Source organism: Strix aluco, chromosome 13 (assembly GCF_031877795.1).
Source record: "Strix aluco isolate bStrAlu1 chromosome 13, bStrAlu1.hap1, whole genome shotgun sequence".
Classification (NCBI taxonomy): domain Eukaryota; kingdom Metazoa; phylum Chordata; class Aves; order Strigiformes; family Strigidae; genus Strix; species Strix aluco.
In genome coordinates, this window is record NC_133943.1 from 7,079,621 (window position 1) to 7,182,889 (window position 103,269).

At 48.5% G+C, this 103,269-nt stretch overlaps 3 protein-coding genes across 4 annotated transcripts; 1 reads left to right on the forward strand and 2 right to left on the reverse strand.

Annotated features, from left to right (window-relative positions):
- Nucleotides 1-30,838: 30,838 nt before the first annotated feature.
- On the reverse strand, nucleotides 30,839-41,047 carry SPARC (secreted protein acidic and cysteine rich). Its single transcript, XM_074838699.1, has 10 exons — nucleotides 40,899-41,047; nucleotides 34,727-34,795; nucleotides 34,461-34,511; nucleotides 34,195-34,279; nucleotides 33,646-33,767; nucleotides 33,279-33,399; nucleotides 32,963-33,096; nucleotides 32,645-32,793; nucleotides 31,806-31,954; nucleotides 30,839-31,606 (listed from the first exon to the last, which is right to left on the reverse strand). Exons 2-10 carry the CDS (start codon nucleotides 34,781-34,783, stop codon nucleotides 31,578-31,580), a joined length of 897 nt encoding a protein of 298 aa, XP_074694800.1. The 5' UTR covers nucleotides 34,784-34,795; nucleotides 40,899-41,047; the 3' UTR covers nucleotides 30,839-31,577.
- Nucleotides 41,048-57,284: 16,237 nt separating this feature from the next.
- ATOX1 (antioxidant 1 copper chaperone) lies at nucleotides 57,285-62,688 on the reverse strand. Its single transcript, XM_074838812.1, has 4 exons — nucleotides 62,553-62,688; nucleotides 61,247-61,322; nucleotides 59,278-59,435; nucleotides 57,285-57,512 (listed from the first exon to the last, which is right to left on the reverse strand). The coding sequence occupies exons 1-3, from the start codon at nucleotides 62,556-62,558 to the stop codon at nucleotides 59,302-59,304; spliced, it is 216 nt and encodes a 71-aa protein (XP_074694913.1). The 5' UTR covers nucleotides 62,559-62,688; the 3' UTR covers nucleotides 57,285-57,512; nucleotides 59,278-59,301.
- Nucleotides 62,689-65,710: 3,022 nt separating this feature from the next.
- On the forward strand, nucleotides 65,711-88,583 carry G3BP1 (G3BP stress granule assembly factor 1). Of its 2 annotated transcripts, none has more exons than XM_074838152.1 (12): nucleotides 65,711-65,842; nucleotides 78,729-78,842; nucleotides 80,114-80,195; nucleotides 80,415-80,588; nucleotides 81,446-81,536; nucleotides 82,033-82,126; nucleotides 82,511-82,715; nucleotides 83,506-83,607; nucleotides 84,229-84,340; nucleotides 84,768-84,893; nucleotides 84,981-85,111; nucleotides 87,494-88,583. In XM_074838152.1, the coding sequence occupies exons 2-12, from the start codon at nucleotides 78,748-78,750 to the stop codon at nucleotides 87,698-87,700; spliced, it is 1,419 nt and encodes a 472-aa protein (XP_074694253.1). In that variant the 5' UTR covers nucleotides 65,711-65,842; nucleotides 78,729-78,747; the 3' UTR covers nucleotides 87,701-88,583. The 2 variants fall into 2 exon arrangements, with proteins under 2 accessions (XP_074694253.1, XP_074694254.1); XM_074838153.1 differs by having other exon boundaries at nucleotides 85,002-85,111.
- Nucleotides 88,584-103,269: the final 14,686 nt, after the last annotated feature.

A 103,269-nucleotide genomic window follows, 5' to 3' on the forward strand; every position in this document is an offset into this window, starting at 1 on the left:
AACCCCAGCTGCCGCCAATAAGCCCCAGGGTGCTCGGTGCTGTACAGGCAGAGGATGAAAAGGTGGTCCCTGTCCTGAAAAAGCAGAGAAAAGAGAGGGAGGCAGCAAGGAGAGATGGTGGTGCAGGGAGACCAAACATTGGGCTGGAGCTTGGGGGGGGGGGGGGGTGGTGTTTCTTGGCAAAGAAAGAGCATCTCAACTTTGGGGGTGTTGTTCAGGGGTGGATCAAGGGGAAGGGACACGAACCCTTCTGTGGGTGTTCCTTGTCACATTGGCTAGAGCACGGGCAGTCTGTGGGTAGCTTCGGTGCTCTTTGTACCATTCCCCTTCCCCCTCCCCTCCTCCTTTTCCCCCCAACCCTCAGTAAATACTAATGTATCCCCTTTAAATTGCAATGGGGTTTGAACAGATACAGGGGCAGTTCTCAATGTGGGAAATCAATGTTCTGGTTAAGGTGAAGTTTTCCCCCCCATGGTGTGTTTTTGCAGCGGAAATGACCAGAAAGATTTCTGTACAGTTTTAGGAAACACAAGTAAAGAATATGAAAACTGGACAATTTAACTTTAAACTGTCTGAATAGGTGCCTAACTGCTTCTTTTGAGGCTCCATGCATGGGAAAATGATGGAAGTGAACACAGGAGCATGTAGAGGAGAGAGAGAGACCCCATTAGCATTGCGTTTGAGGAGGAGTGGTTGGTGCAAACTTGCACTTTACTAGTCACCAGCAAATCCCCCAGGACAGCAGGTTATGAATCCTCCAGCCACACAGCTTAGACTGGAACTTGTCTCAACTAGACACTGTTGAATTAAATCACAGGACAACAATCCATGGGAAAATCCATGTGATTTCATGGTGCAAATACAAAAAGATGTGAAGAGGTTGACCCATGATATATTGGACTATTTGGGGTTGTTGATGGAGGTGAGTGAGAGCAATCTGGTAAATTCACCAGAAAATGCAGTTTTGATGGAATCAAAATTGCTCAGCATTTTAGATTAAATCTAGTGAACCGTTTGTACCCAGAATGAGAGAGGAAATTTGCACAGCATGGTGAGAATGAATGATCTCCCTGGGGTCGGTCTGGGACAGTGGGAACTGATCTGCTAGCTTTTGTGCTACAAATGTTCATGTTGGGTGCTCTCCTCACAGCAGTTATCTCCACTTGGAAAATGACTTTGATTTCAAGCTCATCATGGCCTTTCAGAAATAGTTTGAACTGAATGAGAAGAGGGCATAAATCCAGTTGGATTTGCATGTGCAGCTTGTCCATTTTTCCAGCTGGTTTAGTCAGATGACTTGCAGGGGAATTTGCAGAGAAGTTTTGAGGAATATAAAAGTGATAGTAAAAGTAATAGTACCTTGAAATTGCAAATCAGCTCCATTTCTTTAAGATGTCTCATGAGAGGAGGCCAGGTGATCAGTCAGTAATGGCAATGGGAGGCACATTTGGGAGGAATGAAAGGAAAAGTTCCTTCACACAGCTGCATCTTTCGCAGCCGTGGAAGGCGAGAAAATCAGGTATTGGTGGCTGGATTTCAATGGGGATGAGACAGGGCTCAGAACAATACTTGTATTATATTTAGACATACCAAGGTACAAGTGAGCAAACCTCTGGCTTCAGGGCATCAGCTGATTGCTACAAGAACCAGCATTTCCCTGTGTTTGGAGCCTTTCACAACTGGCCAGGTGCCTTGCTCCTTTCGCTTGCATCTGGAGCAGCAGGTAACCCTGGAGACGTTGGACTTGGGGACTTGGTCTCATCTAGTGTAGCAAGGCGTGAACTCTCAGCTAGCAAGGCCAGCAGTGCTGATCGTCAGCAAGGCAGCTCTCCTTTTGCACTGTCCCATTGCTCTTCCGGGTGGTCACAGAGGCCCTCTTTCAGTCCCTTTTTTTTTTGCCATGCTTTGCTGATGAAATGCTGTTCGAGGAAGCTGGTGCTCATGGAAGAGCCATGTATCAGGCAGACCCTGCAGAAAGGTTGGGCATAAGCTAGGGGTGGTTTTTACCTGATCCCCTTACAAAACACATACAAGTGCCCAGTGAGTGCAAAATCCTCTGACAACTTCACATCTTTGCCAGCAGATTGTCAACGCCAGATCTTCCTTTCCCCAGCAGTGGCAGGGCATGGTACCAGTCTTGTTGGCTGCAGGGGACTTAGTTTCAGTTCTCAGAGAAGACTTTGCTCGCTGACTATGGAGCAGAGAAACATTATATTATCTGAACAGGTGTAGCTGGGAAAAGACTTTTTGGGGACAGCAGTGAAGGACTTGATTGTCCAAAATCCTGTCTATTTTTCCAAATGTACCAGATGGTTTAATAAGAAATATTGCCTTTCCTAACTAAATCATGACATCGGGGTGAGCAGTACTCTGACTATGGAGAAGAGACCCCAAAATCTTTAGATTATAGTTGGCTAGGACACTAGGATGGACTCTTGCCTTCCATACAAAGGCAAACATGGCCTATTAGAGCCCATTTGAATCATTTACTATCCCAGGGATCCAGGAAGGGAAAGAAGCCCAGGATAACTTCTTCTGAGGTCCAGCTGTTACTTCTGAGTGGTGGGTGAGAGACTGGGACTGGTGAAAACTGTCAGGCTCTACCTTCTCAGGTCTTCTACTCAGCTTGAAGTCAGGTTGGGCTGGGAAGAAAAGTGTCGTGTTTGTCCCAGGGAACAACTCCTGCTGCTGCAGAAGGGGGTGAGTTGCAGAATTACCTGAGGTTGAAAGCAGAGAGGATTAGCCTGGCTGGGATAGCTGCACCAGGAGGAAAGAAAGAAGGAAGATGGAGCCGTGCATGATGCCTGGCTTTGCCCTGAGTGCTGCTTCACATCTCTCAGTCAATCAAGCAAGCCAACAAAAGCTCCATAAGCTGGTGTCAACGTTACATGCTGCCATGTCTCACTGCCGAGATCTCGCACCATTGGATACAACGGGCCTTTTTCCAGGGCGCAGGGAATGTCAGATCTCCATCACTTGGCTGGCAAAGACACTCCTTTCTCCCTAATCACCGGGAGAGATTTCATTTCCTGGTTCCACCCAAGATCTCCATTTGATAAAGTCAAGACGTTCTGCTGTGGGCTAGCTGCACACAAACAGTTTTGCAGAGAAACAGCATGTTCAGGCTAGGGCAGGGAAGTCACCACAGGCCTCTCTGGACCGACAAGAAACACTTATAGGGGCCTCACTGCCAATGGCTATACCTACTCACTGCCCTGGGGACCAGATCTGCCTGCCTCCTGAACACATGCCTGCAGGCCCATCTTCCAACTGATCCTCCTCAACACGTGCCCTTCCTGGCCAACACTTGCAACTGGCCTGCCGGAGCATTGTGTCCATGGATCTGGAGGTCGGGGCAGTGCTGCTGAGATGTGGCACTGGGGTGTTTCTTCAAACCCTCCTGCCCTTGGAAACAGACATGATGGTGCCACCCCTTTTTTCATCCCTGTTGAGGGTTTGGCACTCTTTGAGTGAGCTGGCCCAGCTAGGGAGCGAAATGGTCCTGTTGTTGTGGTGAGGGTGGGCAGCCAACCTCGTGGTGGGCACTTTCTAAGCAGTCCCAGCTCCCATTGCTCTCCCATGGTGCCTGACCTGATTTATCAGGCTAACTCCAAATCTACAGCAAATGTCCGCTCACTGGTGTGCTGGGATCTGACGGGCCCTGAGGCAGATGGAGAGTTACCTCCCTCAGGGACAAACAACTTTTATTTCCCCTTTGCAAAAAGGAGAGCCGGTCTGTGGGTCTGGCCTTTGAGCCTCAGCATCTGCTGTGCTGAAATGCTCTGTGGGTATGTTTGCACGGAAGCGTGCAGGGACTTGCAAGGGAAGGGGTGATTATCTGCCTGGAACAACAGCAGCATTTTCCCCAACAAGCGGGAGCGTGTGCACTGGGGGAGGGGAGGATCCAGCCCTTCACAGGAATCGGCTCCCTGTGCTTGTGTGTGCACTGCAACCTCGTTGACCAGCGCTGATAATAACCCTCCATGAAGCTGCTCCAATGAGTCAGGATTGTTCCTGTGGAGCTGCAAACCACCGTGCAGCTCCCAGCTGGGCAGAGCACTCTGGGGAGCGAGGCGGGTGCTGTCTGCAGAGGGACAGGAGGGTTGCGTGTGTATCTCATCTTCTTGGAGCCTCCCAAGGAGCACAGGGTGCATCTGTCTCTTTGCTGCAGACCCTCCGAGTTGTAACCAGAGGCCCTGAACCACATCTCTGTGTGCAAACCTGATTCTCACACTGACTCACCCTTTTTACCCAATACAAATTTGAACCGGGATTTCCTTGGAGCAGCTCCAGGTTATCCTAAGAGGAGTCCACTGATGGGTGGGTTTGACTCAGGCCACCCATCATATTTTCGTTTTGGGGATAGAGGCTGGTGCGATGCAAACCACTCCTTCTGGTCTCCCCAGCATCCTGCACAGGGTCCACTAAAACATCTTTGGCTTTTGAGGCTGAATGCTGGGCAGTCCCTGCCCTTATATGCACAGGAGGGCATCACCACAGAGCTCATGCTGGAGTCAGGCCCCCCACTCTCTATGGTGTTGCACAAGGCTATTGTGTGGGACAGATCAAACACAATGGATTGCTAAGGGTGAAGGACATGAGTTTCTTGGCACTGTTGGACTGGAATTCAAGTCTCTTCGGGCTCTTTGTGGGGTCATAATCACTGCTGTGCCATGCTCCTCTTGTTAGCTTCCCCACTGAGGATGATACACACTGATTCCTACAGGGCACTGCTGACAGATCCCTTGCCCCTTTAAAAGAGATGAAGTCATCTGCCTCTGAAGCCATCTGGCACCAGGACAGAGTCAGAAGCTCAGCACAACAGAAGGCTGGGATGCCAGCCCGCAGAGGGGATGTCATCGCTCTACAGACAGATGGGACCCTGATGGGGTGGGGCGAGATGCTGTGCAAGAGCCCAGGAGAAGGTTTGGTGCTGCAGGGAAGGCAATGAAGACCTGCCGGCAGAGAGTACCAGGGTGCATCACGGCCCCGTTTCCATTGCCCGTGACAAGTGGAGACCCACTGGGAGGTGAAGCTGTGCACTGTTCTTCTGGGAGGGCACGGGCTGGACCACGGCTCTCATCATGGGATGAGCTAGCGAGTCAGCGTGTCTCCTCCTCCCCCTCCATCCGTCTGCGCAGAGCAGGCATTAGCTCATCTCAAGCCAATCGGTCTCCACCGCGTGCCGGATGGCTGATCTCATCGTTGGCTGGGGTGGCGGTGACTGAATCCGGAGCGGCGTGTGACTGCGGTCTCCACGGGGCGGCCGTCGGGGCAGCGCAGGGAGAGGAGCCACCATGTCCCTGCGAGGCATGGGGAAGTGACCTCAAGTTAAACTGCCCACCAGACCTGAGCGGGTGATTTCATCAGAGCGTGCTGGGGGATGAGGCAATGTCCTTGCCGGCATGCCCAGGGAACAGCCTCTCACTTCCAAGTCTGGCAGGAGGTTTCTCTCTCAGTTTCTGAGGTAGTATCACTGGCCTTACATTCCCAGAGTGCCTACACAGCCAGTGCCTCTTGCATCACAGACTCCTTAACCCTCCTAGATTAATTAGTCAAGTAGCTGGTGCTCTTTGCAGGACTTCACTGGGTCATGCTATCGTCCACCAGGAATGTCCCAGGCCACCATAAGTCTTTCTGAAGTTACTGCACTGGACCCTTTCTCCCCACCATGCACTTCAAGGCACGGTGGCTTCCAGCCAAGGCAGGGCCCCAGCAAGTCCCTCCTCGTGGCCCTGTTGCTCAGGAAGGAGTTGGGGCTGTGGTGGATGAACACAGACATGTCTTTCCATCATCCTGGCTGAGAAACCAAGCTCCAGCTTGGTGTTTGTGCAGGAGAAAGAGGTTGGTAGGGGGTGGCAGTGGAAAAGGGTGGAGGGGAGAACATGGGAAATGGTTGGGTCTTTACTAGGTGAGGAAAGAGGACAGTGAGTTATCTGAAGGGTAGAGCAGGAATGAGAGGTTAAATTACAACCCCATAAGTTCAGGTGTCCGTCCAGGGGGAATGAGCTGTTCCCAGAAGATGCCTCTATCCCCTCACTGGCCCCACACAACTAGCTTAGCCTGGATGTTTAACTTTTAGTCCAGTGCACTGGATTGCATGCTGGGGATTGCACAGGCACTGGGAGATCAGGCACAGGGAGAGTGGGGGACTACCTACTCTCTTGCTTCACTCAGAGGTCTCTGGTTTGCCCGGCTCAAGCAGAAACCCTTTCACAGTGGAGGTTAATTTTCAAAGAGGGGAAATAACATGTGTCTGGACTGAAAAGTGCCGGACCATTAACTCTTTTCCCTAGGAAAGACCACTCCTCTCCTGCTTTGTCTTGCTTTGGGAAAAAAATTTTGTTCTACTCCAGCCCAGATCCTTTGTACCCTCTTCTCCTTTGCATAGCAGTCAGTAAATGTTTCTTTATTAATCAGTTGCCTCAACCCTGGATTTTCCAACTTCCCTTTCAGATCCTCACTGTCTACCACATCTTCAGCCTGGTGCTGAGACCTGACGCCCAGTCATGTCTGGTGGAGGAGCCAGCCTGGAACTTCCTTGCTCCAAGGGCATGATAAAGAGGTGCCATTGTGCAACGGAGCCTTGTACCAGGAGCACAATCCCCATGATGATTATCTTGATACCATCCTCACTGAACCAGGGGAGCCTGAGCCAAAAGAAAAATTTAGAGCTAAACAGCTCTTGTTTACAGGAAGCCAGAGCACAGTGTCTGGGCTTGTACCAGTGTAGCAGGAGATGTTGCTATTGTCTCAGACTGCAAAATATTGATGGATGGCGTGTCTCTGAGATTTCCCAGGGATGTTGTGGGAGCAATTTCCCTAATTTCTGAAGCATCTTGCACAGCAGCCCAAGGGGAAAAGCGTTTGCTTTGGCTGAACTGGACAATCAAGCAAGGGTCATCAGCTTTATTGACTGTTACGTTTGACCATGATCACTGCAGGCTTTGCAAGCTATGCAGCACTCTTTGTGTATTGGGCCAGAGAAAAGTAGGGTCTCAGACATGTTGTAAAGGGCAGTGGCCACCAACAGACACAGCACCAGCAGCTGAAATCTCCGTGAATTTGTGCTACTGAACAAATCCACTGTCCAAACTCCCACCAATTTCTCACAGTGTATCAAAGGAGAGGAGACAAACTTCTCTCCCAACAGTGAAGTTACTTTTTGGGGGGTATTATTACCTTTCTTCTGGGTTTACAAAACCGTGGTCCTACAGGCAAAAAGCTGGCGGACTGCTCTGCAGCAATGGGTAAAGAGCCTCATCTCCAAGTCTTGTCCTGCTCTGGGACAAGGCAACAAACAACTGAGAGAGAAAATCAAAATGGCTGACTGCAATCCAGATGTGAGAGAGGGCTTGTCCACATCTGGCAGGGAGTGTTTCACAATGGGAACAGCTTTCCTCAGCCCTTGGCACACATCTGGGGGTGGCTATTGCACCCACAAACAGGATGGTCCAGTTCCCGTGGAGACAGATCTGTTTGGCCAGTTCGATGAGTCAGAGAACATTTACCAAGACCTTTTTGTGTCAGGAAATGCGTTTTGATGAAACCAGGAAGAAGTTTTAAAAAAAAAAAAAAGTGAAAAATGAGCTAAATATGGGTTGCAGAGACATTTCCCCAACCCAAACATCAACCCTTAGTGCTGAGGGACACCATCCAGCTCAGTCGGGACATTGCCTTTGGGATTCACCGGTGACCCACTGCCTGTTTTCAGGCGAGTCACATTTGCTAACTGCCCATGGAGTGACAGGTAAGACTTTGCCCATCTTTGAAACACTTTGTCCAAGCACTCAGAGAAACGTCTGAGAAGTTTCCCCTTGGATGTTGTGTTGCTGGTTTTTATCAGTCCCAGGCTCCTTCCCATTGTTGCTGGGGCGAGGGGATAAGGACATCTGTAAGGCTGACAGTCTTATTGGTAAAACACTTGTGATGAGAGCAGGAGGGGCAGGACATCTCTAGGTGTTGACCTGGGCCCATGATATCTCCCAGACATCTGCCATCTCCCAGTGACTGTATCCTCCAAGAGAGGCAGGGGGATCTGCTAACCTCCTTTTCATTGGTGGGTAAACTGAGACACGGAGATGTTCAGCTATACCTGCAAATATTTTAAGCCAAGCAGAGATTAGGAGGGTGAGGGGGAACAGAGGAATGGAGAAGGGGCCTGAGGACTAGGAGATTTGGTGGGGCCAGAAGATACAGGCTACCAAAGGGCTGCCTTGGGAGGGTGAGCCTGCCTAGCCTCCTTTGGAGAGCCAAGCCCTCTGTTTTGTCAGGGGTGGTGAAGGTGCTTACCTTGTCACCCTGTCCAGCAGATCCTTCCCCAGTGAGCTGGGCATGGGGAATCAACTCAGCTGCTTGAGACGAAGGGTGGATACATTACCAGATGGCAAACACAGTGTCTCTTCAGCATCCCCTCTAAACACAGCTTTCCTGGTTTGCCCTGAATCTGTGAAAGATGTGTGCAGTGAGGCCATGCCTGGGAAGTGGATGAAGGCAGCAGGCACCTCTTCTTTGCCTGTAACACCAGGCAACATGGCCCTGAGAGAGCTGCAGAGCAGCCCTGTGGTGCCAGGGCTTTGATCACGATGCTGACTCTGCCCTGAGTTCATGGTGCCCCCTGAATTCCCCCCAAAAGGAGGTTTCTCCATTTTCTGCTATGACAGGGCTCTTCACCACTGATGCTGGGTTGGGGCTTTTGCTCTGAAGCAGCTTTGAGTCTCCACCCTTCCCTCCTCCCCCTGTCTCGTGCAGTTCAGGCATAGCGTGAGCAAGAGGAAGGGTCGACCTTCAGTAGAATAAATATGAGAGGCAGTCTGCCAGAAAGATAAACAGAAAAAGGGCTGGGTGAGAGGTGTGGAGAATCCCTAAAGCTGAGGGGCTTTGCATTAATTATCATATTAAGTGTTTGAACAGCAAAAATACCCATCTCCATTTTTATGTGTGTTCACTTTAAAAGAAAAAAAATCCTGCTTAATTGCTCCACTTAATTCATTAAAGGATTATAACAAAGACTAAAGGAAAAAAAGTGAAGTATGATGGGTGGTTCTGGCATCCTGCTCCAAACCATCCGTGAGTGTTTTGGAGGTAGCACAGGGAGCGAACGTGACTCCTCTGCCCGGTGCTCCTGCTCCGTTCCCAGCAGAGCGGGGTGAACCCGGGTGCTTGAGCAACCTCGACCACTGGGACCGATGGGTATCAGAAGTGCAGCTCCAGGCACTCTTCCTTGCTCAGCAGATGCAAATCCTCCTTTGCTGAGACCTCAAGACACTCTCCAACCTCTTTACTTGGCTGCACATTTGACAGGTTCTTCTGACCCATTGGCAGTACCCAGTACCAAGCCATCCCTTAAACCAGGGTTTTCTTCTTTTTTTTAATAACAGAGCTGAAATACTGCAGCAGGAGAAAATGTTGATTTTTGCAAAATGTGCTCGGTATTCATTTGCATTGAGCTTTAAAAGTAAACCTGGGAGGCTGGTTTATCTCTCAGGCTCATTTTTATTTGAGTTCCCAAAGTTTAGAGGTCAGGTTGATATATGTCATGCTGATGTGGGTCTGTCTGCATCGCCTCTGGGCAGGGACCCTGCTGGCAGAGAAAGGGTTAGTGGAAATGGGGCTGGTGCAGGTGGGGAGTTTTCTGCCTGATAAAGAGGAGGCGAGGGGCTGGTAGGAGGTTAAGGTTAAGGGCAGGAGAGGGGATTGCCCATCACTTCTTTGAGAGTTCTTTAGTGTGACTAAATCCAGGCTGGAGTGGTGGTTTTGGAGCAGAAGGATAGGGGTCAGTCCACCTCCGTGGGACTAGCTGTCCTGAGGAGTGGAGGAAAGTGCTGCTGTGAGCAAGGGATGTGGGGGATCTCACAGAGCAAAGAGAAACAGGAATGGAGCGCTGCAGCTGGAGCGTCTGTGTGAAACCAGTTTTAAGCTGTTACCTTGTCCTGGGGAAGGCTGGTGGCTAAACAGCCCTGAGGGACTGTGTTTGGGGGTGAGGCATCTGGGATGCTGCTGTAGGGCCCTTGAAATCACATCACACCCCACTGAGCAGTTTGTTTGCGGAAAAGACGTGGAAGCTGCCTTCTGTCCTGCTCCTCGTGGCTCGGCAAAGGGCTTGGTGTGGGAAGTGAGTCTGTGCATGAGAAGGCCAGGACAGTGGGGCAGTTCTCGGTGTGGGCTTCCCGTGCTGACCAGAGTACATCGCCTTCCCAAATCAAGCTCCCGCAGGGCCTGAGGTCACCATTTCAACACTGCCTCTTCCCAGCTGCCAGCATGCCCCGAGCCAAGATGGGCTGGGGAGGGGGAGTGAGGTATTGCAACCTGTTCCCTCCAGCAATGACTGCGGACACATGGCTCCTGAGCAGTAGCAGGGGATATTCGGAAGCCAAAGTTTGGACTGAAAGGGAAGCAGAGCATCTACTGCTCTGGGGTGCCCTCAAATCAATGTGTAACACCTGGAGCAGCTGGCTGGGCTCAGGCAAGGCTGAGCACCCGGGCAGGGCTCAGCCCCTCTGCAGAGCATCCCGGGTTCAGCCAACAGGCCCGGCTTTTTCTCCCTTCTTCCCTTGATTGTCCCTCTCCGATCTTATCATTGACTGCAGGTGGTAGCAGGCGCCTCACAAAAAAGCCAGATTGGAACTGCAGACTTGTGTGTGTGAGGGGGAAACAGCAAATCATCCTTGAAACAATGTCCCTTTTCAGAGCCTTGGCTCCTGGCAGGAATAATCAGTCCTCCCTAGGCAGCTCAGCCTGCAAGCAGTTCTGCCTAATCCTGCCCAAATCGGGTCAAATCTGTGGATTGCTCAGCTGTGGAGTGACAGAAGATGCTTCTGCAGCCTGTTGGGGAGCTCCTGTAGCTTGTTGCAGCTCTGGAGGAGGCTGGGAGGAAAGGGTAGGTGATGCATCTGTACAGGCAGGCACATCTGTACAGGCAGGCACATCTGTATGGGCAGGCAGGAGCCCTTGGGAGGGGTTGGTTGTGCTCTGCTCCCATGGGGAATGCTGAGGGTTGATCCAGGGTGGAGATCTGGGTGCACTAAGGAATCAACCTCAATGGTCATCCGTGGCTGGGTAGGAAGAAGACTGACTACTTGTTTGGGGATCAGTCTTGGTATCCTGGAGCTGGAATCAAGGCAGAGACCCTGACCCTGGTGTGCTGCAGAGGCTGGTTGCAAGCAGCCTCGTGCTCTGGACTTAGCTATTGTCTGCAGAATGGTTGCCCTCCCCCATGGGTGAAAAATAAGGGCTGTTCAAAGATTCTCAAGGTCTGAATAATCCCATTTCCTCTGAGTGGAGGAAGAGGCAGCACGATTGTGCTCTCTGGAGCTGTTTGCAATAGTGCTGCTCAGATTACGGGGGGGTGTGTGTGTGTGTGCAGAGATTTAATTTCACGAGCTGTCAGCAATGCATGTTCACTGGGGACTTCTTTCTGCAAGTGAATCTTGTGCTGTTTTGTATGTAATATTCATTGTTTGAAATGCCCTCCTGGAGTTTTTTCCCCTACCAACTTTTATCTGTCTCCGCCATCATAAATATCATCTCATTTTCTCTTTCAAATGGGTCCTGGAATGAACGCTGTGGGCTGTCTTGTACCCCAGACTGGGGAATTCAGATTTTATTTGCAACATGCCAGGGAATTTTATTTTCCAGTAACGACTTGTGCTATAATTGTGAACTTCCTCTTACAACACAGACCTACCTCCCCACTTCCCTGGTGAACACTCTCTTTGGAAATGGAGGCTGGAGCAGTGCTGGTGTCTTTCATTGGGTTTTCTGTAGTCCCCTTGAAATTCTCGGAGTTTTAGCAAAGCTGCTGCAGGAGGACAGGGACTTGAACACCTTTTGCTGCACAACATCTGGAAGAGGAAATGCAGGAAGGGCCATCACAGCCAGACCTGCCCGCAGGGAGGATGGAGGGAAGGAGAGTCCCTTCTTACTTCTTCTGCCTTCTGCCTTCCCTCCCCAGATCCTGTTTTCCACTTCCCTTACCTCCTCTTGGCAAGCTCTGACCCACAGCCTGGCCCTGAGTCACCCCCTTCTAATTGGGGATCAAAGCCAAGCTCACACCTATGGCACCGGCAGGGAGGGCTGTGCTGCCCTGTCGCCTGCTCGACTTGTGCCTGGCCAGTGTCGTCTGACGGCCGCAATTAGGATGAGAGAGGAGAGTTTACTTAGCCTACTCCTGCCAGACCCCAGGGTGATGAAAGTTGGTTTTTAAAGGCAGCGAGATAGGGCTGGGGAGGGGATCAAAGGCATCCTGCCTGCCTACAGAAGCAGTTGGCGATGCAAAGCGCAGGGCTGCGCTCTCCGAGGCGGTGCTCAGCCCTGCACCCCGGGCACACCTCGGCCTCCCAGCCCTGCTCGTGGTTCCCCCCGACCACAGCGCTGGCTCCAGACCTGCTGCTCCCAGCGCCGCTGCCCACGGCGGGAGAGCTCTGGGCTATGCTGAGGGCAGACATCCCTTTGCCACCAACCCCTTCTCCTGCATCAGGGCCTGTGGAGAGGTGGCTGTGGCCCCTGGCATCAGTGGGCTCTTTGGTCTCTCCTGGGGGGACACACAACACCCCAGTGTGCTGTTTCCAGGGACAGAGCTGCAGAAATTGCATTACCATTAAAATGCAGCTTGCGCTGCCTGGCAAGAGCGGAGCAGCCTCTGTTCCCACGGACTCATTTACCTGCTTGGAAGTGGAAAGTGTTCAGTACCTGGCGGGCTCTGCTGAGCTAATTAATTTATTTAATAACGATGCTTAGCTGCTCTCCAGGCCTAGCTGCTTTGCATCCTAAAGGGTGATGATTTTTTTTTTCTTTTAGAAACTCCCAGTGGAGATGCGCCTGGTTTATTTATATAGATAGATACTTCTTTTTTGTTCTCCATTTTGTACAGCATCTTGCACAATAGGGCTCTGGCTCTGTACCTCAGCTCTGACATGCTGCTGTCATACACATGAGCCATCCCACCGGTCTGGGGACACTCCTGCTCAACTGCTCTGTGACTGCTGTGAGCTCTGCCCTCTGGGAGAATAAGTCCTAGGGCCCCATGAACCAGAGGAGCTGCAGCTTGAGCTAATGATCCAGCCTAATTAACCTGAAATCTTCCAAGGACTGCAGTCACTAGAGGGAGACAGGGGAGCCCCAGCTGCTAGCCTGGGTGTGAATCATTCGTGGGCACCCTGTTTCCCTTCCTCTGCAGTCCCTGGGAAGAAATCCAGCTGGCCCAGAGGGGTGTGGGAGGACACCCTGCCAGCTTCCCATCATGACTGTTGTCATCTCAGCATTGATGCTCCCAGCCAACATCTTCCCTCGGCTGCAGCTGGCTGGAAGCAGGGACCAGGCTGTGTCCCAGACTAGGGACATGCATTTCCTAGCAGGGATTAGGAAAGCCTTGTTACCTTACTAGGAACCTCTGCCCATTTTTCCTGCTGCCACTGGCAAAGCTGTTGGGACAGTAGAGTTCAGGGAGCTTGTATCTTGTTGCAACACAAAATGGAAATGCTGATCTAGGCTGCTTTGCCTTTGGGGACAAGCAAAAAACACATGGGTGTGGGAAAAAGTCTGTTAACCTGTAGGGCATGTGCAGGGCATGCAACTGGAATTACCCAAAGCAGTGCCCATGGAGGCATCCGGGTGCTGGGGACATTGGCTCACTGCTGGGGCATGGGTGTGGGTCTTGCCCTTGCTGCCCCAGGGACTGGGAAGGGGAGGAGAGGAAGAACGTGCCATGGGTGGTTCGCCCAGAGCCCAGCCAGTGCCGCTGTCTGGCATGGGGGCATCTCTGCCAGAACCTGCCTCTGTGACAGAGTTTGGCAAGACCCGTCCTGGCATCATCCAGCCCAAACCTTAGGTGACCATCCTGTTCATGTGGGGACTTCTGTGGGTAGATCCTGTCCTGGAAGAGAAGAAAAAAGCTCCCAGCACTGTGGCTGGATGAGGATCTTTTCCACTTGAGCTCAGCTGGGGCTGGGATGCACCAGCCTCGTCAGCATAAGGAGGTGCCTGTCACTCCCAGGGCAGGCTCACTCACCCCATGCCATTCCTCACACTTTCTCCCTGCTCTGGCACAAGTTTGCTCTCCTCTTCGCTCTGAGACAGACCTGGGTGTTTCTGTGATTAGCACCCCCGGTTTGTGCCCCAGCAGGTTGCTCTCCTTCTTGCATTCCCAATTCCTACCCCAAATTGCATTTTTCTCTGCCGGTGAGTCACATGTTGTACTGTTGCAATACTCACCTTGCCCCGACCTCTGTGGGAGCTGTGTCCCTGCATGCTGGAGCTCATTCGGGGCGCAGTGATTCAGCTCGGATCAGAGGACTTGCGCCTTTTCCCTGTGCCCAGCTGTGTGTATCCAAGAAAGCATTTCTGCCTGGTGGGGAGTGAATCACCCAGGAGTGGTTTACCCAGCCCTGCCCGCTGCGAGCAGGAAGGGGAACAGGAGGAGAGGAGAAGGGGAACGCAGCTGGGAATTCACTGTCAGGGAAACCTTCCTCCTGTGCTTGGGACTGGGACCGCTTTGCAATGCAACACACAGGTTTTGGGTTGCAGAGGAAGAAGAGTCGAGTGGAGATGTAGCATTTGGTTGCTCTTGTATAGGCTTGCAGGTCACCCCAGCGTCTGTCCTCCCGGAGCAGAGTGCGGCCGGTGCCTGCCCTGCTCTGACTGCATGGGCTGCAGCTTGCCTCCAGCCCCGTGGCTTGTTCTCTGCTGGTGCTTCAGGCAAGCTGGGACATGGCCACCGTGGAGAGGACATCCGCTTTGTCATGCGTTGGGCTGATGCTGGGCTGATCTTGCTGCTGATTCCCACAGCCATTCTCTGGAGCCAGAGACTGGGGACTTTCCAAGTGGGGGAGCTGGTATGGGGCCATCCTGCCTGCTCAGCTGTCATCTCCAACAGGCAGTGGGTGGCATTTTGAGTGGAGGGAGTGAGCTTTCATTGTGTTCTTTCTGCTGTATTATTTCATTTGCTGTGGTCTGCATTTGCTGTACTCTGGCCCAGGGCAGTTAAGGGCATCTAATTTAAGGACTACTAGAATAAATACTAGTTGTGGCAATGACATCAGTTTTAAAAGAAAGCCACTTGACGAGTCTTACTCTTTGACCTGTCTGTTTTGGTTCACTATGTAGCATGGTGAGCATTACTCACTTGGGGCAAAAAAATTTTTGCGCTACCAGGTCATGGCAGAAGGGAGCTGGGAGCTGAGGGTAAAGCTGCTTTGGACTCCCCAAAAAGCTGATGTGAGGGATGAGTCTGGTTAGCATCTGTTTAGATGGGATTTGCAAAAAATATGTCCCTACCAGGTCCGAGCAGCCTTATGGCCAGTCACTGAACAGCCACCTGCCCCAGGAAGCTGTGGGTGCAGCCTGGGAGCACTGGGAGAAAGGTCAGGACTGGTGCATGGATCCAGGTGTCGGGGGCTGCAGTCAGCCTGCCCGCACATTGCCCCACATGGAGCTGTGCTCCGAGGTGCCTCCCAGGCTCTGTGCTTGGCTGTGGGTCTGACTTGAGTTTTCCATTGGAAATATCGGTGAGGATTGCTGGGCCTCTCTGCTGGCTCCAGTCTGCCCAAGGAGTGATCTGGATGACAGTAAAGATGTGTCTGCTCTGGAAACAGGTCCCTAAAGGACAGCCTTGATATGCTCGCCTCTGTCCCCGCCCTGTGTCACGTCAGACTCCACTCATTGCTTTCATTTTCAAAATGCATCATGGTTTATCCCACCTGGCCAAGCATCCCTTATTTGATACCAAGCAACAGCCTGTTGCTTCCTGGGCTTAGGAGTAAGGCTCCCAATCTCCCCCCAGGTGTTGTCACCATCCTTCAGGCGCCTTCTTCGTGCTGGCATCCGTGTGCATGAATGCAGCTGGTGCTGAGATGTCCCAGGATGAGGGCTGTGAGGTGCTGTGGTAATACCCATGATCGATAACTGCAGGGGATGAATCTCAGATAAACATCTCTGAGGTAAGCTCACGTATTGCTGGCACAGGAATCAAATGTCCTAATAAAATCACAGCCCCTGAATGTTAAATGATAAATCTGACACTGATAGGTGTGGGTAGGGAATTTCCTGCAAACTGCCGACTGTAAACATGGCCGTTAATATTATTCTGAGAGGATCTTGTTCATGATTTATTAGACCTGCGTGGGACAGGCCCGTAGAAGACACATGGAATAAATCAGGTGAAGCCCTGCAATGCCCTCGAGCTGGTTCAACTCCTGCTACTGCAGCAAGGATGAGGGGAGCATGGCAGCCTGTGGGTAGGCTTTCCACAGGCACACCGCAGTGCTGGCCAGGATGGGGTCTGTGGTCTTCTGATGGGATTAAGAGAGGATGTAAGGAAGCAAGTTGCAAGGAGCTTGGTCCTTCCTGGGACCTGAAGCAGCTGGGCTGCGGCAGTGTGCAGCTTTGTGCCCCGCGCTGCTGACTGAGGATGCGGGGCGGGAGGGAGGCATGTTGCTACAGTTCTGCTGTTACCACATCCAAAATTATTGTTCATATAAACAAGGCGAGCGAGCAAACCTCAGGACAAACCAGGACTCGTCTGGGGGAAGCGGGAAAAGGCAGGAGCCACCAGGCGAGGGGGAGTGGGGTTGTACCGGGGACTGCTCTTTCAGGCTCTTGTTGCTGGCACTGCAATTTAATCCATCTCACCTGACCGTGCTCTGAGGCTGCTGGACACTCTTGCAATGATCGCATGATGTGTCGGAATTTCCCCTGGTGCAGTTTGGAAGGGGAAGATGTGGATGTAAAGGAGCCCGGGGCAGGGTAGGGGCAGGGAGGGGGGGTACCTGGGGAGCATCTCTGCTGTGCTGATGTAGGAACTTCTCCTTAGCCCCCAGGCAATTATCCAGCAGCAATTATCTCCTGTGGGTGCCACCCAGAGCGAAGCTTTTGCTGGGTTTTGTTTCCTGGACATCTAACGACTTGCCTGAAGAAAGCTCTGCTGTAAAGCCTGCATCACCCAGCTCTGCGCATTAGTATGAGGGTTTGTGCCTGGTTGACTTGCACTTGGATGGGTGCCAGCAAACAGGCTCTGCAGAGGGCACTGGAGCAGCAAAGGGACCGTCTGCCTGGGCTCCAGAGCACCCACTGAGGTTTAAAGCCTAGACTGTAAATTGGCCTAAATTATCCTCTCATTCAGCATCCCCACCTCCTCCAGACTCTGGTGTGGGCCTTTTCTGTCCATGGTTGTACAGAGAGGGTCTAGCTCCATGGGGCCCAGCACTGCACTAAAAGAAATGAACGTTGTGTACCATCACTGCCTCAGTTCTGCTGAGGGTGGAGATTTGCCACTGAGATTTAGGAGAGGTCATCAAGTATTATGTGGCTTTTAACAGGGAATTAGCCTAAGGGCTTACACACCAGGGCTCTGGAGGGGGCATCTGTGCTTCAGGTGGCTGAGGGGTCATTCTGCCTTCTGGAGGTACCTGGAGAGCATCTTCTCTCAGTTGCATTTTCTTGCTGTTAGTTTTCTTTAATGGAAAATAAGTAATTCTGGGGACATGCTGACATGGAAAGGGGTTTGCTCTTATGAGAAATCAGGTACCCTGCTAGGATCACATGCATCCTCAGAGCACGAGGTTATTCCTCAAGAGCAGTGTCTGAAATTGTCGTTTACCTCATTACCAAAGACATCTTCAGTGGACATGTATCTATCTATCTGTGCTGCAGGAAAACATCTTGAATGTCCTGGGTATCAATTCAGAGGAATAAAGTCATTGAAATGAGGAATTCCAAGCACCAGGAGAGCAGAAATTGAGAAATAACCAGTTCCTTGACTGACCATGGGAAACTCAGCCTTCTGGTTAGCTTCAGCACAAGCTTTGCAGCCATGTAGGGAGGCAGATGGATGGTTGAGATCTTCTAATACATATTGGCCAATACTGACATGGTTTGGCATATGTGTACATAGGATGATTGTGAATAGCCTAAATATGACTGTTGGGCAATAGTTTGCTCTTATACAAATCACACAGATGTTGCACAACCGGGGAGGGGTAGTTCTTCAGGTGTCCCAGTGCCTTGGCTGTGGCTCTGCTCAACTGAGAGTCCCGCTTGAGCAATGCTGTGGGAGCACGATGCAGGGCACACAGTGCTCCTTAATGTCATGTCTGTTCTGGGTGTAGGGGACAGATCCTGCACCCTATCTCTTTTGTACTGTTGTTGCTAAGTGACACACTGCTGGTGGAGGTGCCTGTCCCTCTGTCCATCAGCCATCCCTTGTCCCTTCATTTAACATCGGTCGAAGCTGGGCAAGGGCACAGGAGCTGTGGCTGCTGCACAGAGACACCATCAGCAGACATAGGACTGATCTCAGATAAGCTTGGGGCCAAGTTTTTCATCCAGTTTTAAGTCTGGAGAACTTCACACTTACAGCCCCAGGGCACAAGGAGCCCAGACTAGCTGCAGCTGGGAACACACCCCATCGTGTCGATGCACTTTGGCTCTGCTGCTTGCTGCTGCTGCTGGGTAGTCTGGCAACATGAGGTGTTCAGATGTGGATCAGCACTGGCTGATCCTTAAACAGGCCAGATTGCTATTATTGTCCTCTTAATACTCCCTAAGCTGGTTAGAGAGGAAATTCTACTTTAGACACTACCATGTGCTCCCTGCCAGTCCTTAGCACAGCTCATCATAGTACCAGTTACAGCAACATGCAGGATTCCCAAATTAATAGAAAATTATGGGGCATACTTTTGTTAGGCACTTGGAAAGGATTTCCCTTTGCAAAAGCAGAATGTTGTGTTAGTGGGAGAAATTAGAAAGGGATTAGGAGAGAAGGCACCTCTGTGGCAGAAAGGGCAGCAGGGCAGTACATGGAAGTGCAGTGGAGTTGGTCCCTGTGTCTGTGTGGGCACCTGTGCAAGCTCCCTGAGCTGGGGTACAGGCAAGCCCAGGGCTGGAAGAGGGAGAGCCGAGCACTCTGTCTCTGTAAAGTTTTCTCTGTGCCCTCGGGAGCCCGTCCCAGGGCAGATCAGCCTTTGCAGCTCTTGGACTGAGGAAAGCTGGGGCCAGTGAGGCATCGCTGACTGTGCCTAAACCCTCAGGTGAGGGGAAGAGCCATCAGCCCACCACTTGTTTTGACTGAACCCCTGAGGGGCCTGACTCAGGGTTGCTTTAAACCACTAAATCCAAGGGGCTTAAGGGGGACAGAAACTACCTGCTGGGCTACGCTCCCCTCTGGGTATGTAGATGTGGTTTCAGGGGTAAATCAGGTGCTTGGTGACTGTACTGGGCATGCACTGTGGATCTGGTTGTGAATTCTGGGAAGCAGGACATCCATCAGCCTTGGGCCGAGGCTGGTGGAAAGTGAGGGACAGGGCCTAGTTCCCAAAAACTCGTGCATTGAGCCAAAGCTTACAGTGCTACTGGAGAGCAGGGTGGGCCAGGAGGTTTTCTGTGGCAGCCGGCATGCCTGCCGACCTGGCTCAGCTCTAAAGCCATGGCCAAATGTGGTCCAGCATATCCAGCATAGCATGTGTGCATGGACATGAGCCCCACAGATCACAGGAGGACATTTGCTTCTCAGTTGCAGGATTTTAAATTCTTCTGCTCTTTGTTTTCTGGCAGAACAGGAGAATATGTGGATGCTCATGAGCTCTGATATCTCCTTCCTCTAAATGCCTGAGATCATTAGGGACAGGGAAAAGAAAGCCTCTTATCTGACTGCCAGCAGCACTGAAAGGGCCCTCTATATTACCTTGTGGTTTATAATTTCCAAAATGTTTCTGTCCAAAATTACCAGAATGGCTGCAGGGAACATGGAAATAAGAACGGCATGGACACAGTTTGCTCTTGCTTATACAGGAATGGACCAGCATTTGCAAGGCAATTAGAGCATGGGTTTTCAGCAGGCTCATGAGCACCAGACGGACAAATAAACTCCTGTAAACTCTTGACATGGATGTACCTGGCCAAAGTCATCTTCTGCTGTGGATTTATGCATGTATGAACTGCCTAAACAGAGTGTAAAAGCAAAATGGCAGCAGGTGGTGGTGTTACACAGAAGAGTTGACCCTTCTGAGTGTGCTTTTATTCTTAGGGAGACATGTGGACCTGTGTGAGGCTCAGGAGACAGTAAACTGAAGGTGGGGGAAAGTCTGTTCCCTGCCAGGGTCTTTGAGAGCAAATTCTGAAGGCAGAGTTAATTCCAAAGGAAAGAACATAGATGTTTGGGTGGTTTCTGGATCAAGGGATTGCCTTCAAAGCTGGTTGGGCATTTTGTGCTATCCTAGGGTAGGTGGTGTAAATAAAACAAGTAACCTGGAAAATACACCAGGTCTTCACATCTCTGCTCTCTCCTCTGATAGGCAGCCCGGCATGCAGGGGCTCAGGCATCTGCTCTCGGTGGGCAGGGGAATACTACTGATGCGAGCGTGCGACACCAACGATAGAGAAAACAATGCCAAAATTGTGCATCTACAGAAACGAGTGGTTTTAGGTACATAGAATAATTACATGAGCACACACATATGTCAAAACATCTTTGTAAGTTGCTAAAGCAGAAGTTTATGCAGAATGTATTTATGTGGAAATACATCTTGAGTGAGTAAACACCAGTTTACTCTCCTCTCCATGTATGTGTACAGATGCCTTTCATGGCATAGTATGAACATGACTAAAGGGGAGTACTCCTGTTAATCGAGATGAGAAAAGATATGGAAGCACATAAAAGAGGGAGATTACACATTCTTGTAAAGCCTTCAAAGATGAATTAATGCACTGGTATACAAATATGCGGGGTGGGGGGAAAGATGCACCCAAACACATCAACAGGGAATTATACCCACGGAGAGATAAGCAGTCTCCCTTTCTTTTTGGATGTACATTTAATACCTTTGTGATGATAATTAAAGCTCCGTTTGGATGTTATGTCTTGCGATTTGCTGTGGTCTTATAAATCTTTCAGCAATTTGAAATCTGCAGTGAACAAAGGTATTGCAAAGGTTTGGAATAGAAACAAAGAGAAGGAGCTGCACCGTGTTCAGCAGAGGGTACCCTGGGCTCTCTGGAAGGAGCGGCTGATAGGCAGGGAGAGTAGGAGGTCCCACAGGGCTTTCCAGCCCAGGAGACAAAAAGCTGTTGCCTGTGGACCCCAATTCCTCCCACCAAAGGGAGGTACCCATCTCAAGTACCTTGCCCCTCCGGCTGGCTCTTACAGTCATGAAAGGGGATCTTGGGCATGCTCATCTCTCTCTGAAGGGGCAGACCTTTTCTGGTGGCTCCACACCTTCCTGGAGAGCTTGAAGATGGGAGGGATGAACATGGGCTGGGAAAGCCACCTGTGAGGTAGGCAGGGTTGTCGGAAGCTGTGGGTGGAGGTGGGCAGAGAGTGCAGCTGAGAGCAGACAAAATGGGGGTGGAGGTGGTTTTTGGGGTGGAACTGGAAAGGGAAATGGAGCTGGTGATGGATATATGCCTGTGAGTGGCAGAAATGGAGCAAAAATAATTAGGTGAGATGTGTGAAATGAGTGGCTGTGGCAAGAGGCACTGGAATGGAAAATTAAAACTGTGGATGTGGGACAGAGCCTGGAAGGAAGAGACAGAGATCTGAAGGACTGGATGGAGACAGAGAGGGGAGGGAAAAAAAGAGATCACAAGGATTCAGAGAACAAAGATGAGATCTCTCTAGGAGGATGAAGAAGCGTGAGAGGCAGGTGGGCCAGGGGCAGGAAGGCTCCACTCCACTACAGAGCATCCCTGCTGCTGCAGGGTGCACCCAGGTGGCTGATCCAGGAGGGACCTCGAGGAGCGATCTCTTCCCAACCAGTCTGAGCCTCTGACCTGCTGGCAGGGAGAGCATTGCAATGGCTGTCTGTGGACATGCACAGACCACACCTCTTCCCTACCCTCTCCGTGACCCCGGCAGGGTGCTCTCACTCATTGCTTCCAGGAGGTCAACAGGCTGTGTCAGCAAGCAAAAGGTTGAGGGCTTGGTCTAAAGGAGAGCTGTGGCTGCAGGGTGATCGAGGCTGAGTGGCCATCGTAAAACCTGGGTGGCTTCTAAGTTTCATCAGCAGGAGTTAAAAGGTCCTCTTTGGAAAACACAGCTGAGAGGCAGAGAGGCATGGTCTTGGGGGCAGGATGGGACTCAAGCGAGAATTTAAAACAGTGCATGGTGTGCAGGGAAGATCAGTCATTGCATTGCTGCCCTCTTTCCAAAGGACTGAGAAGGGATATCTTGGCGACAGCTGGCTTCACAAGAGACATGGTACCTCAGCATGCTCCCATTGATGTGCTACCACCTGAGCGGGCAACAGGGAAGTCTTACTGATAGTCCCATAGCTAAGGAAAGAAGGGGTGGCTGGGACAATACCTGGGGTGCAGAACCGCATCTGGCTCTGTGGGTGATGGCCAGACTGCCCTGCTGCCATGAGGGTAGGGGAATGGACAGGGCAGGGATGGGACTGTTGTGGAGATACATGATCTGTCTCTAGCCCAGCAGTATCAACCACATCACACATGCCAGTTCAGCCCTTGTTGGTCAGACCACTTGCTTGTACCCCCTTCTTTGGGGTTTGTTTTGCTACTCCAACAGTAAACTGGTTTTCTTCTACTCTTTGGCCAGATTGCCTGATGTCCACTTAGTGTTTGGTGGTACAGTGGCTCTGATAGTAGTTACAGTGGTGACAGCAGTCCTGACTACTCCTGCCAAGACATCAAAGCTGAAGAATGTGGAGGTGGAGATGGTGGGACTGAGGGTTGGAGGGGCACCACAGACCATCTGCAGAGAGCATGGGGTTGTCTGTGCAGTCGACAGAGAAGACCATGATTTGCCCAGTGGAGATGGTGATTTCTGGCTTCCTTTCTACGATGAGATCATTCATTGGATTCCCACCAAGAAACCAGCACTCCCTTCCGCAAACAGTTCAACCCTGCTGAGGGCATCTGTGCCGATTATCACTGTAGATGAGTCTCCAAGAATGCCAAGGGGCCGATTCTTCAGAGAATTGAAGCCTGGCCACTTGTGGGTGGATGAGAAAGTAAATAAAAGGATGAAGAACATGGTCAATCAATGCCTCCCTGTGCTGGAATCACTCTTGTCTTCACCAGAGTCAGGACAAATGGGAGGCACTGGAAATGATCAACATGAGCAAAACTGGAAATGAGTAAAAGCCAGTGGGAGGTTTTGAATTTTTTTTTTTTTGCAAATGATCACCTATGTGATCATAATTTCACCACTTCCAAAGCAGCACATGGCTTAATTCTGAGTTCTGCAAGGAAGAAAAATTTTTGTTCCCAGGCTACTTCTGATCCCCTAAATAATCTACAAGAAATCCACCCATCTCTTCTGAGGCAACTCAGGATCAAACTGAAAGTACTTAGGTAAGATCCCTGAATCCCGCAGCTAATCCCATTCCTGGGGTGCCTGCATATAAATCGACTCAGGTTGGCAGCTGAGACTCTTCGATTTGTGCTCATGTCTTTCACCCTTGCTCCTCTGCTGGTCTCAAGGAAGAGGCAGGGAGAGGTCACAGGCAGGCTCCTGGTAGGGGAAAGCCCCAAGAGATCAGGGCCTGCTCCTTCCCAGCACGTGTGGCTGAGACGGGAAGGAGAGATTGATGGGCCAGGAGAATGAAGGCTGATATTAGCCTGTGGGTGAGCAATGGGCTTGCCAAAGAGGTGGGGAGCAGATCCTCCTGTTTAGCTCTGGGGGAAGGTTGACTTCACTCCAGAGAGCTGGGGGTAGAGCTGGGGTGGCTACTGGCTGTGGCACGTCTCGGTGATTTAGATCTGGAGATATGGGGGAGGTTGCTCTGGCTCCCAGAAACCCCAGCAGAGAGAGGCAGAAAATCCCTTCCAGCATTTCCTGGGAAGTCTTGTGGGCTCTGGAGAAGTCAGTCTGGGAAATGGGCAGCAGAGATGGGTGTCCAACCCCACAGAGCCTGGGGCAGTCAGAGAAGCTCTCCAGCCCTGTGCAGAGAGCAGTCTGGGGGCAGCTGCCTCCCCCAGCCCCGTGCAGCCGGCTCAGCGGGTTGGAAGGGAGGCGGGGAGGGGGTGTGCAGAAACAGGCATGGGTTTTGGCTGGCAGCAGTGTTTGAACAGGTGACTCTCATACAGAGGCACCTATGGGGTTGTGGCTTGGGTTGACAAGCCCAGCTCCTCTTCTCTGTGGGGCTGGTGGGGAGGTGGCCATGGGTTGCTGTGGGGCTGGTGTGGAGCCAGGAAGAGTCACAACCACCTGGACTCAGCTTTATTCTGGTGCAACAGTAACTGGGATGGAAGGGGCTGTGCAAGGATGAGCTGAGCCCAGGGAGAAGCAAGAGAGGGAGCAGAAACTAGTCAGATAACCCAGGAAGCCCTATTTGTGTGTGTATGTGCACATGTGCATGTTAAGCACAGCTTTGCCATGCAGTCTCCATTCTGTCTGCATGGAAGGGGAAGATCTTTGCTCTCCCACCTGGAAAGAAAGAGGAGACATTTACAAAGAAGCAACTGCATGGATGCCAAGGCGGGTTTGTTCACTCTTTTTGCAGATTCTTTGGTACCCTTGTAGAAGGGACCTTCTGCAGCAGGGGTCTTGCCTCATCCCCACCTTGTTCCTTCAGCCCCTGTGCCTGCCAGGCAGAGCTGATCCTTCGCTGGCTCCTCCCTGGGTCCACTCACAAGCCTCCCCAGTGCGGGCTGGATCAGAAAGCCAGGCCTCTCCCAGTTTTGGCAGCTCAAGGCTGGCCTTTCCCCAGCAATTCAACCATTCCTCCTCTCCCAGATGGAACGTGCCCTGACATCTTTGCCTTGAACCGAATTGCATTCAAGAGCCTGGGTTTGCCCACACATGTTAAAGGTACGGCTGGAGGCGAAAAGCAGGGATTGTCAGCCACAGCTCCAGCATGGAGGAAAAGGGAAACCATGAGCAGAGCTCAGTGCTTGCACCCAGAGATGACTCTGGAAGGGGGGCTGGCTGCTGGAGCAGCAATGCATACCCCGGCTTCCCATCACAGCTCCTTTACAAAAGTGTTTCTCCTCATCTAACATTTGGCTTTTCAAGCCAGGACTAAGCAACCTTGGGGAGATGAGCCATCCAGAGGAGGAGGGCTTGATCTGCCAGGGGTTCATTGCCATGGCACTGCAGCTGCATGGTGGTGATGGGCGTCTAGAGGCAGGGATGGAGGCAGTGGGAGAAGGGACGGGCACAGCAGTGTGGGAGTGCCGGGCTGAGCCCAGCAGCGCTGGGGGCTGCAGAGGCTGCTTGGCACTCGCTGGCGTACTCCTCCCCAGAGGGCTTGCCCACGTGGGCAGCAGCATGGGCAGGGGTTTGCAGGTGTGAGCTGTATACAGAGCACTTTCACCCTTGCCAGTCTTTAGGTAGAGGCAGCCAAGGAGAGGAGTATGGTCTTCTCCTCCCCTTCTCTTTTGCTCTTTAAGTATGGAGGGGGAATATTATCTTCATGCTCCTTGCAGTCTGTCCAGCGTGCCAGAATCTCTGGGGGAGTGAGCTTCCATGGCTGGGGATTGAAGTTTGCCAGCACTGGCTTGAGAACATCTGTATGCGCAGGCCCTGTGTTATGGTTAACGTGCAAGGGATATGGGCATCTGCCCTTGAGGAGGAGCAGAACCCTCCAGATTTCCCCTCTGATTATTACAGCAAGTTTCTTCCTGCCACAGGTAGTTCATCCAATGCCAGCTGCCAGGCTAAGGAGAAGGATGCAAACAAGACATAATAAGTAAAATAGTCCAGCGTCCAACCTGGATGAGCAAGCTATAAAGGAAAAGGAAATTATTCCTGTGGAGCAGGATAAAGGCTCACCAAACAGACTGTATGTGGGCAGTGCTCAGAATAGGGAACGGCTCTTTGAAGGGAATGAAAATCTGCACCAGAGCGAAAACCTGGAGCTGACTCCCAAGTGATGGGGGAGTCATCTGATGGTAGATAAGGTAAGGATTTCATTAGGGACACCGTGACCAAGACAAAACAACAGGAATCCTTCAGGATGCATCCTGCTGCTCAAGCCCAAGCAGAAAGGGCATGACTGCAGAAGTCACTAGTGCAGAAGAGCAGCAGGACTGGGTCGGACCAAAGATCTGCCTTGACTCATCTCTGCACTCAACAGCAGATGCTTCAGGGAGAGGGAGTGTAGCAAACATGTGGTGATATTTGCCCCAGATATTAACCCAGCTTCCAGCCAGTGTCCAGCTCAGGCACTCCTGAGCCAAAGCAGCTCTTCTGGGGACATTAGTTTTGGGGAGAAAGCACTTTTGGTTTCCAGGAGATCCTTCATTTCATGGGAGGAAATGCACCTCGTGGCTGGTCAGTGCTGGATGCTCATTCCAGGAGTCCTGTGTTGTTTTTACACTCCTCCGGAATGTGAAATGTCCTATGAGTGGCCGGTACAGCCCCAGGCACTGGGGATTGTGCTGCCGGGCATGGCTGTGGTGCCGTGGCTGCCCTGGGCAGGCCGCAGACAGCCACCATCATGCTGCGGTCAGGCTTGGCTTTGCGCACAGGGAATTTCAGCCCTGTAGCTGACGGCAGCAAAGTCTCCAAAACCCAGGCAGTAAAGGTGATCAGTGAGGTGTTTGGACAAGAAATAACAAGAGACTTATATAGTCTCTTGGGCCCAACTGAAGCAGTGATCAAAAGGAATATGAAATTAAGAAAAATGTAGGGAATGCACATAAAAATGTGTCCTGGGGCAACTTATTTTTCAAGAATTGCAAAATCAGAGTTTCTGTGATTCTTAGGAGCGCATTACCGAGGCTGACAAAAAGTGGGCTCAAGTGGGAAATGGCCATGGTTTATGAGGTAGGCCATGAAATAGAAAGTAATGTAACTTCTCCATGGCCAGTGCCGAAACTGGATAGTCCCTGACAAATAATTACCTACAGCACAATTACCTTGGCACCAGAGCATCTGGGAGGCAGATCTAGCCCAGCTCCTGTTAGACTTCAGCATCACTGCAGCAAAGTACTTGTCTGTATGTGCGTGTCCTCGCTCTGTGTCTTAATGCTGCCTGGAGGAATGTGATGTCTGTGTGGTTTTATGCCCCATCAAATCAAGTTAAAACTAGCCAGTAGGATAAAAAATTAGAGGGAATGGTACTGAGACAAGCAGACCGATCAGCAAAACACAGAGCCTGGGATCACATAAGCCATGTCCTTTAGATTAAAAAGTGGTCTCTGCTCTAGAAAGGCTGGGAGGGCTTGGGTGGGATGGGATGGGATGGGATGGCATGGCATGGCATGGGATGGCATGGCATGGCATGGCATGGGATGACATGGGATGGCATGGGATGGCCGAGCGTGGTGGGGACGTAGCGCCAAAAGGGACCAGGGCTGCATTTTGCAAGGCCACATCTCGCTGCTGCTGAGATGCTCCACTGCGAAGGGCAAAGCCCTGGGCTGGCTGATGCTCCCGCGGGAGGGGGTCCCTCCTCCTGCCCCGTGCCCGGGCAGCCCCTGCCCCAGCTGGGGAGCTACAAAACGGCCCTCCTCGGCCGGGGGCAGCCAGCCCGCCCCGCTCCGCTCCGGAGCAGCTTCCCCGCGGCGCCGGGCTCCGTCCCTTGCCCTGCCGCTCCCCCCGCCGGCCGCGCCGCGCCGCTGCCGCCGCGATGGGGATGGGGATGGACCGGGGGGTGGAGATGATGGGCCGGGGGGTGGAGATAGTGGACCGGGGGGATGGATGATGGATGGGCTGGGGGTGGAGATAGTGGACCGGGGAGATGGATGATGGATGGGCTGGGGGTGGAGGAGGAGTCTCCTCTCACAGCTTGGCGGGGGGCGGAGGGGTGTCTGCCTTCCTCCTTCTCACCCCCCAGGCCGGCCGCAGGGAGATGCATCCCCTGACATGTTTTCCCCTGGCGTTGTCTCTTCACTGGGGGTAGGGCTTGTTTTTACTGAGTTTGTCCGTCTTTGAAATATCTTTTTGGCTGGTTTAAGCCAAAAGAAGGTCCGCAGTGGATATGGGCTGTTCAGGAGCTGCTTAACAAGCCAGAGCCAGGCAGAGGGGTGGAGGGTCCTGGCACTGTCCCTGCCAAGCACCATGGGACCCATCCTGTGCCAGACCCAGCAGGTCATGATGAGATCCCCCATCAGCAGCAAGTCTGGGTGTGCTTGAACTGCTGTGAGAGATACGTAACCGCTGGGAAGAGTAATTCCAAAAAACTGCTGGGTAAGCAGTAACATCATCAACCCCCCCACCATGGGGCAGCTGAATGTGGGTCAAAGCCCTTGGTTATATGGCTCGGTCTTCCTTTGCAGAACTGATTTTAGCTAATGAGGCATGAGCATGAAATTCCAGCCTTCACACATGCTTCTGGGTGGCTTTAACCCTGGGGGTTTCCAGTGGCACCGTTAGTTAGAGCAGAAGCATCTCAGGGTGCAGGTACACCTTGCAAACGGTGAGCCGTGGTGTCCAGGCTGTCTCCAGGCGTGTGACTGGAGTAGTCACAGTGATCCTGGTTTGTCACCTTTTCGCATCACCTGCATTTTGAATATTTAAGCCACAAACCTAAATGCAGAATTTCTGCCACAGTTTCTTTTGTAAAAAGTCAGAAAAGCAGACAGGAAAGCACTAATCTCTACACAAGTCTTTGTCTTTCCCATCTTTTCTCTGTTGAATGCAGGACAATGCTCAGTCAGCTGCTCTGTGGTGCTGCCCTGAGTAACTACAGCAAAATGAACCACCTCTGCCTGCAGATGCACTGTAGCACTCAGGTCAGATTGTGCTTGTATCAGGCTGGTTTTGGATCCAGATCGCTCCGTTATTTTTCTATTTTCGTTTTTTCAAGTTTGCAAACTGTGTCCTCAGTCAGCGCTAACCACAGGGAGAATTTCCACATGGAAAGTACAGGAGAGTTTCTTTACTGCTGTGAGGCACTCGAAGGCTCAATTTCAGCTGTAACAGGGAAAGTGCTGTTCTGTTCCACCCTTGCTGACCGTCTAGGTCTGAAAGCTTAAAAAGGCCAGCTTATTCCTCAAGTCCTGACCTAACCCCATGTATGGCATTTGCCCCAAGGCAGTGAAATTCCAGCAACTTGATACTTCAGGCTGTGACCTTTGAAGGGTTAAGGGAGGCCCAGCTGCAACCTCCGGAGCTCACTTTGATGCTCAGTTAAAGCCAGGACAGCTGCACTTGTAATAACGCTGAGTTGGGCCCTTTGGGCTCTGCCAGGCTGCAGGGACGTGAGTGTCATCCCCTGGGATGTGACATGGCCTTAGAGATGGATCCCGTCGCCTTCCTGAGCTGTGATAACCAGCTCTGCTGGTGGAGTGTGCTGAATTTCCTCAGCTTGCTGTGATTGAGAGCTGATTCCTGCACAAGAGGGGAAGACAGAGGAGAGGAGGGCTGGAAAGCCTTCCCATGCATGGGAGCAAAGCCGCCCGTGTCTGTCCGGCAGTGCTGGCAGGAAGGGCTGGAGCTGGAAGGAGTGCGGCTGCGCCTTGGCGGAGGAGCGCAAGTGGGAGTTTCTGGCTGAGAGGGAGCGACTGGAAAGCAGGTTTGCACAGGGCAGCTGATCTCCTCTGGTTCCCGCCTGTCTTTGTGTCCTTCCCCCTGCCCAAATCCTCTCTTGCCAGCTCTCCCGGCCCGCAGGTGGTTCAGCAGATCTTGCAGGTGGAGGCAGTGGGCAGCGGTGCCCCTCACTGTGCCAGGTCTGCCAAATCGCAGTGGCAACCTCCGAGGGGGAGAGGCATTCGCTGTGTCTCCATCGAGAAGCCCTCCCGCTCTGGCTAACAGCTCCAGGAAGCAGCATGACCTGATGGAACAAGTCCTGGGGTTGAAGGCAGGGGTGAAAAACCTTTGCCCAGTCCCTCTGGGCACCACCTTTCCCATTGGCTTCAAACAGCTTGACAAAGCACTTACAAAGTGACTGTCCTTGATGGGACCTGCCCTGGGCTCTGCACCCGGGAGTGACGCTGTGCAGGATGTGACCCTACAGCTCTGCTGGGAGCGTACCGCATCCCGCAAGGGGCTGTTCACAGGGGGACCTCACAGCTTACCCAGAGCTCTTGCAACGTGGATATTTTTAGCCCATGCAAATGGTGGTGTTTATTTTTCTACTGTTGCGCCTTTTCACCTTTCCCAGGGATTTTATTACTCATGAAAGCAAGGGCCTTAAGAGCCGTGCGAGTGTCTGTGCTGGCTGCTGCAGTGACCCTGTCTGCCTCCATCACACCAGCTTCACCTTACCCAGCCGATATCCCCCAACCAGCCCGTTTACAAGGAGGTGACGGGCTGTGACCGTGCACCTCAGCTTACCTCAGACCAGACCCTTCCCTGCGGCTGGGATGTGTGTGTTACAACTTAAAATCATGCGTGAGGTTGGCGATGTGTGTGTGATCCCCCTCATTGGGATGGGATGAAACAGAGGAACGTTGCAAGCTCATTTATTGTCAGTGTTTCAAATCAGTATTTTTTATTACAGAGACTCATCGGGTTGCTCACACTGTGGCAGGAATTTAATAATATAAGGCACAGGGAACATTCAGAGGTAAAAAAAAAGAGTTCTCAGCCTGTGAGACTTAACCATCCCTTCGCTCCTGTCAGGACCCTCTCTATAAAGCAAAATCCAAATATCTTCTCCCTTCCCTCCCGCCCATCCCTTAAACCCTAAAATCCACAACAGGAAAAAATTATTACAGCCTTTCCCTCGAGCGTGTTGCAAGCATGCCTCTTTCTGAGCAGAAATGTCCCTTCCAAGCCTGAAACAGCTTCCCTGGGAGAGCAGGGCTGGAATTTAAGCACCACCAAGGCAGAGGTGCGAAGTGCTCAAGGGCACCATGATTTGGGGAGAGCCAAGAGCTTTGTCTCAGCTACACTAGAATTGCAACAGCAAGGTCAGCCACGCACCCCCCAGGGGAACAGGCGGCCGCACCCGGTCTCCCTTTGCAGCACAGAAAACACAACAGCAGTAGGGTCATTGAGTAATGGTAAAGCATGTAGCACTTTCAAACCTTTATTTTTTAAGGGGATTTTACAGGATGTGATGCGTTTTATTTGTTTTCATTTTTGTGCGTTTTCCTATTTGTTCATTTGATTAGCCCTTTTTTTTTTTTTTTTTTTTTTTTTTTTTTGTGCCCAATGATTGTTAAATTCAAGCCCTGGGAATGAAAGAAAAAAAAAAAGGAAAACGAAATCTTGCCACTTTATGTCTTTCTCACCACTACCACGAGATGGGCGACTGCAATGTCACCCACAGCTGCTCTGCTCGAAAAGCCCAATCCTCCTACATCCTCTGGCTCTGCCTTCCTTTGCTGGTGGTCTGTGACTGGGGGCGGTGAATCAGCTGAGAGATCTTTGCGTCTATGCTGACATGTCCAAGAACGTGTTGTTAGTAAGAAGTTAAGAGAAGTCGATCCGAGAGCGGATACCAAGACCGAGCGGATATTTAGGACAGGAACAGGGTTGGTCAATGGTAAAGACATGTCAGAGAGAGAAAGAGCTGGTAAGAGCATGTGGAAACAGCTGAGTAATCTAGTGGTAATAGATTAGGCTATGAATGAGGACTGTTATTTCTCTTAGCACCGTTACTACATATGTTTAGATCTATATTAGCACCTTGTTCCCAGGGAAAAACAAAACAAAACAAAAGCGGTTTAAAAACCAAAGGAAGTGGGAAGGTTAAAACAAGACAAAGTTGGCAGCAAAGAAGGAAGCTGGGGGTTTAGATCACAAGATCCTTGTCTATGTCCTCTGTGGAAGGAAAAGAGATACAAGGTTAGGAGGTGGATGCTGCCAGGGTCCCACTGCTCCTGCGATCCCCCCTCCCTGCTCTCCTCTGCTTTTCCCTCCCCAGGACTGGCTGTAACGCATTGCTTCACCCTGAGTGGGGGCTTTCGGGGTGCTTTTCAGTGTTCCCTCCACTCCCATTCCTTCCCTACTCAGTACTTACGCTCCTTAATGCCAAAGCAGCTAGCCCACTCCTCCAGGGCGATGTACTTGTCATTGTCCAGGTCACAAGCCTCAAAGAAGCGGGTGGTGCAGTGCTCCATGGGGATGAGGGGGGCACGGAGAGGGGCCAGCTCAGTGTGGGACAGGTACCTGCCGAGGTGACCACATGGTCAACGCGCCGCTCGCCAGCACCAGCCGCCCTCCCACAGGAGGGGAGATGCTCTGCCGGGTGAGGGGGCCAGCACAGGGCAAGATGCTGGCCCCAGCTCTCCATCTGGTTTGACTGCTGTCCCAGTGCCCTCCCAGTATCTGCCACTGAGTGTCATGAAGGTCAAGTGACTGCTTTTGCAACTGGCTGTGCTAGTCATAAAATAGGCAGCAGCTGGGGGTCCTTGCCAGCTGCCCCCACCCCATGGGTCTGTGTGTGTGATTGCTTTTGCCACCATCTCCAGCTCACAGCTAAGCCAGCAGCTGCTATTTCAGCTGCTGAAGTTATTCCGGGCCTTTGGACTGAGATATTTTAGGGAACTATCAGACAACAGTTAATCTGAGAAGACAGAAACTCCACACGCAAGGGAGATGGGGGCAGCTGGGACTGGGGGAGGCCCCTCTTTCTGAAAAAGGCAAAACTGCCTCTACCACAGCCCGGTTTGCCGCAGCACCTGCCAGATGTGCACAGGAGTTGTCCCTCTGCAGGGTTCTGCCTGTGCCTCTGCCACCAACCGCCCACTTGTGTCACATCTCTAGCCTGCCTTGACACCTTCTGCTACCAAATCACTCTAGTCCTCAGGCAGAAGGGGGTCCTGGTGGGGGCCTCCATCCTGCTCTGCCGACACTCACCCATCAATGGGGTGCTGGTCCAGCTGCCCAAACTGCCAGTGCACGGGGAAGATGTACATGTTGTAGTTCTTCTCAAAGTCGCGGGCCAGCAGCTCCACGGTGTGGTCACCAGCCTCCAGGCGCTTCTCGTTCTCATGGATCTTCTTCACCTGTTTTAGGAAAGGCCGGGGAGACCTTGTCAGCAGGGGAACGGGGTGCAAGGCAGGACCTCAGGAGGGGCTCTACATGGGGTGTCCACAGGTCATTCTGGATGAGCTCCCCATGTGTGCTGGGCTCCGTTGGTGATGTGAACTCCCAGGCTCCCTCCCAAACCCTCACCTTGAGCTTCTGCTTCTCTGTCAGCAGGTTGTTGTCCTCATCACGCTCGTACAGGGTGATCAGCACATTCTTCAGCCAGTCCCGCATGCGCAGGGGGAACTCAGTCAGCTCTGTGTCCAGGCAGGCAGGGATGACTGGAAGCCAGACATGGTGATCAGCACAGCACCTGGACATTCAGCCCCAGACTCCAGACACACAGTCCCAGCGCCCTCCCTGGCCCTGCATCTGCCTGGACATTTGCTCTCCCTCAGCCCATGGGCAAAGGGGTTGTGCTCAGGTTAGGGGTCCCCTTGTCTAAGGGAATGGCTCTGCTTACATTTGCAAGGCCCAATGTAGTCCAGGTGCAGCTTGTGTCCCTTCTTGGTTCCCTCCAAGGTGCACTTGGTGGCAAAGAAATGGCAGGAAGAGTCATAGGTCTTGTTGTCGGTGCCGCAGACCTGCACAGGATGGGGAGATGCTGTGTGAGGGACAGTGAAGCCCAGCCTTGCTGGGGGGTCAGCAGGTAAAGCCTCCAAATGAGAAGTTTAACTTGTTTCCTGGAGTGAACAACAGGTCCTTGGTCACCACTGACCAAGGCCAGATGAGGACCTGCCACCCTGACTCTGACTGTCTCCCCACCCTCTGGCAGTGTCCCATGTGAGGTCCCTCCCTGCTCCGGTCCATGAAGCAGCTTCTGCCCTCACCTTCTCGAAGACACCGGCGGTGGCTGGGCAGCTGGAGGGGTCCTGACACACACACATGGGCGAGTTGTTGTCATCCACCTCGCACACCTTGCCATGCTTGCAGTGGTGGTTCTGGCAGGGATCTGGGAGAGGGCAGGGAGCAAAGTCAGAGCCTGCCCCATCCTCACCTCCCACAAGCTGCCCGGGGCATCTCAGCACAGAGGGAAGACAGAGACTTCACCAGGGACAGCCCCGAGCATCTCTTCTTGCACTGGGAAGATATGAGGGTTTCCAGAAGACCACATTAGCCCTCGGGTTAATCCTGGGCTCCTTTCTGTAGCCACACAATGCAATGTTGTTTTCTGTTGCAAAAAAGGGCTTACAGAGAATCCAGTGCTGGAAAGAGGCCATGTACCTCTTTTGCTTTTAAGTGTGCATCTAGGTTGGCATCATCCTTGTGCTACAGCCCTTCCCAGAGAAGTCCCTCACTGTTTGGGGTGGCTAAAGCTCCCCCACCCAGGGAAGGGACAATGTCTCTGCCTGCTGGAGGGCAGGGGAAGAGCGACTTACTCTCTGCGACAATCTCCTCTACATCCTCCGTGGGTTCCTCGAACTCTCCTACCTCCACCTGGACAGGGTTAGCCCCCACGGGCTCCTGAAAAAGAGGCCAGTGTTTCTGGTGGGGGTGCACAAAGAGCCCAGCCCCAGCTCCCGAGGGGGCAGAACAGCCCCCCTCCTCCCCCCATTGCCCCTGATCCCCCATGCTTTGGAGATGCTCTTCCCAGAGCAGTGGGTGCTGCCAGGGATGGGTGACGAGGAGGAGCAGAGTCACCTACCTCTGTGGTGGGATCTTCGATGACCTCCGTCTCATCGGGCAGAGCCTCCTGCTGCGGGGGAAAAGGAGCATGAGCTGAGGTGTGTGGGGAGGACAGTCCCATGGGGGTTGGCCCACTGGGACAGGCAGTAGGGTCACCCTTGGGTTTTCTCTCCCCTTGCTGTCCCCCACCCCTCAGGGTTTTATTCGTTATAAAAGAAAATCCCCATCAGATAACATCAGATGGACAACCCTCACAGCAGAGAGGCTCCATTGTCCTGTACTTACCGGAGCTGCCAGGGCTTTGCCTGCCAGGCAGAGAACGAAAACCATCCAGGCCCTCATCTTTCAGCAACCCTGAATAAAGGAGAGGAAAAGGAGGGATGAGGCAGGAGGCCGCTGTGTGCCTCCCAGCTCCGGGCTGAGCGCACGGCTAGCAGTCAGACATTCACAAAAGGGTGTTCCCTTGGTTTCCTGCCTCGTCTGTTCAATATTACAGACCCACATGCTGACTTTTCTAGCCAAAACCTTAAGCCAAATCATGTTTCCAAGACAAATTCTTTTGATTTTGCAAAATGGGGTAGTGGGGGTTTAGATTTCTGTTGCTTTCCTAAATGCCTTTAGAAAAATTGCAGTCAAAATGGCAGTTCCCCTTTCCTTCACAGGACAGTTTTTGGACCAAAAGCCCCATATTTTAATGTTAAAAGCCCCTGATATGAGCCCCAGGTACAGGCAGCTCTCTACCATTTTATTTGTCAGTCAGAGGGAAAATGTAAGTGGAGGAAGGAAAGAGATGACAGAGAGATGGTGAGACGGGGCACTTAAGACTTAAATCCTTTAGAAAGCCCCTTCCCACATGGACACAGGCACCCATTGGGGTTTCAGGGACTGGTCCCCCATGCCCAGCACCCCCAAATGTTGGAGTCTCTACTATAGTTTTTCCTTTTTCTGCTCAGACCTGAGAGTCCCCAGACTGGTTTTGAGGGATCCAGGATGCTTTGGGGCTGTATCCTGCTGAGAGATGAGCTCCAGGAGGACGAGCCCTTTGCACCCTCCTGATTTGGGCGGTTGCAGGGACTCTGTAGGACGAGTGAGCCAGGCAGCCCAGCTAACAGCAGCCGCGATGCGAGCCAGGAGGAGAGTGCAGCTGGTGAAATCGCGCTGTCCTTGTCCCTCCGCCCCCGGTTCCTGTTTGGCAGGATTGAGCCCCTCTGTGTGAGGGCAGAGACGAGCTCAGCTGGCCACTTAATATGCCGGTGGCATCCCACTCCTGACAGTGAGGGCTGCCTGCTCCCTTCCGCCTGCCGGGAGAGTGAAACACCCCCCGGTTTGTCTCCTGCCAGTGAGGGGACTTGTCCCCCTGCCAAGGCTTCCGCTGCCTTCCTTCCGCTCGCCCTTCTCTGCTCCACCTGCGTGGCCGGGGCATCGCAGCCCACCAGCTCCCTGGGGCTGGGCAGACCAATGGCTTTGCTGGGACAGAAAATGTTGGACAAGGTGTCTTCTTCTCTTCCAGCAAGCATGGATGGATACCTAATTTGCCAGTGCATCCTTTCCCTTCCTCCCCGTGCATGACAGCTCTCTGGGTATAAAACCACGCCAACGCTGTGCTGCCAGCCCACCAGCCAGACTGGGCTGCACTTCCTAATTTAGCAAGGTTTGGCCACGCAGAGGCTGAAATCCTCCTTCCAATCTCAGCACCTCGCTCAGCCCCAGCGGGGTGCCCATGCAAAATAGGTGTCAGGGCATGGAGGGCAGCTTTCCAGGGATGTCAGAGGGCTGGGAGCACGGGGTGGTGGGGATGGCTGCCGTGATGGATGGAGGACCTGTGGGGAGAGGGGCTGCAGGTGGGGAGGGGGGGGGATGAGCCCGTTTGCTCTGGCAAGGCTGCAGCTGAGCAGCTCCCTCTCCCACTCAGTACACGCCGTCCCTTGCCCTCGCCTTTATTTGCTCTGGAGGCTGCTGAGAGCTCTCCCGGCATTTGCCAGGAGACATCGCTGGTTCTTCCCTTCTGAAGGGGTGGGTTGGGGGGGGAGGTGGAAAAGTACTGGTGAATCTGGGCATCTCCTCCCTTGCTGCTATCCCCTGGCTTGTAAAGGCACCTCCTGGGCTTCTCCCAAGGGGCTTGTTTGCTTTGGAAGATGCTCTGAGGTTCAGTGATGCTTGTTGGGCAGAAACACAGCAGTGCTCAGCCTGGAGGAGAGGGCAGCGCATGTACCTGTGGAAGATGGCATTGAGAAGAACCCAACCACAGACCAAGGCCATCTTAGATCATTTCCCCAAGCATCAAAAAACCCCTGAATTTCAAAGTCTGGACATGCAGTAAGCTGGGGTCAGGGAATTACATGCTTGCTAGCAGCCAGCAGACAGTCAGAGCTGCCAGTGTTGTGTTTGGAGGAAGAAGGAGCACGAGTCTGAGCAAACAAGCTTTGCAGAGCTGTCTCGCGCCGGAGATGGGAAAACAAGTTTATTTGAAAAACAACATCCTCCTGGAGGCAGAGCCTGTGCACAGAGGACATTGCAGCGTCTGTGAGCCCCTGTCTGTTTGGCAAAAGCATGGTCTTTCCTGAATGCTTGGTGGCCAAAAGTTCTGAAATAACAGCTCAGGAGCTCTGCGCATAGAGCTGCTCTGGCAGAGGAGTCCGGCCCATGGTGCAAGTGTCTCTCCTTGTGGACCTACCATGGTCCTGCTATCCAGGAGGATGCTCTTTGGAGTTGGCAGTTGGGCCATACCATGAGCTCAGTATCCATCCCCCAGCCAGAGGGGCTTGGGGGGATCCCTGCGAGGGACCCTGCACTGGGAATGGCTGTCACTGCTCTGCAAGAGCCCCACGGAGGGCAGAGGGCAGTGTGAGGGGCAGAGCAATAGGGTGCAGCAGGAGGTCATTCTGGGCAGAGGAAAACAGGACTGGGACAGAGATTTTAGCAAGCAGGGACTTACACCCTTCTGTATCCTAAAGGAAGCAACGGAAGCCAGCACTTCGCAAGACGCTGGAAACCAGCACATCGTGGGCACAGAGAGGGATGCAGACTATAAAATAAGAGAAGCCTCCACAGTCACCACCCCCTCCTCAGGCTGGCCCTCCTGACTGTTGATGATGGAGAAGCCACCCTGGCACCCATGGGCTGGAGGACCCACGGCCTGCACTGCTTTTCTAATGCTTGACCCCACTTGCATCCTAAGTGGGGACTTCAGCTCCCCGTCGCTGTGTAAACAGAGTCTTGTGGCCCCCATAAACCTTTCTAGCATGGCCCAGGCTATCCCTCAGAGCAGGCTGCTTGTTGCATTTTGCAGACATATCCCTAATGAGAGCCATGGGGTGTAGAGAGGTCTGAGACTGACCCTCAGCACCTCCATAAATTCAAAGCAGGATACTCTGGCGAACTCTTTAACACCCAATACCGTAACATAAGTTTCTTCTGCTGGGGAAAACACCCCACAGTGATGTACAGAGCAGTCTGTGCCACTGGGTTCTGTTGGTCCCTCTTGTCCCCCCCTGCCCAGCCTGGGGGCCTTTGTGGGCTGGGGAAGGGCAAGGACCAGGCGGGTGCAGCCTCGGGAGGAGGCTCCATGTACGGTGGAGCGTGGCCCATGTGGCGCTGGCCCTGGCCAGGGTTGCATAAGCCCTCCGGGATGCCACGTTAGCGTGGGGAGGAGTCTCTGCCTGGCCACTTTGACAGCTCCTCCCTGAGGCCATGGGGATAAGCCCAGCTGCCTCCACTGCTAACCCGGGCCAGGGGCCCTGCTGCCACCTCCCATCCACAGCAGCGGGGAGCAGGAGTGGGTAATCATCGGGCAAAAACCCTCCCATGTCTCAGCTCCCCACTAGCACCCCGGCCCAGCCCCGTGGGGGCAGCCAGCGCGAGCAGCAGGGTCTGCTGCACCCACCCTCCATTTGCTCATTGCTCTTCCAAGGCTCCGCAGGCTCTGACATGCCCCAGCACCTCAGACTGAATGTAAAGGCAGGTCCGGCCCAGAAAAAGCTTCAGCCTACAAACCCCACCATGGGCCGTAGTTTTCAAAGTGCCGATGGGTGGCCAAGTGTGGCCACCACAGAGACACAATGCGAGGGCTGTGACCTGGCCCTGACCTCCCTGTGCGAGCAAGACCCTCTGAGCTTTACTCAGCCAGCCACTCCCAGGCTAAAATTCGATATGAAGTCAGAGTTGTTTGCGTGAGTCCCCATAAAGCTCCCTGCTGAACAGGTCCCTGCGTGTCCGGGCTGTGCTGCTGGGGGGTGCCGGCTTGCCCAGATGTGCTGCAGCTACTGGGGCGCAGGGGAGCAGGGCAGGAGCAGAGGACTGGGCAGAAGCCAGCCTGGCTCGTTGCACCTGCACAGTCCCCTTGCAGGCAGCAAGCAGGGCTCAGAAAGCCAAGCTAGGTTTAGATGGAAGTGAAATTCCCTTTAGCTCATGCACACACTTACACACGCCAAGTAAAACACAGGAAAAAGAATCTATCTACACATCTGTCCATGCAGAGTCACTAAAGACACATCTACACCACAACGTAGTGGTTAACCCATTTCCTTGCAGGGAGTTGAGCAGCTCTGATTGCACTTATAAACGATCTTACAGGGTTTATTGATATAAGAACCCATATGCCACTATAGGTGTGTGCTGGCTTGATGCTGTCATAATTTGTCTAGGTTGCAAATTGCATCCATAATGAGAAACAATTAAATTAGTACCAAGAAAAGTGCATAGATGAGACCTGGGCTGCAAGCAGCAGTTCACAAAGAGCCCTTGGCACACCTCAGTCAGAAGGACAGGCGATACAGTATTTTATTGTCCTGCCTGAGCTTTTTCTTTTGTTTGGACTGGGCGCGGGAGAGTGCCAAAAGCAGCCTGGATACTTCTGTGCCAGGTGCAAGTGGTCCCTCTGGCTCCTGGGGGATACCGCAAGCTCATCTCGCACAGCTCCACAAAGCAGGGAGAGAAGAAACTGTCCGCTAAATATTCTGCAAAAATGCAAACCATCTTCAAAGCATTCCCTGGACTCGCCCTGCCACAGCCGCTCCAGCGATAACAGCCCCAACATCCCTCCGACCAGAGGACCCAGAAAGGGTTTCCATGGGAGCCGACATTCCTCTGGGGCTGAGTCATGGAAGAGCAGAGGGTTGTGGAAGGAGGGGCTTGAAAAAAAGTTTGAAAAGTTTATTTCTCCTCTTCCCCCTCCCAACACCGCCCGCATCCCTGCTCCTGCCTATGTGGCAGACAATAGCTTGGCTTTAACTGCTGCGCAAAACGCAACAGCCTTTTGTTTCCACTTAAACCTCGCCTGATCGACCCTAACAAACGGCTGCGATTTACTTTTGTCCTTTTGGAGGGTTGCTGAGTTTTTGGGCTGTTTCAAGTTAGTGGTAACTGAGGGCTTGGAGTACTGGTGACTTTCCCAGTGCCCCCGATTTCACTCCAACTTGAAAGCGTTGCCTTTCGGTTTGGGTGGGAATTCAGCCCCCATCCTGTTAAGTTTCCTTTTCTTGGCTGGATGCACCAGAGTGGAGCTTTCTTAGAGGAGGAACACAAAGAGCAGAGTTAGACTGCCACGCACGTCACCGGGACGGGAAGGACAGCGGCTGCCTTTAAAGGAAACAAGCCCTCGGCTCTTCTGCGTGGACCTAAAACTGTGCCCGAGTGAGCCCAAGTTCTTAAAACTTAAAAAAAACCCCAAAAAACAAACAAAAAAAACCCCACAAAAGAGCTTTGTTCCTCCTCTCCTGCAACCTCCATCTCTCTTAACAGTTGATCAGCTGGAGTGAAGCAAACCAGGGCAGCGGGACTTGAAATTGTTTCAAAGTCTGCTTGGAACAAAAAGCCGAGTGTTTTGGTTTTTTCTTTTTTTTTGTGTTTTTTTGTTTGGTTTTTTTTTTTTAGGAGAAATAAGAGCGGCTGTACTGAAAAAATAAAAATGCTGAGATGAAGTCGACAGCTCTTTTGTTCTTCCACTAGATATCCTGGTGAGTAAAACCTCACCTGCCAATGCACCTCAGGCTGGGAGTAACTGGGACTAGTTTGTAACTAGATCTGATTTGCTCTGCAGGTTGGTTTGATGTGCCCAGACCTTGGTCTCATGCATCTCGCTAAGGAGATACCCCACAACTGAAAACGCAGAGGGGAAAAAGGGGGGAGAGAGAGAAAAAAATTAGGGCAGGTTAAACCTTTACAGTCAGATGCCACCAAAGTGTTAAAGTTAGTAACCTGGCAGTGAAATAGAGTAACAGTTTAGGAGCGGAGGTGCTGCAAAGAGGAGAAAGAGAAGTCAGGAGGGGTCTGTAAATGCATCGCTCGGGTGGGGAGCACCCACCTCTTCCCCCCAAGTGATGCACCACTGAGCACCGTAGGTGCCCCACGGGCTGGGAGAGCAGCTCCCGGGCCAGGGACCCCCGCGAGTGGGGTATGGGGACCCCCATGCCGGGAGAAACAGCACAGGAAAGGCAAACACGAAGGTCTCGGGCCATACCTCGCAGTCCCGGCAGCAGGGCTGAGGAAACTTCAGGCGCTTGGACGGGCTGGAGGAATCTGCAGGTTTTAGAAGGAGGCAGGAGGAAACCAAAGGGTGGGCTGGGTTTCCCGCTGCCTCTCCTCCTCCTCCTCCTCCTCGCTATCTTTCCAAATCGGTCTCTTCCTCTCCCTCTCTCCTCAGTGGGCAGTCCCACCCACTCCGAAAGACGGGCTGAGGCACAGCCTGGGTCCAAAGGATAGACCAGAGAAATCAAGCAGGACTGGAGATCAAGGGGGTCTCTCGCAGGGACAGATGAGCCCCCAGTGCAACCTTCCCAGCAGAGTCATTGTCACAGCAGCTGCCTGCACTGCTGCAATGAGATGGTCGGTTCTTTGGCTCCCTCGGACTAACAGCATGGGGGGAGCAGGGAGGAATACCGTCTCTGCTTGGTTTGTGCACCTCCTACCACCTTGACCTACTGCAATTAAAATGTTAAATGCTGTCATTTCAGCATTAGTTCAGTCCCTGAAATTCAGTCCCAGAGCTGGTGTTTCTCATCCTCAGAGGGATGCAGAGGAAGGCAGGAGAGTCATCATTCCTCCATCCTCTCTCCTAACACTGCTGCTGTCTGGGACTGCCTTGTGGGAAGGGAGAGGAAAGAATGATCCAGCAAATGTGGAGAGTTATGACATGTCTGAAATATGCTCCAAGTAGGCAGAAAAATTCTGTGCTGGTAGATGTGACCCTCAGCAGATTGGTCTTTCTGCTGTGGTTATCATCCAGCAGATCTGGACTGATTGAGCAAAACCCACAGTCGAAATTGCTGGTCAGTTGAATCTGATGGTCTCTTCAGACCTCACAAAGTATTTTGACCTTACAGATCATAACTCAGCTGGAGCAGCTGCCCAGCCAGACAGCAAAGCTGTTTGGAGTTGACTTTTCCCATCTGTTCCTTTCTATGCTCAGGGTGAAAACCCATCTCCTCTCTCCTTGCATCTTACTGTGACTGAGAGGATTCAAGGTTCATCCACTCCCCTGACAGAACCAGACAGAATGCCTTTATGTGCCAGCATGGCCATGGCGCTGCATTGCAAAATAAAACCAGCAGCCAAAAAGAGAGACTGTCAAATTGCTGGATTTTGGGTGTCCCTGAAGAATGTCTCCATGACATACAGGGCTGTCCTGAGCCCTGCAGATAGTGAAGGTCTTTGCAGCTTGTGATCCACCCACAGCACCAACCCTCGCCCCATCTGGGGTGATGCAGGATCTGCTGGAAATATGGTGGCTGGTGTAGCCAGTAGGACTGAGGACGAGTCATCTGGGCACCAGCAGTCTGATTGTGGATGCTGGGTGAAGGACATCCCAAGCCCATAACAAAATGCAACATCGTGTTTTGTCTTGTCTGCCTGGGGTTTGGGTTCATTCCTCATGATTACATGTTGTCTTTGAGAGGGGCTGAGACACTAGTCTGGATGTTTAACTCTTCTCACTGATGTTGCTGGGGATTTAGATATCAACATAGAAACAGGCCTGTCATGACCTGCCGAGCTGTGCTGGCTCCTTGCTCTGTAGGATGCCTGTTACTTCGTGATTTGTGATTCTTTATCAGCTCACTCCTCGTCTGGCCTCGCGGCGCTTCTGCTGCATGTGAAAGAAACAGATGTAAGGCTAAACATCCACATGGCCAACAAGAAACAAAAAATAAACAAAATGGAAAGGGAAAGGGGAAGGGAGAGATAGGGGAGGGGGCTGTGAGAAACCATCATCACTTCCCAGTGAGATGGTTGATGTCTGTGATCAGGCAGCTTGGGAGGTTAGTGGGAAAGAACAAGATAAGAAAGTCTTCTTCACCCAGTTCTTTACTTGTCTACACACTACTCAAAAGCCGTCCCTAGATGCTGATATATGGATATTGATATCACTCACAGAGACATCCATAAGTACCCCACACGACCCTCTCAGGTCCATGTGGAGGCCAGCTTTGTGGTGGTGTCTAAGCCCCCATGGGTCCTTCTAACACAGCCAACCGCCTGTGACATCTGGAGCATCTTCTCCTCCCACCACAAGTGTCCACAGCTCCCACATGCAGCTCAGTGCCACTCATAGGTCCAGTTTGGCTCCAGAGGTCACACATCCCCTAAGCCCAAGTTTCATTTGCTTGATTTGCACTCCGAGGAGTTGAATAGCCTTGTTGAATGCTCTCTGCACTGGATTAGTCACGGCTCGCATTGAAATTGTACAGCTGCTGGTGCTTCTCCTAAGGAAAAAAAAAAAAAAAAGACATCTGGAAAAAATTTTAGGGAGGAAAAAAAAAATGAAGAGAAAAGAAACCACATCTTTTCTAACTGACAACGTGGCAATTGCTTAGTGCACTTCACTGTAGCCTGAAGCTAAGCCCTCTTCTAAGGGCTTAGACAAATGACAGTGCCAGGAAGATAATTATAACAGGGATTTCTTTATATACGTGGCGGCTTAAAGCCTGGTTTTGAGCAAAAGCAAAAAGCAGCCTGCCGCAGTGATGCAGTCACATCTGGCAACGGCCCCTGAGCTCATGGTGGTGAGCCCCGGGTGGGTGGGAGTGAGGGGTCCCCACTGTCCTCCACGCACATGGTGGGGACAGCCAGGTCCTGCATCTCATGAGGGCCATGCTGCCAGGCCCGGGTGTGCGTTGTCAGCTGTGGGATGGACCGGGATCGCACAGAGAGGGAAACGAGCCTGGAGCAACTGGCTGACTGACTCTTTAATCTCAGCAGCTTTAAGAAGCCCCGGAAATGACTGTGAGCTTGCAAAGAGAGTCCTGAAAAGTTCTCTCCACAGTTATAAGGCTTAGTGGGACCGTCAAAGAGGTGTCAGGCTGCCAGGAAGAAAAATGGACCTCACACATGCTAGAAGGTCATCTTATGCCCTCTGGGGATGCCCTGGGAGCCCTCGCAGTGCTGCTGGCCTCACAGGTCCAGCTCGGGCTCTCTGACCACGTGCCAGCAGGGTGGTCTGGTCACAGCTGATGCACCCCAGGGCTCCCAGCACTCACTCCCAGCTCAACTGACTGCACAAACTCCAACGGAAACAGCAAACAGGACAAGACCCCTCGAGACTTGAGCTCAGTTTATAGCAAAGCCAAGAGGTTTGCAGGGCTGAGGTCTGAACTCCAGCTAACCCCAGTTCAAAATCCAAATTTCTTTCTTCATCCCATTTTAAGCCAGGACAGGCAGATCTGGGCTGGTACAGTTAAAAAAACCCTGGTGCTCTCCAAGAGGGGAACAATTCTGTTGCAAGAGGAGGAGAGAAATGCAAGTGAGTAGCTTGGTGGAAACGATAAAGGTGTGGATTAATAATCCTGCTGTCTCCTACTCACAAATCTGTCAGTCTAAGGAGCCTTTCCATTTCTCTGCTCTGGGATGGATTCTTTAATGAGTGTTTCTGGAGAGGATGTTTCTGCATTAATTGCTGGTGGATGCTGCTGCAAAACAATGAACCCAAAGTGCATGGAAATAAACAGGATGCTCTGGAACCACTGCGGAAATGTCATTTACTAAGTCTTCATCGCTGGGTGTGTGGCTGGTGGCTGAGCTCCTCGCAGACACAGGGCAGTGTGGGGAAAGGCAACGGCTTCTGGGGTGGGAATGCAGCACCCAGCTCAGGAAAAGGCAAATGAGACGAGTAAGTGCAGAGCAGACAGGAATCTGCTTATCCCAGGAATGTCCCAGCTCTCCTGTGATCTGGGAGTGTGTCAGCAGGTCCTGCAGGAGTGTTTCTGTTTTTTTCCATTTCAGAAGCAGATCAGAGGCAGAAAGGCTGTGCTCTCTAGACTCACACTAAGCAGATGCATGGCCACTGGAAGCACCATCTGCACAGGACAGAATGAACCCAAACTGCCCTGGGAACTTGCCCGAGAGTGGCTGTCTTTGTCCTGCACAGGGCAAGGATTTCTTCCCAGGGGGGTGGGACTCTCCCCCCAAGCTCAGCAGTAGGACTGATGCCTGGTTCAAATTGAGCAGACTGACACCCAGCCGAGGTCTCTTTCAATGCCTGGACCAGGAGAGCCTGAGCCTCAGTGATCTGCAGATGGACTGGGAGTGAGCTGGCTCAATGGGGTGATGCAAGCAAATGGGGTGCTGGCTCTGTCAGAAGCAGACGGAGAAGGAGCAGGGGATGTCATTGTGGATTTTCAGCTGTAAACCAGAGGCCTGTGGGGCAGGGGGTGGAAATCCAGCTGTGCATGGCTCTGTGGTGAGTCATGATCTGGGAGCAGGCTGTGGAGCCAGGAGGCAGGACATGCTTGCTGGGGAATGGTTTGCTCTTTCCATGGTGTGCGTGGGCTCACAGCTGTCCCCTCTGATCTCTGGTGGAAGGCACTTCCCATGCCCCGTGGGAGGGATCTCTCCACCACCTCTTTCAAACTACTCCTGCAATGATCATCTCACTCACCTGGAAATGTGTGGGGCTGCAGGCTTGGGAGAAGCTTATCTGTCCTCCCTGAAACCAAACTGAACCCAAAGAAACAGGGGAAAAATGATCCATCACCTTCCTCAACCGTGGTGCAAGCAGGGAGCTCTGGGTGCTGCAGCTACCCCTACCCTGCCCTGGATGCCTCTTGTGGGCATCAGTTCTGCACATGGCAGCTGTGCCTGCCCCCAGCTACACCCCGAGCGGGTGGTAGATAGAACCCCTCTGGCTGTAGCCCTGCACCATGTCCCAGTGGCAGAGTCCCCACAGGGCTGCCTGGAGCCGTCACACCAGGCACCAGCAGATGGGACAGGTCTTCAGCTGCTTTGAAGCGCCCATGTGCGGTCTGGGCAGATCCAGCCTGGCTGATCTTGGTCCCAGTCCAATGCCTCCAATATCCAAAGGACCTCATTGCCTTCCCTGAAAGCACTTCTCTCTTGCTGCAGGGGGCTGTTCTCTATTAATCCTGAACACGAGGATGTTGTGTGCCTGAATTACAGTCTGGTGTCTCAGGCCAACTTCACTTTTGCTCGAGACCTTGCATTGGAGATTTGGCTATGACTTGCAGAAGATTCAATAAAGCTTCCAAAGGAGAAGCACAGCAAACACCGCTAACTCTGGGCAGTCCCACCTTGCTCCTGGTGTTTACCTAAAATGCATTTTTGAGTCTTCTTGGGCCTGACAGATGCGGCTTGGCAGCTTTTGAAGGCTATGAATAGAGCTGCTTAAGGAAATAAACAGGAATCCACCTTCAAGCCCCTGGGACATGCGGGGAGAGGGAAGCTCCTGGGCTGCAGTGGCAGCTCTTTTGCATGGATAAACACAGCCTAAAAGTCTCTCCTAAAAGGCCCAGCCATGATAGGAGTACCCAGGTGAAGCTGTGCCAGCTCCAGGACATCCAAACGCCATCTGGAAAGCAGTGGTAATAACCATGGGCAACGAAAGGCAAATGCCAGGTTTCACAAGGCTCTGTGGGGCCAGCTGCCCCTTTGGTTTTTTAGGTCATGAGTGTGAAGTCCTCTAAGGAAATCTTGATTCTCAGATGAGTTGGCTACCTAATCCACAATCACTGATAACCAGATCCCTTTTAATTTAGCTCAATCAGCTCCACAACCTTAGAATTTGGGAGTGAAAGCAGTGGTTTTCCTGGGCCATGTCTTTGTTGGGAGCTCCTTGGTGGTTTGCTGGAAGCCCATTTAGTCGGCTCCCCTGCCAGGGATGCGATGCGGTGGGCAGACTGGTGAGGGTCCAGTGGGGCTGAGTGGGGAAGGAGCAGAGCTGCCATGGGTCAGGATCACGGCTGAGGCAAAGCAGGCAGCAGGGCTTGATGTTGTCCTCAGAATAATTTGATGGCTGCAGGAGCATGGTAGCTGAGATGGGCTTTAAATGATTGCTCCAGGCTTGTGCACTGCTGGAGGTGAAGAGGAGCACAGAGAGAGAGTCTTGGGGAGGGCAAGGCACGCTGGTGATGAGGAGGCTGGGCTGCTTGTTAAATTAAAGTCTGGAAAGTTTAGTAGTTCCCTGTGGAGGCTGAAGAACAGGACTTTATTGTCCTCCTATTAACCATGATTGGTGGCAAAACCCTATCAAAATATCCCCCCTCCCAGCCAGCCCTGCCCCACAGTAATTCAGTCTGTGTATGGCTCAGTGCTCCCAGCACCATCCCCATCCCCTGCCAGTTGTACAGCCCCGGCCGTCCTGCTGTTGCATAAGCCAGGAAACGCAGCCCCGTGCCATGCAGAGGGATCCCAAGAGGCCACGTCCCCTCTAGCACTGCTCACGGATGAGCTATTACACCATCCCTGGGTGGGAATCAGACCGTGCTGGAGCTGTGGCTGCATCGCAGCACAGCAGGCAGGGCGCAGCATGGGGGTGCCTGGAGTGCTCAGGCCACCCCTGGCTGAGTCTGCATGTATCCACCCTGAGAAATGCATTTTTCGGTCTACTGCTCTGACACTTTCTACTGGAACTGAACTCGCTTCAGAACAAGCCCTGGCTTGAGATGTACCAGATGAACGAGACAGGCTGCTGGATGCAGGAAGGTCCATAAACAGGGTGTCTCTTAAAGGAGAAAAAATGGGATTGATTTTGGCAACATGCATTTGGGAGAATCCAATACAGAGGAAAAAGCCAGTCACAGGTAGGCTTAGAAGCTGGCAAAAGGGGAGACAGTATGAAATGCTTTTTGACAGCAAGGCTTTGGAGCAGGATGCCTTGGGAATGGAGCCGTCCCTGCCATGAAGCAGCTGCACGAAGGGCTGTTGGGACAGGGTAGGTTGGGCTGGTAGGGGCAGTGCTGACAACCGCTCGAGGATTTTAGCATCTCATGATGCTGTGATTTACAAACACAGATGCTCCAGGCCAACACCACCGGCAAAAGCGCTGACCTCCCTGCCATGTCTGCTTGCAGGCTTCCTCCAGATCATCTCCAAGTGCAGTTCTGAGCCCCTATAAACTCCCCTGCCAGCCTGGCTTTTACCCTGGGGAGTTCAGGTCCCTTAAAATCTTCCTACTTTGAGCAGTCCAGATCTTTATGGCCACACATAAATATCCTGCTCCTTGCAAGGGCCAGTCAGTGGAGTCATTCATTTCATCTGCCTGGAGTTTGATGGGATTTCACTGATCAGAGGGTAACAGAATCCCAGGAGGACACAACCCCCTTAGCTGGATGAAAATACAGCTGTCGTATGAGGGCATATGCAGATAATACCTCATCCATCATTGCTTCAGTGTGATGAGTTCTGGGGATCTCAATTTAGCCTGAAACTTGTTTACTTCCCTTCAAAAACCACCATCCAGTTTGGCCGGGGTTTGGCAGGAGCTGGTGTTGTGGGCAGGAGCAGCACTGTGGGCAGGAATAGCTGGGCTGCGGGAAGGCTCGGGGCTGATGCTGCACCGTGTCTGTGGGCTTGGGGCAAGGTGGGACGTGGTCAGCCCCAAAATAGCGAGGTCGTGTGGGGCCCTGAGCGAGCGCTGTGACTTTCCATCCTGTGCCTGGCCCAGAGCTGAGTCCTCCCTTGGGACCTCCTACTAAAATTAGCAGCGTTTCCCTGCGCCGTATGCCTTGCATATGTTATCAGCAGCTGTTTAAGGAGATGGAGGGACTAGAACCACAGCTTAGAAAAACATCAGATTTGGAGAACTCCCTTTTGAGCTTCTCTTTTTATGGGAAAAACTCATGGAAAAAATTCTTCCCTGAGATGGGAGCTTTGGAGAGGCCCCTGGACTCTTTCCTCTGTGATGCTAATGAACATTAATTGTATCAGGTATGTGGAAAGAGTAACCAGAAAATTATCGAGGCAAGACATGAGCGTTGGTGATGTCACTCCCCCCAGCCCCTTAATTCAGACTTGCCCAAAGGTGCCCACTGCATCGTCTCTCCTGCGCTAACCTGCCTGCCCACGCCACCCCAGGGAGAGAGCTTGCCCAGGATTTGTTACCAGGATTAATGGATTGTTATTGGCATGGATCTGCAAAAATATTTGTTGTTCACTTGGGGGGGAAAGGTGGGAACTGGGATATTAAGGAAACACCAGTTTTCTCAGTGAGCGGGATGGTGCAGGGAATTGTCTGGGCCTCTCTGGAGATACCCAGCTGCAAAACAGGAGGGAGACCACACTGTGCTTTGGGGTTATGGATGGTCACCCCGCTGGGTCCATGCAGATTGCACCATACCTGTGCGGGGATGTTCAGCTATTTCCTTCTCTAATGCACACAGAGACTGATGCAGCTGCAGACAGCACAGGTATCCCTGCAGCAGCTGAGGGAGCTTGGCTCCCACTGTGCCCAAGGACTCCTTTCTGGCTCCTCTCCCCCTGGTTAACGCTGAAAAGTGGCAGTCCTTGCTGCCTGAGGTGTGCCTGGACTGACACTGGTGTCATCTCGCTCAAGGTTTGGCCATTCATGCTGTCCTTTCTCCAAAGAATTAGAAATAGTGAGTGCTACTGATGGAATGTGTGCTGCTTCTGGATGGAAAGTGCAGGTGAAAAGGCTGGATGAGAAGGGACATCTCTGTCCTCTCCCCACATCCTTCTGTGTTCAACTTTTCCAGTGGAATCAGAAAGTACATCCTTCCCTCTGACTTTTCTGGAGCTCTGTGGAAGAAGGGGACTAGTAAGGAGTGAGATATCCTCTCCTGGCCCCTTTTCTTGCACCTACCGATGGCCGCATCTGGAGTGGTCCCAGGCTGATGTGGCAGGGAGTGGGCTCCAGCCACTCGCCCCCAGCCTGGGAGCAAGCTCTGCTCTGCAAACCTGGGAGGGCCCATTTCAGTGTGGGACAAGGACACTTTCCCTCCCCACTCCTCCACATGCTGCGAGGCTGAGCTGCTGCCCAGCTGGGGGCCAGAGAGACAATTCCAGGCATGGGGAGCAATGCCTGGCTTTCATTTTTATGCACACACACACAAACAAGTTTTCTTCTCTGGCATGAATTGGCAGGTCCTCTGTTGGGTTTGTAAATCTGGAAATAACAGCTGGAGGTTTTCTGCATTTTTCTGCTTTCGGGATGAGTTTTAAAACCCCCCTGCATTGGGTTGCATTGGGTTAGGTCTATTGTTTTCCATGGCAGAAAGAGGTGCTTGTTCATGCCCAGCTCCCTTTACCTCAAAGTGGCTCTTCCAGCATCTATCCCAAGTGCAGCTCCTGCTGGCCGGTGGAGCTCTGGGCGGCTCACGGGGAAGGTTTGCTGGCGTCTTGCTAATGCAGCCTCTCTGCTGAGCTGCCTGGCATGCAGCTGGGCACCCACAGCTCCACTGGTGCGCTGAGACCCTATTTAGAGGAGTTGTGGACAGACTGGCTCTGCCAGGGAGAAGGAAAGCAAGTGGATGGCAGGAGGGGTTTGGAGACACTCAGCTGAGATGATTGGTGAGGCACAGGGGCCTCACTTTTCTGGTTTTCCTCTGGACACACCAGGAATTGTAGTTGCAGCTGTCCCCAGCAGGTTCATGGTGGAGGTGGCTCTGGGTGGCCAGTGCTAGTGGCAAAGGATGGTGATCATTACCTGGGGATACATGTCCCTGTCTTCAGCACATGAACCCTTGATGAGAAGCCAACAGCTCAGCACAGAGCTTTTAAAGAGTCAGAGCTGGTCTCTTGGCTTCCTATGCTCTTGCTTTGACCATACTTTGTCATAATTTGACCTCAGGGCAGGGCAAGCTTGGAGGGTGCTCCTGAAACTGGAAAGCTAAAAATCCCCCCGCAGCTGTAAAGCCAACAGGGAGGACTCTGGATGTGCCACATCTCTGCTTTTTTGACTTCTCCCCTGGCAATAGACAGGCTGATTTAAGAAAGCACATGGAGAGGAAACCAGGGAGAAATAAGAGCAGCACTGTGAGTCGAGGACGTTCTGGACTCAGTCCTGTCCTGGTTGCCCTGGAAATTGGATCGTTCCCACAGAGCCGCCTGCTTTGCTGGCTGCTCCTGGGAGAGCACAAGCGTTTAGCACTGGTCAGAGGCAGGGGAAGTGGGGAAGGAAAAAATAAAGGTAAATACAGATGCAAATACTCCTATCGGGGTTTTCTCCACCAAAGGGAGACCCTAACTCTTTGCCCCATGCCTTTGTGGGGATGATATGAAGAACTAACCCCCACCAGCTCAGCTGAGACACAGAGGCAAGGCAGAAGCCAAAGGACCGTAGGGTCTCTTTGTAGGGCTGCTCCCTACAATGCCATCCCGAGCAGGCAGCACCCCAGGCATCCCCCCACTGAGCCCTGCCCGCCCTCGAGACAGCCCCATGTCCCATGCAGACTTCTGATGCAATCAGTGGGATCACTCTGACAATAGCTTTGTGGGTTGGATTTTTTTAAAGCTGTGCACAACGGATTAAGCCAGCGGCCGCTGTTGTGATTGCTGGGCATTGTGCACCATGCTGACGCTGGCTTCTGTGGGCCAAGCTCTGCCCACAGTTGAGCAGGAGCTTTGGAGGGGGGGAATTTAGTTCATCTGAAATGGGGCAGGAGGGTCCTTGGGCACAGTGGATTCCTGTTCCATTCAAGCGTCTTTCATTCAAAGGGAATGAGCTGCATTTTTTACTTTAACATTTTCTCATCCATCTGTTGAAAAAGGGTGAGCAGGTCTTAGGTGGGCTGACAGAGACAGCTCTGCTCTGGGAGTTCCACACCTGCTGGGAACTGGGAACCATGAGGAAGTCTGAAATGCTGCAGCATCTCTCTTCTGGCTGTGCCCTGCCCCAGTGACAGCACAGCAACCCACTGGCCTGGTGCCTGGTCTGGTGAAGAGGAAACCCAAACCCAGCTATGTAGCACCCAGAAGTCTTTCCGGAGGTGCTCAGGAGCAGGCATGATGAGCAGAGAGACAATAGCAGGAAGGGCCAGGCTGAAGGCTCCTGCCTATGCAGACCAGTTTTCCTCATCCCTTCTAGGTGACCTGGGAAAGGTCCATGTAGGAGAACAGTCACAGAGCAGATCTGCTCTCCCCAGAGCAGCCAAGGACTTTGCATCATCTCCTGTGTATCCCACAGCCCCTCTGAGAGAGCTCCTCACTCATGAGAGCTGCCTCCCTACCTGCTCCCTATCGCTGCCCCAAAATGCCACCTCCTGCAGCAGCTGTGGGGCTGTGAGCCTCAGCTCTCCAGAGTCCAGTAAATTAAACTTTCGTCCGAAAGGGGCTTGGTCTTTTGCAAACAGAGGCAGCACAAAAGCTGCCTTTCTCCTTCTCATTTGACTTTGTTTTCTCTCCCTCCCCATCTGCTTTTAGCCAAATGGTTGAATAGCTTCAGTATATAGTGCAGGAGGCTAAAGCCAAAGGCTGGAGCACCGGGGAAGGATGCGGAACAAGTGCCCTGTGGCCGCTGCCTTCGGGAGGGGCTGGGAACTGTTTGCTACCCTCGCTCTATAACCCAGCCTTGATCACCTTGCTGAACCCTTGGAGAAAACAGCTCCAAAAGAAAATATTTGTGCTCTGGCTAGCCTATATGTGCACATTTCCTGCTCTTGAAGTTCTTAATTAAGCCTGTTTTTTGTTTGGCTTGGGTTTTTTTATTTTTTTTATTTACACTGCCACAGTCTTGGAGGGGGAGTCTGTCAGATCCCCGTATGTTTTGCTGTTTTGGAAGCTGCAATGTGGAAAGATGCCTGTGATGGTCATACAGGGAACCTGCAAGTATTGACAAGGGAGTGGGAACCAGCAAGGGCCTCTGGTGTTGCTCTGTACATCAGTGCAGCAAGCATCAGGACAGCTCAGCGCATCACCCATTACAGTGTGACAAGGAAGATGGAGTCTTGTAGACCTTATTGGAAAGATGCAAGACCAGCACGTTTAGCTCAGAGAGACTGTCAAGCTTTTTCCAGTCAGTTTTGGAGCTTGACTCCCTCCAAGGGACCACATTATCTGGCTGTTTCGTTACACTTGGCCTCCATCAGCAGAGATGACCACTTAGGGTGATGCCCGTGACTACGGACACCCAGCCCAGTGCCACACAGACCCCCAGGTCCATCTCCATGGCTGTAGCTCAAAGAGCAGCTGGTCAGAGCAACGTTGCAGATCTTGACCTCAAAAGCATGGGGGTATGATCCTGCCTGCAAGTCAAACATCAGTCATGGTGCTCATCCAGCTCCCAGCTCTGCTACTGCCATGCCTGGGCTGGGAGCAGGCAGGCGAGCAAAGGTGGAAGCCTAAGGCAGGTTGTTTCTTACAGCAAACATTTAAAAGCAGAGTTAAGACTAGAAAATCCCCATCTTTTGGTAATGAATCCCCTGTGTAACAGTCTTAACACCCAGACACGACACGCCTGTGGAATTCCTGAGATTGTTGCAAACTGAACCCTTCTTTCCCACCCTGAAATTTCACAGCAATTTACCTCTCCAAGCCAACAGGGATCACCATTTGCAGGCACTGAGGGGGATCTCCCATCCCTTGTCTGCTTTCTGCAGCCTGCGGTGCTATTTTGGAAATTCTCTCATTTACTGGGTGGTTCAACTGAGTACAACTGCTCCTTTGGTTAAAATCATCCCTTGCCTGTCATCTGGTAATTAGAAAGGGCCAAAAAGCTAGTGGTGCTTAAGGTGGCTCTGGGATAACCAAGGCAGCCTTTTCTTTTGTGGATAAAGGACTGGGTTTTGGAGGCTGCAGACTTTTCCACTGAAATCAGATTTTGGTTTTAAAAGCAGGGAAAGGTAACACTGAGTGAAAAATGACACCCAGAAGTACAGCGGCACTACAAGATGAGCAACTCTGCAAACACAATGAAGTGGGTGAGAAAAGCAAATGCCTTCTGTTGGAAACACCACGGGGGGGGGGAGGCAAAGATAATTTTGAGGCAGGGGAAACAAAAGAACTTTTAAAGACGGTCTCTCTGGGTTTGTCCAGATCTTAGTGGTGCCACAGTAGAGGCAGTTCATGGACTCTCACAGTTCAGCCGGAGCTGGGCTGAGAACCCCGTGGAGAAACCAGAAGTGAACTCCTGCTGCTGGGAGGACATCTTCACTGATGGCAATGCACTGAATTGTACCTCAGCGGCTGCTCGCCCTGCAGCTGGCAGGGCTGACACATCCCTCTTCCAGCAGGTCACTGGGATGTCCTGAAGAGCCAAGGTGTCTGTGGTACAGGAAAGCTCCTTTTCCAAGTGCCACCCTTTCCTGTTTGCATTGCAAACTGAGCATTTCCTCGTCTGAAAACGGCCTCACAGCCTCAGTGTCTGGCATATTGTTTCCTGTGGAAATCATTGTGACCACGTAATCTGTGCAGGCTTGCTGGGGTCCCTCTCCATGACCTGGGGGCCAATTTCGGACCAACCTGATGAGTGACAATTTTGAAGATCTTGGACAGTGGCAGAGCAAAGAGACTCTGCTTAGGTACTGACTGTCTTATTCTTTTAGACTCTATGAAGGACCTGTTTTTTCTCCCAGAGCTTTTCCATAAGCCACTCTGCAGGTCTGCTGCTCTGTTCAGACTTGATCATCCTTCCTTAACTTTCCTAGCCCAGCTGCAATCAGCCCAAACGCAGCCCACACACCAAAGCAGGGACTCTCACAGGGTGTCATTACTCAGCTCTGACTGTGTGTTCGTGGGAGAGGTGGCCTTTCGGGAGGAACCCTGTGCTCCTGCAGAGCCACTGCTCCAGGAACGCTGGTGCAGAGCCTCCTGCGCTCACTGTCCTGGAGGTAGGACCAGCAGGTCATCTCCCCAAACATCTTATCTTATCCAGAGGGAAGGAAAACAGGCAGAAAGAGAGTGTTCCGCAGATTGCCTGGTCTGGTTGAAACGCCCTGTTCCCCTGATAAGCCTACAAGGTTGATGGGGGAGCACATGCGATGCTGTCCTTTTTGGTGGAGAAAACAAGCAGCAGCTTGGGTGTCATCCTCCAGCCCTGCTCTAATAGGAGTTGTCCCAGTTCATTGGTATTTTCACTAAATGTGCCTGGAGTGCTGGGGTTAGTGACCATCACAGCACTTCCCTCCTCTTGGCTGGAGAAGAAACCCCAGAGCTCCCTCTCCACAGGGCCAGGGGAAAGGGAGAGGGATGCAGTGGAAGGGTCTGAGCACTGGGGCCATGGAAGAAAGGCTGAAGCAGGACTCAGGGGAGCCCTTGGTGCTTTCCCAACTGCTCACTCCCATCAGCATCCCCAGGGTATGGCACCAGAGAGGGGTGGCCTACACAGACTTGTCACTGCTCTGTCCCCTCTGCTCTGGAACAGTGAGTGAGGAGCAGGCCATCAAATGCCACGAGCCATCAGGCATGAAGGCCCACAAACACTGCACATGCACAGTCTCCATTGGAAAGCAAGCAGCAGGGACACCGCAGGGAAGCGGCTGGGGGCAGCCCCTGCCATGCTGCACACACGGAGAAATTGTAGGGGCTGTAAATGACACTAATGACTGGGCAGAGCACAGCAGCCAAGTGTAAAGATTGCTTGCTGCGAGGGACACTTAGAGGCATTTCTTAAAGCCCAGGACAGGGACCAGGAGGGGAAGAGTCCCCAGCCTGGACATCACTGCTCCGGTGGATGGAGACCAGCTCCAGGCAGGCTTTGTGGAGGGTCACTCCTCTCCCCTGCGGGCAGCGTGTATTCCCACTACACTCTGCAACCAGCTCGGGGTGACCACAGCTCGTCACTGCAGCCGATTTCCACCCAAAGCTGCAATGTCATTTTTACAGCAGATGAGCTTAAAGCAGTGTCTGGCCCCTTCACCCACACTGAATGGTGGGAGACTGCAGCCCTGCAGATGGGTGCTGAAACTTCATGTATCTGCATGAACCTCCTGCCTGGCTGTGGGTAGAAACCTTTCCTTGGCTGGCTCAGAGATAAGCAGGATTTAACCAAAACAGACAGTTAGCAGAGCCGGGAGTGGGGAGTGGAGCAGCCGGGGCAGTGTGGATAGCATAAGCTGCAGTCCAGACATCAAGGACAAGCAGCCTGGTTTACAGCAAGACAGACTGTGAGTTCTCCTCCGCGGCCACACACACCACTGCTGGTCCCGCCTGCCAGTCTGGCACACAGCAAGTGCCACAGGGACTGCTGGCTCCAAGGCCAGCCGTGCCACCGCGTGCCATCCAGCTGCACACCAAACCGCCCGCACACGTCCTCCCCCAGCCCACTGCCACCAGAGCTGAGCCACCGGGCAACCAGCTGCTGGTGGCTGCACCGGCCATGCCTGGGAGGAAGCTGAAAGCAGTAAATAATAATTAACATTGGCAAACACCAGCTCAGACCAGCAAGGGAGCGGGGCTAGGGAAAGGGATTCACCCAGGACCACGGAAGTGTTATGTCAGGCATCTGAGTGCATGGGCACAAAGCAGAAATAGGTTGTGGTTCTGGGCCTTAGCTCTGGAAACTTCCTGCCACTGGGAGATTTTAATGCAAGAAAATAATGCAGTAATGTTACACTTTTATCCTTTAGCTTCCCTTAAATTAAAAAGTAATAATAAGCATCTGCAACACATTCCTTGAAATGTCTCCAGCCCCTGCAAGTGCATCTCCAGCACTTAATTTTACTTTACATCAACGGTAAGGATGGACTTTGGAGTTCTAAACCACTCCAGGAAAGAATAAATTGCAATTATGTCAAAACTAATCTCAATGTACGTGTGAAAAATCTCTTAATACAGAGTAACCTTTTCCTTCAAACTTTAGTTGGTTTTCCTTTCTGTAGGAGTCAGTTGTGACTGGTAGGTATGGGAGACATCCCCCAGGTGAAACGAGAGACAGCAGACTGGGACAGACACATGCAATCCTTTCACTGGGCTGAAAACCTGAATTAAATGGATAGGAGCTGGGCAAAGCAACAGTACAACTGGTCACTGGGCTGAGAAATAAGAGGCCTTGGAGATCCCCACAGCCCTTTCCTTCCTCCATCCCTTCTGCATTTCTCATCAGCACAGGCGTTCTCCTGTGTCTGTGGGTGCATGGAGCACCCGCGGATCCTGCCCAGCATCAGGGCCCCACGATGCTATTACCTGTTTGGCTGAAATTTTGTAGGCGGGCAGGGAAGGGGGCAAGAGGAACACTTGCTAGGGGAAGGGACTGATCCAGGTGTCTTGAGCTGGGCCCACGATCCAGAATGATTCCTCACATCTATATGGTCATGCAGTGCCCTAACAAGCACTGTACTAAACCTAGGCTGAGTCTGTGTTCCCTGTTTCTACTTGCAATTTGGTGGCCTGTGGGCTCAATCATCTTGCTGGGGTCCAGTGACTTCTACCTTGTGGTCCCATTTAGCTCAAAAGGACACTTGTTCACTTGCAAGAGTCCCTTCTTCCCAGCACTCACATCCCAAATGGAAAATTTGTCTGTTCTGTGATGGAAAGACAGATTGCCCGAATCTAAGTGACATTCAAGCTTAGTTCTCCTGAGACATGTCCCTCAGGCAGAGATTGCAGTCAACTTCTGAAGACAGGTGCAATTTCCTGAGAGAGTTGTCTTGCATGTAACAGATAGTTTCCCATCTCTTTTACAGAAAACCACTTAAAGCAGTACAAAGACACACAAGACACACAGACATGCACTGAAAGATAGAAGCAGCGCCTTGATTTACTGTGGGACTAGAAACAGCATATAACCTCCTTCTCTAGATTTCTCCACTTTTTAAAGCCCAAGATGAAGCTGTCTCTTCCTGCCAGCCCTCTGCTTTCCGACATCTGGCAGGGTAGTAAAGGTCAAATGTCAGAGCAAGTTAGGAGGTATGCAAACAGTTAAGCCACCTTTTTTGCTGAAGTCATGTTTGAGTTCCTGCAAAATAAATAAATAAACAAACAAAAAAATAAATAAATGGAAAAAATACCAAAGCACAGAGAAGATCATGTTATACAAAGATGCCCTCTGCCGGTCACAAGCCAAAGGAAAGCCAGCCGCCTGAGCTCTATGCCAATGATTTGTGACCTCCCTCCCTCCTTTTATAGATGAACCCCTAAAAATACTCCGTATGAAGGGAAATGTGCTCTAAAACTTAAATTTAGTGTTTTTTCCCATGACAGCTGAAGTGATCTAGCAGCAAACTACTAGCAAGGGCAGTCAAGCCACCTCTCTCTTTTGTTTTGGATCTTATGATCCTTGGATAAGTGAAATAGCTTCAGTTAAAATCCAACAGAAAAACAAAAACATCGTAAGAAATGTTCTGCCAGGTCAGCCAGCTGAACTGACTCTCTAGCTGCCCTGACGTAATGTAAGGAAGGTGGTGAGAACACAGGGCCAGGGAAAAAAGGGGCATGTCCACATTATTTGAGACTGGCTTTGCTGTAATGGTTAACTTGTGCAGGCATTTGAGACATAGTCCACAAGTCCCTGCAAGTTGAAAACAGCTCTTGCAGTCAGTACTATGAGCTGAAAACTATTTCAGGCACTAATCAGTTCAGAGCATGTTTCTGTCTGTTTTAAATAGCAATATTTTTTGATCATAGCTATGATTTTAAACAATTTCTAAGAAGTATTGAGAGCTTACTCAAATGATACAAATTGCAGATTTTAAATCTGTTAAGTCAGTATTAAACAGTGCAGATCTATTGCACACACACATCAGTATCAGCTCGATTCTTTCTTGTATCAGTTTAATTCCTGCTGGTGTAAATCCCTGATTTAATTTACTGACTGGGAATTAAATCAGCATGAACTGGTTTCAGTGCATCTGTGCTGGGTATTTGTGATGATCAAACCAGACCATTTTAAAAGTGTGTCATTGGATTAGAAAGCTCCACTGACAGAAACAAGATCTTAAAGAGATGCAATATAATAACCTTGGACAAAGAACAGTACACGCAGTGAGCGCGCAGCCCTCTCCTCCCACTTCATTCTTTTCCACTGAAATTGAACCCTGTCTGCAAAAACATTTCACAGTCAGGAAAGAGTTTTGTACGTGTCCTCATAGTGTTGGGACTCTAGGAAAATCAACAGGCTGCAACGATCAGGTTGCCTTGGGACAGATGTCCAGTTAGCCAGGCGCTGTGAGTACTGGGAGCTATTCTGAAACCCAACATTTTGCACCCATGAGGGCAGCAGGGTGCTGCTTTTTTCATCCTCGAATTTAGTGGAGGATTAACAGTGATATCAACAGAATCTGATGTTGGAGGTCCTTGTGCTAACAACCAACCCCCTCCATCACGTACCCACAGGGGTCTTTGTGTCCCACCGCCCTCCCAGGTATTGTTGGGGGCCACCATTCTCTCTGGTCAGCTGGTGAATGTCTTTGGGATTTGTTTTCATGCATGATATGCTCTGGCAAGCTCTAGGTTCACCTAGGAAAGACACAGAGGCTGTGTTCTACCTCTCCTCTACAACCATGGTTGGGTTCACATGGGCTTTCCAGAGTAGCTAAGGGGTCCCCCACAGAAATGGTGCTGGCTGTATGTGGTCCTGCTGCTTCTCCGGTATGAGGGGTTTGCTGAAGCTGGACCTGCAGGTCTTTCCTACTTTGTGCATCCCAGGAAACAGCCTGTTTTACTGGGAGAGCTGGAAAAAGCTCAGAACTCTCTCTTCAGCATTTCATACACCTGGTATATACCTAGCCTCCTCACACCGGGCAAGGCTACTGTGCAGACTTCTCCCCAAGGTAGGAAGCGTTCTTCCCAGTCTTCTTTAGGGTTTCCAATAGGGTGTCAACACTGTGCTCAGAGCTGATGCACACCTTCTTGTTGGGCAGGTCAATATCAAACTGGACACCTACAAGGAAAGAAAAAAAAAAAACTTGCATAGCTAGAAGCAGCTAAAGGGTGTGAGCATGGGGAAAACTCACCTTGTATTAGAAATAGTGTGACCAGCAGAAGTAGGGAGATGATAATCCCCATGTAGGGCCTGGAGAATAAATCCTGTGAGGAGTGATTGAAGGAGCTGGGACTGTTTAGTTTGAGGAGAAGGCTGAGGGGAGACCTCATCACTCTCTACAACTACCTGAAAGGACATTGCAGAGAGGTTGGTGCTGGTCTCTTCTCACAGTTAATTAGCGATAGAACAAGAGGGAATGGCTTTGAACTGCAACGGGGGAGGTTTAGACCAGATATTAGGAAAAAATTTTTCACAGAAAGAGTGGTCAGACAGTGAAATAGGCTGCCCAGGGAGGGGGTGGAGTCACCATCCCTGGGTGTGTTTAAGGGTCATTTGGATGAGATGTTGGGGGATGTGGTGTAGGGGAGAACTTTGTAGAGTAGGGCTGATGGTTGCACTCAATGATCCCAAGGGTCTTTTCCAATCTGAATGATTCTGTGATTCACACATTCGTGCTCCCAAGGCCATCAGTCAAATGTATGGGTGCCTCCTGCCAGCAGCCCCTGATCCCACCACCACCCAGCAAAACTAAACTGGTATCTTGCCAGCAGTGGTATGAAGGAAGCCAGGTCTCCTATCGATCTGCATCGGGCAGCACTGATTCTCAACTACTTGAAATCTGCTCACCCCACCCTGGATCAACACAATCACTCATGCAACAACCAGAATGAGCTGAGTTTAAACCAATCACTATAATCTCCAACCAGCTCAGCCTGTGCCGTGGTTTAGCATGGATAGTCACTAACGAGGCAGTTAGCGTAGGGGTTAGGACAGGGTCAGGACAGGTTTCCTCAGTGGTGGTACCAGCTTACAGGAGGAGGGAGGGAAAAGACACTTTCCCATGTGGATTTCCGAGTGGCTAGTAAGGGTGAGCCACTCTTAGCCCAGTGAAAGGAACTGGACATGAAGTCTCTATCCAGCCACCTATTTCCACAAAACTTGCAGGTATGTCTCAGCTTTGAGAGCTCTGCCACGTCATCACATGAGGCTGATACTGGCAAGCATGCTGAAGAGTGGTGGAGGTGCTGACAACCACACAGAGAAAGTGGATCACCACAGCCAGGTAACGGGGTCTGGAAGAAGTTGCAAGGCCTTCTCCTTGGTGACTGAAAGCTGTTCTCACTCGGTGAGGACAGGGGAGCAGGATGACAGGTCCTCACAACTGGTGAGTGTGGGTCAGTTCCTTCTCCCTTGGTAATCCCAGCTCAAAGGAGACATGGGTTATAATTTTCCAGGTGGTATTAAAAATAGGCTGTACAGGCAACCACCAAACGCTCTGCTCAGCAGCTCTTCGCTGTGACAGCTCTACACGTGGGCACTGATGACACATCAGGGAAGCACCACAGATACCCTGGGTTTCCTTGGGAACAGCACCTGGCAGGACACCCCTTCCTTCTGGCAGCCCGAGCAGGGATCTACCAGTGTGGCTCCCAGAGGGTTCAGGATGCGGCCCTGGTGATTCACGGCCACCTGCAGCCATGGCAGCTCCTCCCTCCCTTGACATTTCTCCATGTCATGAACAACCAGCAACTCATTACTAAGCAGCAGGCTCAGAGCAGAGCAGGGATCAGGGGTTTCCAACCAGTCACTTTCAGCTTTTACCCACAGCGCTACCCTTGCAAAACGGAGGATCCCAGGGCACTGACATCCTGCCCCGGAGCTGGCGTTGCTCCGGTGAGCTGGCTGTCACACACCCAGCACTGACTCACCTCCCAGCCTGTGCAGGACACGGGTGACCGCATTGGAGCAACCTTCACAGGTCATGTCCACAAAGAACTCGTGTTTCTGAAAAGAGGCAGACGAGGGATCAGGGAGGGTGCAGCGGGCAACACACCATAAGCACTCGTCCTCCACACTTGCCTTTTTCCTTGGGGAGGTGGGTTCAAATCCTTCCCAACCAAAAGGTCCACACATGCCACTAAGGGATCCTCAGCAAAACCGAGAGCTCTCGGTACTCCTTCCTTGTTGTGTCCCTCACAGCATAACCCTAGGGGCCCCTGGAGACTGTCTGGCCCCTGCTCGGAGCAGGGCCACCTTCAGGGTCAGCACAGGTTGCCATCTCTGTGGGCCTCTGCTGGACTCACTCCACTTACCCTGGAAAGCCCAGGAGAAGCAAGTGTCCTCCCTCCAGCTACTCGCTGTCCTGACTTAGACTGCAAGGTTTTTGGTGCCTGCCCATCCTATTCTTCTTGCGTCTACAAGGCCGTGGGTCCCCAACATAATAAACTCATAAAAATATCAACAAAACTGAAATTTAAGGAACATTAGTGCTGGTTTTTCATTGCTTCACCCAGGCCCCAGTGCTACCTTCATGAGCTGTGAGAGATACTGGGTCAACATAAACGTGCTTGCCTGTAACACTAATCATTGTGTTCAGTCTTTGGCACCAGACGGATCCTAACTTCCTTTTCTTGCACATGCTTTTTATTTTCCTTAAAAAATAAAAGTAAAGCTGTTTTTTATCTGTTACCCACAATCCATACTTTTTTCTATACAAAACCACCCTTTGCCCCCCACCACTCAGAGGCTAAAGCCCTCACGGGCACAATTCACCCGGGAAAGCAGTTCAGGAATGGCGGTTCCCATTAGGATTTTCCAGTGTAATTAGCATTTTCTTGATTTTTATTTTACAAATGCCCTGCGTGCTCTGGGGGCCGGTGTGCGGGAAGGAGGCGTTGGGACGGGAGGGCTCCCGCCACAGGGCCCCCCCCGTCCTCCCGGAGGCCGGACTATGCCCCCAGGCCCCGGTGATTGCGGGGGGGGGGGGGGCCGCCAGCTCCTCCCGGTGCCGGGCAGCGCCCTCCTTGCCCCGCCGCCTCCGCTGGCAACGGGCCCATCCCCGCCATGTCCCCCGGCCCCACCAAGGCCCCCTCGGCCCCACACAGGCCCCCGGCTCGGCCCCGGTGCCCGACCCAGTCCGGGCCCGGGCCCAGGCGCTGTGCGGGGCCGGCCGAGGGCCGCGATGAGCCGCCGCCCCCCGCCCCCCCGCCCCCCCGCCCCGGGCCCGGCACCCACCGGCATGGCGGAGCGCGGCGGCGGCTCCCGGCTCTCAGCGCGGCGCGGAGGAAGGGGCGGGCCGCGTCGGGCCCCTGAGGGCCGAGGCTGGGCCTGGAGCGCCGGGCCCTGAGCGCCGGCCCCGCACAGCGTCCCCGGGGCGGCGGCGAGTCCGGCGGCCCCACCCGGCCCCAGCCCCACCGGGGAGCCGCGCTCGGCCCCTCCCGCACAGCGGGGCAGCGGCGGGGCAGCCGCCGCCCGGCCTCCCCGGGCAGGGAGGACGCCGGCCCCTCTCGGTAACCTCGGACGGGCAGAACCGTTCCGGCCGCCTTCATCTCTGACCCCGTAGCTCCACCGACGTCGGGGTTTCAGAAGGTTTTGCAAAGTCGCCGGTGGGCCAGGAACGGGGATCCGCTGCAGAGAAGCCCAGGGAGGGCAGCGAGGTCGGAGGCAGCTGCACAGAGACGGTTTCAGCACAGCAGGAGTTTGGGGCTGGGGGCTTCTGTTTGCCCTGACGTGAACTGGCTCAGGCTGTGGGATGCAGGAGTCCGGACACTCTTTGGCCCGTTCCTAACACTGACCAAATTGGTTTTAGTAGCCTTTTGGGGACAGCGATTTAATTCTTAGGAGTATTCATTGCTGAAACGCAGCCCCACTTCTCGCGGTTGTTTCTCTAACCGTTTTTCTGGTACTGCCACCCCTTGTGAGGAGATGCGCCGGGGCTGTGGCTGGACCGATGATGCTGTCCAGGTTAGGATGAAGCCCGAGGTGGGAGTGAGGCCATCGGAAAGCACGAGATGGCAGAAAGGGTTAAGGAGAAAGTGGTGGAGAAAGTTTGTACTTGGAGTGGCTCCCTAACAGCTGCCAGCACCCTGCCTGGTGCTCTGCCCACCTGCTTTACAGGCTAAGGATTGGCACAGCGACAAAGCGGCTGCGGGAGGAAGGTGGGAAGAGTCATAAAGATGGGGCAAGAGGCACGAGGGTTGGCAGGGCTGCTTCAGAAAGCTTGTTCCTCTCTGTCTTTTGAGGTTATGAGATTTACTCGCTTAGGAGAGCTCTGGTAGACTGGATTATTGAACGAGAGAGGTTTGGGGGGGTTTCTGCTTCAGAGTAGGTTGAGAGAAAGGATGCGGGTCCCTGAGAATGTTTACGTGTCTGCTTTGGGGTCGTTTGTTGGGGTTTTTTTCCCCTGGCTATTTGTCTCTGAAGGAGAATGGATCTCTTTCTTAAAAACTTGAGTCAAGGTGGAGGCGGCTGTGGTGGGGGCTGGGAGAAGCTCCGGTGCTTTGGCAGGCTGCGGGTAACCAGAAAAGGAGTCAGTGATGTACGTCAGGGCTGAGAAGAGCTGGCAGAGCTGCGTGGGGGACAACACTTCCTGACCACGTGCTGGGCTTCAGCGTCTCCCTGTTAAGAAACTGTGGCAGAAAGAATAACTGGGGTGTTTCTGGTTATTTGCTACCACACCAACGGGAGCTGCATCCTGGGATGTCGGCTGGCCTTGGCTAACCCTTCCCCTCGCACTGAGTTGATGCTGAACAGGCTGAGTCCCTGAAGACTGAGCCAAAGATGATGTGAATGCCTTTTCTAGCAAGTTTCTATTGCATGGAGGGCGTGAGGGCATTCGTTTTAATGTGCATAGGACCCTGTTGTTGTACTGACCTTTTTATAAAAGAGGAAATATCTGTCCCCTACTGCTCTGGGGGTGTCTAGGATCCTCCCCGGCAGAGTTTATTTTGGACGGCTGTTGTGCTGGGTCACTGGTCTCATGTTAAACTTGGTAAAGTCCGCGCTACTGATTTATGAACTGGCAGATTGCAATGTGGCTTAGTCTATAAATAGCCAGGGTGTGTGGGGGGGAAGGATATTAATGCTGAGCATGGCCCCATGCCAGTCCACTGACTGTATCTCTAGCTGCAAGGCATAGCAGGGAGGGTTTTAGGCAGCTTTTAGGGACATGGTGGTGGGGAAGAAGTCACTTTTACATGGTGAAATATATCTCTGACTGCTTCATGTCATAGGTACATTTGGGATGGGATGTGACACAAACAAGTGGAAAGCTATGGCCTTCTGGGAGCTGGCTGGCTCAGGCTGACTGTCTGCTCCCTTGCCCTCCTGCTCTCCTCACTGCAGCTGCTGGTGAGGAATCTGTGAGCTTCGAGGCCTTTCTCCTCCTCTGCAAGACTATTTGGGCCTTGCGAGGTGGGTTAGAAAAGGTCCTTGCTTGGCTTATCTTTCGTCCGGGGCAGACGATCCATCTGTCTGCTTTGCTCAGAAGTTGTGAAGGAAGGGCAGCCTGGAGATGTTGACCACAGCCTTCTGCCTGTTTCTGGTGGAGGTGGCCTCGGCAGCTGTGCTGCACGGGAGCCCTTTAGTGTGAAAAGCTCCTTTTATCCACCCTCACTGGTGGTTTCTCTCAGGTGAGCGGGTCAGTTGTGCCGGGCCATGGATGCCCTGGCCTCAGGCTGGGTGAGCACCTGTGGTGCAGAGCAGGCTGCAGCAGCCGGAGGAGGCGCAGCCATCCAAGGGGGAGGCCGTGGCCCGTTCACTGTTCTGGGTCTGTGGCCCTTCCCTGTGGGGGCCGGGGATTGGGTGCCCCCGTGCTGGGGGAAGCAACAGCAGGGTCATGCCACACCGCACCACGGCCCGCCACCGCGCCCCGCCGCCATGTTGGGCGCCGTCCCCTTCCTCCAGCAGGGGGTGGTACCGGGCGCGGAACACCGCCCCTCGTGGCGGGCTGCCTGTCCCTTTAAGAACGCCGAAGGTAGCCTGTCCGTCAGGGCCCGCTGCGCTCTGCTATTAGCTGCCGCGCTCTGTGCCGCACAGAAGGGACCGCCCTGATCTATAACGGGGTTTACCAGCACCTTCTCAAGGGCGCTGCTCTGCGGCTCAACCATACTACGGCGTCAGGCTTGCCCCGCCTTTCGCGCCTGGCAGCGCGGGTAGCGTCGTCCTATTGGCTAAAGGGGAAATCCATCAGGTCTCGTCCCACCCCGACAGCAGGAGCGCCACCGCCTATTGATTCTGCTAGGTGTCGGTCACTCTTGCCGCTCCGCGGAGCCAGGCTGAATGGTTGGTAGACTGAGCTGCCTCTCAGCTGTCCTCCCGCCTCTTTTCCCGTTGTGAGCCAATTAGTATCCGAGCGAAGGCGACCGCCGTTCTCTGATTGGCTGCTCTGCCTCCCGTTGGGGTAGGCTGCGCGCCGGATATATCTGGCCGGCGGCAGAGCACGCCGTTGCGTGAGGTGTTTCTCGTCCGCCGGGCAGGCCTGTGGTGAAGCGACGCCTCCCGCTCTCGTCCCGCTCCGCCCGCAGGTGAGGGGGAGGGCCCGCGGCCGCAGGGGGAGCGGGCGGGAGCCACCGGCGGGGTCACGTCCTCCCGGGGATGGCTGTGGGCCGCACGCACCAGGCCTGGCCTGAGGCGCCCCCCCCACCCCGCGGTAGGCCGCGGTCTGTTGGGGGAGGGGGGGCTCTCGGTGCACCCCAGCGTTCCCGGCGATGAGGCGCCTCCCGCTGTCCCGGTCCCGCGAGCGAGGCCCGCCCGGTCTAGGCGGCGCTTTGTGGCGAGCGCTCTCCCGTCCGACCCCGCGGCCGGGCTTTCGCAGCCCCCTGTGGGGCTCTGGAGCGGGGCCCTCGGGCGGGAGGAACCTCCTGGTCCCGCGGCGCTCTCCGAGACTTGGAGGCGGGAGCGGGGTACGGTGGTGCGCTGCTCGGCCAGCGGTTACTTAGAGAGCGTTATTTGCGGCGGGGGCGGGGGGGGGGGGATTGGCTGTTCACGGGCCTTCATTGTGCGAGTCGAGATGTGGAGCTGCGAGCTTTGTTCTCGGCTTTACAGACCGGTGTTTTTTCATCCGCTGGTTTGTTGGGGTTTTTTTTTGAGGGGGGTGGGGGTTAGGTATGAGACGACCCAAAGCCTGGCATGTAGCTGAGATAACCTCTTTGAATAGCTCGTTGTAGCTGTAAATTGAGGGAGTAATACTGGGCGCTCACATAGTGAGGTCGTCCGTGCTGGTGTATCAGATCGGAGGCGTCTGTCTCCCTGCTCTAACTTTATAGATGCAGGGAGTCATAATTCGGTCAGAAGGAGAGCATGTATCTTACCCTGACTTACCGCATGACCTTGGCTGGATCCGAGATTAAGCCAAGATTTAAATGCGAAGTAGTGCTTGTATGAAGACTTTCCAGACTCTTGTAAGGCCCTAGATATACTTGCTGGAGCAACACCAGAGAAGAGGTTTCCATACATCTTACAGGTACATTTTAGACTTGATCTAGGTGATCTAATGTGTTACTGATTCTCAGCGGCTTACCTGGTGACCTTTTATGTTAAGGGTTGCACACATACAATAAGTATTCTTTCTAAAGAAAATGATTTTTTTTTTTTTTCACGATTGGTTGAAAGCAGCATTTGCAGCAAGCCGCCATGTTTCCAGTGTATGCTATTTTTGTCTAGCCTGTGCTCTCACAGCCAGGAGTGACAGCTTTAGGAAATGTGGACACTGCTATCAAGCTCTGAAAGCTAATGCTTCCAGGTGCCATAAATCAAATGTGGGGTGTGTGTTGGATTGTTTTTAGCTAACAGGACTTTTTAGGTTGGTGTCCTAAAGAGTAGAGAGTGCAGAAGTTGACAGACAAAAACTGCTTTTCAGATCTTTTCTAAAATCATCCCTTTGACCAAGTTTTCATTTTCCTTATTCCCTCTCTGTACAGAATAAACCTAATGATTTTCTTAAATAAACAGTTCTGTGATACTTAAGTGATACTGGTGGTGGCATGTTTACATCCTGTGAACTGAACTCGCCTTTTCCTGGGGTGTTTCAGTCAGCGTACTTAATGTTGTGAGTCTAGCTTTACAAAAAAACATAAGCTTAGTCGATGGAATATGTAGCAAAATTGAAAGCTAGCTCTAAATATTTATATGTTTAAGGTTTTATATCCTAATAGTCACAGAGCATCTTTGTGATGAAGATCTCTCAACTTTTTTGGTGGCATCACATGTTCCAGGGACTAGTTTGCCTTAAAGGTAATGTTAAAACATGCTAAAAAGTGTAATTATACAAAATCTGTTAGAAAAAGAATCGAGTCAACATTGGAACCTTTGCAAATGTGCATCTATCTTTTTAAAAGAAGATTTATATTTAAAAGTATCATGTGTACATCAGATGCTAAATAGTGGTCTCCAGTTCTTGTGTGAATTAGGCAACTACCTTTTTTTTGCTAGGCTGTATTTTTATAAGTGCGAACTGCTTAAGGTGAAGACTAGAAAACATGATTAAAGTTAAGGTAGAAGACCTGGTGGGCAAGATTTCCTTTGTCTGGGTCAAGTGTAAATATCAGGTTCTTCTGTAGGGTTTCTTTGCATTTGCAGTCAAAAGAAACAACAAAAACATACAAGAGGACTTGTTTGTCCTGTGACTATAAGATCGCTGCTCTGCTGTTCGTTTTGCTACTGGCACAACAGCATCAATAGAGTTCAACGCAATTGATGATACTCTTAAGTTTGAACATCTCAATTTTAAACATAAAATCTTTATGCACCTGATAAAACAGCAGGCTCTTTGTTGGTTCAGAAAGCTAGTGTTTTCTTTTTTTGACTTGGAAATTGTGAGGGGAACACATACAGTGGGAATACTTTTTAATGAAAGTAAAATAAAGCAAAGATGTTACTGTAAGTACATATTGGTGTTTCTGTTCATAACAGTAGTGCCTGTTGAGCACTCATAAGATTAGGATAGATGGCCTGTTTGCGTTAGAAAACATTTGATTATTCTAGTTTTTAATAGTAGAACCTGGGCCTTTTCGTCTAAGTAACGTGACAAATGAATTGCAGTAGAGCAGGGCCTTGGCAGGGTGGTGCTAGCTGTTCATGCTGGCTGAGGTCTGCTGTACTTGAAACAAACCAAAGGTGAAAGTGATAGTTGTGTCTAGAAGACTGGATGCTTTTTTACAGGTGCCTGTATAAAAGCTCCAGAGGTGAAGTAATTATGAACTTCTTGCTGAAACTGCTAATAGACTTGGTAATCTTCAGCTACTTCATTGACTAATTAAAAAAAAAAAAAAATTAAAAAGTCTGATTTTCAGCTACTCTAAAAGAATCCCTAAAACTTTGCAGGCGGTGAATGTTACACTGGTCTGAGGTCCCCGTTTTGCTATATTAAGTCTGGATCTCTTCCAGAAGGACATAGCTGGTGGAGTACTGCTTTCAGAGCTAGAAGATTGTGAGCTGTCAGTTATATACAAATAATCTGTTCTGAACCCGATTCCTTGCTGAGGCAAATGTGAAATACTGCCTTCTAAAATGCTGGTGGCAGTCTTCCATTTTCTTCTGCATTGCCCTGTACTGTTTTTTTCTGCTATTAGGCTTTCTCTTTTGTTTTTAAGTGTCTAACAATATAACAATGCCATGATAGATCAGTCCTAAGTGCTAGGATCCAGTTGGTGTATGAAGATTAAGAGTTTTCTGTGGCTAAAATGGGTAGAGGTGAAGGAGTTGACTCTTTACACGTATCTGTTGCTTGGCATGCAGAAAATATTTTGTTAAATCTTAATCCTGGTGATTTTTAATCCAAGTGGGAGTGATCTTGAATTTCACTGTAATGTCTGTGTGGCTAGGTGTTCTAATCTGCCTCTTCTGAGTAACTTTTGCTTTTTACTTTAAGAAGCTGCAGTGGAGCCAGATGGAAAAATTGCAGACCTAAGAGAAGACGACTGGACCTGCTGCCAACTTCATCGAGTTGTTGGAGCAGCTCTTGGATGTCAAAACAAAACCTGTTCTAATGGCAAAATCATAGTGTCTAAGTAGCTACATTATCATGAAGCGGTCTGGAGAGCATAAAACTGACTGTTATTTTTCATTTTAAAAAAAAATAGTAAATGAGCCATTCGGACTAGCACTATCCTACCACCCTTTAGAATGAAATTTGCATGGCTAAAATGTAATTTCACAGAATAACATAGCTTCTAATTGTATGGTAAATGAGGTTGGAATATGTCCAGTTAGAAGTGGAAAAGTCCTTCAGCCAGGTGTAGGAGAAAGCCAGTTCAGGAGAATCTGATTTTAGGATTATTAAAAAACAAAGTGTAGGAATATTTCTGTGAATTCTCAAGGCTTTGTATTTTGAACGAACTCAGATTTTCAAGAGGAGTTAATTTTGGACTTCTGTCAAATCACAAGGGCCATTTTTTTCTGTAATGCTAAATGCAACATAGCTATCTTTTTGTGACTATATGAAGTGCTGCTAGTTAGGTGCAGGTCAGATCATCTTACCTTAATGTTGCAGCAGGTCTCTCTACAGCAGCCTTCTTACTCTTTTTTAGTGGTGAGATGATTTTCAGTTTTTCTCTCTCAAACTGAAGCAGGATATGAGCAGCTCCCAGAACTGTTCTAATATAAAAAGGAGAGGGGATGAGGCATGTTCCATTCATTTTGGAGCTGTTCACCTAATACACCTACTTTCAGTGATTGAGAACTCTATTTCTGGAAATGCACAAAGGAATTTAAAGGAATTGGTGCATGTACAGACTATTGTGACTGTCTGGGGGGAAGCTGTTATCTGAGGATGATCAAATTGTCTATGTGTGCTTTAAAAATAAAAAATATTGACTGACCTGTGTGGCGAGACCTATTGCAGGTGAAGTTGTCTCATGAAAAAATCCCCAAATAGTGATTGAGCTTCAGGTTGTACTTCTGAGACTCTGCAAGTCTGTGTTTAATGGCAAAGTCCTGCCACAGGAGGAATTTAGCAAGGTAGCTATCAATCCAGAGCTCTCTTCTTGCCTCTTGGGCATCTAGAAGTACCAGGGATTAAGATGTTTAATTTGATGCTTTGGTGGTTTTTTTTGTCTTGTTTTTAGGCAATAAAGGTTAAGTAAAGGAACTTAAATTTGTGTGTTTAGTTCTAGAGCTTCCACCTTGCTTACTCTGTATCAGTTTCGTGTAATGAGTAGGAAACTTCTGGTGACTTCTGGTGACTTGAGGGATGCAAAGCCATAGTGAGACATCTGAGAATAGAAGACAAAAATTTCACTTCCCCATCAAAAATCTATAGTGTATTATTGAAGCAAAAGTAAGTAATAAACTGTGTGTGAAACTTGGTTTGCTGATGTTTCTAACATAAGAAAGAACTTAGATATGTATCTTCTGAGTATTTTTCTTCTGTACAGCAGAACTTTCCAAAAAGTAATGCTAAATACCTGAACTGCAGTCTAAAGGGGAACTCCACGAATTTGGCTCCTAAAAAGTCACCCTTGCTAGGTTGTAGGCATAGGGCAGCTGTTACAAACATTAACTTGGAATAAAACCTGTTTCTTGCTGCTAATTCTAAGTAAGAACTCAAATGCTTGTGCTGCTCTGCAGAAATGCTATCCTCCTCCTCCTTTGTATTGCTGTTTTCTTTTGTTGCTGAATGGAAGTGATGATTGTGTGATACAAAGTAGAAAATTGGAAGCCAGTTGAGACTGCTTTAAAAAGGAAGAGAGAAAAAAAAAATCCCAAATCCACACCAAAATAGGCCCTGCACTCAGGGAGGGCAAAGTGTTTTGAGGGGAGAATACAAACAAAACATCTTGGTGAGAAACTTCTGTGATATAACTTACCTTTAATACCAAATTTTTAATATTATTCTATATCAGATTCTTTTTTCATCCCCTTTCAAACAGGACCTAATTTGCTGTTTGTTTTTGGACCTTTATGCTCCTAACTACAGCAATAGTATCTAGTATCTTTTTCCTTCCCCAGATGAACGTTCCTTACTGTATAGGTAGAGATGCTGGTCTCAACTACCTTAACTTATGCTTTCGGTAGACTTTGCATTTCTTGTCTCTGCTTTTGAGGTTGATGCTCTAGAAATTATATTTCTCTGAAACGGTCACTGTTCCTTCAAATTCTGAATAATAGCAGTAGACATCTTCAGTTTGTCTCTTGGCAGAGTTGAACAATACAAGAAGTGCTGAATTTTGTCTGCAAACTGGCAGGCTCCATCATATCCATCAACTTGTGGATCACACTTAGGTTTGTTAGCAAAAACACAGGCTGACTTCTAGAATGACAGCTCTTCTGCTGCAATTCATGATTTGTTTATTTGTATTCTTATAGTGTTTAAAGGGCTGTGCGTTGTTGCTGAGTAAGGCTTCCCATCTGCCACTGGCAAGCAGAGGGGTTTTTTAGTACTAGCATGGGTAGTGTTGAATGTAATCCTGAATTATTTTTTAATTTTGTAATGAAAATGTTTTTCTTGTGCTTAAATTTGGATTGATTGCTTGGATACTTTGATTAGAAAATAGTTAAGCTTCTAACTTGATTTTTCTTACCCAGTTTTTGATGTAATGTCTAGCTTTTCTATAGTGCCCTGGTCAGTGTATCCCAGAGAGCTTCAGAAAGGTGTTCAGGTATTGCTCTGCCTTTCTGCAGTGTCGGGATAATTAAGCACAGAAAGCTGTTTGCCCAAGGATGCAGCATTCTGGTTGCTCCATGATTATTTTTTTTTTAGGATCCAGCTCCTTGTAACACCAAGCACCCTATAAACTTAGGCACTGCCTGTCTTTGTAGGTTGTGTGGTTTTCATACAGTAGGCACTAGTTGCTGTGGTGAATGGAAAAATGACTGTGTTAAGTTTGAGGATCCAGATCCATGTTTTAGGTGTTGGTTTTGAAGATTATTAATAAAGGCTTCTCTGTCTGCGTGATGTGTCTAGCACTTCACACTGCTCTGATCTCCATTGGGGAGTGTCTGCTTCTGGAAGGTCCTAGTGAATATGTATATCTTATGGACTTTCTCAATGTTTCCAGGAGATACTGGTAAGAGTTGAATGCTGGTAACCTCACAACTTGTTCCAGTTTGATCTTCAAATATTTCATTATTCATTGGATAAATTATCCCATTGCTTAGCTTTCAGGCTCTGACTTCCAAGTGCCTTGCTGCCCGTGAAATAGTGGTACCTTTAAGATAACTTTTCAGACAAAATATGTTCCCTCTGAATCTGTCAGAATACAAAAAAGTTGAACTGGTTGCATGCAGGCAATTCTCTGTAATGGCTTCTTATAAAATACAGGCTGTATTGCTGTGACACTGTTCCCTGTGACATTGTCTACTTCTGCATCCAGTGGGAGGCAAGTAAAGAGACCCTTTTTTTTTTTTAAAGGAGACTAGTGTTTTCAGACTTTGGTTGCCCACTTGATTTGAGATGTTTTTTTCAGCACTTAATAATTTAGGCTTGGGATCAACAATGGGGTAGTTCTGTTTTTTTTGGTTTTTTGGGTTTTTTTTTCCCCCTCAGATAGTTAAGGGTCTACTAAAATAAGAAGGGTATCTCACATCTTGGTGTATCTGGTACCTTGTAGTGTTTTAAATACATGTTTCCTTGAAAAGGTTTAAATTACTCTTGCTACTTGAGAGCAAGCTGGTGTAACAATATAAACTCCCAGTTGAGATGGACACTGGAATTTGCCTAGTGATGCGAGTTTAGCTTGTTTGTGTTTCATTGTTCACTCTGTAATGTTTTGTATCATAGTTCACACAGGTACCAGCTTCTCTTTTTTTGCTTAGTCAGTAGCACTAGCAGATGCTGGTTGTGTAAAATGTATGGAGAGTTGGAATTAACTCAAATTGTTTTGCTTTTGTTTTAACTTTTAATCTGTATCATGCTTGTTGGAGACATATTAGGAGTTTTTGTTATGATTTGATTTGTACTATTTTTTTTTGTCCAAAGCAGCAGTAGTAACTGCTTCTAGTGGTGGTTACTCCATATAGATAAATGGTTTGTGTCTTTGAACACTCTCACCTGTTGCTAGGCAACTTGGAGAAATCCCAAATGACACTTAATTATGCAATCCTATTAACTATTGACCAGACCTTTAATGTCTAGCAAAATTGCTGTTTGCCAGTTTTGTGGTGTGATGTGCTTAGATACAGACGCCTCTTTTCCATGTGAGCTTCTCTGGGTTTTTCTTAAGTTTTGAAAAAGCCTTTTTATATTAAAGAATTAATTGATATTATAATGAGGGTGTAGAGTTGCTTGAAAAGTTTGGCATTCTGGTTTAAAGGGGAAAAATATCTTCATCTGGGTAACACATCAATCGTACCATCAGAGTTGCTTTTGTATAGTTAGAGGTAAAGTTGTAGAAATGAAAGATCTGAATTGTATTTCATAGAAACTGATTAAGTTGCTGGAAATGCTGTAACAGCTCTATGAGAATATCGTAGTTAAACCTGTAATTTAAAGGGGGGATGCAACATGACTGTTTTGGTGCTCTGTAAACTACTGATTTGTAGAGATAGGCAGGAATGTAGTATCAAATGGGTCACCTCATAGCACATGAATAGCCCAAAGAGAAAGTGTGAACTGCCACAGAGTAGTTCTCTGTATCTGCTGTGTAATATTCCAATCACACAGAACTATAATGCGTTGTAGTAACTCTGGATCTTCTGATACCGTTTCTTATATTGAAATGCAAGTCAAAAATATGGAAATGAGGATGGCAGAGAACAAAGGCATAAGGATAATGTTAAAAACAAACTGTAGCCTGTTTAGAATATACTTCAATGTAAATTTTCCTTGTCTTTCTGTTAGTACTGACATTGTTCTTGACAAAAGATGTTTAAAATTGCCACAGATGTTAGGAAGTAAAGTTTGGGATTTTCAGACTTCTGTGTTTTATTTCAGTGCAGTCTGGTCCTCTGGCTTGTTACACCAGCCTGAACACTGTGATGTACATTAGAGACTTTTTTTGTGTAGGAAGTCTTAATAGGAACAAGATTCAGACTAAATTCCTTGTCTGATTTAAAAATAATAATAATAAAAAAAAAAAGAAACAGCAATGGTTAGTTCACTTTCACTGTGTAGCAATTTGAGGAAATACTAACCAGTGCTGGCTGTTGGGTGTCCTTTGAGTCTGTTATTTTTCTGAATACTAATACGCTAATAGGTTTTATGGACCTAAATCTGAATTTCCTAATACAGATTTTACATAAATGGCTCTAATTTACATAACTGTACTTTAGAAATTCAGTGCCTGGCACTGATTTTCTGCCAAGTAGGAGCATTGTAACAGATGGTGGAATTTTCCACCAGCCAGGTGATAACCACTGTAAAGGAGGAATTTGTCTTTCCGTAAGTCTCTTGGCTTAAGGAAAAGGCTCCGTTATGTTGCAGAATTGTTCTAGTGTATTTGTTATAATTTCAATTATCCAATTTGCTTTACATATATGGAGTGATATGAATGCATCTTTATGAATGAATCTTAAATCACTGATTTTCAGCTTTTCCTGTTAATTTTCACCCTTTCATCATTATCTCAATTGACACAAGAATGTGTGGATAAGCTTCTCTCAGGAGTAATGTAGTGACAATTCAAGCATTTGGAAGTATTGTGCTCTGTGCAGTAAAAATGCAGTATAAAATATTTGCAGTTATTTTTAGGTCAAAGAATAGTGGAGTAAAAAATTGCTTATGAGTGGTAGGGAAAAAATATTCTCTCTGGAGATGCTTGGCTTCTATCATTCAGGTTGTGCTGGCTGGAGAACAAGAACAGATGGCAACTGGCAGTGTAGCAGCAGGTGCAGCAGGAGTAAAAACAGATTGTTGTCCTCTGATTAGGTCACATAAAGGTTTTTCCCATTTCTTTGCAGATCCGCTTAATGAGAATTGGGCACTCTGCTATTCCTCTTCCCATGTTAAGAGTTAGTTCTGATTGATTTTTTTCACCCTTAGCAGTAGGGAAGTCCTTTGATTATTTTTAAAATTTTTTTTAGCATGTAAATATGACATAATCAGCACAAGCCACTTCACTTTCAATATGTCTTCAGTACAGCATTGGGACAGCTCAGAACAGCATTGAAGATGATGTGCTAGTGGGTTAACACAAGTGAGGACTCTCTCACTGAAGAAAAATCTGAAAGCTTTTGGTGAAGGAGCTGTTGAGATTTAAGTGCTACAGGTAACAGTTTACCATTATGCGAGGATATCAAGCTTTGTACGTTCATATTCTAGAAGCAATTGAAAATAATTCTCAAAAGAGCCTGATTCAGCACTTAGCAGAATTGAGTAGAAAACGTGCTTATTGGCATCCATAGGAATAAGCTTGAATTCCAGGGGAAAGTAGTCTTTACAAAGAAATTAAATGCACCCCCTGTGCCTTCCCTAAACCTGCCCCCCCCCCAAAAAAAAAAAAAAAAAGGGAAGAGTAAACAAGCAACATGTCTGTGCTCTTTTATATAGAGCTTTTGTCTTACTCCAAATGGTGATCTTGGGGGATATGGTAGGACTGGCTTTCTAACTGTAAAGTCGCAGCACAGAGGCAAGTTTAACTGTTGTGGAGCAGTTAAGTCTCTTGCATTGTCAGTTAAGCCAACTGGATCTAAAAGTGTGGGTCTTGTCTGTCATTTCTACTACCACTGCTTTAGAGTCATCCTGCCCCTTGTAATGATAGAGCTTCACAACTGCTTGACAGGAAACAAATGAAGAAATCAGCAGTAGTACCACAATTTAGCCTTTCTTTACATGTGGCTTTTTTTCTTATCGTCTGATAATATTTTGTGGGGATCTAATTTAACATGCCCTAGAAGGCTAACAAGTTCATATCTTTGAGGTTTTTTTGTCACTTCAGACTGTTCTTGGTCTTGAACATCTGTATCTGTAATATATTACGCTTACAACTCGAAGGCTTCTTCAAAACCACAGATACTGGGAACTTCCTAAAACAAAATCAGTCTGTAGAATCTGAGCACTTCTGCGGGCCAGACCCAACCGTGGAATATCACTTTCTGCATGGTTAGCTATTGAAAACATCCTCAAATGACCAAAAGCTTCTGAATGTATCGAAAAGCCTTTTTCAGCTCTAGGTCATGTTTGGTGTTATCCTTTCTGGACATGATCATGTAATATTTCCTTGTATGGTGGTGATACGCTCACTTCCTACTGAAGGAGCAGGAGCTTGTGTGTACATGTCCTCTGGACCCTGACAGATCTTTCTCCCTAGTGTTTAAACTTTAAAAAAGTGCGTTTAAAAACCAGAATGGGTAGACTTTGCATTTATTTTAAACTTAAAAAGTGAAAAAAATGTGTGTATGGTTGTGTTAAAAGCAGAGCAAAACACATCAATGTATGCAAAACTACAGCAACTCCTGTTGTCATATTAATAGAGTTCTAGTTATATCTTCTGTTTTGAACCTTAAACTGTGTACCTCCCAGGGTACGAATTTGTGTACTGTTCTCCAGCAAAGCTGGATGCAGTGCGTGCTGACCATTGCTGGGGGGTTGGGTGTGATCACATCCTCAAATATATTAACCGTATGTTCTGCCAGTATGGTTAAACATTGCCTTGTGTCTTTTGATTACAGTATGTTTGAGATAGGGAATTTGCCAGGTTGGTTTGGACTTAGTTTTATCCAAAATACTGGCTGCCATGTTGTCTTTTTTTTTTGTATGTTCTTCTCTTTGGGGTTTGAAGCTTCTGTTTTGCCTTCCTGGTACATCTAGCAGTGGGGTTGTAACTTCCTTTGCAGGCCTGTTTACGGTGTGCATTTGAAACTGTCACTGTAATAACACTAACTGGGTAGGTCACCTCTGTCTTTTGAAGCCATAGTCCGTTGTCCGTTCTTAGCACTTAAAGGCTGCCTACTCTGAAATTCAGGAAATATAATGGAAGTGTCAAACAAGATCCCTGAATGAACTGGATCAAGGCTTAGTACAAGTACATTAGAGAGGCAATCTGTTTTTCTTTCCCTCTTGCTTTGTTCAGATGATAGTTGTGGGCAACTCTGTTTACCCAGGACACAGGATGCTATTAACATAACTGCCTAGGCATGAACTTTGTGGACTCCATCTGGATTAGTCTGTGCTAGAGGACCAGACCACTTAGTTTGACTTCCATTTTTTTTAGATGATGTTGTCACTTCTTGAAGCTATTTATAGTTGTGCAGTCTTAAATAAAAGCAGATAACTAAATGATGACTCCTGAATTGCTTTTCAGAGGCCTCAGGTTAGTGGGTATCAGTTTTGATTCTCACAACACACCTGAAATATGTACATACTGAATTTGCAATACCATGGGTTTAGGAAAGAGTTGTGTAGGGGAAGGGATAATGGGGAGAAGGTTCTTTCAGCTGCTGCATGTGGTCTTTTAATGCCCTCTTGGTTGACATCTGCTTGACTCACTGCGGATAGCACTTTCACTAGCTCTTTACTGTCAGCACTACAGGGCCTGAATAGTTGAAGGAAGATTAGCTATCATATATAGTCTGTGATATAACGACAGCAAAACTGTCTTCTAAGCGCCCATTCTGCTACCTATTGGTATAACTGAGTATGAAGCAGAAAATCTACTTTTGTTTCTGTATTAGGTAGCAACAATATGCTCTGGTATTGGTGTTTTTCCCTACCGGTTTGAACCTATCTTGTATGAGTTTAAACAGTGTGTATGAGTATTTGAAAGCAAGAAAACCCAGGAATGTCCTTTGGTTTTGACTGACATGGACTGAAGATAGATATACTGTGTAATCTACCTGCAAAGACTTTATTTTTGTAACTTAGAGATCCATGGAATTTAGGCAGAAGGTACCTGGATCCATTTGTTCCTGGGTGTGGGTGGCGCTGTTCATTTGTCTGATCTGGATTTAAGTGAGAGGTGACTTGCTGAGTTTGGTGGAAGCAAGGGAAGAGCAGCATGCATTTGTCTGTAGCATAGTAATTTTGATATAATCCAATATTCCTCTACAGTGCTTGTCGCTCACAAGCGAGGAGTGCTGTGCTGCTGATAAAAATAGATTGGACTTTTTCTGACCTTTTAAAAATGCCCCTAATACACTAGCACAGGCTTTGCTGTGGAACATCTGACTTTTAATACTGATTGTGAAGTCAAGTGAGGTAAGTAGAACTTGGATCGACTGTAAATGACTTAGCCACTTAGTAAATCCTCTTGAACCATACTTGCTTGCTACCTGCTTTTTACTGAGGGTATGGAGGATGGTTAAATGCTGGTATGTTATGAGGTAATCTCCCTCTCTCACCACTGGTTTGATATCCAGCGGCCCTCAGCACCAAAGACTGATGACTCTGAAAACACATTGGTTAAACTGCTTACTGTGGTAAAACAGCTAGTGGGTTTTGGTGCATGCTTTCTACTGTGATTATGTGGCTTATGCTATCAGTATGTGAACAGCAATGTGAAGTGCTCATGTTTTACGAAGCTTTTGATTTTTCCGTAGTTTTCAGTTGACCAAAGAAATGGTGATGGAGAAGCCAAGTCCCCTGCTGGTCGGGCGGGAATTCGTGAGGCAGTACTATACTCTGCTGAACCAAGCACCCGACTATTTGCACAGGTAAAGCTCTGCTTCACTTTAATCTGTCTTTTGGTGTAAATTTTTTAATTTGCATGTTAATATTGGTGAATAAGCTTATTACCATGTCTTGGCTTGCTGAATTTGGACACTCAAATCTGATTTACTCAAGGCAGACTCTGGGTGAAGTTTGCTTTCAGTTTTGATCAGCTGGGTTAAAACATGGATAACAAAGATTACAGGAATTTTTGAAATATGTGTGTTCTGGTTGTTACTGAAATGCTGTTGGACATGTATTCTAAGCAAAAAAGAAAAATATAAGTCAAAAATGTGTTGCCACTTCTGGTTGTAATCAATATAAATGGAAGTTGGATAAATGTTATTTAGTTAAGAATTTTTGTAGTTTTGTCTTGATACAGTTCCTGACTAGGGGAAGAACGTTGAAAATTATGTATGCTTGTATATTAGTATGTCTTGATAGTCATATCAGCAGCTCTTTCTTAAAGGGAAATCAGAGAAATTATGAATGAGCAGCAAACTACAATCTGTTATATGAACAAATTGGTCCTGTTTGATTTGGCAGGTATCCTACATTACTAGAACTAACCTTGTTTTTGAAGATACGCTTTGTTTTGCTGTGCTTTGAGTAGCTAGACAAACAATTTCCGAAACCTTCCTTCTTCCAATCTCAGGAACACTTATTCAGAGTATTCCTCCACCGAGGTGGACAGCTGACCTCGTCCGTTTGGGTCAGAGGCAGGTTTACACTGTGCCATGGAATTCAGTTCTAGCCTTTTATCTGCTGGCAGAACACAGTCCCGTGATGTTTATGACATTTTAGCTTGTAATATCCGAGTCATAAAATAGAAGATTTACCTGCAGTACTTTCTTTAGTGTAGATGAACAAAAAAATACCATTGCTCCTTGCTCAGGCTTTAAACTAGAACTTGAGGGGAAGCCTTCAGCATCGTGGGTGTTCAGGGTACTATGTTGCTTTAGGGACCTGCGGAGAAAAGGGGAGCTAGATGATCTAATCCCATCCTCCTGTGAGACTTTGGTTTTGGCTGTTAGTGCTTGGGTATCTAACATATCTGAACACTACAGTTTACACAGGAGAGCTTTGTGTTTTCCCTTTTGATCAAAACCCCCCTGCCTGCAAATTGCTAACAGGATTATGGAATTGTATGGCTGTATTCCAAATAATTTAGACAGAAAACTTGCTTGAGAGTATATTATTCATAGTGCACTCTAATGTAGGGGCTCAATGTTCTTACATAAACAAAGCTTAGTGTTAAAATACTTCTTTCCAACAGGTTTTACGGAAAGAACTCTTCCTATGTCCATGGTGGCTTGGATTCTAATGGAAAACCAGCTGATGCAGTCTACGGGCAGTCTGTAAGTACTTAAACTTACTGTTCTTGCCTTCTTTTGTCTCACCTTTGTGGTTGAGAAGAGACACATATCCAGCTGTGATTCATCCCTCTTTGTTCAAGTGCTTTCCTAGAGTTACAGAATATATTATGAAATAGTGGTTTATGTTTTTGCTTTCTTCGAAAGCTGCTACCTTAGCAGAAATGACTTCTGCAGTGTAACCTGTATACCATTCTTTCACAGGATATCCACAAGAAGGTGCTGTCATTAAACTTCAAGGATTGCCACACAAAGATTCGTCATGTGGATGCTCATGCTACTCTCAATGATGGTGTTGTAGTCCAGGTGATGGGAGAACTCTCCAATAACATGCAGCCTGTGCGCAGATTCATGCAAACATTTGTACTTGCACCTGAGGTATGCTGCATTGAGCGCTAGTGTTGTGATAGTGCTTCTAGTTTCATGTCAGGATTAATGAGGCCTGTCTGGTTTAGTGTTGGAGTCTGAATGGTTAGACTCGGAAGGTAGTTTGCCACAAAATTTAGCCGTAATGGTCTGCAAATTCCTTAGGAAATTACACCACTTCTGTATGGTCGTACGCTAACCCTGGAAATCAGTTACAGGGCTTTTTTCAGGATATTTACAGTTGTAAATATACTAATTTCTGGCTACTAGGTATCTGCAATGCATATATTTGCTTAAGCATTTAAAAGTTATTGTCTTTGATTTGCCCTCATAGCAACTGGTCCTTTTACTGGAAAGAACTAGTAGAAAGAGGAAAATGCCTCCTGTCATTGAAGACACAGGTTCCAGACTTTCTTGTTGTATTTGAGCATTTGAGGTGGCTTTTTAAATAGACACCTTCTTTGTACAAAATCAGTTCACATAATTGACAATGATAGTGAAAAAAAGTGTATTGCAACATCACTTTATTTTTCAGTTTGACTTGGAGCTAAGAATTGGTACTTTACACCCCAGGAAGTTCTCACTCCTGCTTTCTCAGTGTTGTGAACTATTGGCATTAAAAGCACTACTATGATTTCTTTGTCCATTGTTCCAGGCATACTTGCCTTGCTAGTATGATCCATCTTCCCCCTGCCCCACGCCTTCCCCTGCCTCCAATAACACACATTTTGTTGAAGGAGGCTAGTTTGGATGTATCTTATGTGGGAAGGATGATTTGCTCCAGCTGTTCTTGTTTTCTCATTATTTCAGTTTTTACACTACTGCAGTTGATGTATTTGACCTGGTTCCTCCCTTTGATTTGTTTCCAGGGTTCTGTTGCAAACAAGTTTTATGTCCACAATGATATCTTCCGCTACCAAGATGAGGTTTTTGGTGACTCTGACACTGAGCCTCCAGAGGGTGAGTAGTATGAATTTTTGGATGGTTCTACTGGTATTTGTTTCTGGGTCTACACCAACACTCCATTCCCAGACCAGAGGAAATCTTGCTGGAGAAGGCAGATAAGCATTAAACTTCATGTTCTTCTAGGTTTTTTCCTTGCCTGTAGTTTCATTGCACTCCAGCAATGAACTGTGACATGCAGGTGATTGTTATTTTTCTGGCATATTATATTAAAAGAACAGTGAGACTTATTTTATCAGTTGTGGTCAGATTTGTAGGCTATAAATCTGCTTCTCTGAAGGATTTGGAACATGTTGTTTGACCTTGGTCAAAACAGAGTAACCAAAGTGATAGCAGAAGTATAAGGAAATGTTCCATGTCACATCTTGATAGTGCTTCCCATGTGCTCGTTGGCAGAGACTTCACCTACGTGCTGTGGAAGGTGATGCCTTGCGTTTGAAACAAGTACTAAAGATGTGTGTGGTGTGTTTTTTCCTTTCCTAACTTCATTTAGAATCAGAGGAGGAAGGGGAGGAACCTGAGGAAAGACAGCAGACACCTGAGGCTGTTCCTGATGATACTGGTGCTTATTATGAGCAGGCTGTCAGGTAATAATAATATCTTAGTAGATGAAGTCAGGTGTTGTGTAATACAGACTGCTTGTAGAACAAATCAAATTAATTTATTGCTACTCATGATTCTCCTCTTTGACAGTCAAAAGATTTTTGTTTATTGGGCAGCTGAAACCAAAGTGCTGTTAGACTCTGCATTTTCAGTAGATGTAATGTTTTGGCTGCTCTATAGTATAACAGTGTGAAACTTTCATCCCTGTGCAATGTGGCCTTAATTTAGATAGATTAGCCTTGTTCTTCCTCTTGAATGCAATGTGTCTGACTTCTGTATTGGACAAACGGCATTCCTTACTACCAAGTAATAGAATCAAATACAATACCACCTCTTTTTTTCTTGATTTTTGTGGTGCTGTATAATAGCAATGACATTGAGGAACACCTAGAAGAGACGGCTGCAGAGGCAGAGCCTGAGCCAGAGCCAGAACCTGAACAGGAACCTGAACCAGAGGTGCAGGAAGAAAAATCTGAGCCAGTATTAGAGGAGTCGGCTCCAGAAGAGACTGTGGAAAAGAGTCCTTCTCCAGCTCCTGCTGATCCAACTCCTGCAGTGCAAGAGGACTCCAGGGTAATGACAATGGATGGCTGTTTTCTATGATGTGGTGGTTTCATCAGTATGTTTGACTTTCCTGTTATTTTATAGAGTGTGATCCTCTCTGGCAAGAGGAAAAATACCTGGAATTAGAAGTGTTTACATACTGTGTAATCCCCCCCTCCTCAAATTACTCGTTTCATGACCAGTTCCCTCCTTCCCATTAGTTCCTATACAATAACAGGTAGTTGAAATTCTAGCTAGTAACTAGTTGGTTAAAATACCCAGAGCTGAAGCAAGGCTTTGTATATTTGGTAGGTATGGGAACTATGGCAGCAGTGAGAGGCTCGAATTGTTTGTAAACAGTTGCTGAAATTCTGAACAGACTGCAACCAACGTACTGAATCAGGAAAATGGGTGAAATGTGACTTTATTTATGTGACTATATACTGGGGGTTTTTGTCACTTTTCAGCAATAAGGGAGGCAAAAGTAGACAAATGGGTACTCGGGAAACCAGTACTTTGGTTAACCTTGATGTGATGCTTGGTCTTAGGCCACTATTGTGTCCTATTTCAACTCTATGTAGAATTTAGAAATAGGGTGGAAGTGTGACTCCCTTCTCATTACACTTAAGTCTTTTGAATTTAAATGTTTGAGGGAAGTTATGGGGAAACTGCTAGTGGCTGGACCCTGAATTTCAAGGACAGGTTAAATTTTGTTAATGGTATCCTGTGTCTGTTATATGTACTATCAGGAATATATTTCAGAAGATTAAAAGCATCTGGAGTTGAGTCACAATATCCTCTCTTTTTTTTTTTTTTTAAGACATTTTCCTGGGCATCAGTAACCAGTAAGAACCTCCCTCCTAGTGGAGCTGTTCCAGTATCAGGAATACCACCTCATGTTGTGAAAGTACCAGTCTCGCAGGTATGAATCCAGCACCTAGAGAAGTTTAAGTGCTAAACTGGCTGACAGTAAACTGAGGTGGGGGAAAATTAGTGAAATCTGCTTGCTCATGATCTGAATTCTCAGACTCCAAAGACTTTAAAAATCAATATTTCCTGATAGACTTCATAAAAATGTTTTTTCTTGACTTTTTGGTTGAGAAAGAATTGTTTCTCATGGAGGAAAACCAGGGAGTGTTCATGTGAGTGCTGGATGTATCTGTCATCTAAAATGATTGCACCTTCTTAACAAGAGGCAACTTTTCATTTTCCGCTGCCTATTCGTGAATGAGGTTTTGTCATGAATGAGTTTGTGTAATACAGTCTGTGTAACTGCCACTGCACTTTGGGCGGACACACTTTATTTTATAGAACAGTGAATGGGGTTACTTTGAAATTCTAACTTGGTTAAGTGACGTGTTTGCTTTTAACATATAAGCCAATGTGAACTAACATGCATCTTAGTGCCAGGTGGAAAGAATTACAACTTTTTTCCTGTATTTTCAATCTATTTTATCAACAGCTTGATAGTGAGCTCTTAAAAGCTGAACCCTACCATTATGTCTGATTCTTTCTTGTTAACTCCCTTTTTGAATTTATACAGCCCCGCCCTGAGGCAAAACCTGAATCTCAGACCCCACCTCAGAGACCTCAGAGGGATCAGCGAGTGAGGGAGCAGCGAACAAGCATCCCACCACAGAGGGGTCCTAGACCAAGTAAGAGAAGCTACAGAGAGTAAACTGTTTTCTGCTATTTGGTTTTGGGGAAGCAATATGATGATTAAAGATTTTAAAGTCTTATTAATTTTGTCAGTAAGAGAATTATTTCTACTTTCATGGATATGGTTATTTTAGATGATCTTGGTCTGAATGTCTGGTAAGCTTCAGAGCTGAGTTTCACTAGCATTCTGTTGAACTATTTAGTTTCTACTCAAGTGTTTGGCTTCCGTCAGGTGATAAATAGCCAACAGTTATGAACTTGCTAGTGTAGAATGCTTACCTTTTTTTTTATATATATATGATTGGATAAATAGAGTGTAAATTCTGATTATTTTATAAGGTGCTAATTCTGACCATGGCTTCGTTCTTTTTGTTTGTTGGGGGACTGACTTTTCTTTAAACAAGTTTTAATTTTCTGTTCAAGTTCGTGAGGGTGAACAAGGTGATGTGGAAACTAGACGGATTGTGAGATACCCAGACAGTCATCAGCTGTTTGTTGGGAACCTTCCCCACGATGTGGATAAAACTGAACTTAAAGACTTCTTCCAAAGTAAGTTAGTTGCTTTGCTGTGCTTTCAGGGTTTGGGGGTTGCAGCCATAAGCGTGGTCAACAGAGCATTCTAATGTATGACCCAAGAACTTGGCTTTTCTCTTGCAGGCTATGGCAATGTTGTTGAACTCCGCATCAACAGTGGTGGAAAGCTCCCCAATTTTGGGTTTGTGGTGTTTGATGATCCTGAACCAGTTCAGAAGATCCTTAGCAGCAGGGTAAATAAAATTCTAGTCAGTGGTTTAATAACAGGCAGTGTTTTTCAGATTACTCTAACAAGAAAAGATTCTACTTTTGGCCTTTCTTGAGCATATTAAAGTAGGTGTGATGTCTTTCCCTCTTATTACCAAGGCTTGTGCAGCATTTGTACAGATTGGGCCTTTTGTCATTAGCTTGTAACAACTTAGGTGAACATGAATTTATTCATTATAGAGCCTTTTTCCAATGGGAAGTTGCTGAGCTCTACCTAGGAAGTAGGTAAATAGTTTTCAGGAAGGCAAGATAAGAGTCTGACCCTATGGACAAGTAGAATCTTGTTTGTCAAAGAGCTTGAGAAGAAGAGGTTGAAAGGGAGAAGCTATACTAGTGTGCATGTTGAAAAGAATTTCTGCTAACAAAGGCAGGAGGTCCCTGCTCAGCTTGTTAGCAGTGGTTGCTAATGTGAAATGTGCACCCCATGACTGTACAGTGTGGTGGTAGGCAGTGGATCTGGATGCACCATAATGGCTGTGCAGTGTGCTTACTTACAGCTTAGCTCTTCACCAGGCAGGGACATCCTTTCTTCTTTATTCCTTACTGTACAACAGTATTGCCAGTATATTCCTGTTCTTAAAGTGAAAGGTAACTTTGGTGTAGATTTTTAAGCCTTGAGTTTAAGTATGAGTTTGGAATATTTCATGTGGCTGGACACCTTTAGTTGTGGGATGCTGGCAACACTGGTGGCAATGCTTGATGAGTTAGTGTATATGAACCCCAGCAGCCCTGGAACTCTTGCAGGGAGCTGGCAATTCAAGATTGGAATGCTGATAGAGATACTTCCATAAGTGGCAGTTCCAGTGAGGTCTAGGGTAAAGTCGAAAGTGATTTGAAACCAGTGCTAAAAGTAGGTTGAGTAAATCTGGTTGACTTTTGGTCTGAATTGGTGTGGGAACAAGTAGTACAGTGACAGTGGGTCCTTAAGCCATTTCTTAGCGTCAAGCAATAGGTGAACACCTTCAGCAGTGACTTAAACTTGCATGTTTGAGTTTTTGCTGAAGCAAATTAGACATGTTCACTTGTGAGTTTCCTTGCCCTTGGGGAGGTAGCTAAGAGCTGAGTTGTCCAGGGAATACCAAAGGCACACTCAGCTGAGGGATTTGTGGCCTTTGTTTACTTGTTCAGCTGTGCCACTCTGTGTAATGGAGAGTGAATGCTGCCTTCCAAGTTAGACTTTGAATGTATAATAGTTGGTGCCCTTAGAGTATTTTTTCTGCAAGCCCATGTAAATGTTGAAGATATAATGGATGGGCATGGTTTTCTGGAATAAGACCTTTTTTTTATATAGACCTAAGTCTTATAGAAGCAGTTTAACAACCTCCTAGCCTGCTTTGAACAGCACTAAATTCTGTTTGTAGTATCCACTGTGTGAATTGTTTTGAAGATGAGCCCAGTGCTTTGAGCAAATGTATGCCTGAAGCAGTAGGACTTTTTGCAGGACGAGCTTTGCTCTAAATGAGTGTTAAAGGCTTTGATAGACTCTTAGCCAGTGAAACTAAACCTGATGTCTGCTGCCTGATGTGAAATGTGGGAGTTTACACTGGATTTGGTAATAAGGCTGTAACATGATGCTTCGATCTTTGTCCAGCACAGCTGATGGCTAGAGGAGGGCAGTGTGCTTAGATCTGTTCTGCTTCTATAGTCAACACAGAAGTGAGTGGCTAGTCGTTCCATCTGATAAGGAAGCGTTGTGCCTGGGCCAAGGATGGATCATCTTTTTCATGTTCTTGTTTATGCAACTGCAGGAATAATTTGAAACAAGTGAGTCCTTGTTCCTGTAGTTTGTGAATTCTTGCAGACTTCAGCTTTTTGTCTGCAGTGAGGTTTGTGGGAAACCTCACTGAAGCAAGAACAGAGAGGAGCAGGACTGCAACATCCCAGTCAAACGACCACTTGTTGCTGCAGTTCTAAAAAATAGAGCTTGACCTAAGTGGAAAAACTTCACTGGCCTGTATAGAAAGGTGGCAGAGGGGATCTGACATTCTTCATGCCACAAGAAAAATCAGCTGGGACTCTGCATGGTGGCACACTGAATTGCCACTTATTAATGGAAGGAGGTTACTGTTAATAGTTCAATTCCTTTTCTAAAAGGTGTCAGAACGCTCAGTGTTAAGCCTAAGACTGCTTTTCTGTGTCACTCTTCCGCATCTTTTTTTTTTATATCTTCTCCAGTAAAGCCACAGACTGGATGCATAGTTTGACTATCACCTTCTTCTAGTAACCAACATAAAACACTTCAGATTTCTTTCATGAAGAGGAGGGTATGAGACAAGGTTGCAGAAATCTGCTTGACGTTGAAGAGTTACTGGTGAGATATTAAAGTGCCTTTTCTGTTTTTGTTGCAGCCCATCATGTTCAGGGGAGAGGTGCGCCTGAATGTGGAGGAGAAGAAAACACGAGCTGCCAGGGAGGGTGACCGCAGAGATAACAGACCACGTGGACCTGGAGGCACTCGTGGGGGGCTGGGAGGTGGGATTCGAGGGCCTCCGCGTGGAGGAATGTCCCAGAAGCCAGGATTTGGAGCTGGAAGGGGGATCGGGCAACGCCAGTGAATGCATCATGGATGTTGACATGGTGGCGCAAACCCTTTTTCCTGCAGATTTGTGAATTTCAGCCTTGGGTATCTTGGAATGTGGCCCTAGCCTGTATAGACTGCTACGTTTGATACTATTTTGGCCCCTTTTTTGTTTGTGTTATGGTTTTGTGATTTTTTTTTTTTTTCTAGTCCTTGTCCCAGATTCCAGCTTTGTGGAACAACGTTTTAGGAAAAGTGGATTTTAAAAAGAAAAGAACTGAATTTTCTTGTTCACCTCAAACTTACGGACTGGATTTTTTGGTACCAGTGGTTTCTCCTAAAGGAATGTCTTTTTTTTTTTCTTTTTCTTTTTTCTACCCCCCCCCCTTTCTACTGAATTTGGGTGCGTTTCAGTCAGTGGAATAATATTTCACGTGCATGCGTTCAAGAGCCTGTAGGAAAGCATAGTACTTGACAAGTATTTCAAGGGCAGAAAAACAAAACTATTGATTTATTCTTTGAGGGTCATACGAACAGCCTCTGGTCCGGAGATATTGCCACTTGAAAAATTGACATTCACCTTTCCCTTTGTGGCGCTGTAAAGTGGAATAATGGGTATCTGTAAAATCTTTTTTCTTTTGATACGTGATCACGGAAAGGAATTCGAGCTACTGTTTTACCACTTTAAAATTTTGGATTGTGGGATAGGTTTTAAATGTCTAGAACTTGACTCTTAAAACACTTTTCCTGAACTTGTGAAATTTTTTATTGAAATAGGGAGTTTTTTTCATGTTTAGTTTGTATTTGTATAAAAAAAAAAGCAAAATTGTTGTGCCTTCTATTTATCTCTCATTCCAGTCTTGGCAAATTGTTTAAAAAAAAAAAATAAAAATAAAAAAGGTCTAGATTTGCTTTATCAAGTTAAGAGTATGTTGGAGTTTTTCCAAGGGGAAGAGGTTTTTCAGTCATTAGGTTTACTAGGTAGAGGTGGTTATAGCTGAAGTTTTTAATACCTTCTGTTCATCAGTTTGCATTTAGAAATTGAAAACAAGTACTTTTTGGATGCAGAATTTAATAAGATTGATTTGAGGCTGGGCAGGCCCCATTACAATTGTTGCAAAAGTACAACCAAAGCAGAAGTACCTCTGTCACATCCTTTACAGTTCAGACTGCTGTATGTTATAGAGTTATTTTTGCAGTTTAGGCATTAATTTCATCCCTGCTTCTGCCAGTCCTGAAGTGGATGGATGCCATCTTTGTCACAAGTGCAAAAGGTGCCTGTCTGCCCTGGTGTTAAGAAGGATGTTGAATGCTCTCTGCTGCTTCTGAAAGAAGATGAAACAAAAAACAAAACTGGGTAATTTCAATCAGAAATCTTGTAAGATTGTACTGCACAAAGCAGTATTATTTCTGTAATGTGTGGTGTTAAACATCTGGATGAAAACAGCAGTTTTGAGTCTACACCAGACCTTCAGAGCTCTTGGTAATACAAAAGAGGTGCTTAGGCAGTTTGCTTATCTGTGTTAGGGTTCATTGTTTCCATGTTTTCTTGATTTATTAATATAATTGCTGTGCATATGCAATATATCTCTCTTGACCTTTTCTTGCTTTAAAGCTAGAACAAAACTGCCCTTGCCCAAAGGGCAGATAAGTATTACCTGTTCCAGAAGAGTAATTTTTTGCCTTTTAATTGCTAAACTTAGTGGTTGAGCCTGGTTGTACTAAATGTCAGTAGAGTTTTGGTTTCTGTTCTATTTTATCTGCATCTTCAGAGTTGTTACGCTGTTTGTCTCTTCCCTCCTTACGAATGTTTCTCTGATTGACTTGCTTATAGTCAGTTCCTGAAGACTTAAATATCTTAGTGAATTGGAGGAGAGCAAATTGTGACAGCAATAGCTGTGGTATGCTCTCACAGCCAGCATACTGGAAATATATACTGCTTCCTCTTGTGGTGGTAACTGGTATTTTTTAAAAAAAAAAACTTTCTGCATTTTTCATATCAGGAATGACTGTGAGGTAAAGGTATGCAATGGAAGTCTTTCACTGAACTCTGTCCTTGTTAATGATATTTTTTCCATCTCATTTGTTGGGTTCCTGTTGTTCTTGATGTTAAATCCAAGGCTGCAGTAGCAGGTTGCACTTCAGACCTATCAAAGTGCTATTTATTAATAGAAGCTCTTATAGCTCTTAACCAAATCTGCAAAAGCATCTGTAAACCTGAAACACCATTTTTGTAGTGGGAGTTGCACAGTTCTGACTGGTTTGAGAAAGAGCTGAGGAATGTCAGTGAAGAATTTAAAAGGCTATAAGGTGAAGTGTATGCTTGTTCTCATATGAATCGTACTCTCAATACGTTGACCCAGAAAGTGATGTTCTTGTCCAAGATGACAGGCAAAATAAAATATTTACATTAAATTTTTTTGGAATGTCTTGTAAAGAAATACTTGTCAAAAGCAATTTATGTTGACAGCATCTTGACAAAATGTAGAGTGACTCAATATTTGCATTTTGGTGGTTCTGTGACCAGCTAATAACAAAGTATATGGAAAAGACCTGCTGTAGAATGTTGTCACATTGGCTTTTTTGTTTAAACTTTCTAGTAAGCCTCAAGCCCTTCTGGTTTCTGCACTGCTGTGCTGTTAAAACCTCAACGTGTAAGGTCTTCAGTGCTTTGCGTGCGTTAATGGTGAAGATGACTATGAAGAAGTCACGATTCAGTTTGCCTCAGCGGGCTGCCTTGAACTCAAATAGCTACAAGGCGGCTAACCTCTAATAACCAAGGGAGCCTAACTCTTCTAGGAAGGAAAATGCTACAGGGCTGTCTCAAATGGGTAAGATGCTGTGTGTCTCCCTGCTAGCACCTCCACTTTAATCGAGACAATGAGGTGTTTGCTGAAGTGCTCTTGATGTCCCAGTGCTCTGCGGGGAGCAGGAAGTGCAGAGAAGTTGGTCAGACCTGTCACAGGCTGCTTTTGCACCCACACAAGCCACACGGACAGTGTCAGGAACAACCTTAATGATCTTTATAACTTAATGATCTGTCCTTCTGTGAGAGCACAGGGGTTTCATGTATGACTGGTGTGATCTGGCCTCTTCTGGCTAATCTTAATACTGTAAAATTAAGACTCTTTCATTTACAGTAGTATTTCACACCACCTGAACCAGAACTGGAAGCTGTGCTGCCTTTGCTGTATGTTTGGTTAAAGGCATTGCACATTTAACCAGGCTTAGTTATCCCCTTTTGTGCAGGGAGAAACTCCTGGAGTATTCAAGTACCAGCAGACTTGCATGGGGCTGTTGTACAGAGTTGAACAGAAATTTTTGTGTTCAGGACTGCAGGTGTTTGTTCTGTGGTTGAGGATGCAGGCAGGGAACACTGGCTCTGCAGGGCCCTGTTTACAGGTTCTTTTATTTTTTTTAAATTTGCTCAGAGCTGAAGCTCTGGTGTTCCTGGATGTACACTAGCCACATAGAGGCAAGTGTGGAGGTGCTGAGCACGCTACTGGAAGTAGGGCTTTGCAGAAAGGATTTACTTCTGGAGTGGGAAACATCCTGTGTGCCTACACGCTGTGGGTAACAGCGAGCTCTGACTTGAATCTGAATGAGAAATTCATCAGCAGTGCCACATGGAAGGGGTGTCCCTTAGACCTGGGAGTCCACTTTCCTTGGTGAAAAGGATGGTTCTGGGTGCAAGTATGAAGGTTTGGAGTTGATCTCTGCAGCTGCTGATTCTGCACATTTCAAAGGGACATATTTTTGAACAAAATGTGGGTTTTTTTTAACTGTTTCTCTTTACACGGCTGCTGCCTGGGGCTAAGAGCACATGGCACACTAGCAGTTTCCTCAAGTTGTGCATGTTTTAGCAGGAAATAATTATCTCGGTGATTATTTCATTTCCCAGCAGTTCCATTCTTACCCTGGCTAGTAACTTGAGAAACTGCTCTCCTAAGATCCTGATAATCTCGTTTGTGTGTTGTGTGGAGGATGGGATGAGGAGGTTTGTTAATAGCTTATCCGGTTATGAGATGTGAAACAACTGAGTAAAATGCTTTTGAACTCCGTCATTCCTTAAAGACAGCAGATTTTAGAGTAACACTGTGTTCTCAGAATAGATTTGAAGGGCAGGATGTTGCCCTTCTGTTTCTGTTACAAAGTGCCGCATGCCAAGCCAAGTGGGATCTGCTGTTCTGCTGCTGATACTTCAAACTTGACAAAGCACCTGACTGTGGAAGGACAAATACTTTATCATGTCCATCTTTGAGATTCAGCATGAGAGGCAGTCCTTTAATGCTCTGAAATGTCATTTTTAGGTGTCTGCCCCAGGGTCAGTTGATCTACTGAAGAATTTTAGACTATGTATAAATAATGCCATGCCCTAGCTTGCAAAATGGTCCATGAAATACCTTTTTTTTCCTTTATATGGACCCTAGGGCTAAACAGCTAAGCTTGCCAGAACCTGTTTCAGGTTGCATGAGAATTTAAGGCATGGTTTGGCTCGATTGACAGTACCACTGTTTGTGTCTGACTTTCAAATTCAGGATACTGTAAAGATGACACAAACAGAACTTTCCATTTGGGTACCTGTCCTTACTGTGTGAAAGACCAGATGTCCCTCTTGTGGAAAACTTGCTTGTGCTGCCTGGAGTTGGTCTTGAATCCTGGGAAGGGGGGAAGGCTAACTTGTTAGCTGACTGTGTTAGCCTTGCAAGAGTCTGAAACAGTAAGGAGCAGCTCAGGAGTCTGAATGCTATGGCTGATATTGCTGTGGTTGTAGGAATTCCTTTGTGGGGTGGAGCTCAGGAGGTCACAGATGGGAGAGGTTATTCTTCAGAATAAAAGGTTTAACAGTAAAACTGCTTTTTCGCCTTATTTTCATGAAATGTGTTAGCACAAATGTACCAGCAGTGTAGGCTGCAGCATGGAACCTCTCGCACTAAAAATCCATGGAGAGAATTTCAGAAAAATCTTTTATTTTTTTTTATTGGAATCAGCATGAATGTATGATTCAATAAATATATTTTATATACATATAACAGCAGAAACTTTACATTCCATCTTCAAACTGCTGAAATAGAACTTCTGTTTTTTAAAATTTTTTTACAAGCCAGAAAAATAATCTGCCACTGTTTCTGTGTGGTCATGCAAATTGTATAACTTACAGGTTTATTTTCATAATGATGTAAAAATGCTGCTTTTAAGGAAGCAGTTGCTTTGCACTCTGACCAATGTAGCAAAATATCCTTAAATGGAGTGTAAGGCCATACCAATTTTTTGTATATATTTATATATACGTATCTATAATAAATTCATGTAGAAAAAACGGGGGGGTCCCTTTTTAAGGTGGGTAGGGAGAAGACATAAGTACTTCATGATTAAGCTAGTTTATTCTTTTTGAAGAATTTTAGATCCTAAGTTTTAAGCATAGGTACACTTTATATTCTGTATCTCTCTAGTCCTACCTCTGTTCTTGAGGGGGAGATTAGTGTGAAAATTAATAAGCATTGAGTCTTCCCATTATTTTCTTTCAGACTTGTGTAGTTAATGAACCAGTAGAGGTACTCAGAGAACACTCCTTACCTTAACTCTAGTGATTAATTTTTACTCTGTGAATACTTTTTTGATTATCTCCTGTGAGATGTTGGTATTTTAGCACCCACCTTCCAAGGAAGAAAACTAAAACTGCTGAATAGGAACTATTTCAATGCTTGTTTTAGAGAGACTTATTTGAAGTTAGATGAGTTTTGTCCTCTTAACAGCAGCTGCCTCTCTTTTCTTATGTTTAAAAGTTGGTTAAACTAGGGCAGGTTTTAATCCTGCTGCTTCCTTCTGAGGTCTCAATAAGACTGAAGAATGAAAAGAAAACAATCTGACCTTGTTGCCAGTCCTTTCCTGATTATGACCAAGCTTGGAAAATATGTATCCTGACTTCTAACAAGCACACACACAAAATTGCAAAAGTAGTTCAAATCTGGATTTAGTATTTACAAAAGAGCGTTGATAAAAGGGCTCTGATGGATGGGTGTGTCAAGAGTGTAATCCTCAGTGGTCTGTCCTGCCCCTTTGCAGGAGGGTCTGTACCACAGCTGAGATCTTGATCTGTGTTGGCCAACCCCATGTTTTTACTCTGAGCTCCACTCGAGAGTGGAGGGTGACTGGTATTGCCCTCTCTGGGGGGGACAGTGACTGCTGGCAGAGGGATGGGGCAGCCATAACATTTTACACTGCGGCTGCTAAACCCAGCCCAGCTCCTTTGTCAGAGCCCTTGGCTGTCCCTGGTATAAACAGCATCAAGGCTCTTGTTGTATTTTGGAACAAATGAGCTTTAGTAAGTCAAGCTTTGGAAACAAATATTTTCTTCATACAAATGGCTTACAGATGGGAGAGATACAGAAAAATAGAGCAAAACAATGCCACTACTTAATAGGCTTTTTTCAAAAGTTTTTGGGAGGCATTCTTCCTAGATACCAGATTTTTTGGGTGTTTGACCAGTGAGGTGGATACTTCTGGGAAACTGAGACAATGTTTATCAAGGACACAAGGAAAGCACTGTCTACGTGCTGAACTGTTCCCACTTCTATTTGTTTTGTATGTTTTCAATTAGAAAGTATTCCTGCTCTGTGTGTGTGTGTGTTTGTATCTCCCCTCCAAAGTAAAACCAAATGTGCAGTGCTTGTCCAGAAGAGAAATATGTTGTGTTTTTATTTTTCTTCTAAATTCATTTACAAAACAATGTAAATGGGTGTGCGTTTATAGTTGAAAGGGAGGAATTCCTAGGTCTTCCCCTCCTTTTTTATATCACTTAAGTGTAAGTTTTTCATTACTCCTCATTTCAGTTTTAATATAATAAGCATGATATGCTGTACACTGTGGTGGAATGTGAGTAGACAACACAGTCCATAAACTATCACTGTCCACAATGACGTTAGCCTGCTTACGGCTGTCGTTTGATCTCGGCTGGGTGGTTACAAACAGCTGCTTGGGACAGGCTTGTGCATCTTCAGAATTCAAAGGCTGCTTCCAGAATGGTGTTCACCAATGCTGCAGGGATGGTAAACTGGGATGAAATGCGCTGTGACCTTTGCACGTCAGGCCATTTTTGGGTGAAGTCCTTAGTGTGTTGCTTCATCTCTACGTCTCGCTATAGATCTCTTAATTCACTGAAGTTTTACTGTATCTCAAACGCGTGTGTGAATAGCTTTTAGCACAGTTGCCTTCTATTTCAGTTCTTTTGAAACAAACAGTCGTCTCTTTTCTGCAGCTCGGTAAATCCATGAAAGAAGAGGTGAGCTCTGGCTATGATTAGTGCTGTCAGTATGTCGTGACCAGACTCAGGAACCACAAACTTATCTTTTTGCCTATGAATTCCATTTCACAGTAGGCTTGAGATGCTCCAGGCGGTGCATTTTTCAGGATAATTAATTCCACATGCATGTGGTGAGTCAAGTCACTTGGCCTTTGTGCCTTAATGTCTGTGTCTGTCACCTCGTACGGCTCTGGAATTGGCCTCTGTCTCCTGACCTACTGCACCAGTCACAGGGAGTGCAGCGCTGATTGTACAGCGAGATGCTCTGGCGTTGCAGTGAGCAGCAAAACGGAGCTCAAAGGCAGAGTTCAGGCACAACAGATCACTCTTCCCAGCAAGGAGAAGGTGGGTTACATACCTGTCTCCAGTTCTCATATAACATCACTGTTCAGACCTTAATGTTTATTTCCCAAAAATTCCAATTTGGACACTCCCAAAGCTGACAGATCCCCAAATCAAGCTGCTGTCTTGACCTGATCTAAAGAGGGATGTATCAATCATGGATTTGAAATGCATGTGTCTTTCAACTGCCCTGTCAAGTTTAGTAACTCTGCTCAGTGCTGGAGGACTGTGAAGGGGGCATCAACCTTGGGGTGGAGGTGTTGTTTTTACAGTTCTCCAAGCAGGTTAACTTAAGGATTTGTCAGCTTGGTCCGTGCTGCTTCTGAGCTTGTTTTCCCTGTTTCTAATCTCACCCCGGAATTGAAAGAATGCAAGTGTTTTGGACAAACACAAGCAGATTTGGGAAGAGGGGGACAGAAAGGAAACTGTTCTCTGCCTTTGCCTACACTGAACTTTTGTAGAGTGTTTCAAAGCCCTCGATCAGTTGTTCCCCAGCCTAGGCAAGTATAAGGTAAAGGAACTTGTGCTCCCTTCTGCTAAGACTTTGTTGGGTCAGCCTGTAGCTGAGCATTTCTTGTCGAGCTGAGCTCTACTGCTGTGACCAATAGCACTGGCCACAATTACTTAAAAGGGTAAGAAGAGGATATAACAATAGCCTAACTCATTGGTGGTGGGTTTTTGGTTGTGAAATTTTTGGTGGGGAGTGTTTGTTTTGTTTTGGTTTTCCTGATAAAAAGTGGGATTGATGGCAAGTGGAGGCATGCATCTGATCAAGAACTTGCCAGGATTGTTCGCTGTACTCCTGCCTGTGAAGGCTGTACTGGTGTCCCTCACCCAGTGCACAGTTGTTCAGGGAGGTGCATTTCCAGCACTGTTCCTATGTTACAGAGGCTGCCCCTTCTCCACTTTCTTTATCTGCTGGTTTCTCAAGCTTTGTTTTTAGAGGTGACACTGCCCATACTGTACCATACCTCTTCTTCCATGGGACAAGTCAAGCCTCATGAATTGTCTTTCCAACCCCTCAAAGAACAAGCAGCAGTATTTAAAGCCTCAACTCCCACGAAGACCACAGGGACTGAAGTTGCAATTGTGACTGCACTTACTACAGTGAGGAGCAAGTACTACAAGCTCCTGTACCTTACACAAGTCTTAATCTCCTCTTCCTTTCTCATCTCTGATCCCTGCCCTCACTCTACTCTTGGGTAGGGAGCTGAACTTTTAGGACTCCTCTACTTTGAACACTGTAGCCTCAGAGGAGCAGAGCTGTCCTAGAAGCTGTGGTCACAATACAGTTGTGGCCATCTGTGGCACATCACAAGCTCCAGAGCTGGCCCCGCTCCTCAGGAGCTCATGTGATGGTTCTTTAGTCTATCACAAGCAACTGGAAGGATACTTTTAAAAATGTGTAAGTGCATATCCAGGAGAGGTGGCTAAGGCACCACTCTTGGCAAAATCTGTTCAATATTGCATAGTTTTAGTTCAATAAAGGTCAGTGTTTGGGGATTAGGTGTCAAGCAAGGAACAGTGACGCCCAAGCCCCAGTTGTGCTAGCATTGGAAGTCCTGGCCTGTTGATCTCTGCAGGGCTATGACAGGGTAATGCTGATTTAAGCAACACTACTATCAGGCCTCCACTATAATTGTGACTGAGCATGTCATCACTGCAAGGTTGACATGGCTTGAACCTAGAGCTGTAATTTAGTGCCCAAATTCTGTGGTGTGCTCAACCCAGGCCCGCTGGCTCAGCTGGTCTGCAGCCTAAAGCTTGATTCGTGTTTGTCAGACAAGTAACCCAACAGTGCACCAGTATCGCCAAGTGCTTAAATAAGGCAGATGTGTCCTCCCACAGACCCACCAGGGAAGGTGATTTTTAGCTTGCTACAGCGCTAACAATCCTGGCACCAGCTTCCCAAAAGCCTTAGCAGCAAAAGCTACTTGTGAGCTCTGTGCCCCTCAGACCTGGCAGCTCCAGGCCAGCTCTACCTGTCCCTGCTTGTGCCAAGCTTGACTCACCTGCCATAGCAATGACACACTTGCAGCTCTAAGCCAGAGCACGTAGTTAATGATGGTACCTCGTGCCTCAGCCAAGTTCCCTGGGTAGGTGAAAAGGGTGTCCTTGTTTGACTTAAGCTACTTATGCAATTCAAGTGGCAAATCTATAAATAAAAGCTAATTTCAAGCCAGGCTGATGGCTTATTTATGGTGGTATCATCCTATGCCCAGGAAAAGTTGGATGATTTTATACTTGAACCTCAGGCTGGGGACAGTAGGGTTTTGTATCCTCTCTCCTTGCTGAATACTGCTGTTGGGAAGCTGCTGGGCTCCTTCTCCCTTTTACTTTTTGTGGCTGGCTTCTTACTGTAGGTAGGAGTAATGGCAGCATTGAGCACAGCCTGCAAGCCCCAGCAGGGATGCTTTGAGCGCTGATGGGATTGTTAAACCAACATGAAGCCATCCCTGCCTTCCCCCAAAGTGACAACTTCCCCTTCTGCTGAATCTGTTCCCAGTGCATGCACTGTCCCTGTGCATGACCTGGGGCAAATCCTGGCCAGCTCCTCTCCAGCACTGCTGGGAGCCAACCCTATCCCAGGATGGGCTTCAGCACTCAGTCTCTAATAGACCCAGGAATATCACAAACATAAGACTCCCTTAAAATTTCTATGCAAAAGCCTGGCAGTAAAGTGCATGAGGACTGCAACTTAGGTTTGCTAGACTTGATGGTCATGATTACTTAACACAATCTTGTAATTCCTGCTGCTAGCTTTGACTCTTGCATCATACCTGTTGGCACTGCCTGCCTTGAAAGCCAGGAGAAGACAGTGATGTGGCAGGCAAACAAACCTCTCCTATTGCTTTTCCTTTTCCTTCCCCTTCTTTTCCAGGATCCTCTTTTGACAAGTAATTCCCTCTGATAGGTGCTGAAATCATCCCTCTCTTTATAGGCTACCACACGGTTTGTGTCCTTTACCATGTTACAGCACCAGGAGCTTTGGTCCTTTGCTGGCAGCATGATGCTGGGACAACATGATAGGGTGAGTGAGGGTAGCGATGAACCAGGATCTGCCTTCTCTCTTACTGATGCTGCTTTGCTTTCACACAGAGCACAGTCAAAAAAGACCTTGTTGGCCACCCTTGCATTCCCCAGGTGTCCTCTTCATGCACACTTTGCTATGAGAGGGCTTCCCTGGTAACTGTTACCCTGCCTGCTTAGGAGGAACGGTTTTATTCACATATTTTGCCCTGTATTTCCCAAGACACCCATCTGTGCCAGGCCCTTGAAAGGTTGCGGAGCTGAGGGACTTAGCCCCACAGAAATGAAAGTTGAGGTGGTGAAAGAAGGGAGATGGACACAGAAAAATGCAATCTATTTTAATGAAGTAGGAGATTTGTGTAGATTGATTTGAGCAAGAGATGTGCAACTGCCCTTAAGAAATAATTGTTAAGGAGAAGGAGATGAAGGGATGGGAAGATTTAAAGGACCTAAAGTAATTTTGAAGATGCTAAAATTAATGAATATTAGCTTCTGCTTTGGTGCTCATCCTAGCGCCCTGAAGAACAATCAAGTATCTCAATTTTCTACTTAAATAGTACACTGTCTCCATACAAATGATGGAAATCTATTGAAGCAGGAGCACCCCAAGATACCCCTTACATGTCCTTTTGAGAAGAAGACAGGAGAGTGTCGGCTGCTTCTTAGCAGGGCAGGGATCAGACACTTCTTTGACAGAACTGAGCTCTGTGGGAAGCTCCAGCAGGGCAGGACCTGCTGCTCGCAGTTACCCTGGCAGGAGATGCACAATGTCCAGCTGGCAGGTGGTGACCCCAGAGCTGCAGCCACACTGGTGGGGTTGGGTTTTGAGGGGGAAGGCATCCATATTGTGTTATCCACTGCTGCTGGTAGCAAGGTTTTGGAGTAAGGAATGGGGCATTGAAAGAGATTGTCTGTCTTTGGCACAGGGATATGAACTATGTTTTATTAAAGAATGGTAGTACAGTACAAAAATATGATTGTATAAAATCTGTGAAAAATATGGCACCATTTAAAATAGTCTTCTCTCATATGTTCCTTTCTTTTTTTAAAAATATATTGTAAATACCTCTAATCTTTTCTCTACCAGCATTAGGAAACCAAGCAAGGTCTTCAAATTACAGTCAAGATAAAGGACAACCAATAGTGTAATTTGAATTGTCTTGGATTTGCCTTAAAATTAAAGATCTTCAGAAGAGGCTGAAGAAAATAAGCCTTCCAGAAAAGTCTGGGCAAAACAAAAAGATATTTGTTCACAGGATATGAAAATATTCAGTATTTTAAATTTTTTTTTATGCTTTTGGGAATAAAGTCACTCAGCCCTGACCAGCAATGGCTTCTAGGACAGGAGGAATGAGGGCACTATTGGACCCATGAAGCGAATGACCCTGCCTGTGTGTTTAAAGGCAAGCTGGTGCTTTGCCAGGGTCAAGGCTAAGCCTTGCAGTCTGTAGCAGACCACGTGCTTACTGATCTGTCCTGGCCCCTCTTCAGCACCTCTCTCAGATTTCCATGGCACTGGGATCCCAGATGGAAAGCTGCTTTAATCGGGAATTAAAGTGGGAAAAACTCATCTCCCTGACAAAAAAAAATAGTAAGTTTATTCTACTTTTTTTTCTTTCCACAGTTATGTTTATGTATAAGGAAAAATAATTCCTGCTCATGAAGTGATACTTTTCCAGCAACATCTGGAAATAATATTGTTTGGGATAAAGCTCTCTTTTTCCAAAGAGTCCAAGTGAATTGGGACCCTATTTTCTCTCTTTACTACCAGACCGACTGCTGTCTATTTTATTCAGAGGTTTTGTTTCTGAGCCTCATTCTTAACAAGAGCTAACAATTACTGAGTTAAATTCAATCAATATGTCTGGAAGCTACCCTGTGATATCAAATCCTGTACATTCTTACTAATAAATGTAATTGCTGGCACTATTAAAGCAGCCTGCTTTGAAGATGAGATAGGTTATCAAAGCAAGCTCTGTTGCAATACAGAGACTAAAAGCAGCCTAGTACAGATGGAGAGAAAAGTTTGATTTTGAAAACTGCACAGACTTGCCAGGGGCTCCTAGGACAATCTAAGGTCTTGTCTATGTGGTGAAAGTGTCTGGCAGGACGTCTGTGGGATGGCTATCTCAGCACCATCAGACCTTTGCCAAGACCCCAGCATGTTTCACCTTGGGATTTGAGTGCTGCTCGCTCTCACTGTGCAGGCAGCTCTGGGGCTGGAAAATGGCCCAAATGGAAACTGTCTATTCTTAATGAAGAGAAAATAACACTACTGGTGAGCACCAAACGTGTCCAGTGGTTGGCAGAGTTGAATGGACACAAAGGTGAGCTGGTAAGCGCGTAATTCTTATTTCAGTCCCTAAACTCCCGTGGGCTCCACTAGCAGCTGAAATGCTTCTGTATGAGCAGGAAACACAAGCATCTTCCTAATGATTTCTAGTCCCTAATTTGCCTTCCTCTGGCCTTACTCAATGCCAGGAAGTGACACTGGAGCTCTAGTGAAGCAGTAGCTGCGAGCTTATCTGCATCTCCAAGCAGTTAAGCCTAGGATGAACAGGGGATTCCTCTTTGGTCTTGAGGCCCTTCTCTAAGCTGGAGCAGAATGAAGTGAGGTGGGAATGTATTCCTTCTCCTCACTCTGGTCTTGCCCTTCAGATGTAGGATCAAAACTCACTTGGGTGGGAGGATGGTGCCTGGGATTAGTTAACAACCTACAGGCCACTCCTTAGAGCAGCTCTAGTGAGGAAGGAAACCCACAGCCCTGCAGCTGGCTGTGCCTTCGTGAGCCAGCCTGGGGAGACTGAGAAGTTGTATGAACCACGACAAAATTGCCCAATTCCTAAGTGCAAGGTCTGGGCATCGAGGCAGGACATTTTTTTTTTTTTTTTTTTGCCAAAATGACAACGATTTGCGGTTGTTCCCCTGCATGAGCAAGGAGCTGCGGTGCGTGGGCTGCCAAACTGCCCTGCCACCGGGCAGGGAGGGGAATTCCCTGGATTTGCTCTTTCATCTCAGACAAGGACGCGCCGTTTAAAGCAATCGCACAACCCGCAGTTGGCACGACCGCCCGTCGCGCATGCAGGGAGAGTTCAATAATTCAGCAAGCAAAACCAGAGCCAGCAGCAGACTTGGGCTCCAGCCAAGACTCAGAAAGTTGTCCTAGCATCAAATAACGCCTCTGCTCGACAGCTTGAGATCTCCCTGCTTGGGAAAGTACTGTCTGCCAGGGGAAGAAGAAATCCTCAGCCCACAGGTTTTCTGCTGCTCTGATGGAGGGAAGGGGCTGTTGGAAGGTTCACACTGGTATTGTATGCTCTTTCCCTGTCTCAGCAGTGCAAAGGGGCGGGGAAAGCTAGGTGGCCTTTGCCAAAACATTAGGAAATATTGCCATTTGCCCTAGTCCACACAGTGACCACAATGTTTTTTTCTTTCTCCCTTTTTCTCCTTGTTGTTATCCTTGGTTTCTTTTTCTTCCTTTCTTTCTTTTTTTCTTTTTTTTTTTTTTTTTTTAAAATAAAGTGTATTTAGTGCTGGTGAAAGGTGCTGAATTGGCAGCCTTGGAGATGGGTGTCCCTCTACCCAGCCAGGGAGAGTCCTGGGCTTTCTCCTCTTGGTACCACCCCTGTGCTAGGAGAGTATGCAGGTCCCCATTCTCTCCCACCCTCTCCCATAGCTGCCTCTTGCTGCGCTGGTTGGGACACCTGTGGCTGAGTATAGACTCCCACCTCTCGTCCCAGGCTTGGGTGCTGCTGACCTGGGCCAGACTGGACTGGACAGTGCTGGAGGGTACTTTGCTGTGAGCTGTTCCAGCTGCCACGGAGGATGCAGCTTCTGCAAGCAGGAGCCTGTCTGTTCCCAGAGCAAGCATCAGATCTGCAGCCCAGTTCAGCTGTGGTCTGGCCCTAAGCAGGAGAGGGGGGAGAGGAAGGAGAGGGAAAGTCCCCCCTTGGGTGCCACTTGTCTCTCTGCCTTCATTTGGTGCCTAATCCAGACCTGACCCCAAGTGCTTCAGTGCAGACTGATTGTCTCTTCCTTTATGCTCTTTTACCCGCCTCGCTAAAGTGCAAATGAACACGACTAAATCACCATGTGGGTGCTGTTGCCTGGCTCATGCCCAGGGTCCCAGAGAGGCAAGTGGGGCATCAAGACCTTGACTTGCCCATGCCAGCCCTGAGCCAGGCTTTCAAATAACACCCTGGAGGCGTTTGGTGTGTTCCCCCCACCTCCCAAAACACCAACGCCAACCTGTGCTACCACTTGGCCAAAGGGAAACCCCTTTGCTCATGTATTCCCACCTCCCTCCCCCCTTTCCCTGACCCCACCAAACTGTGCCAGCCTCCCCTGGGACTCTGCTGGGCAGCAGAGAGGGGCAAAGCAGCCTGCTCCATCTTCCCGTCCGCATTAAAGCTAAATGCAGCACCAAAATAGATACAAAAATAGAGTTTTGGGTCCATCGGCCCAGCTTCACTATTAATATTACTGTTATGAAATGTCTGAAAATAAGAGCTGCTCTCTCTGTACACACCTTCCCCCCTCCCACCCGTTACTGACAGTATTGCCGTTTGCCCCGTCTTGTCGCAACAAGGCATGAATATGCCTGTTTTCTCTATATTTTAAATATAATTTAAAATATGATTTTAAATATAATTTCTGCTTTAACTCATTCAACGCTTCCATCCCCCCATTGTAAACAAACATGGCAGAAAGGGGTTTGAGAAAAAAATAAAGGAGCTGTTTTAAAAATCCTTCATCATTTCTAGTGCTCTGAATAATATTTCTGCCTCCTGGGACTTGAATCCTGCTAGGTCATTTAAAAGGACAGAAGGTACCTGCAATTTCTGATGAAGGCCCTGATGTCCTTCTCGGGTTTCCCATTGGATGCTCTCTGATGGGGATGAGAGAGATAATGTATTTGCTTTCCTCTATCC

Excerpts from the sequence above, each read along its gene's own strand:
- SPARC (XM_074838699.1), bottom strand. The coding sequence starts at position 34,783 with ATGAGGGCCTGGATGGTTTTCGTTCTCTGCCTGGCAGGCAAAGCCCTG. Across the intron at positions 34,512-34,726 it reads GCAAAGCCCTGGCAGCTCCG|CAGGAGGCTCTGCCCGATGA; the intron begins GTAAGTACAGGA and ends TTTCCCCCGCAG. Across the intron at positions 33,400-33,645 it reads CCGCCGGTGTCTTCGAGAAG|GTCTGCGGCACCGACAACAA; the intron begins GTGAGGGCAGAA and ends CATCCTGTGCAG.
- ATOX1 (XM_074838812.1), bottom strand. Across the intron at positions 59,436-61,246 it reads TGTCCTGCACAGGCTGGGAG|GTGTCCAGTTTGATATTGAC; the intron begins GTGAGTCAGTGC and ends CTTTCCTTGTAG.
- G3BP1 (XM_074838152.1), top strand. The coding sequence starts at position 78,748 with ATGGTGATGGAGAAGCCAAGTCCCCTGCTGGTCGGGCGGGAATTCGTG. Across the intron at positions 82,716-83,505 it reads CAGTGCAAGAGGACTCCAGG|ACATTTTCCTGGGCATCAGT; the intron begins GTAATGACAATG and ends TTTTTTTTTAAG. Across the intron at positions 83,608-84,228 it reads TGAAAGTACCAGTCTCGCAG|CCCCGCCCTGAGGCAAAACC; the intron begins GTATGAATCCAG and ends GAATTTATACAG.